Source organism: Cajanus cajan, chromosome 4 (assembly GCF_000230855.2).
Source record: "Cajanus cajan strain Asha chromosome 4, NIPB_CcT2T_4, whole genome shotgun sequence".
NCBI classification, from domain to species: domain Eukaryota; kingdom Viridiplantae; phylum Streptophyta; class Magnoliopsida; order Fabales; family Fabaceae; genus Cajanus; species Cajanus cajan.
In genome coordinates this window covers 5945634-6089812 of record NC_138520.1, presented here as the reverse complement: position 1 = coordinate 6089812, position 144179 = coordinate 5945634, and the positions used below count along the sequence as shown (strand labels likewise).

Genomic DNA, 144179 nt, shown 5'->3' with positions numbered 1-144179 from the left:
TAAATTGATTTATCATTTTATTAATAATTTTATTTATATAAACTAAACTCAGATGAATGAGAAATATTATTTTTTTAAAAATATTATTGTCATATATAATGTCATTTTTTAAAATTATTTACTTATTTTTTTATTTTTATTTTTGTAAAGATTTAATTTATATATTTTTTAAATTTTTAAAATGAGACAACATATGAAAAATACTTAAATAATAATAAGAAAATAAATTGTTGATATTTTCCGTCAACATAATGCAACATATTTTTACTTTTTAAAATGGTCTAAATCTTTATTTTATATATATATATATATATATATATATATATATATATATATATCCAAATATAATAAATTATTAAATTTTTTAATTACTAATAACACAAATTCTTATTATATAAAAATTTACTGAATAAGATCTTAGTTAATTTATTTATTCAATTAATCTTAAATTTATGATAAATAATTTATTATGATATAAAGTTATTTTCAACAATTTGATAATTTCTGATGTAAAAAAATACAATTCGATAATTTCTTATAAAATTACTCAAAATTAATTTAAAAAAATAATCTAAAAGATAAAAAAAAAAAAAGTTAAATATATGAGCCATCGTTATGTTTTTTAGCAATTTAACATGTTTTATTTAACTTAAATTATAATAAATATTTTTATAATTATATATCATATCATAATTAAATTTTGTAATAAATAAATAATTTTCAATATATAAGTTGTGTTTTAAATTGATAATAAGTTTTTTATATTGTGATGTAAAATTATTTTTAATTATTGATAATTTTTAAATATTTAAATAAATATAATAATTATATATTTAAAGAGATAAAGATTAATAAAATACTAAATAAATATTAAAATAATATATCTGAAGAAATAAAATGCTAAAAATATATTAAAATGAATATAAAAATATTACATTGAGTAATATGTGAATGTTGAAGATAAAATTATATTTTATTTTGATATTCGATTATTGTTCACGATTGATCATTTTATATGAAAAATATAAGAAATATTTGTATGTTATGGACCATGTTTGTCTTTTCATAAAAAAAAAATGTATTGAAATCCATAAAAGTGATGTAAAAGCGGTGAAACATTTAAAAAGAAATATTCTAATTTTTGTTTTATATATAATATAACATGATGATAGTATCTCACAAACACTCAATTTCTTGTAACAAAATACATAAGATAGAATAATTATGTAAAAAAAATGTTTTTTTTTATATCTTTAATATAATTTTAAAAATTAGATCGAACTAATTAGTTAAATTGATTTAATTAGTCTCAAAAGTTGTTTGGCAGAGAATTGGTGAAAATCATATCACAATTGGTCAAAATGAGTATAAAAAAATTGGTCTGATTTAATTAAAATATATTTTTTAATTTAAAATATTTTTAATAAGAAAAATATAAATTTAAAAATTAGAAATTAAAATAATTTATTTTTAATCATTATCTTATAAATATAATTTAATTATTTATATTAATTGATAATTTTAATATTTTATTTTTAATTTATATTTTATTTTGATATTCTTTATTTTAAAGATAAACTTATTATTAATAAATATTCTTATATTTTATTAAAATTTTAAATTTATTATTATTATTTTATTAATATTAATTTGATCACAGTTTACTTATTATTAAATTATTAAATCAATTTATATGTAGATTAAAATTCAAATTTGAAAATACTATTTTTTAGATATATTGTTTTAACTATTGTATTATATGTTTGTAAAAATCTGATTATTATATATCCTTAAAATTCTGATATAACAACAAAATTGTGCAGAATGATAGAGAATTTCTTAGTACGCTGCTGCGACTGATAGCATCATATCATGGATCTGAAATTCTGAATCATCTGATTCCAAAGCAATCTACCACGCCGTTAATTTTTGCTGATGCACGGTTAAGGTTAAGGTTAAAGTGGCAAGTGCCTGTGCCAGCCTACAGACGACATAAACCAATAAAGTAAATAAATAAAAATAAAAAAAAGAAATCCAGAGAAGAGTGAGGGCAAGAGGTGGCGGCGGATCCTGGCAAGAGCATAGTAGTGTTGTGCATATCCCTCACGAATAGATCCAACGGTGGAGATGGAATCCCATCATCTAATCCAAGGGTAGAAAAGGTAACCGCGTTCACGAAGCCAACCCAAGAATGCGTCATCCTCATCATAAATCATAAATCATAAATCATAAACCATTCTATTCTCTTAGACCCTTCCTTTGCCGCGACCTCTCTCAAAATCCAGATTCAACCCAAACCCTCTCTCACACGCACGCGTAACGTAATCAACTTCCGTCTTTTTTATTTTAATTTTTTTATTATTATTTTTCAGTATTCCAATTGGGAAACAAAATTAACAAGCAAGGCACTCTCCCTGTAACGGTAATTCTAAAAGAAGATGCAATCCTCTAACGGCTCTGATTCTCAAGCGGTGGAGCAGCAGCGCCAACAGCAGACGCCACCACCGCAGCCAGTGGCAGTTCCGCCGCAGTGGATGCCGATGCAGTACCCCGCCGCCGCCGCCATGGTAATGCAGCACCACATGATGCCGCCTCAACATTACGCACCGCCGCCGCCCCAGCCCTACATGGCTTACCACCAGTACCAGCAGCAGCTACCGCACGTGCCGCCGCCGCACGCGCACCATCAGGGATCCACCCCCGAGAACAAGACAATCTGGGTCGGAGATTTGCACCACTGGATGGACGAAAATTATCTCCACCGCTGTTTCGCTTCCACCGGCGAGGTCCTTTTTTTATTCTCTTATCTCTATTTGTATATATATGTTTTCTCGCAGAACACACTTTCTGTATGTTATTAATGTTTTTTTTACTGATTCCTGAATTTTGTAACGTAAAAAAAAAAATAGAAAACTGTTCCGTTTCGTTTTCTTATTGTTTTACCTTGAGGTTTTTTACTTTATGTCTAGCTTTATCCGGAAGATAAACCTTACGTACAGTACATTGATACGGATAGTTGCATTTTCCAATCAAAATTATAATCTTATTTTTATAATATTTATTGATATTTAATAGAAATCTTTGTTATATTTCTATCAAGATAAAATTTTAATTTTAATTGAAGAATAATACATATGTAATGCAAGTGAGATTTATACAGTTGAAGTATAATGAAGATTACTGTGAGCTGAGGAGATTGCCAACGTTTATTTATTTATATATATATATATAATTATATATATAGTTGGATTGATGTTTCTATGTTCTAATGTGGTATATGCATGATTGTTTTTTCTTTGTTAACTGTGTAACTAAAAGGTGATTTTATTTTTCAAACTGTGGTAACTGAAGTTAAGAAAATAAAATTTTCATGAACAGCCAAATAAATTGGTTGCCTGTTACTTGTAATTATGTTCAAGGATTGGGATGAAATGCATTGCGTTAGTAAAGAATTTTTTATTGGTTGCATGTTACTTGTAATTGTGTTTAAGGAATATAGATGGTGCCAGTTGATTCAATTTAAATTAAATATATGGAAATTCTGAGGGATTAAGTGTCTGTGTGCACAAATCTGAAATCTTTGTATGATAAAATTTTTCTTTTGTATCATTTGAAGTATGAATAGGATAGGATTTAAGAGAAGTTGAAGGTTTTTGCCTTTGTTACTTGTGCTTAAGCAATATAGGTTTTAGGTAAAGTAGTTGCAGCAGGTAGCTAGTTTTTAATTAAAAAAAAGAAGTAATTTCAGTGTTATTCCTCTGCTAGTCTAGTTTTATGAATTATTGAAATATTTATTTGTTATGGTAGAAAATGGTTACCGGGCTTTTCATATTGTTTACTGTATGTACATTTTTTTTATGCAGATTTCCTCCATTAAGGTTATTCGCAATAAGCAGACTGGTCTATCAGAAGGTTATGGATTTGTGGAATTCTATTCGCATGGCACAGCTGAGAAAGTTTTGCAGAATTATGCTGGGATACTGATGCCTAACACAGAGCAATCTTTCCGCCTGAACTGGGCAACATTTAGCACTGGAGACAAGCGTTCAGATAATGTTCCCGATCTTTCTATTTTTGTAGGAGATTTAGCTGCAGATGTTACAGATAGCATGTTGCATGAAACTTTTTCTAATAGATACCCATCTGTTAAAGCTGCAAAAGTTGTTTTTGATGCCAATACTGGCCGTTCAAAGGGTTATGGTTTCGTCAGGTTTGGAGATGATAGTGAGAGGTCTCAGGCTATGACTGAAATGAATGGTGTTTATTGTTCTAGCAGGCCTATGCGTATTGGTGCTGCTACTCCTAGGAAAACTTCTGGCTATCAACAAGGTACCCAAGTCACATAACTTGCTTCTCATGTATAAATTATATTCTTTAAAAGGAAGATCACAAAAAGGATATTATACATTCATTTCAAAGAAAATATATGTTTAAGACTCCTGTTTCCTGTATTACCATCAAGTTTCACTTGTCTTGAGTCATGTTTTGCTTCTGATAAACCTTGGAACTGCATTTTTATGGCTGATATAAATGGTATTCATGGACTTATTATTTGGGTGATGATATCAGTATGAAGTTATTTGTTCCTGAGGCAAGTAGTTGTTTCATAGAAGACCTGCAATCTAAAAAATACAAAACTTAATAAGTACAGTACTTATATCATAGATATCATAATTAGTATTGGTCTCCAATTGAAATTAGTGTTTCATTTTTATAATATGGATAAGTGTATATTATGATGTATGCATTAATTCGTTGTTTTCTTTTACCTCCCTTGAGGTTGTTTTAATTGAATTTTTGCATTTGTTTTTCCAGTGCTTGCATTTGATTTTCATATCTCTTTATTTGTATAGGAAGCCAGTCAAATGGCACATCCAACCAGTCTGAAGCTGATTCTACAAACACAACTGTAAGCTTTTCAACATTTTTATTAGGTTCTTTCTTCAACGAAAAACAAAATTGATTTGTCACTATTTCTTCTGTGGATTGATTCAATTATAGATATTTGTTGGAGGACTTGACCCTAATGTTACAGCTGAAGATCTTAGGCAGCCATTCTCCCAGTATGGTGAGATAGTCTCTGTGAAGATACCTGTTGGAAAAGGATGTGGTTTTGTACAATTTGCAAACAGGTAGAAGTTCTGGTCCTGTCAAATATTTGGAATTTGCATATTCATAGGTAACATGGCATTTAATCTCAATGTGTCCACTACATCAAACTTTCTAGAAATAATGCTGAAGAGGCGTTGCAGAAGCTAAATGGGACAACGATTGGCAAACAAATGGTTCGTCTTTCATGGGGCCGCAATCCAGCAAATAAGCAGGTAATTATCTCTCTTTCTAATCTGCAGAAACATACATTCTCGATAGTTGCCATTTTATCAGGTTTATTAATCTACAGGAACAAGTGTCATTAAAGGATCAATGACTTGCCTAGTCGTTTATTTATTTATTTTTTTGTCTCAAGAGAGCTTAAAAAATATTTTATATAATTAATTTAAGCTTTTCCAAACACCTTTTTAATATAAAGAAAATGGTTCTATTTGGTTCCCCGGTGCTAAATTATTTTCGTTAACATATTTTTTTTATTTAAAAACAAGTAGATATATATAGATAAATAGATAGATTGAGAATTTATTTAGTTTGATAATTTATAGTCATTCATTTATATATGAATAATCATCTTTTTAACACTCCTCTTAAGATGTAATTTAACATTGCTTTTTATACACTGTCAGTGGTCAAATTGTTAAACTGAATTGCCTATAATAAAAACTTCTGAAAACTTCTGACTGTTATCTCTTACAGAGTTACAGTCACGCGTCACGTGTTACAGTGAGCCTTGGCGCAACGGTAAGGTTGCTGCTTAGTGACCAAGAGGTCACGGGTTCAAGTCCTGGAAACAGCCTCTCCGCTTGCGGGGGTAAGGCTGCGTACATCTACCCTCCCCAGACCCCACTAGGTGGGAGCCTCGTGCACTGGGCCGCCCTTTTTGTAACAGAAAGCATAATAAAGTTAGTCAATGTACTTTTTATAAGACCAAATTATCTAATTTAACATACTAACGAATTAATTTAGTTGATAATATTAAATTTATATTTTTAAATTATCTTTAATATTAATGAGGCTTTATTCTATTAAATAGTACTATGTATTAATTAAATTAAAATAAATGAGTGATTAAAAATATTTTCCTTAAAAAATAATAAATGTAGGAGACATTATAAATGAGATAATTGGATGAAGCTTCTGGTTTTGAAAGATTGTAGGAAGTAATAGCGTTCCAGATTTGTGACAATAAATTGCAATTGGTATTATTGATGAAGCAGTTTAGAGGAGATTTTGGCAGTCCCTGGAGTGGGGCGTATTATGGGGGAGCCGTGTATGATGGTTATGGATATGCTTTGCCACCTCCTCATGACCCGAGCATATATGCTGCTGCTTATGGAGCTTACCCTGTTTATGGAGGACACCAACAACAAGTAAGCTGAATCAGGAGTGTAGTACTCACAACCTCCAAATTAACTTTCTCCCAAATCTCTTGAATCCTGAAGAATCCCTCCTAATTCTGGAGTGGAATTGAATTTTGGTAACCTCAGCTAGCACTGTAGGAATTCAATTAATCATTCGTTTACACTCGTAGGGGTAATGATCGAGGATTTAAACTTGTTTATTGGAATAATTAAGTATGCTTGCGTTTGCTCAATTCTTTTTCTTACCTTGTTGACTCATTGCTTCCTTTCATTTCTTCTCTGTGCCTACATTAATTGCATGCACATTGCTTTTCATCTCCTTTTACGCAAGTTTAGAAGAATTTTTATAAAAAGTTATTCATTTTTTTTTTAATTTTTAATAGAGAAATTCTATTTTTTTAATAAAAAAAAACTTTAAGATCTTATACAAAGAAGCTCTTACTCTATTTGAGCATGAAATTGAAATCTCATCCATTTTGATGAGATTCATGATCTTCAATTTTCTTATGTTCATTTCCACCGGTTTACTGTATTGCATTCGTGCTTAAAATAATCCAGTTTGATTTTGGCTAAAACTGGTTTCGCAGAAAGTTAACTAGCACCATTACAAAATTTCTGTTTTCAGGTTATATTGGTTTTTTTTTTCTTTTTCTTTTTGTGGAGTAAATTGTTCCACATGATTAATTAGATTCACGAATTGAAGCGTCAATCAAACGGCTACGGATTGTCTAAGCAATCCATGCCAGGATCATAGATTATTTAACTAATTTAACACGAAATTGAGTAAGGATCCCTATTTTGTTTCTTTTTTCTCTTTTCTTTTTTTCCTGTTCTTTACTGAAGTCTAGAGAGCATAAATGTCACTTTTTTAGGACATCTTATTTTGATTTTATTTATTTTTCAAAAGTTTTGGAAATTAAAAAATGAAAAAAAAAATTCAGAGAATCCAAAATTTTTAAAATTATATATTATCATAGGTCTTCAAATTAGTTGTGGTTAATCAGTTTTGTAAGTGTATTTAGTGGATTGACGAGTTGGGTTATAAATGGTCATAAAAATATTCACATTTTATCTATATTTTTTATTTGTTATTACTTCATATACTAAATATATATTTTATTCTAAAATTTTGTAAAGATAAAAGTTAACTGATATAACAAGATAAAATTGTTCTTCAGACTAGTTATTGTGAGAGGTAGATAATGACAAAAAGATATAAATGACTTATTAATGGAAAAGTTATACACATGGAGGTAGATGATTTATTGAATGTTCTGGTAAAAGAACTTTTTTCTGTCGACCGGTATAAAAATAATAAATGGAGTATCGATTTGGTCACTGTACTAATCAGATCTTGATTGAAAATTGCCAAGATCTAACGAGGATAGTTTTTCGCTAATCGATTTGCGGATTTTTTTTTTAATCAGTAGAACAACGATATATTAAGAAGGCACAAAGGATACATGAACTCATATAGGAGAAAACGAGAAAGAGTTGTCAAAGTACAGGACCCTGGTTAGATCTAATTTGTACTTAAAATAGTACAAATTAGTGAAATTACTAACTAACGAAGGGTAGCATTAATATGAAAAGACTTCTCCCACACTAATTGCCAATTGGCTGCATCCTCCGTCACTACAACATTTGGCCCTCTGTATGGTATGTTTCTTACATGACAGATTTTAAGGTTTTGTACCATCATACTCAGAACTCAGAAGCAAATGCAGCCTTTGTTACCATTACCTTTAGCGTGGGAAGTTGTGTATCCTCTGGTCAAAAACTGATATAGCTTCGTGACATAAGTCAGGTTAAACGACTATTTTAGTGTAGTTTTAGAAACTTATTACTAAAATGGGGTTGTTTTGAAATATTTTATACCTTTGGGGCTCTTTTATTGGGTGTCGCTATGGGCCATAGCGACACCCATGACACGTGGTATTTTTGGGTCTGAATATGAGTCATGAACGCCATATTGGTAGAGTCGCTGCAGCTGGTGGAGAGCTGCCTATAGCGACTCAAATCGGCTAAAAACGAAAAAAAAAATTTTATTTGGGGCGCTATAGCCCATAGCTCCACTCAGGCGCTATGGGCCACAATGCCTGTGTTAAAAATATATCTAATATTTTTAAAATATATCTTATATTTTTAAAATTTAATTTTTTTTTTACAAATTTATAAAAAAAATAACGGGTAAAAGGGAAAAAAAGATTGAAATAAGAAAAAAATGTTAATTTTAAAAAATAAGTAATAAAATGTAAAAAATAATTAAAAAACAAAAAAAAAAATTATTTGGGGCGCTATGGCCCATAGCTCCACTCAGGCACTACGGGCCACAGCGTCTGTGTTAAAAATATATCTAATATTTTTAAAATATATCTTATATTTTTAAAATTTAAATTTTTTTTACAAATTTATAAAAAAAATAACAGGTAAAAGGGAAAAAAAGATTGAAATAAGAAAAAAATGTTAATTTTAAAAAATAAGTAATAAACTGTAAAAAATAATTTAAAAACAAAAAAAAAAAATTATTTGGGGCGCTATGGCTCATAGCTCCACTCTGGCGCTATGGGCCACAGCGCCTATGTTAAGTTTGGTTCTTCTTCTGGTAAGTTTGGGACGTGGGTTCTTTATTTTTTTTTTAAATTTATTTTATTAAATATTTTGTATTTGTTTTATGTTTAGTTTAATAATAATATTTACTTTTAAAAATAAAAAAAAATTTGGGGTGCTGTGGCCCATAGCTTCTCTTTGGCATTCTGGGCCACAGTGCCTGTTACAAAAATACATTTTATTTATTTTAAAATTACGTTTTTATAAAACTTAATTTTATTTTTATAATTATATAATAAATAGTTCACTTTATTATATTTATTTTACATTATTATTATTTTCCTTTTTTTTATTTTTTTCTTTACTCAGTGTCGTTATGGGCTACATAATTTTTTTAAGTCCATCAGCTGTGGTGGGCCAGCCTATAGTGACACTGATCCAGCCCACCCAAGCCAAAAAAAAAAAAGCCACGTGTCATGGGTGGCGCTATGGCCCATAGCGACACCCAATAAAACAGCCCCAAAGGTGTAAAATGTTTCAAAACAGCCTTATTTTGGTAATAAGTTTCTAAAATTGCACCACAATGGTCGTTTAGCCCATAAGTCATGTATAAACTCGTGGACTTATGTTTCTACCTCCTAGATCGAGGGTCAACCTCGGTTATATGTTAACATTATGGGATTAATCATTATTTTCTTTTGTATGCATTTATTTTGCCGTTGAGATTTAACGTTTAATTACCTTTAATTAAAATGTACAACACTAGTATTTTATTTTCTATGCGAATTATTGAAGGAAAACTTCTCTAATTGAAGAATATAACAAACCGTACCTGCAGTGCTCTGCACCTGAAGTTTTTTTCTAATTGTATTTAATTTCTTCTGGCAGAATTATTTTGCTTTTTAAGGTTGTTCATCAAGTTTACAAGTTTGTCGGGTGATATGTGTAGTTTGTAACAAGAAAATTTTGAGGTTGATAAAAAAAATATTCTTTTAAATAATAAATAATTTTTTTATTTGTCATACTTCAACTGCATTATAAAAAAAATTATGAAAAGGTAAGTGTTTACAAATTAATTTATTCATCAAGTTCCAAACAGTTGTTGGCAACGGTGTAATTAGTGAAAATTGTATTTTTAGCCTCAAAATAATATAAAATATTGATTTTAATCAAATTTAATATAGTTTTAGTCTTTCATTTGAGACTAAAATGTGTACTTTTAGATAGATATAGAGACTTAAGGTGTGTTTGCTTCAGCTTTGAGACGTGAAAATTCACGTTTACGGGAAGCAATAAATTGAAACTTCCACGTAAATTTGCTTGTGAATGTGAAGAGAGAAAGAAAAATTACGTTTACAAATCAAAACCAAACACCCACTTATAATATATTAATTTTTTTAGACACTAAAACTAACATTTTAAAATATTTTAATGAGACTCAATACCTATCCCTATAGGAACATGAATTGTGTGGACGTCTAATGCACTTATCTTATGTGACACTCGTATATAGGATGTCAAAAAATGCACATAATTTTTGTGACACCATATATATTGAGTTAGAAGAAAAAATTAGTTGACATTATCCTTCATGATTTAGAGTAAGAATTTTAAACATATATTAGTGTTGTTGTTTATTTAATAAATTTATTCACTTTTAATTATTATCAAAAATTTTATTTATTGAAAGAGAAAAAAAATTAATTGATTGTACTCTTTGGGGGAAATTTCGCTCTCAAAATTTAATATACTTTATGATAGGTGTTGTGGGCATATCTAATAATTTTTTTGTGACTAATCTTCTCATCAATCTAGATCTTCAGTTGAAGAGTAAAAAAAAAAGTTTAAGTATTTTTTTGGGTTATTATAACTTAAAATATAATTGTACTGTCCGTACCAAATATCGAGTCCTACGTCGGCCCTAATTACGCTACGACATTAATCACGTGCGCAAGCCCATAGTCAATGGGGTTTGCGGTCAATGTTGGGCCGACTTCAAACCTACTCTCGCTTAAAGAGAGAACTCTAAAATATCCAAGGTACGTCCGCTATAAATATGAGACATCTACATTATCAAGGACTAACTTTAGCATCAGAGTCTCTTTTGCAGGTACCATCCCCATCTCGACACGACCAACGTACTTAGGAGAAGAGGCTCACCTATCTCATCAGAGTGATCGCCCCTCATGCTGATCTCAGGTGAGAACAATAACTATGTAATAATTTATTCTATTTAAATTGTTGGATAGATTACTCACATGTTTCCCAAATGTTAGGATATAATGTGATTTTTTTTATTTGATTTGATTGGAACATAAAAGATGACTATATCAAATATAATAATGTCATTAGAAATTAATATTTTATCATTCTATTATGTTTATCATTTTTTATATTTAATTTGTCTCTTTTAATTCAATTTAATATATTTATTCATGTAAAAAATATTTTACTTATTTAATTCGACATACAAAAAGCTTGGGATATTATCTTTGTAAAGGAAATAAAGATTGATTGAAAACATGGATGATTTTATGAAACATGATCTAAATGTATTGAAAATTATGAATATTGTGACAAAATGATCATAATTGTTCCTAAGTATAGTGAAAATATTTAGTTAATAATTATCATAATCAACTAATAATATAATTTACTCTACGTATAAAATTATATGCAGATTGAAGTTACAAGCAAGGGTTATAGATTCAAGTGAATTTACTACATTCAATAGTGTTGCAACTTGTAAGCTTTTATATTGGAAAATTTGCAATTTTTTTTAGGCAAAGAAAAAATATATTAAAAAGGAGTACAAGGGGTACTCTAACCCATAATACAAAAAAACTAACTTCAAAATCTTAGACATAGATATATGAAACTAGCAAAAATATCAACTACCCAATGAATACAATCAAGTGCTTGGACAACTGTTGCTAGACATTAGTAACTCTCAAGACCAAGTAATGAACTCAATGACAATAACATCTCAAACGATAGATTATGACAGCATCGACAAGAAATAAAATATCATCAACAGATTGATCTTCAAACGATAATTATAAGAAATAGCAGTCAACACTTAGAAAGTAAGACAGGAAGAACCATATCAGAAGAAATTTAAGCAAGAAAATGGGTTATTAGACCAAAGAGCAAAAGGGTATTGAAAAGCTAAATCTTTAGCCCTTAACCAATTCCAAGATCTCAGCTTAATTAAATCCACCACATCCTCATAATCCATAATTTTTTGAGAGAAAACTGTCTCATTCCTTGCAAGCCAAATTGACCATAATGTTACCAACTAAATAGAAGACCATCGCACCCGGTTAACAACATTACAATTTGGGACTCCCACAAATTGCTCAAAATTAGCCAAACTAGTACTATTCTGAACAAAGGAGAATCCAAACCATTGAAGACAAGACATCCATATTTTAAAAGCATAGAAACATTCAAAAAAGAGATGGGATGAGGTTTCCTCACATAGACCACACCAAACACAAGATGCTACATTAGAAGGTAGAATCTTTCGTTTAATTAGGTTTTGTTTTGTTGGAATTCTGTCTAGAATAGCCCTCCAACCAAAACTAGAAACCTTGGAGGGTATCAACTTGGACCACAAATATCTATACATAGGAAAATCAACATATATAGACTGGTTTATTATAACTTGATGGCAGATTTGACAGAATAAGATCCTCCCGAATCATGTTTCCACCTCCAGCCATCAGATTTTTCTTCAAATAGCTTTACGCTTTGTAATTCCAAATACAAGAGTTGTAATTGTTCTTCCTCCCACTGAAAAAGATCCCTTCTCCAGCACCAATTCCAGACCACACTCCCTTCACGCCTTAAACACATGTCTGCTAAAGTTGTCGACTTATTATTGGAAATTGAATAGAGTCGCGCATACCGAGTGCTCAAAGCACCACTACCATACCAAACATCATCCCAGAACATAGTGTTTTCCCATTACCCACCTCTTTAACGCAACCCTTAGAAAACCAATCAGACGTAACATGTATACCACTCTCAATACCCCCAAATATCATACCACCACCTAGATCCCCTGACTTTCTCACCGCCCAACCTAGCAACAGTCCTCTCTCCATAAATGGAAGTTAACACCGTATGCCACAATCCTTCCTTTTCAACAAGAAAATGCCATCTCCACTTACCTAATAGAGTTAAGTTGAAAGCACCCACATCCCGAACCCTCAAACCCCCAAATTTCTTGTCTCTACAAACCTCCTCCCAACCCACCCATGCTATATTATTTTTCTCTCGGTTCCCTCCCCACAAAAAAGATCTAAACAGGGAATGTAATTGAGAAATAATACCTGTCGAGGCCTTAAAAAAAGGAAAGATAATAAATTGGAATGGCATTGAGAACAGATTGCAGCAGAGCACAACGACCACCAAAGGACAAGTTTTTACACTTCCACATAGATAATCTCTTTTGCACCTTCTGAATAACCGGCTTCCAGGTTTCCTTTTTCCTTGGACTCGCACCAATAGGTAGACCAAGATAAATAAAAGGAATTGAACCAACTCCACAATTCATAAACTTTGCAAACACTTCAAGCCTCCCTTGATCAACATTCACACCAAACAACTTACTTTTATGGAAATCCACTTTCAAACCTGACACTAACTCAAATAATTGCAGAACAACTTTTATAACCCAAATATTAGACATAGAAGATTCCTCCAAAATAATTGTATCATCTGCAAACTGTAGATGTGATAATTGAACTTTATCCCGTCCAACCTTGTAGCCAGTAAAAAGATTAGCTTGAACAACATTAAACATATCATAGAGTTCAACCCCTCTGCCACGATAAGAAAAAGAAAAGGAGCTAATGAATCTCCTTGTCTCAATCCACGTCTAAGCTCGAACTCAAAAGTTGGGCTCCTATTAATAAGAACAAAGATACAAGATGTATGTAGACATTCAGCTATCCAATTTCTCCAAATAAGAGGAAAACCCATTCGTCCCATCACATATTGTAGGCAATTCCAGCTTACCGAGTCATATGTTTTTTCAAAGTCTACTTTAAAAAATAGACAACACCTACCTTTCCTCCTAGCCTCCTCCACAACTTCATTGGCTATCATAATGCTATCAAAGATCAATCTTTCTTGAATAAAAGCTGATTGACATTCTGAAATCACAGTCCCAATTACCTTCCGCAACCTATTTGCCAGCACCTTTGCCAATACTTTATACATAACCCCAATCAAAGAAATCGGAAAATTTGTAATTGATTTGGTTGAAAAATTGATAAGATATTTAATTATATTTTATTTATTTATTCATTTTGATTTTATGTTTATCCAATACATAATATTTGCTTTAATTAGTTACTATACATATAATCAATATATTTGATATCATTATTTTTTATTTCTTAATTATCATTTATTTATATTTTTGTATAGTGTAAGGATGTTACTTAACCATCTAAAGAACTTACTTCATTGGGAGATATGAATTTTTTGTTCATAGTTGAAACTCTCAATTCTAGCCATAAAAGTGACAAACATTTACTGTTAAAAGGATGATTGTTGACAATGATATCATTTAAAACAAAATTCAAACTCCACAATATTCATGTAATTGAAAACATGTGTTTTTCTTTTCTTGAAAAAAATAATGCTTTTCAAACCTAATTTCTTATTTATTTATTTTTGCTTTCAATCATTTTAAACTTTATTTTGGTTTTAAGTTATGTACCTATGAGGAGAAAGCATAATTAATAAACAACTTTAATTCATTAGTTAATACTAGGGATGACAAAAATATCTGCACTCGCAGGTATCTTTAGGTAAAATCTGCTACGGATAATAAATGGATAGGCTAATTGGGTATTTGCGGATAATAAAGAGATAATTTTTTACCCGTTTATAAACGGGGCGAGGGCGGGTATGATGATATTCATACCCGCGGGTACCCGTTTAATAATATTTCTTAAATATCCTAATTATTCTTGTACCACATAACCCTAAAACTACACTCTCTCATCTTATTTTCTTTCCATAGCTGCACAGTCCACACATTAGTCATCACAATAAGATTTATGTATTTTAAGTTGTTTACTTTCGTTTAGAATTATGAGATTGAATTATTGTAGCTTTCTGATATGAGACTTTCAGTTGTGAGATTGATGTTTTTTAAGTTATTGATTATCTTGCATTTTTATTATTATTTTAACAAAATTAACATTAAATACAAGTTTAAAATGAACATTGAATTTTTATTTTTAATATTTTAATGACATTAAATATAAACTTAAAATTATTTCTAATAATTTTTTTAATTTCTTAAAAAACTTATAAATATCCATGGATATCCATGGGTATTCAAGAAATGTATGAATACCCGCTTCATGGATACTCGCATGGATATGTGGTGGGTATGGGGCCAATTTTCATCCCGCGGGACGGGGACGAGTTTACTATTACCCACCCCTATGGGGCCCATTGCCATCCCTAGTTAATACCAAGTCTTTGGTACAATTCATTTTATTCAATACATTAGTTTTAAATTTTTTTTTATAAAATATAGACTTAAATATGTTTAAACTACCTCTAATTAGGTCGATTTTCAGATTACTACTTATTAATTTTTTTTTTGTTTTAAATACCTTACTATTTTTTTTTTAATTTAGTACTTGATGTTAATTCTCCTTTGTTAAGTGATGATGTGACTGATAGACTGCCATGTCATCATCCAATAGTGTCTGCCACATGAACAAAGAGAGAAATTTATTGTTCAGAATCAAGAAGAGTTGCAAGGGTTTGGGTGGCACATTGTTTGGGAAAGTTTCTCCTCTTTTCGGTAAACTCACGAAGCTTAGGGTTTTGTCCCTTCCCTTCGAGGGCGAGGTTCCGAAGGAAATTTGGACCATGGAGAAGCTGGAGGTGCTTGATCTCGAGGGGAATTTGATAAGTGGGATTCTCCCTGTGAAGTTGAAAAACCTGAGGGTTCTTATTCTAGGGTTTAATAGGGTTGTTGGCGAGATTCTGAGTTCGTGGTCAATGTTAAGAGTTTGGAGGTTTTGAATTTGGCAGGGAATGGGATTAACGGGTATGTTCTAGGTTTTGTGGGGAGGTTGAGAGCGGTGTATTTATCTTTTAACTTGCTGGGTGAGGCTATTTATTCAGAGATTGGAGAACATTGTGGTGGGAGGTTGGAGCATCTTGATTTCTCTAGCAATTTCCTTGTTAGGGGATTCCAGGGAGTTTGGGGAATTGTAGTGAGTTGAGGACAGTTTTGTTGTATTCCAATGTGTTGGAGGATGTTATTCTGGGTGAGCTTGGGAGGCTTAGGAAGCTTGAGGTGTTGGATGTGTCGAGGAACATGTTAGTCGGTCCGGTGCCAAAGAAGCTCGAGAAGTGTTCTTAGTTGTTTGTGTTGGTTTTATATAATCTTTTTAATCTAGTTCTGGATGTGAATGGTACCGCTAGGGACTTGGGGGTGGAGCAGATGGTTTCAATGAATAGTGATGAGTTTAATTACTACGAAGGTACGGTTTTGGTGGAGATTATGAGCCTTCCTAAGCTGAGAGTCTTGTGGGCGCCCAGGGTGAATATGGAAGGCAGTTTAATGAGCAATTGTGATAGAAGGTAGTAGGAGAGGTGAAGAATGAACTCCTCCTAAGTTCCTCCTAGGCACGAATCTTCTTCAAGGAAATATCACCGAATGGAATTGTTCTTGAATGTAGAAGGAACACGGATGAATGTAGGCTCAAGCCTTGGATGGAAGCATCCAAACTCAAGAATCAAGGGAGAGCTCACTTCAAAGGGAAGGAATAAGGAGGAATTCCTAGGGTTTTGAGGTGAACTCTTGGAGACTTTGAGGAGGGAAACTCGGCACTAAGGCTCACAAATTTCATATATGATTCAAAGTGTTTACAAATGACTAGAAGGAACACTTAAGTAAGCTCTACCGAAATGCACTTTTGGCGCCTAAACACAAAGCTACTTGTGGCGCCTAAAATTTGAATTCAAACTTGAAATTTGAATTCAAATTTTTGGCTCACAAGTACATGGCCGTAAGTTTTGGTGATAAGGTGCATTTAGGTCTGATTTGGAGGTCATTTAGGGTTAATTTGAGTGTCACATGTTCAGCCACCAATGGTGCAAAACATGTGACTCAAATGTAACTTAAATGGCTTCCAAATTAAACCTAATTTAACCTAATTAGCCTACTTTAGTATTCCTTGTATTTTCCTAATCTAATGACCTAAATACATTGGTCAAACAAATACAATGGAAAGAAAAAAATACAAGAATGAAAATGAGCCCAATATTGGGTACCAAAAGCCCAAAGGCCCATGAAGCCCAAAACTAGGCCCAACTAGCCTAAAACCTAAAATGCTACTCTATGTGGTCCAAAATACAAGACCAAAATATATTCAAACTATGCTAACAAAAATATAATAAGAATGTTAATAACAAGATAGGCCCATGTTGAAACTTGTTTTGGGCCTTCCAAGCCCAGGGGGCCCATTGGGCCTTGACTGGCCCAATCTTCCCTGTCTAGCCCACTCCTCTTGGATCTTTGAGTGTGTCTCCTCTTGCATTCCCAAGTATGATTCCATCAAATTGGGGGACGCGTGATAACTTGGAGATGCTCAATTTGGCATAAAATGATTTCAATGGGGATTTTCCTAATCAAATTAGTATCTGCAAGAGGCTCTATTTTCTTGATTTGAGCTTGAATAACCTTACTGGTGAGGTGGCTAAAGATCTTCATGTGCCTTGTATGACGTGGTAAGCATTGTTGGATGATAACGTAGACATTTAGATGATGTGGCATACACTGTTGGGTGATGACATGACAGTTCGTCAGCCACATCATCACTTAATAGAGGAGGACCAACGTTAGGTACTAAATTGAGAAAAAAAAAGTCAAGTATTTAAAATAAAAAAATCAATAAATAATAATATGATAATCGACTTAATTGGAGGTAGTTTGAACATATTTAAACCTAAAATATAATATTAATCATTGATTAAACTCATTATAACATTAAAGACAGATTTTAAAAGCAAAACTTCATTTGATCTACCAAGTGTTGGTGAAACTACTACCATAAAACCTACACTCAAAATATTATTTGATAAAGTTGATATGATGGACATTGTTTGTTTGGACAACAATGAAGAATGTTCTGTTAAGTCCTAAAAAAAGTTTTTGTCAAAATTGAATCATTTGATTAAAGTAAATTTTCATTACAAATTTGGAATCGTTTTTACAATAAATTTTGATTTTTCATTGTTACTTTATTGGACTTTGTTATTTTGTTGGTTTATTAAAATGATATATATATACTATTAAGGCCTAAGAAAAGTTAATGTAAAAATTGAGCCATCTAATTGAAGTGAATTTTTATTGGAGTAATTAAATAGTATATATAAATATAGACAAATCATATATAGAGAATTAATAACAAATATTTTAAATAAAAAATGTATCATACGCAAATTATATATATTAGTATAAATTTTTATAATTTTTTCACAAAATTTTGTACATTAATTACCACACGTGTAGAGAAAATAAAGACATTAAAAGGAGGAATTGAATAGTATAAAAAAAAACTCAACACTTTTTTTCCAAAACAATGAACTAGTTATGGAGTCTTATGAGTATAGATGAAGAGTTAAGAAAAAAGAACACACAATATTTTTATATTGGTTCATCTCAACACCAAGACTATGTTTAGTTTTTGATCAACCCGATCAAGTTTCACTATCTTTTACAAATATATAAATATATTCTTTCACAAACCACTTTTGAATCGATCTAAGTGTTTTTTTACTTATCTCTTCAAGTAACTACTTAAGTATTCTTTGAACACAAAGCCTCTTTAGATTTCAATAACCAAATATTATTTTATAGTAATGTTTCTTCGGACTTTAACAACTAAGTATTATTTTACAATAAAACCTCTTTAGGCTCCAACAACCAATTATTTTTTTACAGTTAAATATTTTCAAACTCAAAGTAATAACACAAAGTTAAAGCTAGGAAATCACTTTGTTGTTTCGTTTTACTATCAAAACATGATACAACCAATTAAGTACAAAGCTTTTACATAAAGAATTTATATATATTTTTACAATTGTGGTTCTCTCTATATGTGTGTATCTCTATTATTTCTGAATGTTCAAACTTCTTTATATAATTGTTTCATGAAGATGACCGTTGCAGATCCTTGAGCATCTCTCAGGTTTTGCTTCACCTTTGTTCCTTGTAAAAGGAAGTATCCATTGGTTCATTGGATATGGACAATAAATGTGTTTCACAAAATTATCACTTCTTATCTAATTAAGGAAACTACTTATTATCTTTTTTGTACCAAAAGAAAGAAACTGTTGCATGTGTTAACCAATTTTTTTTTAAGACTTTGCATACTTAAGGAGATTTGATTGTCTTTTTTTTTATGCTAAATATGTTTGTGTTCCTTTTTTATAGTTCATGTACTAAAGAAAATTTTATTTCTTTTGACCTGTTAAGTAATAATAGAGACACATATGATTTGGTTATCAAACATCATAAATGACATATATTAAATGTTTTGGCCTTATAAACGAAGTAATTCATTTGAGAGACTTAACTATTTAATACTTTGTTATATAAATTCAAATTAATGTATAAAATATTTTTATGATTATTCATCAATTTAAATTAATGAAATAAAATATCAAATAGTTTTCAAATTTTTAAAAAATTTGCAAAGTTAATTTATGTATTAAGAACTTTTAATTCAATCGTTAAATAGTTAAAATTTGATGTAAAACATGAATTATTGAGTGAAACAAGTTCAGGTATACTTGCTCTTTGAGTAGGTGGATTCCTCCTTGTGTAAATTTCTTTTTTAATATACCTTTTATATTTAAAATAAATATGTGTAACATAGAATTTATATATATATATATATATATATATATATATTATTTTTGTGTATGTTATTTGAACTCTCTACCACTAAGTATGAAAGTTAATATATTTAATTATTTTTTCCAATATTAATGTGACAAAAAAATGGATTTAATATTTAAAAGGTCATGATTCTTAAATTATTTAATACAAAAAATAGTAGAATGAGTTCTACAAATTAATATTTCTTAAATTCTTCATCAGTTACTTTTAAAAATTGTCTTTTATTTAATTAAATTTAGTTTTTCATTTATATTTAACATGTATATATATAATTTTTAATTATATATATATATATATATATATATAAATTTAGTGCATATATTAAATTTAGTGTAAATTAATATATTAAACCTTTCATATTCATTTTTATGGTTATTTTTAAAAATTTAAAACAAAACAATTTATCTTGGAGGTAATTGTTATCACACCAAAATCATAGCAAACAACTTATCTATAGAAAAGATAATCTAATATTAAATAAGATGTACGCACACTATAAATATTAAAAAAATACCAAGAATATAATATACTGATTTAAACATCGAAATCTCTTTTACAAGTACCTTCATGAAAAAAATCACATCATCCAAGTATAGAAGAAAATAAGATCTTGTCTAGAAAGGTCAGTATCAAGACTATCATAAGTGAGAATAATATATTTTTTAAAAAATATATAAAAAATTATCATAGGTGAGAACAATATGTTTTTAAAAAAATATATCAAAACTATCATAGGTGAGAACAATATGTTTTTTAAAAAATATATCAAAAAGTATATTTTATTTATATTTTATATATATCTTTCTCTTTGTGCTGCATTATTTCACAACTAAAGAGAGATTAATGATATATTTATTTTATTATTAAATTTCGTTAAACAAAAAAAAAACATGAATTTCAAAACACCAAATCAAAATATCTTTTTTTAAAAATCTTTTCCAATGTGATTTTGTGGGTTTCTAACAAGAATCCAAACACACGTTAAAACAAAAAAAAAAATAGTTTCAACCTTAATCAGTTAATCCAATAATTTGATAAGATTATAAAATGAGTACACAGTAAATTTATTATTTTTATAATAACTAAATTAAAAAAAAAAAATTGGTCTAATTTTGTTACAGAGCATGTTGATTTTCTTTTTATTATTTTTTTTCCGTATTCATTCATAATATAATTAATTAATATTTTGAATGAAATTAAATGATATAGCAGTGTAGTATTTTTTTTGTTTAAAAAAAGAATAGCAGTGTAGTAGTGTATTGGATTGGGTTGAAGGGAAAGAGGAACGGTAGTGTTGCTGGGAGGTAGGGCACATAGCAGAGCATGAAGGTTGCAAATTGCAAGCAGCAGGTAAGGGTCGGGTTGGGAGATTGGGACGCAAATCCCCACCGTTAATCATCATTACACTCACAAACCAAACAGAATTATATTAGCATCTACACCCAACCAGCACGTGCCACGTGGCAGCTTCCATAAGATAATTTAATTAAAAAGCGTAGATGTCGGCAGATATTTTGTGTAATTCATGAATTTATTAATAAGGGGTTACCCATTTCGGCATGGTGGATCGAGAGCGAGAATGGCCCAGTTTTCTCTCTCCCCTCTCTCCTGTCCCTGTGCACCTCCTCCTCTTCCACTTCGCCGCCCTTTCTTTCTCTCTCCTCACCGAGCCGCCGCCACCGACGCCGTTTGCACGTCCACTTCCTCCTCCGTTTCCAATTACGCGCCCAAAGTCGTCGTCACCAGAGAGCGCGGCAAGAACGCCAAGCTTATCGCTGCTCTGGTACTCACTTCTAATCACTCACTCTTTTCAACCTCTCGCTGCTACGATTTCTTTTCTTAGGACTGCATTGCAATGTGCTTATTCTTACTCACTCCAACTCCAACTAGCTAGTTGTGCTGTGTTTTCCGACTCTCGTTCTCGTTCCTCTGCTGCTTTTTCCTGCAATCTCAGCTTGTTTTTTCTTTCACCTATTCCGCGTTTGTATGTTACGTCTTTCTAGGAACTGAACGCCATCCCGTCGTGTAGGTGTTTGATTAAAGGCTGAAATGAATGTCAATGTGTAGTATTTTCTAATTTCTATGACTTCGCTTTCCGTTTTTTTTTACTGTCCAGAATTTTTTATGGCTTGTTATCTTATTGTATCTTTAAACCACGTTCTCTTGCAACGTCCGTACAATGATTTGGATTTCTATATTTCCATGGATGATTTAATATATTTTACGTAGCAAATGTTATGTCATATGTGAAGATCACAATAGGTTGTTAAAATGCAGATTAGTTTAGGGCTCGGTTATAGACAAATTACTTGACACTCTCATGTTTGAAGTTTATGACCGATCAGCTACAAAGGCTGGATTGATCGATTAATTAATACAAAAGCTGCACTTTCTATGTAATGGTTTTGCATTTCCTTCATCCTATAGAAAAGTCTTGTTAAACATTCTAGGAGCTGCAGTTTGTTTCTGAAAACATACTGTTGCTCTTCACAGTCTCTCCTTTTTAAATGGATGATGACATATAACAGCTTCAACAAACATGTTCATTTTTTCTGATCGCTATTTCAGTAAGCTTGTTGCTTCCACCATCCATTAAAAAAAGAAATGATAAAACGTTCATCTTTATTCTTTCATTTCCTTGTGCTTCCAATATTTACTTTTGTCCACGAATATATAACTGAATCAGAAATCCATCCATATTATATGTTTCTATTCTAACTACATTATAAGTTCCATCAGGGCTGATACATTTCGTTCTGATCTAATCATTGCACTTGCAAATTGATGTTGCACTTGCACACATGCTTATTTTCTTTATTTTTCCCATCTTCTGCCATTGGGAACTTCACACTGAAATTCAACTAATTTCCCCCCAATAAACCCAAAGGATGAGGTTTTATCAGAAATCCTTTGCAATATAGTTCATGGTCAGGATTAGTTTATTTTGTGTTGAAAGAAGCTTATGATCAAAATCTTAATGAGAGCTTAAAAAATATTTCCTCAAAAATAATTTGAACCAAGCATGCTCTTAGATGACCAACTAGGTTTAGCACCCAGGCCATGTCAATAAAATGAAAAGGATCATCAAATTATAACCATAAATTCTACGATTGTAAGCTAGCCCATGTAAGTTTTGTAGTGGACATCAAGTTTGACTAATCATTTACACTGAAGTAATCTAGGCAATTCCAATGTTGAGTGCAGGTTAAACATGAAATCAATTGTTTGGAGCTTCCACTCATTGAGCACACGCGGGGACCTGATTTAGACAGGCTTCCTTCTGTATTAGGTGGTAAGTTTTAGGAAAAACCCATGCTATGAACATTTGAATATTTTGAAAGGTTTGAATTATGCAGTTTTTATCTAGTAAAGATAATTATATATGAATTTATCTTTTATTGGGCCAATTTATTGACTAAAATTTATGTGTCCTTAATAAGAAGAAAAATGCATTGGTGACCAAGGAAGCACAGACACCTGAAAATAATAGTCATATTAGTGTTGTGCACGTGTTGGACACTTTGAAGTTTGAATACTTAAAGCTGCATTTTACAGTTTTTTCATTTTTTTTGCCTATTATATCAATACAAATGGTAATGTTACAATAATTAGATAAGTTATAAAATTTTATTATGTCTATGATGACTCAAGGCTCAGTTTTAAAGCATTCTTTCTTTCTTTTTAAATAAGATTTGTGTTCAAATGTTAATTTTATACATTGCAACATAGCCTTGCCTTTGTCCAATAATTTTAATAATCTGTCATAACTAGTGTCCTTGTTGTATGCATGCATTCTAGGTGGTAAGATTTATAATGTATAGTTGATGATACAAAATTGGTGATTGATGAGCTAGTGGGCTACATCCTGTTACCATCAGTAAGCATACAACATTGATGATACAATAGTCTCCTTGAAAATGAGGGTTTATAGCTTCTAATGCCTACAATAGCCTTTTTTTTTTTTTTATAAAAAAAAGATTTTCTTTTTCTATTTATTCTTTCTAGCTCCTATTTATGAATAGCTGCCCTTTTAGAGTTGCCCAACTAATATGAAATTTGTGTAGAAATAGGCTGGGTTGAATTTGGTCTAATGTGGAGCTATGGTTCTTTGCTATTTTTGAATGTATGATGATTTTGTCAACTTAAAAATCATTTGCAATTTTGCACATTATATCTTAGGTATTTTTTTTGATACACATGACAAGATCTATCATATCTTGTCATGTTGTCAATGCCATGCATGTGAGTGCCTCATGATTTATCATTGGTTCATTTCTTCCCATCTCCTTGATACATGCAGACAATGCATTTGATTGGGTTGTCATAACTTCTCCTGAGGCAGGTTCAGTCTTTCTAGAGGCATGGAGGTAAGGAATTAGGGTTTATTTGGGTAATTTGTGCAAAATTAATCTTGAGTAGAATGTATTTTAGATGAATTATTGTTTATTTTGAGTTAAAGTAAAACATTTGGGCAGAAGTAACCTTTAGTCACATCTAAATGATTTTGCAAATTTATCAGAACATCCCTTTGCCCTCCAAAATTAATTTTGGGTTATTGTGGAATTCAAGCCTAATATGCACTTATTACTTGCTGAGTAGTAACAAAGTCGCAATATGCATGATGAGGGTTTACTGAAGTTTGTAAAGTGTCGTTGATGATTCTGCTAAATTTTCATCATTTATTTTTTTCAGTGAGTTGATCAATCTTTATACCATTTTAATAATTTTTATTACTCCCCTTTAATTATGGTTGTCCAATGGGAAGAATTGAAATATCTGTTATTATGCAACGTGTTTTCCTATTGTCTATGCTCTAGACTATTTAGATTATGCATGAGTTGTCAAAGATGTAAATGTAAATTGTTCAAAAGATAGTTGTTTATGGTTTTGGTCTATTCTGTTGATACTTTTTATAGTTGGTTAGATGCAATGATACAAAGAATAACGTGAAGAAAACTAAGGATTTGTGTTCTGTTCTTTACAATGCTTTTTTCGTTTGCACAATTTTATATGATTTTGATGAGCACTTTATTTTTATATCAAATGATTTTCTTAGTATTGATTTTTGTTCCTAGAGCTTCCGGGATGCCTCATGTCAAAATAGGTGTTGTTGGGGCTGGTACTGTAAGTATTTTCAAGGAAGCTTTGCAGTCTTCAAACCAATCCCTTGACATTGCCTTCGTGCCATCAAGAGGTAAGCTGAATTTAAATGGCTCCTGCATTGTACTATCCCTAGTTTTACTTCTTTACCTTGGTGGTTTGACTGAAGAAATATAAAGTAATGTCCAGAATCTCATCAATATTCTGGGCTATCAAAATAGAATATGCCATAACATTAATAGTTAATTAAAGTATTCATTTAGTCTGACATGTGGCATTGACAGGAATGAAAATTAATCATTTGATTACTATAGGTGATATTACTTTAGGAATTTGTCACTGTATAGAAGAAAAAAAGAATGCAAGTTTTAGTTCTTAAACTTTTATGAATACAAAATGGTTTGTATCGCTACTTTCTTCCATAATTGCTGATGGTGGTTTGTATGGGTTGGTAACATCAATATTAGCACCAACCACACAGGCGGGGATGTCTCCTTTACCAGGGACTATGATGAGAAACATCTTTTTCTGCTTGAATATATTTCCTTACACCTTCTTTGTCCACAAACTTCTCAGTTGCTTCAATCACCAGGTTAATTCCTATGTCAAGCAATAGCATACACGCACCTTATGATCATGCCAGCATCTCAAGAAAGTTCCTTCTAATCCCCTTCGAACCATTTTATTTCTTGCATTATCACTGCATTCAACCTTCTAGAGTATAGATATACAGTAGTGGAAGCAAAAGCTGAAGCAGTAGGCATTTAGGCTTGAGCCACTACCAACCTTTAAAAATTGATGCACTAACAACTGCACTGTTGAAACCTGATCAGTCATTCACAAAAAGTTGTAGACATATTTAATTGTGAATCTGGTATGAAGAATTTAGAAGACAAAGAATATTTCCAACCATTGCTGAGATGTCTCCATCTGTGTCTTGCTCTCTAGACACTTGTCATCAGTCACCTTTTGATGTACATAAGTGACTAATTCCAAGCATTGTTAGGAGGCAAGGGCATGACTGTAGCTTTGATGATGAGAATCTCATATTCATATCAACAGAGTTAAGAAAGAATGTAACGACAGAGAGAATTCTATATAAGGACTTGCACTGTCATTTCATACAGGAACTAATTCTTAAATTAGTATTCCTATAAAAACCAACTGGCCAAATGCTCAATTTTCAACCATGTCATTGCCACATGTCAACCACACGTTTACACAGTTAACAAAGATGTTATGACAAGGTCCAATCTTCAACAAAAAGGCAGGTAGAGGGACTAAAACTTCCCCGAGTTGAGGAGGGGGTGGGGGTTGGGAGGGATCGTTCATAGACTAATACATAAAGTAGTGTCAACTCTAGGGACTTAATAATTTAACCTTAATGGTTCCAAGATATGCATCTAGACAGGGAAGAGCAGGACTTTGCTTTTACTTTGACTGTTCTGTTACTTTTGTTAATCAGTGGTGTAACTGCATGCATTTTACTAAGGAGAAAATTAACTGAGTCTAACCATGTTTAGCATTTCATCAGTAGGCTTTGTATATAATAGTAAAGTGATTGAATTGAAGCTAGCTTTTGCTAGACTGTAATTTAACTTCTGAACACGGAAGTTATTATGAATTTGGTAATTTTCAGCAACAGGAAAGGTTTTTGCTACAGAGCTTCCTAAGATTGGAAATAAATGCACTGTTCTGTATCCTGCTTCTGCAAAGGCTAGCAATGAGATTGGTACATGAGATATCTTATTGCTTTCTTAAATAATCACAATTTTGAAGTTCAATATTTGAATTAAATAAATGGAAGGCAATGATATACTAATTGTCTGATATTTATATAACCAGAGGAAGGACTTTCAAATCGTGGATTTGAGGTTACTAGGATGAATACATATACAACGGTACAATGTTTTAGCTGTACTTCTTCCTTACAAGCAATGCATATTCTTTTGGTGTTTCATATGATTGGTTGGGTTAAACTATTAAGTATAATATTTTTAATGGTACATTCCCCACAATTTGTTTCATTGTCTTTTTTGGAAATGATTTTCCTGATAGAATGTATTTTTGTGCACATGCCCCATTATGCAGTTTGGAGGAAAAGGTTTCAAAAGCACAGAATTGTGTCCTTACAACATCTATATTATATTATATTTTTATTTTATTTTATTTTATGTGTATGTTATAACCTCAGTATATGGGGAGTCTATAAACTATCAATTCAATGGCTTATTTTTTTACTTAGCTTTGATCATAACCAACCTTTTCTTGCATGAGAAATGCTAGCAATATACTCTCTTACACACTCTCCTTAATTAGTTAAAATTTATTGGAAAAACACAATTTAGTGGGTTCTACATCCTATTTAATGATTTTCTCTTCTGAATTTGTAGTTTTCAATAAATTCTAACTAATAAGAGTGAATGATTTTCTCTCTTTGATTTCTTGCATTTGCAACAACTTCTAGAAGTGGGCTATTTGTGGTCTCTACCTCAGATTCACTGCTGCCCCTAATTCAAACTTATTTGTCAGGTGCCGGTTCAACACGTTGACCAAATGGTTCTAAAGCTAGCACTTGCTGCCCCTGTTGTTACAGTAGCTTCACCATCTTCTATACGGTGAGTTTCTTTTTGCTTCTTTGTCTTTTGTCTTTTTTTTCTTTCTCCCTTTTAAAGTTTTAATAATAAGAATTTCATATTGATTTCAAACCTTCGGAGACTTGATCATATTTGTATTCAATATGTCAACTCTATGATAGGGGAAGTCATGTGTTAAACTTTCTTGATGCATCCAATGACTGTTTCATACTGATTAACTGGGAAGCTGTTTTTGTCCCTTTTTTAATTAAGCGTCATAATGACTCCTGGTATTGTATGGATCATGGAAAACTTGCTTTATCTTCTTATTTATGCTGTAAAAATAGGTAGGACATTTTCTTAGGAGGTTGCACTTTATTTAGTATTTACTCAGTTTTTCCCCCTTGAGATAATATAACTAGTTCAGATAATCTGCAGTGCCTGGAAGAATCTTCTTTCAGATTCAGAGTGGAACAATTCTGTTGCATGCATTGGTGAGACAACTGCTACAATGGCAAGAAGTTTAGGATTCGCAAATGTGTACCACCCAAAACAACCAGGCATCGAAGGGTAATCACAAATCCAAATTTTAGTGATTATAGTTAATGAATTTTCGGTAGTTCCTTTCAGTAATTTACTCTCTTTTCACCTCCCGGTCAATGGGATGTTAAGTTGGTCTAAGTGTATAAAGAGACTCTCTTGCTATTATAGACGGGAATAATATACTAACTTAAATACCAAAATTACGAGAACTTGTTTAGTTCTCTAAAATTGTAAAAATGTCATTTCAAATTTTGAAATTATCATTTAATATTTAATTTTGTAATTTCAGGAACTAAGATTATGATTGTTTAGTAAGGTGGACTAAATTGACTTTTACTTGATAATTTGTAATTTTATAGACTTAAATTGACTGATGATAATTTAGTTTATTTCTTAGTTAGACTGGTTTGAATTTCTGTTATTAACATTCTTTTTTTAACAACCTTATTCCTGACAGCTGGGTAGAAAGTATTCTTGAAGCATTAGGTTCCTATGATGAATTATTGAGGTAGATCTCAGCCTTTCGTAGCAACCTGGAGATGTTTTCAACTGTGTTCTCATGCTGCAAGGTTAATATAAGGATTTGGCATCAGTGGATGGATATACTGTCCCTGTTCAGTAGTATATTTAAGGACAAATAACTTCAATAAGAAGAGTGTAATGTATATTAGGAAATAAAGTACACTTATAGTCATTGATTAAAAAAATCATTAGTTTAGATTGTAATTAATTTCAAAGTTTGTTCAACATTCACTTGTTTATTTAATCACAAATTCTAACAATTAATTTTTAATTAATGACTATAAATGAACTTTATCTAGCGCACTCTTTCACTTAAAAACTGGATCCTTTTAGGAATACCAGAGAGGCTATCACGAGATAGTGGTAAATAGTTTCCATCATGTAAATATCAATGCCAAATTTTCTTCTATTACTACATTGAGCACTCAATTTGTCGCTAAACACTATGGATTTCCTTGATTTGAAAAAAGGATTATTTGCATTAAATGAGGATTTTCATATTTTAAGGAAGTTTATAGAGTCGACGAAAGCAAGCCAGGGCATTGATATCCTGTCACCCAAACACAACTTGCATTCAAGAATGTGGCTGACTGGAGGGGGTACTTGGGAGCCTTGTTAGTTTATCAATTATGTTTTTTTAGCCCTCTTTTCTTTTTTGGTCCTTGTAATTTTCATGTGCTTTGGTCTTTGTTATTTTTTGTCTTTCTAACATATTCATTCTTTTTAATCCCTGAAATATGTTCATTTTCAAGTAGTTCCGTGGAAATTTTTTTTGATAGGATTTAAAAGCAAATTATCCAATATTATGACTTTATAAGGAAAGAAAAATAAGTATGATATGTTTTTCAAGGACCGAAAACAATTTTAGGGCCTAAAAAAAGGTACAAATTTGCAGGGATATACAAGTTATTTAAGCCCCTTTTTTATGTATAGTATAGTATTATGTATCTGACTTGATCATCTAAGAATGCATTGACATACTATAAGACTTAAAGGAATCAAATAAGTTAATAAAAGGAATCATTGTATGATATGTTTTAGTTCATTTTAATCTTGTATGTCAATGTATCTTTAAATGTTCCTTCTATTATATATTATGTTACATTCAAAGAGTACTCCATATCAGTTATTTGTTTGATAAATAAACTGGATGATAGATAGAAGGATTATTTTTTTCATTAGAAGTTTAGGATTTAATTTGTTTTACGAATACAAATTATTTTAGGATTAAAACTTAATGTAATCTATGATAGAAGAATTAAAAGTGCAATTAAAACTTTTGTGCAAAATTCTGACTAGTGTTTTAGGCACACGTGATACTCGCACATCGTCCATGCAAGACCTTTGCTGATTAAAATTAGAAATCAATCATGAGCTTCCCACTCTCGATTCTGAAATCAATTAGGGGTGTCGTGTCGTCAGAACGAATTCATCTGAATTTAAAGTTGGAGCGGGAAGGCTTGGAAATTGAAACCCAAAAAGTATATTGAAGTCGTGGAGTGGCCTTCATAGTTTCAACTCTTCGCCATTTCCATAGGATAGACGTTGACGAAAGTTTGTAATGTCTAATAATTTATTTTCAACAAACTTATTCAAACAGATTATAATTGATTGTTAAAATGATTTATTTTCATAAATTTTCTAAGCACACCTAGGAGAAGAAAAAAATAAAATACCACTTAAGCATCTGATTATGTGGCCTGTGCAGAAAGTATTTTTCGTTAGATATCAAATTTGTATTGGTAGTAAAATTTACGTTCGTGGTAATTGTGATTGTTTATTGGACCACAGTTATCATAAATAGTTGGCATAGTACACAAGTACAAAAATGTGCTTAATGATGGTTTTTGCAATTTTAAATTCCCCAGACAAAAACTAGAGTGGGGAGGGGTAGATTATTATCGAAATGGTATGAAGACACGGAAATCTTTTTCCTTTAAAAAATGATGTCGAACTTTTGATTTTCGTTTTACTTTGTCCTTTACCGAAAGTAGAGTCGGCAAAATTCAAGGTAAAGGCATACTTACGTGCTGACAAACAATGCGCATTAGTAGCCATCAACAGAAGCTACCAAGTTCGGTTCCCGTTTAATCTGTGGCCATGTCTCATTAACAGTATTTACCTCAACCACTTTGGAGTATTACTCCCTCATTCATGATTCAACACTATCATTATTGATCTTTGGTGGATGCAACTTCCGGCTTGTGTGTTTGTTGAGTTGTTTTTCATCAAAACTCATGGAAGGTCCACTATTTCGTCTTGTACTTTTTCTCTGCCACTATCCTACATTTCTTTTGCTTCTGCTCTGTAACGGGAGTAAGGTAACCTGTCTCTGTCTCTTGAATTAGCTTACATTAACACCATGTCATATTGTCATGCCTTGTAATTACAAGACATTGAAGACAAATTTGATGACCAATTTTTGTTCTTGAGAAGTCCACTTGGTTGTCTATTCACTGCCCATTACCAACACTTAGAAACCACAACAAAAATCCATTCCCCTTCTTAATCACTAAAAAGATTACCCCAATAACAGTGATGGCGATATCAGATTTAATTTATTTTGGCAGGGACAAGACAAAGCTTATTGCATTTACAGCCACAAAGTAAAAAGTAAGAATGGAAAAAGACGTGTTTTTTAGGAAACTGCTTTTTCACCTTTTATCAGTGGTTGCAGAATTTTTCCATCATTGTTATTTTTCTTCGTTCAGCAATAAAAATCTAAAGTAAGACCCAGAAACCTTTGGCATTTGACATGTACAAACTGGTTCGACCACTTGGACCCTTTCCACCCTTTTGGTCCTTTATCTAATTTGGGAGCAATGCTAAAGAAAATTTTATGGATTTCTTAGGATCTTGGACCATCCATCACTGAGAACTGATACCACCATCAAATACATTTCTATAGCTAACCCCCACCATGTGATCAAGTGAGGATGATGGTTCAATGGACGGGTGCATGTGCTATTTGGCTAAGCACACAGCTACACACACATGATTTCGTTATAAAACGGAAAAGGCGTACAACTTAAGACTGCAATAATTAATAATAATAATAATAATAATAATAATAATAATAATAATAATAATAATAATACAAAAGCATAGAGAAGGTGACATGACAACCGTGGATAAAAGTGATCAGCATAACACAATGCATTTGAAATGCACGACAATCCAACTCTATTTCATTATCAAACAAGTTGCCACACTTTAAACACGAAAAGTGAAATGATTAACTTTATTGTGGATCACAAACCATCAGGAGGAGGAGCACATCTTTTTACTATAGATTGAGAGAGACACGTTGGGTTCAGTAGAGTATAATTGAGCCATCTTTAACGGCATTCCTTAGAATTGCGTTGGCCCAATTTTTGATTAAGAAAAGATTGCAAAACTAGTCACAGTGATGTTAGAAGGTAGTTGAACTTAAAATATAGTTGCTGGTACAAGCAACTCTTGTTTCAATAAAAAAGATGAACAACTCAATGAGAGAGTGCCTTCAACATGTTCACCAATCTCTACCACAAATTATAAATAGGAATCCCTTCAAAGGCCAAAAAGTATGGGTAAAATTATAAAACTTGTAATTTGGTGATTTTTTTTTCTTTCAAATTTTCAGCTACACTCAAGACAGAAGATTAAGTGTACATAAGTGAGCTGGTGATTAAATGTCAAAAGTTGTTATTTGTTGATGCATTCTGAATTAATGTTACGTGTCGGTTATGCTGTTTGTGAGGCTCCGCAAAGATTAAATAAAAGCGGTAATGTTAGTGGGTCTGAATAGTACCATTTGTGTAAGGACGTTGATCCTGTCTATGGACTCTGGTTATGCTTTTCCAGCGTAAAATAAAGTGAAAAGTTTCCGAGTCTTCTTCCATGAAACTGTCATAAATAGCAGTGCTGGTGAATTATTGGCTTCTGTAGAATCAGACTTGTATTTACAATACATGATGATGACCCCTCAGTCTCAAAAGGCCTAACCTTAATTGCCTCCAAATCTTCTTAGTTTGTGCCACAACTAAAAATCACAATACTCAATAATGCATAACTGTATTCAGTGGCTTCATTTAATTCTAATTCAACTGAGTGCCTCAAACTCATGTGTTGCTGTAATAAACGCAAATGTGCCACTGGTGGGGTATTAGCAGACTCATGCATCTTAGTGGATGGTAGTTAGCGAATGTAATACGGATAGTAGTGAAACACTATCAATCACTTTGTTTTGTAGCGAAATAGGTGGCGCCATAATTGGCAAGCATGGGTGCATACTAGAAATATATATACTCTTGGATCTGGTTTGATTATGGGGTTTGACCATATTTAGTTGTTTAGCATAAGACATTATTATTTGAAAAAAATAAGAAGGACAGATGTCAAGATTCCACATCCAACTAATATAAGATCGAGTTAAATTTAAAATTAATTGTTGAAGATAATATTAAAATTTATTTTAGTGATTTTTGTTGGATTTATTGTATTACAAATTATCAAATCATATTCCACTTTAACCAGTATGATTAAATTAAATTATATAAATATAAGATAATCATCAACTTATAAATCGATTTTATATATTTAAATTATGATTAAAATTGATATTTTTAAAATAATATCAAAATTTATCTTGCCCATTATTGTTAGATATATTATATGATCACATGTTATCAAACTCATATAAGTGAACCTTAAATATCATATGTTCACAGCTGTTAAAACAGTGTTTTGTAGAGGTATAAAGAATAAGAAGAACAGTCTATTTCATATCTTCTTAAAGAGTTGAAAAGAGAATAGCAGAGTGAATATTTTACTTGAAAAGTATATTTTCTATGTACACGAGATGACATGATAGAGGGGCATGGTTTTGCTTGTTATTGCAAATGTGTTTTACGAGATACTATACTACATTGTTTTCTGTCGCCGAGGCTGTGGTATCATCATTGGTTACTACCTATACCAAGCTCTTTTCAATGGTAACAGAAAAGCAGCAACCTCCATTGTGGCGTGAGTTGAAAGCAACAATATACTTTATGATTACAATCAGTTACATTAATGTCATATTGTTTCCAGTAAGTAGGTACACAATTTCGCCTTAAATCCATTGGTAAATTTGGCTTCTATCTACACTTTTGTGCTTGATGATGAGAACAAGGATGGAAGGTCACAACTTTTCAGCTTTTGTAATGTTTAACCATTTTCTTCATTTTTTAAATTACTTTAAAAGTAAGCATTCCATATTTTTTATATATTAATATTTTAACATGTACAATCTACAATAAACATATATTTATTTATATAACTAAAATTTATAATAAATAAATATTTTAAAATATATAAATTATATATATATATATATAAATAAATATATTTTATAAGAACGTATTTTATACTTAAAATAGATACATGAACACATAAATTCAATCTTCACTGTACACATTATTATACACTAAAAAATCATTACTATATAATATAATTGATTATTGGTTTAATTACTTATTTGTTTCCTATTTTTGAACAAATTTTATCTTGTAATCCTTGTACTTAAAAATCAATTTAAGTCCCTATGCAAGCATTTTCAATTATTTTTTTATTATGTCGTTAAAAAAAATAAAGTTAACTTAATTAACAATGAATGATATAATACTGACATATTTTTACCATGACATTAACATATGTAGTATTTTTGTATTTTAGTCTCTATAATTGTACTATTTATATTTATACATTTTGGTTTCTATACAATTCTTATATTTTAATTTTTATGTTTATAATATTTGTACATTTTGATTTCTTTACTTACACTATTTGTATCTCAATGTTATAATCTAATGTCTGTGAGAATTAATTATTGTAATTATAAGTAATAAATCAGTAATTAAACCTTAATTATTTATAAACATAAAGAAGGTAAAAAAAAGTAGTACGAAAAATATCTTATTGGGAATAAAGTTTGGTTGCTTATCCAATTTAATCTTTAAGAAAGATGTATGACAACCGAAAAGCTAAAATTACACAATGAAACGACAAGACAGCTTTCAAGGTCTTTATGGAATGACATGCTTCTTCCGCAAAGATTAGGATGACGTGTTAAGTTATATTAATTAATATTTTAGATTACGCCGTATCTATGAATTAATCTTAATTAAATAATTTACTAAAAATCTTTTCTCTTAACTTTATTTTTTTTATTCATAAAATTTAATCCAATGACCTAGTTTAAAAAGAGGAAATCCATTGTGTGTATAAACTACTTGTTGGTAAATTATATTACAATTAATTGTCTAGTTGATTATCCACCACTCATATTATTATTTGTAAAACAGTTGGACATTTATTTAATTTAAAATTATATCTATAACAAAATCTAGTTATTAATAATCATGATTGTGTATCAAACCTCACGTCACGTGGTTTGGGATGGGGACATGAGGGCATTGTTTGAAGCACAGCACAAGCTTTGGCTTCTTTTCTTTACGTATCTTCTCACCCACCCATATCTATTTGCCGTTTCATCTGCGATTCCATTTCTCTCCCCACTGCATGTTTTCAATTCAATGCAAAAACAAAAACAAAAAGTTACAATTTGATTGAACAGTGCCGCTAAGTTTTGTTTAGTAATTGTTAGCACGTCAATTAAACATTTATTTAGCAACAAGTATGTGACAACAACGACTTCTAAGTTGTCACAATATTAGAGTCCAATACTCACCCTTCCTCTCTTTAACATTCTTTTTCATTTTGCTAAGGTATTAATAAGTGGAAAGCAACTATCTAAAGTATATATTAAGAGATAATTCACCGGCAAAAGCTACCAACCCAAGCCTCATAAAAAAATGATTAGGTGTAAGAGGATAAGAAAGTAAGAAAAAGGCGAGGGTAGGAGCGTTTTGATGAGGTTAAAATTAATAGGAACTTAAATGGAAATGGAAAGTGCAGAGCACTAGCCTTCATTATGACATGCGCCTCATGGGAGCCATCCACACCGCTTACTCTGCCTCACTTCCATTTTAGGCTCTATTTTACAACACAATAATGGACAATTATTTTTATTTTAATATTTTTTAAGAACTCAATTCTAGTATAAATAATTAACCTCAATTTACATAAGTGGTACGAACTTATGTTCCATAAACAACATGTCCATGATATAATTAAATTTATTTATAAAATTTATTTATATTATTTTCTTATTACAAATGAGTATGTAAATTTTTTATTTTTATTTTTTGCATATAAAAATTTAAATTTAGATAAAACATTACTTCATATTAGATTAGAGGTAATTACTAACTTCTTTAAGAATTTATAATAGAATTTCAAATTGTCTTATCTCATTTGCTAAGCAAATCCATATAATAAAAAAATAAAACATGAGAGAGTCAAATTTGATTCCAAATTTTAGTTAATAGTTATTTTGAGTTTGAATCCTATGTATATAAGTTAAATTCTCAAAAGAAAAACTTTGACGTTTGTTATCTAATTCCGAAGCATTAAAAAAGTATGTTCTAAGGTGTCTAAGTCCTAAAATAAAGTTTTATACTCATTTGTCCATACTTATAATTATTTAATAATAGTTTAATAAAAGGCATTTAAATTATTCAACAAGATTTGCTTAAAATTTAATCAATAGTAAAAAATCCATCTCTCTTCCCTTAGAATACTTATAATTATTCTTGAAACTAAAAAATATGAATTCTTGAACATGTGCCTTTGTTAACAGAAGCACAGAACCGTCCTTTAAAAGCTTTTTCATGATCTGAAGCGGTTAATTGGACTCACCCCCATTTTCATTCTCTTCTTCTCTTCGCCATATTTCTGCTTATGGGTAATTGAGTGTCATTTGGTCACAGTTTCTCTGAACTTGTCTTCTTGCATGTTACTATTACAGAAAGTTGACAACTGAGGTTACAGTGGTTGATACATGTATATATGCATGCAGCTGCAGAAGATTCAGAACAAGTGCAAAAGATGAACACCACCGTCAGGTCCAGGCTGCAACAAAGGAAACCTCCAATCACACTGTCACATGATAAGGTAATAAATTAAATTTGCTATAAAGACAATTATCACAACTCAGAACCCGGTACATTTATATCCAATGTATTTTTGAAAAACGGTTGCTACACTATACCAATCAATCAATTATTATTATTATTATTACTATTAAATTATGATTATGATTATTATTATTGAATTATGATTATGATAGCCTAACAGTTCTCATCCAAAGTTATGGCTTCAGTTTAATTGACCATTAATGATCCCGGGAATTCTCGAAAAATCTCATTTTTTATTAACTAATACCGCACCATAAAAAGGGAATGAATTGAGGAAAAGAAAACATGCCCTTTATTTTTCATAATTCATGATTCATGATTCATGATGCTTGGGTTAGGTTCTATAAATCTCAAGCTTTCAACCTTTTTTATCCGTTTTTACTTGCGAATCTGGCATAAGACATACCTTATGAAAGTTTGATTCTAACCTTTAAAGCGTTGAATGAAAAGGCAGAAATGAGGGGAAGCTCGCGAGGTGGAGCAAATAATTCTGTTAAGGGCGGAAAAGCATCGAACAAAGACAGAAAATTGGCTTTGCAACAAGATGTAATGGCATAGTCTCTTGGACAATTTCTTATCTGGGTTTCATTTTCTTGCTTCTGATTGGATTCTCCAACTTATTTTCAGGTTGACAGGTTGAAGAAGAAGCTTAGGCATGAGGAGAACATCCACAGAGCATTGGAGAGAGCTTTCAATAGGCCTTTGGGAGCTCTGCCTCGTCTTCCCCCATATCTCCCTCCTTATGTCAGTAATCTCTCTCTTTTTTTCTTTTTAGTCCTTTTATTAACTATACTACTCTAAGACTATGTTTTGATAAACATATTTATTGGAGAAGAACATCAGAAGGTAAAATTAATTATAAGTTTCTATGCATAAGCTTAAATCAACATTTTGAAGAAGTTTTCTATTTTTGACACCTTTTGAAGAAGTTAAATGAATTGGCGTTTACATAAGTTATAATACATAGGTTGATTTTAACTCGGAGAAGTTTAATTCATTTTGTTTTCTTATTTTCTTGTATTAATGTTTATTGAGAAGTTTATTCAAATTAGGCCTAAGAAAAGAAATCACTTATAATCACAACTCAAGTTAGACAGAGCTTAGAAGGGGAAATGAATTCATTTAAATATAATTTTTGAAGGGTTTTATAGAGGAGGTTATCATGTTCCAGAAACTTGACTGGACTTAATCCTAAAAAATCTAGACTCTAGGACTTCTGGCTGAGGTGGCAGTGCTGGAAGAAGAAATTGTAAAGCTTGAAGAGCAGGTTGTTCATTTCAGGCAGGACTTATACCAGGAAGCTGTCTACATGTCATCCTCTAAGATGAAACTTGAGCATTCAGCAGGTGTGAAGAATTCAATCCCAAATAGTAGTCCCAAATCGTGTAACTTGCAGTCCCTTTCCCAGACAATGGATAATGCTGCAACATCTGAGACTAGGCCTGCAACGACACTTCCAAGTGAGTGACTGGTCATTATGTGCCACAAATTGAGGTTAAGTTGTTTCAGAATTGAGCAGAAATTTTATAAAGTACATTCTCTTGTTGTTTGTCTTGCCAGAGGATAGACATGGAAAAGAGAACCAATCATGTACTAATTCGTCCAAGAGCAGCAAGCAATCCATATGTAAAGGCCAAACTACAAAATCGCCGATTAAGAAACTTCCCGTTGACAATAAATCACTGCAGAAACGTTGGGATCCTCCAAAAAAAAAGGTGTGTCATGTGTTAAAATAGTTTTCAGTTGTGTGATAATATGAGTGGTAGGTCAAAAATTGGAGACATTTTTTTGAAAGTCAATGAATGTAAGCTTTCCAACTGTGCAGCAAGAACTAAGGCTGAACCACCAGCAAATTGCAGAAGTAGGAAATCATAGTCTACACGAAAAATCACGAGGGGATGAAAGTCCAAATATAATCTCTGAAAATATTCTAAGGTGTTTATCAAGCATTCTCTTGAGAATGAGTGATGCGAAGAATTTGGATTCTACCGGTGATGTACCATCCTCATGGACTCCAAAATCTAAAATCTGTGTTGAAGACCCTTATGGGATATGTTTGGAATTTGGAAAGAGGAATATTGGTCCATACAAGCAATTACGTGCAATTGAAGCTAAATCATTCGATCCAAAACGAACTGCAAAGTCTTTGTTTTTACTACATCGGTTGAAGTATGTTTTATTCTTTTTGAACTAGAGTACTATTACTTTTCCTTTTCCTTGACACTTGTCAATCGTGCTAGTTAGATGTTAGTCATATTACCATATTCTAATTTTCCAAAATTTGCAGAATTCTTTTTGGAAAACTAGCCCGTGTCAACTTTGAGAATCTCAATCACCAGGAGAAGCTTGCATTCTGGATCAACATCTATAACTCATGTATGATAAACGTAAGTGAATTATGTCCACTATAATTACATGTAGTGCCATCTGAAATTGCCTTTGTTAACAGAATCGTTCTTTGAACCAAACACACTTTTGAAGTCACTGAAAGCTTATTTAAAAAATTCTGTTTTGCTTTAGGCATACATAGAAAATGGCATACCAGAAAGTCCTGAAATGGTTGTTGCACTGATGCAGAAGGTATGATCTACTAGAAAGCTTAGTTTCTTCTGATTAGCATGGCAATGCATTTTGTTTATTCCTTGAGTTGAGTGTAATAGCATTGATTTGCTCAAGAATTTATGCTGTTTTCTTGTCACTCAGGCGACAATAAATGTTGGTGGACACTTGCTAAGTGCAACAACCATAGAACATTGCATTCTAAGACTTCCTTATAACTGGAAATTTGTAAGTTCTGTCCATTTCCAATCTAGCTTTTCTTGGGTGGGAAAATATAGAAAATTTCTAAGCTTCTCACAGCTAAATTTTAAACAGACATTATCAAAGGGAGGGAAAAATCACGAAACTTACGGACTGGAATTGTCAGAACCCCTAGTGACATTTGCTCTATCGTGTGGAACTTGGTCCTCTCCTGCTGTAAGTTGATACCTAGTTTAGATTGATTTTTTTGTCTCCAGTTATCAAGTTATCATTTACTTGTCCATTTCTATTGTTACGTCTGTTTTTGTTGCACTCCATAATTTCATGATTTTCATTGTCTTGTAGCTGATTCATTAACTTTGTCTATTTCAGGTGAGAGTTTACACGGCATCTCAGGTTGAGAATGAACTTGAAATGGCGAAAAGAGAATACTTACAGGCTGCAGTTGGAATTTCAACATCCAAGTCTGTTATCCCAAAGTTGCTGGATTGGTATTTACTGGACTTTGCAAAAGACTTGGAATCATTGCTGGATTGGATATGCCTCCAATTACCAAGTGATGTGGGGAAAGAAGCCATTAAGTTCCTCGAGAAAAGAAAAACCGAGCCACTCTCACAATTTGTACAGATTATGCCATATGAGTTCAATTTTAGATACTTGTTGTGCACATAGTTTTGCTTCTGTGGATACAATTTGTAAACAGCTTTAGATCATACATATAAGAATGTAGATGTCACCTATTCTTTTTCTCACTTTGAAGTTTGAATAGATTTTCTTAAATGCCTTCTTATTAACCACAGTGATAAAAGCAGTCAATGTTGCATAAGTCAAACCTTCCTTCTTATCGGTGCTCAACGTATGATTGCACTGTCATTTAGAAGGCTAATAGGATCAGATTTAAATATCAATCTTCACCTGGAAAGAAAAACATGTTCAGAGAGTTTTAAGTGTAACTAAATTCTGAATTGAGGATTAGGCTCAGAACCGGTGTAAACAAAGGACTAAACTTGTTGGAGGGTAAAATGCGTTTCAATTTTTTGTTTTATGCCACATAATTCTTTGATTAGGCTTGCGTAGAATAGGAGAACTATGAGAGAAAGAATAATGTATACGAGGAGTGTAATATTCTAAAGTAAAATGATTAAGGATGTGGTAACGTGTCACTTGAATTATAGAACTTCTCACACTTGATTTATTCTTTATATATCTATATTGTGTTCATTTCACTTTATTAAAACATAATTCTAATTAAAAAAATAACTTAAACTAAAATATAGAGATAAGAAATATCTCGATTATATCTATATTATTAATAAAGGATTTTATATATTTACTGAAAGATTTTATGTTTTTAATAAAAAATGAATTCTTAAAATCTTCATGCCTACTTAACATTTTTAAATTAAAAAATTTTAAAATATAAAATTAATTCTAAAATTTTTAAATATAAAATTAATTTTTATCCTAAAATTTAACTTAATTTTAAAATAATATTTTTTAAATTAAAAAAATTCATAATAATAAAATTTATGGTGATTTGGATGTTGAGGTGACCTATTTTAACGGCTGAATATAATTAGTTATAGAGTAAAATTTTCAATAACTCATTTTACATTAAATTTTAACAATCAAACTTTTGAATTAAAGATTTTAAATATATAAATTAAATATGCATATTTTTTTAAAAAAAATTGAAAACCATTTGATATTTCATTTGTTAATTAAAATCAATATATAAAATATTTTTATAATTATCTGTCAATTTGAATTAATGAAACGGAATATCAAAGAATTTTTAAATTATTTAAAAATTTATAAATTTGATCTATGCATTAAAAATATTCAACTCAATGGTTGGATTATGTAAAATTTAATTGAATTATTAAGTGGAGCAAGTCTAAGCAAATTTATTCCTAGAGTAACTATATCCCTCCCGCGACCTCTCTCTCTCTCTCTCTCTCTCTCTCTCTATATATATATATATATATATATATATATATATATATATATATATATATATATATATATATATATATATATATAATGAGAGAAAGAGAGGGACCTACTTACTCCAAGAGTAAGTTTATTTATACTTACTTCACTTAATAACTCATATTCTACATCAAATTTTAACGATCTAATTGTTAAATTAACATTCTTAATGTATAGATCAAGTATATAAATTTCTTAATAAATTGTAAATTATGTGATGTTATATTTCATTAATTCAAATTGATGGCTAATTATAAAAATATTTATACATTGATTTAAATTAATGAAATGGAGTATCAAATAGTTTTCAAATTTCTTTAAAATTTGCAAACTTGATCTATGTATTAATAATTTTAAATTCAAAGGTTGAACTATTGAAATTTGATGTAGAACATGAGTTATTGAATGAAGTAAGTCTAGATAGACTTACTCTTGGAGTAAATGGATCCCTTTATATGTTGAATTAGTGAAATGAAGTATCAAATAATTTTTAAATTTTTTAAAAATTTGCAGACTTGATCTATGGATTAAGAACTTTAAATTCAACGGTTGGATCATTGAAATTTGATGTAGAACATGAGTTATTGAATGAAGTAAGTCTAGGTAGACTTACTCTTGGAGTAAACGGATCCCTCCTTATATATATAGAGAGAGACACACACACACACACGCATGCACATTAAGAGTCTTTAATTAATGGTTGGATTTTTGAAATACAATGTAGACCATTAACTATCATTAAAATTAAATTATAATAAATTATACATATGAATAATTACCATACATTTCAATATATAAATTAAACCAATATTTAGTAAAACCTAATTATATTGCGAGTTTGCGACACAAAATTATTCATTTTTGATAATTTATTTTAAAATTATTAAATTTAATTTAAAAATATGTATTATAAATACGAATTAAAATAAATAAGAAAGTTAAAAAAATTTCATATACTCTAATTAAAAAATGCCTAAAAATGCAATCACTAAAAAGAAACTTCCAAAAATTTAATGTACAGGATAGTTATTGGTATTAATATATAGGAGTGAGTATAACTATTTTTTATTATAAGTTAAAATCATCAGTAATGATTTAGTGTCTCGTTCTTACAAAAAAAATGGGCAAAAAGAAAAAAATGATTGATACTCAACAACTGTATTATCATCATCTTTAACCAAGTTATTTAAATAATTTTTTAATTTATATTTAGTGATTGAATTGTATTCAATCATTAAGTTTAAATAATATTTTGTAATTGAATACAATTTAGTTGCTATGTGTGAATTGATTTGTATTTATTAGTCACTGAAATATAATTGGTCTCTATTTAATATTAAAATTTCTTATTTAGTGACCAAATTTGATTCGATCGCAGCTTTTTTTTATAATTCAGTAATAGATTGGTCGTTAGTTTCATTGCAAACTATGTGCTCATGAAAACACAATAAAACAATGACGAATATAGCAAATTATGGTGATCGCTAAATTGGTCGCTTAGTGACTTTAATAATTACATTGATAATTAGTCACTAAATCAGTCGCAAGTTAGCAACAGATATTTTTCAGTCACTAATTTTAGTTGCTATTTTACACTTTTCTTCTGTATTTGTATAAAGTAACGCTTGAATTATGGAAATTGTCACACATGATTTATTTTTTATATATATCTATATTATGTTCATTTATAATTCTAATTAAAAAAACTTAAAATTCATCTCAATTTTTTAATATAAATTTATATTTTAAGAATGAAATGAAATATATTTTACATTCTCTCTTTCTTAATTATATATATAGTAATAATAATATTATTTTTATTTTATAACATGTACTTTATAAAATATTATCTCCCATTTATAACACACATTATTTTATTATGAAATGGATAGTAGTCAAAAGATAGCCACATAGTGTACCATGCCATTATGAAATAAATTAATAATATAAAATAAATCAAATAATAAATATTTTAATTTAAAATATCAATTTAATAATTTAAAATGACAACTAAAATAAAATAAAATAAACTTAATTGCTATCTCCCTTTTCTTCTCTCCTGTCATAAGGCATAGCGAATGGTTAGAGGATTTCCATATTCCAACATTCAATTACATTAAAGTTATTTAATTTATTGTCTTATAAAAGTTTCAATACATTTTTTTTTTCAATTGTGTAATTCTGAAACATTTAAAATACTTAAATTAGTCCTTAATATTTTAAAATTTGACTTTTAGTCCTTTTAATTTTTTTTGTCAATTTTTAATATTTTATTAATTTTTTTATCACATAATTCAGCATTAAGATTATGTTTTTTGGTTAAGTAATATTGTGTACTAATAATTTTGACTTATTATTGATATACATATAATTGCTTAGTGATGGCAAATCATATATTATATGTAATTTAAAGAAATTTGAATGAGATGAAGTGAAATTTACTTCTAAATTTAACATTCAAGAAAAGGACAATGCATGGATAAGGTGCATGAATCATTTGGTGCTGCATGAGATAAAGAAAAATGCCAATTATGAGGCAATTAAAGGCACAGGTCAAGACGTTGATTTGGCTACTAAATTTCTTTGTGCTAATAATCATGAGTTAACGCCTGTTTCTATGCCATGTCCAAAATCTTTTTCACGTGCAAATAAATTTTGATGCAGTGAAATTATTATTATTATTATTATTATTATTATTATTATTATTATTATTATTTTGAGTGAAAGTGAAATCAGATTGCTTTGTTTAGGTGTCTACCAAAAAAAAAACAGATTGCTTTGTTTACGTAAGGAGAAAACTAGCGAAAAAAGAAATATAATACAAAGAAGTAAGAGAAAACCATAAAAGAGAGAAATAATAGAAATCGATAGAAATTTAAAATGTTTGGGTTGAAAGAAGTAGAGAAAAGTAAAAGAGAAAGAAAAGTTGAGTTTTATTCCCATTTGTTTGGTTAGCAAGAAAAGTAAAAATCAGTAACTTTTTAAAGACATATTTTATCTTTAATAAACAATATATATATATATATATATATATATATATATAAATTATCATATCAAAATAAATACATTTTTAAAATTAAATATTTATTAAAATATAATTTTTAGATTTTTATTTTAAAATTTATTTTTTCCATAATATAAAATTACATTATTATAATAAGGTTATTAGTCGCGCAATTTGACCAAAATTCTTTCTTTATCAATTTTTTTTTTCATGAAAGAAGAGATTTTATATTTAAGTGGATTTGACATTTCTTTATCTCTTTACCTTATTTTCTTTGCTATTTAAACAGCATAAAATTACAATTTCTCTCCGACATTTTTCTTTTCTTTTTCTTTCTTCTCATTCTCTCAAAAAACAAACAATACTAGCTTTGGCTATAAGATATTAATTGCATTCAAGAAAATACTTTTAATTTTATTTGGTCATTTTTTATTTTTACTTTTAAAATACTTTTATTTTATATTTTGCTTATTTAAATTTTTAAATAATATTAATTATTATCTTTCTAATTATATTTTATTTCTATTTAATTAATTACGTTGTATATTTATTATATTTAATAGTAAAAATTACATTAAATTTTTTAAAGAAATATTAAATGTTAAATACACTTATTGATTCATGTATTATCTTTTAAAATGCTCAAATAGAAAGAATCTAAGGAAAAATTGAAATAATGTTAAATATTTAATAATACTTTAAAATTAATGAATGACTAAAATAGTTAAATTATTTATCCCCTCATTAATATTATATTTGATCCTAATTATAAATAATATGTAACAAAAAAAAATTTATACGTTATTTTTAACAAATTTTAAACCACAAATTCAAGTTTTATTTTCAAATATATCATTTCTTTTAAGTGATTATCATATTTAATGTTAATTATAAGTGAATACATAAAAAATAAAATTAATAATAAATAATGAATAATATAAAAAATTAATCTCAAATAATTTTAAAATTAATAATTATTACTTATAATTAAGATAAAAATAATATTTAACTTCAACGTCATTGAAAAAAAAAACTTTACAATCACTCTCCTCGAATACATTGCTCTCTCGTCATTAATAAAAATAATCTTGAATTATGAAATAGTACAGTACGCCTTTAGAAAGCAAATAAAAGTTCTCATTTCTTGCCGTATTTAATATTTTAAACAAATTTTTAAACCTTTATAGTCATTTTTTAAATTACTTTTTTTTTAAGTTCATATATATATATATATATATATATATATATATATATATATGTGTGTATTTGTAAATTTTTAGTTCATTTATATGATTCAATTAAAAACAAATATATGAAAATGATGGTGCTTGGTTCTAAATAAAAAAATGTCATTATAAATTAATTTTCTTACATTATTGCTTTAATTAAGAGGGAAAAATTAAAGTATCATTAAGGTGAGATAATTTTTGTTGTCTCTTTTAATTTGAAGTGTTTATTTATTTATTTTTTTTATCAAGTTATTTGTAAGAATTATTTATCAATTTTGTAATGATTCGCCTAGCCGTCACACAACAAACAACACCACACATAATAGAATATGCATATAAATAGAAAATATATACACAAAGGTCTAGCTTGGGGCTCAACAAGTTAATATAAAAAAAATAATATCAACCTAGCTACTCTAAGTAGCCATATACAACAAAATATCAGCTCCATCGGCCAGCTGCAGTCCTGCTACTACACTCCAACCTATCTCTGTTTTGCTCCTATACATAGTATGATCATTATAGTCCAACCCACATGAAAACAGTCAAGGGTAAGCTAGTGAAAAGAATCAGCATATATAGAATTTATAAACATTTTCAACTTAACAGCACACATCATCAAATTCAACAAAGTTGACATACAACACATAATAACATACATCTACATCTCAGCTTCACAACACACTGCTCACATACAGCTCATATCATTCAGCAAATTCAACATCTAACAACTTATGCGTCGTCATGCATTTCAACTCGATTTGGTCGCTTATAAGCGGTATAGCTCGACCTGGCCCCTATACCGTGGTCGCTTTGTACACGTATACCTCGACCTTGCCCACACACGGGACCAACTAAGTACTTAGAGGAGAACAACATAGTGACCACTCCAAGGGACAACTTCCCAAGGAGGGTTTTCAACAAATTGGACTCTAAGAGCACCACAGCTTCCTCAATCCACACAAAGAATGAGCAACTTCAAAAAACATCTCCTCTAGTCTTAGTGATCAACAGCTCAGCCTTACGGCCTACACAACTCACATTCAACAACACAACTCAACAATTTTAAACAACATATTCAACACTCAGCACAGCTCAGCTTAATAGCATTAACAGCTTAGACAGCATACAACACAGTTCGGTATAACAACATTCATCAGCATAAGAATCATACAACATAAACATCATACAACATAGCTCAACTTTACATCATACAGCATTAATCAGCATAGTCATAAAAAAACACATCCGCCCCTGGCGCAATAGGATTTGCGCCCGACTTGGACCAACTAGAGAGCTCCAAAGCTCTTACGCGCCCAGCGCAATTGCGCAATAAAAGGTAGAGACTCTCAGGAGTCTCACAAGCCCGGCGTACCAAACCCGCGGTCGGTGCAAGTAAGGCAGAGACCTCTCCAAGGTCTCACGCCCGACGCAATTTTAATTGCGCCCGGCGCCAGCCCTGGAAGAGACTCCCAGGGAGTTTCAACGCCCGGCGAGATCTAATAACGCCCGGCGCCACACCAGTAACCCAACTACTTGAGTTCCTGTCTGATGTCACGCCCAGCGCAGTTCTTCCATGCCCGGCGTGAGCCATCTAGGGGCTTCCACTCCCAAGCTCGCCCGGCGTAGTCAACCTTGCGCCCGACGTACTTGATCAATGGAACTCTCTGATGGTTACACGCCCGGCGCCAAGAACTACGTCCAGCGCAATTACAAACAACAACCCTCAAACTTCAAAAATTTCACCCAAAACATGCAAAATCAACCAGCTCAAACACATGCAATCCATCAAATGAACCACATTTTCAGCAAACAACTCAAAAATCATCACTTTTACAACATGCAACCATTAAACACTCAAAAATTCCCATTTTTCCAATCTTCCCGAAAACCCCGAAAATGAGCAACACTTCAATCCGACCTTCAATCTCCTAAACCCAAGCATCAAATGAGTCTCTAAACTCGTTTACAACAAATTCGCACGAATCTAGCTTTCCTTACCTCGGAGGAGAAGAATTCCGAGCTTCCGAAAAAAGGAGGAGAAAGAGAGAAATGAGAGGAGAAAAGGAAGTTCGCGCCCTCAGCTAGAAACCAACACCTCTACTCAGTACCTACAACCACCAAGGAAGATGAGAAAGGAAAAAGAGAGAATGGTAGGAAAATGAATGTGAATAGGGAAGGAAGATGAGAAAAGAGAGAGAGTTATGGGTCTCACAAATTTTATTTTATTAGAGAATTTGGTTCAAACTTAATCTTTGGTGAGTTTCGTTTTTCAATCATATTTTTCTTATATATAAAATTTGAATCTAAAACTTTATTTAAGAGAATAAAATTTAATATTATTTAAATTAATAATTTGTTGATCTTTTAATTTGAACTATTTGAAATTGTATATGATATTTGTATATAAAATATGAAAAAAAAATAAAAATATTTGTATACGATATTAAATATTATATTTTTGTCCAAATAATGAAACTGATTTTAAGTTGCACACCTTTTACCTTTAGTTTTTAGTATACAAAATATTTTATACACATGCATAAAACACTTTTTCCTTGACTTTCTTTACATGAAATAAGTAAAGCATGGACTGATAAACGTGAAAATAAAGCGACAACCATTTTTGTGTTAGGAAAGAACAAACATGAACAAAAAGTACTCATTACGACTTTCTTAGCCACAAAGGGCCTCTGGTTGGGTTTAAACATAAAATTCAAACTTGATTTAGTCACGACCTAACTAATGAAGAAATTCATTCCAAATGAACTTAACATTGAGACAAAATGCATAAATTAAATTTTTTAAAACTAAAAAGTATAAAATCTTGAAGAAGAAGAAAAACTGAATCGGGTGATTATTAAATATTATAATAATACAGTTGTATCGATCATATCCTAGTTTCCCTAAAACAGATGTCGAGTTTTGAGTGTGTGCATGTTTTGAGGAATAGATTGAATTTATATTTTATAAAGGTAGGGTCATTATCTTCTAGAATCCAAGCTCATCCTTTGCTTACCGCCACCGAAATTAATAAATTATTCAAGGTTGCCCATTTTAATAGAAGGTCCAAATTGACCAAATTAAAACATGTCATATGAGTAAGACACACACGAGATAGTCGTGACCGCCATTAGGCATACAAACATACGAGAGATGTTAGCAGAATCATTTGTTTAATACAATTTAATTAATTTAGTAAATCAAGTTAAATTACCCTTTTAATCTCATCTAACATTCAACCGTAGTTTTAGTTTTAGTCTCTAATTTTTAATTTATAATTTTCGGTTTTATTTCTATAAAATTTGTTAACTTTTTAACCTAACACTATTTGTTAACTATTAAGATTATAATATGATATTAAACACATAAAGCACTGATGATATTTAATTATATTTATATTTTATTTTTATATAAAATAGATGAACATATACAAGTTAAAAATAGGATGAAAGTACAGTTTAACTTAAATATCAATAAATATGAATTATTACATCATTTATTGAACATGATATTATGATTAATATTGTAACTTTTAATAGTCAATAATTAAATAATTAATATTAAAATAAAATTGTAGATTTAAAAATGAGGAGATAAAAAATTACATATTAAATAGCAAAAGTATGAATATAGAATTTAGGAAAAATGATAAGATATGATAAGAAATGTTAGTTTGTAATATGGAATAGATTTGGTTTGTAATTTTGTAGTTGTGATTATTTGATTGTATTAGAAAAAGAAAAGTATTAAGATGTTATGTGCAGAAGGATGCATTGAATGAATGAAAAAATGGATCTAGAAGTAGAAGCAGGGCATAGTGATTAGTGGCGTCCGTTAGGTGATATACGTTGGTTGGTGATCTTAGCTACTCTACCCTATATTATTACATCCTCGCTCACCAAACAAGACGTTGAAAAACCTGGCATCCCATCCCATGTGGTCCAAACTCCAAACAATTTCACATAGTTTAAGGCAAGGGTATTAAAAGGCGGCTACGAAGACCCTGCCCTTGTCACTTGTCACTTGTCACTTGTCACTTGTCACTTGTCAGTGGTCAACAAAACAACCTCACCCCCTTTTCTCATTACCTTCCTGGCTTCCTTGCACCTTCTCCACTCCTCTCTTCAATATATATATTCAACAACCATCGCATATACCTCTTGCAAACACAAACATGGAAGTATTCGATTTCAACCATGCAAGGATTTTGCCTTCTCTCAGCGCTCCTTCCTCGCCCAAGCGATTTGGCCAATTTTACTACCTAAGTGCCCCCTCAAGCCCGTCAAGGTTTCTAACGGAATTCTCAGCCTCAGCTGAGGCTGAGGCTGAGGCTGAGGCTGAGGCTGAGGCTCACGAGGGGTTCGCGTTTTCTGTTAGCGAGGAATCGGATAACCCCTCTCGTTCCGCGGAAGAGCTTTTCCACGCTGGCAAGATCAAGCCGCTGCTCCAAGAGGAGGAGGAGGAGGAGGACTCCGTTAGAAGCCCACTTTTGTTGGGGTCGGGGTCGGGGGCCCAGCCCATGGCCCAAGGGAAGAAGAAAGAGGAAGAGAGAAGAGGGAGGGATAGGGATAGGGATGGTTGTTTATCAAACTCGGGTCGCAGAGGCGCACGCTCGCTCTCTCCTTACAGAGTTTCTGACCACACGTGGGAAGAAGAAGCCACTAAAGAGGAGCAGAAACCGCATCCCAACACTTCCAAGACTTCCAGGAAATGGAAACTCTCCGACTTTTTGTTGTTCCGCAGCGCCTCCGAAGGGAGAGGCTCCACCAAGGACCCCTTGAGGAAGTTCGTTTTCTACAAAAAGCCCGGAGACCCCAAAACCTCCAACCCAAGCCCAAGCCCAAAGACGAGGCGAAAGGAACCCCTCTCTGCACATGAATTGCACTACGCCAGGAAGAAAGCGGAATCGGAGGATCTGAAGAAAAAAACGTTTTTGCCATACAAACAGGGGATTTTGGGCAGGTTGGCCGGCTTCGGAACAAGATGAATATGATTGATGACGCCATTGTAAACACCACTGTCAATCCATCAACTCCTTTTTTCTTTGCCTCAACAAATTCTATTCTTTTCTTCAATTTTTTAATATATCTTTTTTTTTTTCTTAGCTGAAATCATGGCGTAAATTTCTCAGAGTCAAAATTTCAGTGACATTCTGTGTAACGTGTTCTCTGACGATTATTATGTATTATTGAAATCACGTTGAGTCTCAGACAATAACATGTACTGCTACAGATGAAGACAAATCGATATGCGTATGGATGGGCCTATTGACATTACGTTCTACCCAATTCAATTTCGTCGTAATCCAATCCTCTAGTGTTTCAACTTATTCATTACTTTCCACAAACGGATAATAATCAATTACAGTATTAAGAAAAATTACTTTCATGTAATTCAAGAATCCCAAGGGCTGGATGCAGGCTGGGATGGGATCTAAATCCAATGTGTGTCACTTGCTTCCCTAACTACGTTTAATTTCAGTATGTTTATTTAAAATTCCAGCCTATGAAAACGTAAGAGTAACATTTATAAATCCAGTAATGCTACCAACATATTTTTTAGTTAACATTTATTAAAAATTATAAAATTAAGATAAAATTATTAAATAAAATGTATAATTCACAAGATTTTATGTTTTTAAATAAAATTCAGCTAATAAAAAATATATTAAAAAATATCTTACTAACATTTTTCTTATTCTCTCTGTCTCGTAATAAGTCTTGTCTTAAAATTATTTTACACAGATAAAAAAATTGATAAATAAATAAAAAAGAATAATAATTTTTTGAAGAGAGAGAGAGAAGAGAATAATAATTTTAAAATTTTAACATTCTGTAATATAATATAATAATTATTTTTCTACATATTATTATTAGGAGTATAAATATAAAAAAAAATTAAAAACTATATTAAAAAAGTAATATGATACTTATTTTATTTTATTTTAATGTAACACAAAGAGAATCTAAATTATTTGAATTCAATTTAATAAATAATTGATTGTTTCTGGAAGAATAATAACGGTAAGTATCTAACTCAATCTTTAACCAGCTATTTTTTTCTTTTTGCGTAGAACTTTAATCGGATATTTTGCTAATCTTTTTTGTCGACAACAAAGGTAATTGTTACCAAAAGAATGATTGTCATAAAGAGAAATGATAGAAAAAATATTTTTTTATATTCTTTTTATAATGAGTTGAATTTTATTAAAAATTATTTTATAAAATAGCTTTGGCACACTGCGTTATATATAGTATCTAATTATAAACTTTCATACAATATAAAATTGATAAACTTACAATAATTATTTTAAAAGTTATAAATTAATTTTTATAATAATCATATTATTAATATGAAACATATCAACCAACATTATCGTATTATATAACATTGTTAAAGACAATATATATTGAAACAAATTTTATTATATCTAATAACTTTCATTATTTATTTATTTTTTTTATCCATGAGAGTTAAACTCGACACCAAAAAGATTTATAATTTTCATGTATCTTATTCGATAAACGAACTAGACTCCGTTGATATTTTCCCTTTTAATTTAATAGTTGAAATGTAATTAATTTATGTTTTAAAACACCTTATTTATCTTGATAAATTATTACTGTGTTTTTAATTTTTTAATATTTCCTATTACTTTTTAATAAAAATAATTATTTTTTAAATTTTAAGTAAAGCAAAATCTAACATGCAATAAATAATTATAAGATTTTTCCATCTTGGCACAAAAATATTTCTAAAATATATATATTCGCATTTAATGTCTATACTTATTTTGGTTAAATATATTTTAAAATATGTAGAAAAAATATTGAAAATAATATTCCATTATAATTTTAAGGACGCATGGACGGTGACTAATTATGTAATGGAAATAATTTATATACAATCTTACACTGTTTGTGTTAAAAGTTTTAAAGTTTATTTAGTAAATATTAATTATTTAATATGATAATAGTATAATACAAATTAATTTTTTGAAATTAAATTCTTTAATTTCTTTTTTATGTTTAATACTTAATATTTAAAGAGGCAGAATCTGTATCATATTGTAACAAAAAATAAAAAAAAGCAATCTGTATCATATCATCCATTCATTGTGAGCTGTAAACTCCACCATCTCCAACACGTACAACATATTTACTTATTTAGTAAAAATAATTTATATTTATAGTAATATTTATTTGAGTAAATTAAACTCGTGCTATTTCTTTTTTAAATTACGTTTAATACTCATTCATTATTTGAACTTACTATATTTTTCTGACTTTAAACGATGTCTATTTCGTTAATCCATACATGTCAGGCATGTGACTTATAATTAATTTTTACATTATATTTGGTTATGAGAAGAGAATTATGTGAGAAATAGGATGAAGAAAAATAGATTAGTAGAAACAAGTAAGAAATAGGATAAAAATAAATTTATTTGGTTCAAGAGAAATAGATATAAAAAAATAAAAGATAAATAATATTATAGAGTTATTTAATTTGAATAGATGGAGAGAAAAAAAAAACTTAATTAAATAAAAATGACAATTTTATCCTTTCAAAATTAACAAATATATCCATAAATTTTTTATTTATTTAATTAAATTAAATTTTTATTTAAATAAGCCAAATTTATTTGATTGTATTTGAATAACATGCAAAATGAATAAGATACTAGAAAATTGTTTATTCAAATAAACTTTCAATTTATTTGAATAAATCAACTGCATACCTATTCGAATACAAGAACCCACAAGTTTCAAACCTATTTGAATAAAGAACCCATCATGAGAGGCTATCCGAATGAGAAAACTACCTCTACAACATATTTGAATGAGAGAGAAGTAATGATACGAATAAAAGTGTCACAAATAGCTCTCTTTGTTATTTCCTTTCAATTTTGAAAAGAAATTTTACAGACATAGAACATACATCTATAAATTTTTCATCTGAAAAAAGTCATACTAATTAAACAAGTGATGTTATTTCTCATCTCTTATTTTCTCTCAGTCCTCTATGATTTTTTTAGTTATTTTTCACGTAATAAATGCAATGTTAATAATTTTTTCTTATTCTAAAATGTATCACCTTCTCTAAGGGTCCACCTACCTCTCTCCACTACAACAAAATTTATTATTAATAATTATTTAACGACAATAAATTAATTGTTTTTATTTTATTATCTAATAAAAATATTAATAATTAATATAATAATCACTAAAAATGTATTTACATCACACCAAAATTTACTATTAACAATAATTATTTATTAGGAAAAACTTTAAGTCCTACATCAACTAGAGATAAGATAATTAAAGGATATATAAGTGGATAATAACTCTTACCTTACAAGTTTGTTTTGTACGATTGAGTTATACCTATAACTCACTATTCTAAGTTAGTATCAGATTATTCACCATTATTAAACTCAATAGTCCTAAACTTAAGAGGGTGTAATGGGAAAAATCTAAGTCTCACGTCGTCTATTAATAAAATAATTAAAGAGTGTGTAAGTAGAGAGTAAGTCTCACCTTACAAGTCTCACATCTCTTAAGAAATAAGACAAACTTGAGAGGGTATATTAAGGAAAAATCTAAGTCTCACGTTGATTATTAATAAAATAATTAAAGAATGTTTAAGTAGAGAATAAAAATAAGGAAATTAAAGAATATATAAATAGAGGACAATCCTCATCTTACAAGTCTCACATTAATTAAAGATAAGATAATTAAAGAGTATTATGAATCATTTCCTAAGCTTTTAGTGACAGTAGCAAAAAAATATTAAATATCAGTATTATAAATCATATAATGACTAATGTTTCTATACCCAAAAAAAATATAATAACTAATGTTGAAATGCTGATAAAAGATTTTATAATAATATTTATTGTCATTAAAAATTATATTAAATGTCATGAAGAGTTTATTTTGTTGCGTGCTGTCTCCTACTTGCCTCATTCACCTCCATCAACAACCTCCGCACCATTTCTGTTGTCTCCCTCACCCACCGCAGTCACCATAAAAACCTCCGCTCCCAACGTTCTCCTCTCCCACATGACTGACCCCTAAACCTTAAACATTTCCCACGCCAACCTCAAATAAGACTAATAATGTCTCAAAGTGGCGTGAAATACGCACCAATTAGGCGGCACGACAGTTTAATGCTATGAGCCTCCAACTATGAAAATTTTGGGATATATTCATGCATTCTAGGTGCCCCTTTATTTACCATTTTATTTTGTTATTAATAAAATCATTTGCAATTTCAAAACATATCTTTCCACGGGCAAAGGAGGGAGGAGGGGTTTTAAGTAATAAAGATATTTTGGTCCTCCAATTTTAAGTTGTTATTGTTACTTAACATAGTTATATTAGGGTGCAAAATAAATGTCAAATAACAAGAGTATTAAACGCAATCACGTAAAAATATATGGGATGTAATTGTAATTTATTCGATTTATTTTAAAAGTAAAATGAGATTAAAAAGAATGTTATTTTAGAGGGGAAAATATGTGACATTGGATTCAATCTCTTTAAGAAAAATCACGCATTTAAATCTTATATGAGGGAAAAATGTAGTTAAGAGAGAAAACTTGACTAAAGGTAGATAGTCAGATTTCTCTATAAAAATGATAAAGTTGGGATATTTCATATCAATAACAATTTTTTAATCCATGAACATAATATATACAATGTTCCAAAACTAATAACCAATAATTAATATATATTCATGAGGTGTGATTTTCACTAATCAAGAATTATTTTACACATATAAAAATTAAAATTGGGAACACTAAATTGATCCCTCCTATCTCAGAAGAGGTCTTGTAACCACTAAATAAAAAGACCTAGTTACTTTGTACTAATAACATAATTTAAAAAAATATTTTATATATATATATATATATAAATATAGACAATAATTTATTTTAATAACTTTCCTTTGATTTTCATTTTTTATTCGACACCTCTATCTTGAATGCATACCACACCCTTTCTAAATTGATTTCCATAATTTTGAAGATAGAAGATTCACAGGTCATGGGAAATGTGGGTTATGTTATGGCTAGATAAATTGATGTTTTAACATTCGCTCAACATGTATGCTTTATTGTTTTATGAGTATTTCTTATTTGGCTCATCGTATATATATATATATATATATATATATATATATTTATAACTACAACTTTTTTTCTTTGTTTAAAAAATAAAATTTTAAAATATTTTTAATTAATCTCTTTTTATTTATTAATTTTTTAATTTTACACTTTTAATGTTCAATTTAGCATTTTTTATCTTTTTTTACACATATCATTTATTTTCCTTTTTAATTTTTACATACATTTCCTTTTTTTTCTGTCATTTCTCACCTATTTTAGTAAATAATTTTATTTCTTTCAATTTTTACATTATTTTCTTCTCTTTCAGTTTTCAAATTATTACCTTTTCCTCCCTTTTTTTTTCTTTCAATTTTCAAACACACTCAAGATGTAAAACTAGTGCATGACAATGTTGTAAATATGTGCGGCTTCCTCAATAGTATCGAAAGTGCCAAGGTAGACACGCGTTTTTTCTTTAAGCATTTCCTCCCCTTTAACACTTTAAATTTAGTATTTTGGAAAATAATTTCTAGAAATATTAATTTTAGTATTCCGAAAAAGTATTTTTTGGGACAGTGAAATTAGTATTCCAGAAAGTATTTTTTAAAATTGTTTTTTTACATACTTTTGGAAAGTATTTTCTGAAAAATTAAATTTACTGTTCCAGAAACAATTGTATGAAATTATGTAAAACAACACACTTTTGAAAGTATTTTTTGAAATACTAATTTACTATTTGAAAATAACTTTCCAGAATAGTGAAAGTACTTTTCAAAATAGTAAAATTAATGTTTCAGAAAGTACTTCATGAAAGTGTGTAAAAAACATAATTCTAAAAAAAACTTCTCGAAACACTAATTTTACTATTCTTGTTAGACAAGTGGCCTTAGATAACTTAAGAGAGGGTGAATTAAGTCATTCAAAATTTTCTCCTATTACTTTTTGATATCTCTTACCATGAACAAAAATACTTAGAATGATTTTAAGTTGAAAGTGTATACGCAAAATGTTTCTCTTTAAGATATTAACTTAACAATCAACAAGTAAACAAGTAAAAGGATAGGGAAGAGAAATTGCAGACTCAATTTTATACTGGTTCGGCCAACCATTGTCTATGTCCAGTCCTCAAGTCACCCACTTAAGATTTCTACTATCTTTGTAAATTCTTTACAACAAATGATCACTCAAACACCTTGGAATCCCTTTCCTTTATGTTGAGTTCCAGTCACACTCAAGAGAAACACTCTCTCTTGATTACAACATATGAATTGAAGATTCTTCACAAGATAAACTCTCTAGAAGAGTAGATGAAACAAATTGAAGATCCTATAAGAACTTTCAAAGATTTTTGCAAGTGTTTGGCCAAAGTAAATGTTTTCAATAATATCTTCACATGCAGAAAAAATCATGTGTGTATGTTTTTGAAGAGATATATTTATATAAGAAAACTAGTTTTATTTTCTATCTCTTCATGAAGGGTTGTAACTTTTAAAACTCTTTTGAAAAATCATGCTGGTAATCGATTACAATAAATTGGTAATCGATTTCAACAGTTAAATTTCAAAATATGGTACAACAGTTGAAGCTTTTGATTTGAATTTTAAATATTCGTACCGTTGGTAATCGATTACAACATTTGATAATCGATTACCAAACCCAAAAATGTGTATTCTGACTTTTTAACATTTGATTAAAAACATTAAAAAAATCTTAACAAGGCCAATTCAACTTTGCAAAACTTAAAGGTTCCTTTAACAAAGATCTAATTTGATTAAGACTTATCGAATAACACTTGTAATCTTGTACTTGAATCAACCTTGCTTTAGCTCAATCTTTGTAATCTTTTCCTTTCTATTGACATCATTGAAACCTATATTCATCACATTAACAATTCTAAAAAGTATTTTTTGGAATATTAAAATTAATGTTCATGAAAAGTATTTTCTACAACATTACATTTAATGTTGAGGTTTCTGAAAGTGTGAAAGGGAGAAAGTATTGGAAGAAAAAATGTGCGTATGGCTCGACATCTTCGACACTACCAATGAAGTCACATCTGACTACAACATCATCATGTATCAATTCTACAGTCCAGGGTGTGTGAAAATCCAAAAAGGAGAAAAGAGAGTAATGCAAAAACTGAAAGAATTAAAATTACTTATTGAAGTAGATAAGGAGTGAGGAGAAGACAAAGGGTAACACGTGAAAATTAGATTTTTTACCTAACTGGGGTCATTATGGAAACATATTACATAAATAAAATTGTTTTAAAACCTATTACCACTTTGGGGTGGTTAACATAGGTGCCTCTATTCAACACAATGTCACCCATTACACATTAGTTTTTTTTTTTTTTGTAAAAAATTGTATGAAGAGACACATGGCATCGTATTGGTGACGCTAAAGTTGTTTACAGGATTACTATTGGCACATCTGACTCTAACATTACTTGTTTCTTAAATTATTGTGCAAGTGATGTTGGTCCAAATGCGTCACCTATTTTTGTCTTAAAAGTTGTGTCGTTATCCCTTATGGAAGGACTTGTTTTATTTTTTTATTTATTATTATCTAGTGTGTCAATATTCTTGATAGAAAGATTACTTTATTATCATTATTATTAGTGTTAGTCAAATAACATCGTATAACTTAAGAGGGGGTGAATTAAGTTTTCCAAATTTTTCTCTTATAAAACTTTTTCGAATTACTTTCTTACAAATTCAATTCCTTAGATAAAGTTATATGTAAAGAATGATTGATGATGCAAACTACTCAATCACAATTAATAACAAGTAATTAAAAAGTGTAGGGAAAGAAGAATTACATTTATATTGGTTCGGTCAATCTTGCCTACATCCAGTCCTCAAGTCTCCCATTTGAGATTTTCACTATTCTTGTAAATCTTACAAGACTTGAATCCTCCAACATCTCGGAACTCCCTTTCCTTGTGTTGAGATTCAAAAACTAACAAGGAGAAAAATCCTTTCTCCTTCACAGATCCAATGATCAATTTGGAATTACAAAATAACTCTCTTTTAAGAGTAGATATACACTTTTATGATCTTAATGAACTCTTTTAGAATAATACAAATGAATTTGGCCAAGTTGTTTTTGTATATGACTTTTTCATAATAGAGTTCGTAAACTTCTAAAAAATTATAGGTATTTATAGACAATTATTTATTGGGTTGTGTCTTTTCATAAAGAGTTGTAACTCTTTATAATTTTTCAGAAAAGACACTCTGGTAATCGATTACAAGACTTGGTAATCGATTACAACGATTTATAAGTTCAAAATTTTTGAAACGTTGTATCGTTTAAATTCAAATTTTTGAAGTTTCATCTTCTGGTAATCGATTACAAGGTCTGGTAATTGTTTACCAGAACACATTTTGTATTCAGAATATGAACTTTGAAGTTTCCTTGTTCTGGTAATGGATTACAAGGTTTGGTAATGGATTATCAAAACATATTTTTGTATTGTTTCAAAAACTTTTATGTAGAAAACTTCATATCAATAATTTCTTTCACAAATCTCTTTTAAGAAATGATTTGAACTATTATTTAAAGCTTTTGTTAAGTCTTTTGAAAATATTTTTACTTACTTTCAAAAGATTTAGAACTTACTTAAATTTAAAAAGATTAATTTGAGATTTTTGAAAATTTATTCTCAAGGCCAAGCATACTTGCAATTCTAAAAGATTCTTTTACATTCTTAGCTAAGTTAACAAGACTTATCTATGTAACACTTGAAATCCTGTTCTTGCATCAACTTGCTTTAACTCAACCTTGATTCTTCTTCAATGCTTTATAATCACTTTAGTATCATCAAAACATTTGTGCATATTATTATTATTATTATTATTATTATTATTATTATTATTATTATTATTATTATTATTATTATTATTATTATTATTATGTAAGTGTTGTTGTCCTTCATAAAAGGACTTGTTTATTTATTTATTTATAATTTAGTGCCTCTATCTTTGATAGAGGGAATACTTTTTTTACAAGAATGCGACATCATGCATATGTCGCTTTACAAGATAACAGCACTTGTTGTCATTCATTTAATGCAACAATGTATATGAGGATATGCATTGGATGATTGTATGTATTTAGTGTTGTACGAGATAATGTGAATAATTTGTTTTTTCAAGTCGTTATACCATGTAATAACACATGAAGCACATGCTGGCCTTTTAATAAAGTAATTTTATGTTTTAATAATATAACTTATAGTAAATAAAAATATATTAATTTTAATCAATATGTAATAATTTATTGTTATAAGTATTTTATAATATTATTTAAATTTTAAATTACAATACTAATTTAATTAACGTAATCATTTTTTGTTTAAATTTATTTAATTATTTTATATTTAATTATAAATACAATTTATTAATTTTAATTATTAAATAAATCTACAATCACCTGTATAATTTAACATTACCAATTTAAATAAAACTAAAAAATGCAAATATATCTAATATATAAAAATTTATTTATTATTAAAAAATATTAACATTATGGATTATATAAGTTAGTTGATGAATCATCATTGTACATACTTTTACGTAAATAAACAATAATTTCATTTAAATTCATAGTCAATACAAATTGCTATATATCTTTTCAATTTGTTCGATCTTAACATACAATTCAATCATATTTGCTTTATAAAATTCTGTATATGTAGAAAAAATGTAATCTATATCATCATTGTTCATGAGTTGAAGAAAATTATAATCAATAAAATCATCTTCTTGATAATAAACTGGATGTCAATAAAAAAGTATTTTTATATTGCCAACACTTCTTACTCTACTATTTAAAAAATATTAAAATTAAATAATATTATTAATTATTTTTCATAATTTAATAAGTTATAATTAACTAATTTTAAATAAAAAATAAAAAACTAGTCCTCCTTTAATAGGTAGCGTCATTAACAAATTAGAAAAGTACTTAAAGAAAAAGGTGTCGCATTTTAGGCTAGCTGTCATTTGTACAAATTTAAAAAAAAACAAGTGACGCTGAAGTTAGACGTATCGATAGATAGTGATCATGCAGACAACTCAAGCATCATCAAAATGGTGCCATGTGTCACTCTCCATATAATATTTTACAAAAAAAAAAATGTGGCAAGGGTCTCACTGTGTTGACCAATGACACTCATGGTTAACTGTCCCAAAGTAGAAATTAGTCTGAAAACAATCATATTCTTGTAAAATGTTTCTATAATGATTCTGGTTGGGTCAAAAAGCCCTGAAAGAGAGATGGAAGAATGTATATAAAAAGAAAAAAATATTAAATTAAACATTGTAAATATAAAATTTAAAAAATTAAATAAAAAAATTAACGATATATATATATATATATATATATATATATATTAAAAAAGTAGTATATATATCACGGGTCTTCCTATTTTATAAATTGGATCAATTTTTAAAATCTGTAGTTACAGATATATTTTGCAAATACCAAGATGGCTCATGATATATATACTTCTATTTTTTTACAAGTACATCTCTTTTATTTTTTTTTAAATTATAAAATATTGTAATTTTTTTTAATTTTTCTAATTTTACACCTTCAACTTTTAATTTGTTACTTTCTTTTTTTCATACACTTTTTGTTCTCTTTCAATTTTCACATATTAATAAAATAGGTAGGGTGAAAGAAATGTAAGAGAGTACATGTAAAAATTGAAAAAGAAAAAAAAAGGAAAAATGTGTGAAAAAAGATACTAAATAAAATGTTGTAGGTGTAAAATTAAAAAAAATTATTTTTTTTTTAAAAATTTAATTATTTTTTAAAAGGAAGTATACTTATAAAAAAAAGGAGGTGTATATATCATCAACCTACCAACATCTATGCAAAACAACGGATATTGTAACAGGCCGTAGTCCACTATTGTTGCTTTAACGGGCCGCAATTAGGCTTGAAGTCTCCACACCCAGTGGTGATATTGTAACAGGCCTTGTTCAAATTAGGTTGATGATATATACACTTCCATTTTTTTATACATGTATTCCTTTTCATTTTAAAAAAAAATATTAAAATTTTAAATTATCTTTAATATTATTTGAAATAAAAAAAAAATTATTCTGGAAAGTTTTTTTCAAATGATATATACACCTCCTTTATCCTATAAGTACACCTCCTTTTCAAAAAAAATAATTAAAATTTTAAAATATTTTTAATTTTTTGTTCTTTTTATTATTATTATTTTACATTCACAACATTTAATTTAGTACTCTTTTTTTAACAGATCTTTCTTTTTTCTTCTTTTTTTATTTTTTCAATTTTTACATGCACCCCGTTATCTTTCCTTCACCCTACCTATTTTGGTAGCATGTAAAAATTGAAAGAGAAAAAAAAAGTGAGTGAAAAAAAAAGAAAAAAGTAGAAAATTGAAAGTTAAAGGTATAAAATTAAAATATATATATATATATATATATAATATTTTATAATTTTTTTTAAAAATAAAGTAGGTATACTTATAAAAAAAAACAGGAGGTGTATATATCATGAGCCTTCCGAAAAGAACTTTCCGTCAGAATAATTACGGAAAGTACTTTCCAAATACTAAAATTACTATTCCAGAAATAACTTTCCGTCAAAATAATTATGGAAAATACTTTCCGTAACACTAGAATTACTATTGCGAAAAATTCTTTCCGGAATATTAACAGTGTGTGTATTTGTTACCATAATTCCGGAAAGAACTTTTCGCAATAGTAATTTTAGTATTACGGAAAGTGCTTTTCAAAATTATTCATACGGAAAGTTATTTCTGGAATAGTAATTTTAGTATTCCGGAAAGAACTTTCCATAATTATGTACAAATATACCTCTGAAAAAAAATTTCTAGGATAATTTTTTTTTATTTCAAATAATATTAAGGATAATTTAGAAATTTAATATTTTTTTTTTAAAAAGGGGTATATGCATAAAAAAATGAAGGTGTATATATCATCGGCCTTCAAATTATCACATGGATTCGTGAAAGCCCAAATCAATGAGGCCGACAATAATGGTAAAAACGATTGTTTTTGTTACTTGATCAACTATTGAATTTGATATTATTTTTTAAAACAAATTGTCAATAATTTTTTAAAAAAGAAAAACTCATATCATAATTTAATTTTTCATTTGTAAATTAATAATATAAATTATAAATAAATATTTATTATGATTTTTAATTATTATATAATATATATTAAAAATATTTATCCGTTGTACATATATACTAAAATAGTAGTTTACGGTTTAAAGGTTTATGCTAACTGCACATTACACGCTTAATACTTACAATTGATAATTCAATAAAATTACAATTTCGTTGAATATAAATAGGATTTCATAATATTTTGTAAAAGATATATACATTTGATGAAGATTTACATCCTGAGACGGATTCTTGTCCCTGCTTGTTTGAATAAAAATGGAGTCGAAGGAAATATATATATAAAAGAAGGATATAAAAAGTTATTTAATTTTTGTTATTTGTTTGAGATGAGAAAAAAGAAGAAAGAAAATGATTTCTGTATGATTAGCTCATCATTAATTTGATGTATTATTAATCTGAATGTTGTTGAGTGGAACCTCTTTTATTTTATATTTCACGGTACCTTTTTCCATTGAAATATTGAATGTTAAGTTTGAACAGGATACGAGCAAATTGTGTCGAAGACGTGATTGTGACTGGTTTTTTGGCAAGCTGTTACAGTGAAATCTGAGACCCAGCATATATTGGCCACTAAAGCTTCTCGCTATTTCCAGAAAGTGTATTTTTTGGTAAAATGTTTCTGTTATGTTATCTTCCCAAATGAACAACAGGCAATTCAACCTGTCACATAATACAAACCAAAAAAAAAAAGTAGTGTACAATCATCCATCCCATCACTACCCCCAATAATTCCAAGGCACTCTCAATCAAGAATAATTTATTTTAGGTTAATTCATTGATTCGGGAATTGCCGCTCTTGTGTGGATAATAATGTCAAAGTTTAGCCTAACTTGATGTTTCACTTGGAAAGAAAATAAGAACCAAAAGAAAACATTAGAAGGACGCAAGTGTAAGGCAGAGAATAAACATTGCAATGTTTGATCCAAGTAAGGACATACTTAGAACATAGTGGCTGGTAATCAGTCACTGCTCTGGAACAGTACACCGGAATTTGTAGTTTTGTAGGTCCATTTAACCAAAGATTATCAAATCCATGGTATAGCTGGCTTCAATTCTTTCCTGGCCACATTTGAAGTCCATGTATATCCACTGCAACGTATCAAAACATAATAATCCACTACTTGATACACACCCTCCTGAATCCTGATTATGATATGTAAACTTAATTAATTAGGCTGCAATTTATTTAATTTTTCCCTTTTGCATTTATTGTATTTGAGTACCTAGCTTGCTCATGAATGATGCAATCAAACAGAAGCACATGAGGGGCAGAAAAATTAGGAATGCCCAAATCATATTCCAATGAGCCACACGTAAAAGGAGCTTTATTATTTCCAGTGCTTACTTGTCAACCTCTCATGGTACCAGACTGATGCCGACGTTGCCTCTTCTTTTTTCATTCTTCGCGTGAAAGGTCCCCCACCTTCGACACTAACCCCAATTTGTTAATTTTGAAAATAAATATTTTTTCATGCGCCACTTCGATTTCTCTTCTTGTTGTTTTTGGATCCAGTGTTTTTTTTTTTTTTTAATGATCTTTTACTTGTGGGGGAGATATTAGTTGAAATTAAGGATGTGATGAATACGTACGAAGGTAGAGTTAGTTATGTTATATTGAATGGATTGACTTTGCAATTGAATAATCATCCATGTGTGCTGCTTTTGGCCCAATTGATGAGACGCTAGCTTTGAGGGTGTAGCCTGTAGGTGTAGAAAAATTATTGCCCTATGGAGAAGCAGCGTATATTGATGGTGATGAGAATTTTATATACGAAAGTACGTAGAGTTGGTTATGTGACATTAAAAGGATGCACTTTGCAATTATGAAAAATGGGAGGTGGTTTTGGAAGAAGTTAATGAGACGCTTTGGGGGTGTATTTATGTAGAGTGGATGGTGATGAAAAGTGAAGTAAAAATTAGGTGCAATTAGACGTAATAATGTCGGGGGCATTGTATAAATTGTGTTTTGCAAGCTGGGGTATGTTGAAAAAAGGCATTGGCGTGGAATTAATGGAAATAAAGGCATGAAATGAAAGAAAAGAAAGAGTGGGCGGGCCTCTTGATAATTTGTAGCGCCTAACAGAGAGTTTGGATGGTTGAATACGACCTATGGTCTGACACATTTAAAAAAAGAAGAAGAAGAAGTAAGTTAGGGGAGGGAAGGATGTGAATAATTATGGGTGAAGGTTTGAGAAAGCATAAAGCAATTGACGTTGATACTCGAAAGTAATGATCAGAGAGGCACATGCGAGTAGAGTTATTTTTTCTTCCCTCATTAACCCCACCCCGTGGTCCAGCGTCCAGCTAGCCTGCCCTTAGGGCCTTATCTTATCACATCCAATTCACAAAACTTGGTCACATCAACCTTTAATCATATAAAGATTCCTATGCTATAAATCCTAACCCTCTCATTAGTCATTACACATGCATATGAGTGAGTCAGTAGCTAATAGTTTTGTGTTAATTAAGATGGTATAATGGGACCGGTGCAGTGGATGGAGAACGTGAACCCGGGTTTAGCGTCGCTGCTCCGTCACAGCACGGGGGAGAATAAGAAGCGAAGCGGAGGAGGGGGGCTGTTGAGAATGCTGAAGCTGTTTCCGATGCTGAGTTCGGGGTGCAAAATGGTGGCACTGTTGGGGAGGCCGAGGAAAATGCTGAAGGACAGTGCGACGACGGGTACGATCTTCGGTTACCGGAAGGGGAGGGTGAGTCTGGCCATACAAGAGGACACGCGTGAAATGCCGATATTCCTCATAGAGCTTCCGATGCTGGCGAGCGCCCTGAACAAGGAGATGGGTTCGGACATAGTGAGGATTGCGCTGGAGAGCGAGACGAGGACGAACAAGAAGAAGCTTCTGGAAGAGTTCGTTTGGGGCGTGTACTGCAACGGGAGGAAGGTTGGGTACTCCATCAGGCGGAAGCAGATGAGCGACGATGAGCTCCAGGTGATGCAGCATTTGCGAGGGGTTTCCATGGGAGCTGGGGTGCTCCCCTCCGCTTCTGATCACAAGGAGTGTGATGGGGAAATGACTTACATGAGGGCTCGCTTCCAGAGGGTCCTTGGCTCCAAGGATTCCGAAGCCTTCTATATGATTAACCCTGATACTCATAATACTTCTCATTCTCAAGGCCCCGAGTTCAGTATCTTCTTTCTTAGACCTCACTAATTATTATTCAATCATTACAATTCTAACCTTCTTATATGCATGTAACCTCAACCTTTTCAATTCATCCTCATCCTCATGCTTTCCAATAGGATACCTTTTTTTATTCATTCTCCATTACTACTAAACTCAACCTTAACCTTATGTTTCATCATTATTCATTAATATTCTCTCACAAATACCATTTCAAATATATAACTAACCAAATATTCTTCCACTAGTTATCTTCAAATAATTTCCAAGCAATCTAAGAGGCGCTGCACCATTTGGACCTAATTGCACTAATTATGTCTTTTAATTAATACTGCTAATCACAGAATCTAAAAAATTAATCACTTTAGTTAATACATAACTTTGTATTGTTTATAGTAATTAATATTTTACTTTTCTATATCGTTGTAAAATTTCATCCCTTATTTTTAATCCTGCGATGATTTCTTCTGCGATTTTTACAGTTTGTTATAAATTATTTTCCTTTAATATATATAGATTTTTTTCGATAATATTAATAAATATAGATTTTATAAGATTTGTAGGTCATGACTGATCATAGCTAACTTAGATATTTGTCAGCAGCGGCCTGTCTTTTTCCCCGCGTACTATGTGGAAAAAAAATATTAATAAATGCTCTAAACCTTACTTGAAAGAGTGTGATCAAACTTAAAATAAAAAAATAAAAAAAACACTTTAAATTTAATATATTTATTATAATAATAAGAACTCTAGAATGTTAAAAAACAAATTGTACCACCCTAGGTTTAGATTATTAGTAAGAGAGTTGGAGTACTTTACATGAAAATATGGGTTACGTTACGTCTAATAAATTAATGTTATATGATCACATGTGTTTGTCACAGTTGATCGGAAATAGAAAGAAGATTTGAGAAATTTATTTTTATGTATAGCGCGTTATTTATAAAACATGACGTCATTATCTTAAAACTCAACAAGAGTCATTATTCATGGGGACAAAGGTAGGTACAAGGGTTTTTGATGTTTACTTTGAATCCAGCAATCACACGGTAGACAAAAGAGACCCAGAGTTTGTTTCGATGAGGAGTAATAAGAGGGATATCCGGGAAAATGATGGCAAGGGGATAATTATTCTCATTTCTAGATTTTTAAATATATTTATCAGTAACTTAAGAAAATGTGAGGGGGAATTATTGTTATTCTCTATTTCATTTTTTTTTAATTACCGTTGCAAAAATATTATAACTTTTTTTCTTCACAACAAGGATACTATTGAAAAAAATAAGGCGATAGTCTTTCTATCTAATATATTTTATATTAATCAAAAATATATTGAACAGAGTTTATGTCAAATAATTTATTGCTTGCATTTTTTTGTTTTCATCGTAAACACTGGAAAATCTATTATTTCAATTTATAAATTTTGGAGAAAACTCTCTTTATTCCTCCAAAATTACACGAGTCACTACATTAGTCTTCTAAAAATTATAAAATTAATACATGAAAAGTTTAAACATTATCATATTAGCCTTTAAAATGTTTTGTCACAAAAAGATCTAAAATATCCATGCAGGTGATACTTATGTAGAACTGAAGTGGTAATTAACAAAAATGAATTACCAACAATAATTCATGCAGATTCATACTTATAATAATTTATTCATTGCTTACTTCTCTCATAATAGCGCTGTACTTCATAATTTAAAACTGATAACCAACACAACAGAGATATATGAATTACCAACAACACATGTTGAGTGCGATGGCCGTAAGCAACTTACATTATTAAAGAGGACGTTAAATTTTGGATTTAAAAAAATGTGTAATCTCAGATATATTCTTACGTACACACACAAATAAATATCCGTATATATAAATAACAAAAATGTAAAAAATAATGGCAATCATTTAAACATGAGATGGATACCATTGTTTTCTTTTCATTCCCTCGATGTCCTATTTCATAAACAGGAGTATGATTACGATTAACAATCATTTATAATAAAATTAGATAAATATTTTTCGTTTATTTTGTGATAGAAAGATTCAGTTTTACCATTACATAATGTTTAGAAAAAAGAAACGAGTTTGTTGTGGCGAAAATGCGGTAGTTGCCTTTCATTTAAATTTGAGAGGAAAAATAATAGAAATCATGTATCATAATGCTAGAGATACGAGATGGGCGGTACGGGTTATTCCATGCTTAAGCAAGGTCAGGAATTTGAATCTTGCATTATGTATGCAGCCGCGTTAAATTTTGGGGCCAGCTATCCTACTCTTTGAGGTGCGTTCAACGTAGCGAGAAGATTAGTTACTATTATCGGCGATAAATATTCCAGGGACGAACAAAAAAAAAAAGATACGAGATGGCCCGGAAGTACAAAGCCAGGGTTTGATAACACACCTTGCTGGACTTAAGGCCCATTCTACTGGGGCAAAGGCAAATGATACACAACAAGAGCCCAAAATTCATTAGTAATCCAAATCTTATGGAAACCTAAAACAGTTAAGGTTGATGATATATACACCTCCATTTTTTTTATACATACACCCTCTTTTTAAAAAAAATATTAAATTCTTAAATTATCCTTAATATTATTTGGAATAAAAAAAATTATTCTGGAAAGTGTTTTTCAAAGGTTGATGATATATACACCTCCTTTTTCCTATAAGTACACCTCCTTTTCAAAAAAAATAATTAAAATTTTAAAATATTCTTAACTTTTTGCTTTTTTTTTTTTTTTTTTTTTAATTTTACATTCACAATATTTAATTTAGTACTTCTTTTTTACAGATCTTTCTTTTTTCTTCTTTTTTTCTTTTTCAATTTTTACATGCACCCCATTATCTTTCCTTCCCCACCTATTTTGGTAACATGTAAAAATTGAAAGAGAAAAAAAAAGTGTGTGAAAAAAAGAAAAAAGTAGAAATTTGAAAGTTAAAGGTATAAAATTAAAAAATATATATAATATTTTATAATTTTTTTAAAAAAATAAAGAAGGTGTACTTATAAAAAAAACAGGAGGTGTATATATCATGAACCTTCCAAAAAGAACTTTCCGTCAGAATAATTACGGAAAATACTTTCCAGAATACTAAAATTACTATTCCGGAAATAACTTTTCGTCCAAATAATTATGGAAAATACTTTCCGTAACACTAGAATTACTATTGCGAAAAATTCTTTCTGGAATATTAACAGTGTGTGTATTTGTTACCATAATTCCGGAAAGAACTTTTCGCAACAGTAATTCTAGTGTTACAGAAAGTACTTTCCAGAATTATTCTGACAGAAAGTTATTTCCGGAATAGTAATTTTAGTATTCTGTAAAAAAATTTCCATAATTATGTACAAATATACCTCCGAAAAAAATTTTATAGAATAATTTTTTTTTATTTCAAATAATATTAAAGATAATTTAAGAATTTAATATTTAAAAAAAAGGAGGTATATATATAAAAAAAATGGAAGTGTATATATCATCAGCCAACAGTTAAAAAGCCTATAATTTATGTTTCCGATATATTAGGCCTGCACTTGTTCCAATTTCTTTGGCCCATACTTGTTTAAGTTCAGAGCAAATAGTCACAGTATACCAGTCCATACTACTATGGCCGAGACTTAATGGGTCCAAGCGAACCTGTTAAGGGACCAAAATAAGAAATGCATGTATTCTTAAGGTCTGATATTTTATTTCAGTTTTATTTTCACAATAAAAGATGAGTATATTGTTACCTTACACACTCTTTATGGTCCTTAATATATTTTTTATTATTTCTTATTTCCTCAATTCTCCTTACATGGTATTTAGAGCTAGTTTTGATTTATCACTTATTTATTGGGTCAAGAGAGTTTAAACACTAAAGAATATCCACACTTTGATAGTGGGTAAATCTCATAGAATTTAACAACATAACATAATTCAAAACCTTAAAAAATTAGATATGTAGGTGAATTTTTTTTACTTTTATACTATTCAATATATTTAATTTGATCAGATATGAATTTCACTACACACTTAAACTCCAACAATTTTATCTTCTAAAATCATTGGTTAAGAATAATGTTTTGTTAACAGCAATTAGATTATTCAAGTTATAACAGCGGCTGGTGAAAAGGATGATTGTTAATTTTCAATGTAAATTTGTTGTCCTTATTAAATAGTTTCAGAATGAAGTTTCTAGCCAAGTAATAACCATATGTCATGTTTGCCTCCTTAAATATAGATTTGCCTTTTTTCCATTTGGATTATATCCTTTGTGTCCTTATAATTAGCATTGTTTGTGTCAAACACGACTACTGATGTCTGATGGCACAAACACTCGTGTCATTGTACCTGGTCTATTTTCATATATCATTATCTCTTTCCAATGCTTACCACATTCCTAATCTCCCGTTCAATGTTTGTTTTGTTTTTGGGGTCAATTCTACAATTCTGGTTTTGCAGTCTCATTTTCTTCCATCTTCTACTATGTGCAACATTGATAAAAATGGCACCCGTGTATTGTGTTGAAGACTTGAAGTCAAAACTAAACTACCTTAATCATAATATATTTTTTATATTTTTCTGTAGTCCAATACTCTTGGTTCCTCGCAACAACTATACAATAATAGAGAACAAACCATAATAATAAAAAATCAAAATGAACGAAATACATGATTTTGATATGTACTTCTAGTGAGTATACTTCGGAAACAAATTAATTATAAAAATGATAGATTCTTTCAAAATTTATTTTAAAAACTGACAAATTAATTTATTATTTCATTAAAGTACGCTGAATCACTATAAATCATGTAGTTCGGAAATAATTGTTTTCCCATGTTGGTGGAGGCGTGATGAAAAGTAATGCATAAAGTAAGTAATTCTATTTTAATTATTTCAATATCTTAATTATCAAATAATTAGTTACATTAATTAAACATTTTTTTTTTAAAGATCACACATATTTTCTTAAGGAAAAAATCATATTTGAACCGAAAGATCATTACAGACAACAAATTTTTTTGTTCATATATTTAACATTATTAAAACTGTTAGACGATCAACACCATGAGAGGAAGAAAAGGAAAGGAAATTGATTAAAAATGCATCTGTGTTGTATTATTTTAGAATGGCAAAGCCAATATATATACATGGGAAGGAGAACAAAAAATAAACAAAATAATTAACTATATAAGTCATACAAATTCAATACCCCCTCAAGATGGGAGGAATATGTTCTCAACTCCCAGCTTGGACAATATGTTAAGAAACGCAGTACAGGGTAAGGACTTAGTGAAGATATCAGCTAGCTGATGATGCTTTCTGACACGGATTAACTTGAGAGCACCTTTGTCCACTTGTTCCTTGACATAATGAAGATCAATTTCAAGGTGTTTAGTTCTTTCATGATATGTGTGGTTAGAAGCAATGTGGATAGCAGCCTGATTGTCACAGTAAACAGTAACATATGGAATATGTATGTTGAAATCAGTCAGTAAATTCCTCAGCTAAGTTAGCTCAGTAGAGACAGATGCTAGAGATCTGTATTCTACTTTTGCTGAGGATTTGCTAACAGTATTATGCCGCTTAGCTTTCCAGGAAACAAGAGAATTTCCAAGGAAAACACAGAAACCGGTGGTGGATCTTCTACTATCAATGTAGGAGCCCCAATCTGCATCCAAATATGCATGAAGTTTAGTGTCAGAATTGGTCTTGAATAAAATTCCTCGACCAACAGTGTGTTTAAGATATCTTAATAGCATATGAGCAGCATCCATGTGACCAGAATGAGGATCAAAGATAAACTGACCCAATTTGTGAATAGTGTAGCTAATATCTGGTCTAGAAATGGTTAAATACAAGAGCCTCCCTATAAGCCTTCTATATACACCTGGATTAGAGAGTTTTGTGCCAGATTCAACATGTAGTTTCAACGAAGCTTCCATAGGAATAGCTCAGGTTTGCAGGCCAGCATTCCACAGTCTTCAAGAATGGAGAGAGTGTAATGTTTTTGACACATGAAAATTCCTGACTTAGATTTTGATAGTTCCAAGCCCAATAAAAATTTTAAATCACCTAGGTCCTTCAATTTGAAGTGTTGGTGGAGCATGTCTTTGACAGAGGTGATAGCAGTAGGGTTTGGACTAGCAATAACAATGTCATTAACATAGACAAGTATGACAATGAATGTTGAATTGGTACCTTGAGTAAACAAGGTGTAGTCATACTTGGACTGATTGAATTCTTGAGAAGTTAGTGTGGTGTTGAATTTATTGAACCAACGTCTTGAGGCTTGTTTGAGGCCATGTATAAACTTGTGTAGCTTGATATTATTAATTAAGTTGTGACAAGTTAACACTAGTTATTTATATGCTTAGTGGTATATTAAACATTTTTTTATATATATTTTCTAGGTATGAAATAACTTTATTTTTTAATCTATTAATCAGTAGGAAATCTATTAAAACGACAAAGCAAATTTCTTAATTATAAAAGTTTAGACAAATTTTGTAGGTAAAGTTAATTAATATAACGCTTCATCAATTACAAATTAAAATAATTATTTGAGAAAAAAATCTATATAATATTTGACGTAAAACAACGATATAGTAATATAGAATATCCATAGACAGAACTAACAATAACTAAATTAAACGTAGACAAGATAACAAGAGAGGGAGGAGACGGCTTAGCATAGGTTTTTTTTTTTTTTTTTTTTTTTTCGCTTAATTTCAGTTTTGATCTCTCAAATATTGCAATTGTACAATTTTGATCCCTAAGATTTTAATTGGGTAATTTTAGTCCCTAAAAGATTGAAGTTGTGCAATTTTAGTCCTTCAATTTTTAATTAAACAATTTTAGTCTCTCAAATATCATAATTGTGCGATTTTAATCTCTCTTATTAAAAATTTAATAATTTTAAAATTTTAATATATATATATATAATATTTTAAAATTATACAATTATTTGCTTATTTAAGTTAACGCGTATTATAATTTTTGTTAATGTAGCAAATAATATATATTTATTATTACTAAATAAATAAATTTTATATATTATTGATATTTTAATATTGCTAATAAATTAATATCAATAATATTTTTAGTATATTTATAAATAAACTAATAATTTGATAAATATAACTTAGTATATATTAATATATTTTTACAAAAATATAAATATATTAGATAAGATATGTATATTTCTAATTAATATACTTATATTTTTGTAAAAGTATAGTAATATATAATAAGTTATATTTATCAAATTATTAGTTTATCTATAAATATATTAATAATATTATTGATATTAATTTATTAATAATATTATAAAAATAATAATATATAAATTTTATTTATTTAGTAATAATAAATATATATAATTTGATACATTAATGAAAATTATAATATATGTTAACTTGAATAGACAAATAATTGTATAATTTTAAAATATTATATATATATATATATGTATATATATATTAAAATTATTAAATTTTTAATAAGAGAGACTAAAATCGTACAATTATGATATTTGAGAGACTAAAATTGTTTAACTAAAAATTGAAAGACTAAAATTGTACAATTACAATTTTTTAGGGACTAAAATTATCCAATTAAAATCTTAGGGATCAAAATTATACAATTGCAATACTTGAAGGATCAAAACTACAATTAAATTTTTTTTAATAAATCATACATATCAATTATTGAACACAATTACGTTCGAGTGAAGTAAAATTAGGATAGATAACAACATTATTTAATTTTATTTTTTTTTGAATGTTTAACAAAGTCGTTTACGTATTTAAAGTGGAGAACATTAACCCCAAGCGTGTGATTCAGCGGTAGGGGTTGATCCACACTTAAGCAAAGTCAGGGTTCAAATCATGACTTGTGTATGTAGCTGCGTTAAATTTTAGGACCAGCTATCCTATCTTTTAAGGTACCTCCAATGTTGCGAGGAGATTAGTCACTGCTATTAGCGATGGATACTCCAGGGACGAAAAAAAAAAAGTAGAGATCATTGGTAAATAGATTATTCACGTGTTGGGAGTGTATAGATAAGGTATGGAGAAGAATGAAGGAAGAATATTAAAGGCGGTTGACGAATGCATGAGCAGTTAGCACACGCGGAAAGGGGTGGGTCCCAATTCTACCGGCAATTGGGTTGGAAGGGAGCAGGCTGGGACCCATTGATGGCAACCTTTCAAACTCTTCTACCCATTTAAATCTGCATGAAACATTCATGCTCTAATTCCAGGCCCCACTTTGTAACCGCCTCTCTCAACATGTACCAAACCTATATTATTATGCTCCCATCCAAACTCCCTAATAACAACTCTGCTTCACTTCATCTCCATGGATAAATAAAAATATATTTCTTACATTGTGTTCCTATTTTATTTTTAAATAGAAACTGAATATAAAATATCACGTCAAACCTTTTTCATAGAGGTCACAACAAATTATCCAAAGTAAGATTTAATTGAATTATAATGTAGATGAATTTCCTGATTTTTTTACATAGCAACAATCATATTCACATAAAAATAAATACTAAACATAAATCTAATTATTTAATGTTAATACACAAATAATATTTGGATATACGTGTAATATATATATATAGAGAGTTAATCACCTATACACTGTCAATGTAAAGTTTTTCTATACTAGCAACCAATTATATCTTGTAATTGTGTCATATCACTATAAACACATTTACTTTTAACAGTGACATGACACAATTAAAAGATATAATTGGTTGCTAGTGTAAAAATATTTCACTGACAGTGTATAGGTGATTAACTCATATATATATGTGTGTGTGTGTGTGTATGTATGTGTGTGTAGAAATTTAACTAATAACTAAGATAGTAAAATAAATTTTTTGACTAGGATTGTAACTATAACTATACAAGCATATAAATACAATAATCCAATATTGAAAGTTTAAACCTAGGTTTTCTATCAGTCAAGCAACACTATAAAATAGATACTATAGAGTAGCACCAAAATAACTCTATCATCCTCCAAAATAACTCCATAACATGACAACAAAAAAACATAATGTGTCGTCATGCATATCAATTAAGAGATCTCTTACAACACAAGTTAGTAGTCTAAGTGGCTTGACTCTACTGAACTAACTTAACATTGCGATCTTTTTGGGTTTGCTACATCAACAATAAATTTAGATAAAAATCCACAACATAACATGGTTTCTTGGAATTCTCTACTTAAACTAGGAAAGTTCAATATTGTCAGGGTTAGGATAGTTTGGGTGTCAATCTACCATAGCCTTAGTATGCATAACTAAGCCTATTATGGAATTAGTTTGTCAATTATCTTCTAAATATTGTGCCCCTTCCAATACTTAGTTAGGGGGGTTGGCCTCCAACCTCGTACCTTACTCGATTCGGTCACTTTATGTGTATGGCTCGACTTTTCCATATATGAATCTACATTGGCCACTTTATACACATATGACTCAACCTAACCTCCATATAGATCTACAATTGGTCGCTTATAATTAGTATAACTTGATCTGACCCCTATATTATACCAACTAAGGACCTATAAAACTTAACATTCCATTTTAAGAGTCAACTTATCATGAAAGATTTTTCAATAACTAGGCTTGTAGAGTACTACAACACCATATTCTTACAATGAGATATTCATATTTTTAAAACTACTCTCCTCTAATCCTAGGACAATCAACACAACTCAACACCATGTCGGAAGCATTCTCAACATCATTACTTTCAACACTACACAACATAAGTTAGAGAATCAATAAATCTCCCTTGATTACGGATCCTATAATCATGGATGATCATGAGAATCATGATATGAATTAGTCAATCCCTATAGTTAAGCTATTCCATATTTTAGACTTTAATGTAATCAATAATTGTCATTATTGTAGAATCATTGCTATAATGACTAGCATGATTATAGGATCAGCTACTTCTCTTTTTACTGTATATATTCAGGTATTCACACATGTAACATATGAATGTGAATATACAATATTCAGTTTTCTATCTTGGTATCAGAGCTTTTACGCCTTGAAGGCTCTTGATCCGAAAAACAAACCATGTCATCCGCTGCCAATTCCAACCCCAAAAATGACCTTCCATCCGCTGTATCTGTCAAGCTGGACAGAGACAACTTTCCCCTATGGAAATCACTGGTATTACCTATCATCAGAGGTGCCAGGCTCGATGGTTACATGTTAGGGAAAAAGGAGTGCCCTGAAGAATTCATCCTTGCTGCAGATTCAATCAGAAAGACCAATCCTGATTTTGAAGACTGGCAAGCAAGTGATCAACAACTCCTTGGTTGGTTAATGAATTCAATGACTGCTGACATGGCAACACAGTTATTACACTGTGAAACCTCAAAACAACTTTGGGATGAAGCTCAAAGTCTAGCTGGTGCTCACACAAGGTCACGAGTTACTTACCTTAAATCTGAGTTCCATAGCACCAGAAAAGGAGACATGAAAATGGAAGATTATCTGTCCAAAATGAAGAATCTGGCTGATAAACTCAAACTTGCAGGACATGAAATCTCAAATTCTGATCTACTCATTCAAACTCTGAATGGTTTGGATTCTGAATATAATCCAATAGTTGTCAAATTATCTGATCAAACTACACTCACTTGGGTTGATCTACAGGCTCAATTGTTGACCTTTGAAAATAGAATTGAGCAACTAAATAGCCTCACCAACCTAAACCTCAATGCAACAGCAAATGTGGTTACCAAAGCTGATCACAGGGGCAATAGGTTCAACACAAACAACACCTGGAGAGGTTCCAACTTCAGAAGTTGGAGAGGAGGCAGAGGAAGAGGTAGACCATCTAAGCCTACATGCCAGGTCTGCAACAAGATGGGACATACAGCAATGTACTGCTACTACAGGTTTGACAAAGCCTACTCAAACTCTAATAATTCAACAGACAATGAAAAACAAGGACCTCCCAATGCCTTCCTAGCTTCTCAAAACTCTGCTCGAGACTATGACTGGTACTTTGATAGTGGTGCAAGCAACCATGTCTCACACCAAACAGACAAGATTGGTGATCTAACTGAACATCATGGTAAGACTTCTCTAGTTGTTGGAAATGGTGAAAGGTTACAAATTGCTGGAACTGGTTCCTCAAAACTTAATTCTATCAACTTACATGATGTTTTATATGTGCCAAATATTACCAAAAACCTATTGAGTGTGTCCAAACTAGCTGCTGATAATCATATTCTTATTGAGTTTGATGCAAATTTTTGCTTTGTGAAGGACAAGCTGACAGGGAAGGTACTTCTAAAAGGGAAACTTAAGAATGGATTGTATCAACTCTCAGAAAAAGAAAAAGACCCATGTGTTTTTGTATCTGTCAAAGAAAGCTGGCATAGGAAACTTGGACACCCTAATAATAAGATCTTAGACAAGGTCTTAAAAGACTATAATGTAAAATTATCACCTAGTGATAATCTTAGCTTCTGTGAGGCTTGTCAGTATGGCAAGCTGAATTTTTTACCTTTTAAATCCTCTTCCTCTTATGCTCAGGATATCCTTGAATTAATCCACACTGATGTATGGGGTCCTGCACCAATAATATCATCATCTGGTTTTAAATACTATGTCCATTTCATTGATGATTTCACTAGGTTTACATGGATTTATCCTTTAAAACAAAAATCAGATACTGCTCATGTCTTTATCCAGTTCAAAAATATGGTAGAAAATCAGTTCAACAAAAGGATTAAAACAATTCAGTGTGATGGTGGTGGTGAATATAAAGCTGTTCAGAAGCATGCTATAGAAACAGGGATACAATTCAGAATGTCATGTCCATATACATCACAACAGAATGGCAGAGCTGAAAGAAAACACAGACACATTGCAGAACTTGGGTTGACACTGTTGGCACAAGCTAAAATGCCTCTGAGTTACTGGTGGGAAGCATTCTCCACTGCAACTTTCATTATAAACAGGCTACCCTCACCAGTAACCCAAAATAAAAGCCCTTATTATGTTCTATATAAAAAGGAACCCGACTACAACTACTTAAAATCATTTGGATGTGCCTGCTACCCTTGTCTCAAGCCTTATAATCAACACAAGTTGCAGTTCCACACAACAAGATGTGTGTTCTTGGGCTACAGTAATTCTCACAAAGGGTACAAATGTGTCAATTCTCATGGTAGAATCTTCATCTCAAGACATGTTGTTTTCAATGAAGATCACTTCCCGTTCCATGATGGTTTTCTTAATACAAGAGTTCCTTTAAAAACACTAACTGAGAATCCATTTAGTTCTTTTCCTTTGCGTGTTACAGGTCCATCACTTAGAGAAGACATTGTTCCTGCTAACAATGACTTCCACATTGAACCAGCACCACTTGGGAACCCAGAAGCTTCCAATGAACAGCTTCAGGAGAATGTTACTGAACCTGCTGACTTAGACACGAACACAAGTCTTCCTGAGGCACCTGCTGAATTAGACACAAACACAGGGTTTCCTGAGGAAGGTCGGATCCACACCAGAAGCAAAAGTGGTATTCACAAGCCAAAGCTTCCGTATATTGGATTAGCTGAAAACTGTGTTGAAGAAAAGGAACCAACAAATGCACAAGAAGCCCTCCAAAGTCCACAGTGGAAAGATGCTATGCACAAGGAAATTCAGGCACTGAATCTCAATCATACTTGGACCTTAGTACCATATCAAGCCCAAGAAAGCATCATTGACTCCAAGTGGGTGTTCAAAACCAAGTACAAAGCAGATGGCACCATTGAAAGGAGAAAAGCCAGATTAGTTGCAAAAGGATTTCAACAAACAGCTGGATTAGACTACGAAGAAACCTTCAGCCCTGTGGTTAAGTCCAGCACAATCAGAATCATCCTTGCAATTGCAGTTCACCTTAATTGGGAAGTAAAACAGCTTGACATAAATAATGCCTTCCTCAATGGTTATCTAAAGCAAACCGTATATATGAATCAACCAGAAGGCTTTGCAGATCCAACCAAACCCAATCATGTTTGCAAATTATCTAAGGCAATCTATGGACTTAAACAAGCACCAAGAGCCTGGTTTGACAGCCTCAAAAATGCCTTGCTAAAATGGGGTTTTCAGAACACAAAAAGTGATACCTCACTCTTTACTCTAAGAGGTAAAAATCATATCACTTTTCTTCTAATATATGTTGATGATATAATAGTGACAGGGAACAACACCAAATTCCTGGAAGCCTTTGTCAAACAACTCAACATTGTGTTCTCCCTAAAGGATCTTGGTCAATTACATTATTTCTTAGGCATAGAAGTTCATAGAGATGCAACTGGTATGTACTTAAAGCAATCCAAGTACATAAAGGACTTGCTAAGGAAATTTAAGATGGAAAATGCATCACCCTGTCCCACTCCTATGGTCACTGGCAAGCAGTTTACAATTGAAGGGGAGAAACTGAAAAATCCAACCGAGTTCAGACAAGCCATAGGAGCATTGCAGTACTTGACAAATACAAGACCTGACATTGCTTTCTCTGTCAACAAACTTAGTCAGTTCATGAGCTCTCCAACTTTAGATCACTGGCAGGGTATCAAGAGAATTTTAAGGTACCTCCAAGGCACTATGCACTACTGTCTACACATTAAATGCTCTGCTTATCTAGACATAGCAGGTTTTTCAGATGCAGATTGGGCCACTAGTGTGGATGATCGAAAGTCTATGGCAGGTCAATGTGTTTTCCTTGGAGACACACTTGTTTCTTGGTCCTCAAGAAAGCAGCAAGTCGTGTCAAGGTCCAGCACAGAATCAGAATATAGAGCCTTGGCTGATCTAGCTGCTGAAATAACCTGGACTCGTTCACTTCTTACTGAATTAAAACTCCCTCAGCCAAGGAAACCGATACTATGGTGTGATAACTTGAGTGCCAAGGCATTAGCTTCAAATCCAGTCATGCATGCTCGAACAAAGCATATTGAAACAGATGTGCATTACATTAGAGATCAAGTACTGCAAGATAAAGTCATTGTAGCTTATGTTCCATCAGCTGATCAAATCGCTGACTGCCTCACCAAAGCCTTGACACATACAAGGTTCAATCAATTAAGAGACAAACTTGGGGTGACTCCTTCACCATCAGTTTGAGAGGGGAAGTTAGAGAATCAATAAATCTCCCTTGATTACGGATCCTATAATCATGGATGATCATGAGAATCATGATATGAATTAGTCAATCCCTATAGTTAAGCTATTCCATATTTTAGACTTTAATGTAATCAATAATTGTCATTATTGTAGAATCATTGCTATAATGACTAGCATGATTATAGGATCAGCTACTTCTCTTTTTACTGTATATATTCAGGTATTCACACATGTAACATATGAATGTGAATATACAATATTCAGTTTTCTATCTACATACACATTACTACATATTTAACTCTCATCAACTTGCATCTATAAGACACTTAAATGTCAACAATAATCATCCTAAATCAATAATTAATGATCTAGAATCATACAACAACATACCACCTGTGAGTAATTCAACTTATTACATACACACTACAAGAAAAATACAAATTACTGACGGATAATTTTTTTACGAATAATACAAATCTATCAAAAAATTTATATTTTTGATGGATTTTACTGACAAAATTTTTTTTATAAGAAAAGTTATGTTATCAACGGATAATCTCTGACAGATACAAATCTGTTAGAAAATTTATATTTTCAACGGATTTTACCGATGAAAAAAAATATGTAGGAAAAGTTATATTGCCAACGAAATATTTCTAACGGATTTATATTTGTTGAAAATGTAGGAATTTCTGACGAAAATTTTTGACGAATGCTTAAGTCAGAATTTTCCAACGGAATATTACCAATAGATAATGATTTGTCAAAAATTTCATGATTTCCGACAAAAGATTTTTGATGGAATATCCATCGAAAATGGTTAATATTCTGTTGAAAATTTGATCTATCGAAAATGTTTAATAATCTATCGGAAATTGCATCCAATGAAAATGTTTAATATTTCGTTCAGTAACAATAAAAATGATTAAAATTAACAATCATATATTAAAAAATATCAATAAAATTTTAAATATATATTCTAATAAGTTGTTACATAAAAAAGACTAGTAAATTATATATATATATATATATATATAGAGAGAGAGAGAGAGAGAGAGAGAGAAAGAAGGGGAATCAAATGAGTCACAAAGTAATTCTTGATAAAGTTACTCCGCTTAATAACTTATGGTGTATGTTGAATTTCATCGATCCAACTGTTAAATTTAAAGTTCTTAAATTTTACTAATAATGCCTTGTGTCGCTTAATATATATATATGTATGGTGTAGAAAACCCTTGTGTCAATCATGCCTAGCATGGTCAAACCTACATTTGGCCTCGTTTAGCCAAAGAGTCTCTACCTAACTAACGTTCGATATCGCAACACTAACACCTAGTGTCTTATAGGTAGAGAGTTTATGTCTTAATCACATTAATTTAACATCACTCAACTAGAGTCTGACATCACCAAGTCAAAGAGCTCTAAGGGTATCCACGCTTGACACCCCTTAACCCACGCTTGACATTATCAAGTTAAAAAACTCTCCTCTAAATCATGCACAATGCTACCAATCTTTCCCCTGACATCAATGAGGCAGATAGCCTCTGGCGTGGATCATGCTTAGTGCCATGAAGTTGTGCTTGACAGGATGATGAATTATGCACTTGGTAGATTCACATTTTGGCTCAATCCACCTGAAACTCATAAAATGTTCAACATGCAACACATAATAACATACTTGTACTCTTCAAACGACTCAAATCCAACATCATAATCAATATGTAACCATCTAAGATAGATTGGCCAAATTCACCTCAATATGCTCAAGAACAACAAGACACCATAACATGAAATTCCATCTCATTCATCAACACAACCACGAATTTAGTGAGAATTATACATTTTACAACTATACAATTCATCAAGAATCTATTTTATAGTTTCTCTTACAGCTGAATCAAGTAGAATAGAGGGAGAAGGAAGAAGATGGAGTTTTCTTGGCCAACTCTGCACGGGCACAACCATTACTCTGATTCTCGACTTTAAAACTCTAAATTTCTAACTAGCCACTAAAATCCACTCTTAGGAGAAGGATAGAAGAAAATCTACAAAGTTGAAAGAAAAAGTGATTCTTCTTAGCTTTAGAGCCCCTCTTTCTTCTATCTTCTTTCTAAATAAATGAATTTATGAGCTTCACTTATTAAAAAATACCTTGCATACCTTCTCTTAATACGTCAACTTGATCTCTACTCAAACTAACTTCCAAACAACAAAAATCGTTAAGATTTCTAAATCTTAGAATTTGACAACTAATCAACTAATCACAACAATATTAATTAATGTTATTAAGATATTAATATGAAAAAAAAATCAATATATTTTGTTCTTACCGGAAATCTGCCGTAGAGGTGATTCGCCAGGTAAGATCGGTGAGCCTCCTTCACGGGTACGCTGGTGTTCCAAGATGGGGGTGGTACCTGCAAAAGAGACTCCGATGCTAAAGTTAGTGTTTGTGGGAGTATGAGTCTCGTATAAATAATGCACGTACCTTTGTGTGAATTAGGGTTGTGTTGGGCCTTGGGCCTGAGATCTGTTATGATCTGATTAGATAGTAGATCTCATCTGGAGCGAGATCCCCGAGATCAGTTATGATCTGATTAGATTGCGGATCTCATCTTGAGCGAGATCTCCGAGATCAGTTATGATCTGATTAGATTGCGGATCTCATCTGGAGCGAGATCTCCGAGATCAGTTATGATCTAATTAGATTGCGGATCTCGCTTAGGCCGAGATCTCCAGTGTGTGCCCGAGGTTATTCCACGCTGTGATACCGAGCTCGAGCTCGGCATGGCAGTACGGATAGTACATTAGCCCCCCGAGCTCCGAAGACCGTAGGTCGAGGAGTTAAGTCCGAGCTCGTCAAGTGGTTGTGGCCCTTCGCGTACATCTGCCTGTCGAGATGCCATGTGTCATAGCCGTCACCTCGTTCCCATAACGCGTGGGCGGCGCGGTGACAAGATTGTATTTTTATTTGTTTTGATGGCGTGGCCTTTGTGGGCCGATGTGGTGTTCCGATGTCCATGTTTCATGGTCGAGCTAAGAAGCTCGGCAATAATGAGCTTACTGCTTGGTTAGGCTGGTAAACCTTTGACCGAGTCAGTAGTTTGGTGAAGGACAAGTCGATAACTCGGTTGGCCAGTACATATTTTAATTTTATTTTAGAAAATGTGTCTGAAATTGAGCATCCTAGATTTAATATTATTAAGATATGTTGAACTATTATACTCTTTATTTATTAAAAAATTAAATTAAAAATTAAAAATAATACTTATTTTTCTTTTAATAATCATCTACCTTTTATTTTATTTTTTAAATAAATATTAAGAGACAAAGTATTATTTTCTGTATGCATAATATAAAAGAAAAAAAATTGTTGTCTTCAAAAAATATTATTATTATTATATGTTGTTGGTGGCTTGTGTGGTGGTGTGCTCCATTCCAATGTAACTGAAGTCATATAATAATAAGATAAAGGGCGAAGTCGGTGCGTTAGAGTTTGGTGCCAGCTGTTTTTATCAACTGCCCAACTCCTTCCCTTCTTAGGATCACAACACTCCAAAAACTATTTATTTATGCCACGAGGGCAGCTACTATCTCATTGCTCTCTCTCCCACTCAAACTAATTTAACCGCGCGCCTGCTTTACGCTATTTTTTCCCACCCAAAACAATTTTCTTACTTTTTTTAATTAATATAAATATTTTTCTATTGTCTACTTATCAAATATTTTATTTTCATGTATTGTAAGTATAATTTTGTTAATATACTTATGTAGATATGTCATACTTTCATAACAAAAGACTTCTTTTAAAATTACCTATCAATAATTAATTCCAAAATATTTCACGAGTATAATCTACATGTTTTATATCATATATTAAAAAATTTGAAAATTTTAAGATTATTTTTTATATATTGAATAATAAATGAAATATAAGAAGAATATCATAATTAATTAAAAAATTTAAATATTTTTTATTATTCTCACACGAATGGTAATGTATCATTTATTAGTTGTATCATTTTTTATTATTCTCACGCGAATGAAACGCCCTATTTATATAATAATAATAATTATTATTTATTAGTTAGGTGACTTATGGAGCCGACGTCATGATCCCAGTCGAGGTCGACGAGACGTCTCATCGGTGTTGTAACGACCCAGCTGGTCACTACACACTATACAGTACACCTGAAAACCGGACAGAAAGGAATAAGTGTATATATATAGTGTCTAGAATATACATATATACATTGTCCAAGTCTGACTAGATTCAAAATGTACAAAAATACATCCAAAGCTACTACACCAAGTAGCTGAAACAGCAAAACATCAACAAGGGTCAACTCCGCCTGTCAGCTGCAGACTCACCACTAGCCACCAACCTATCCCTGCTCTGCTCCCATACATAGTATGATCATCGCAGTCCAAACCACATGGAAACAACAAAGGGTAAGCTAGTGAAAGGAAACAACATACATATATAAATATGTGAATAGAAGACAACTACAGTTATCAGCACATCAACCAGCTTAACAACATCAACTTAAAATACCACAACATTCAACAATAACAGCACACGTCTCACATCATCAGCATACAACTCATCAGCCATACAACATAACGGCAATAAAACATACAATGCGTCGTCACGCATATAAGTTAGTATTGGTCGCTTGTAATCGGTATAGCTCGACCTGGCCCCTATACCGTGGTCGCTTTGTACACGTGTGCCTCGACCTTGCCCACACACGAGACCACTAAGACTTAGAGGAGAACAACAAGTTACCACTCCAAGGGTCAGCTTTCCAGGGAGGGTTTTCAACAAATTGGGCTCTAAGAGCACCACAGCCACTCAATCCACACAATGGGATGAGGAAGTTTCGAAAAAACATTTCCTCTAGCCTTAGTGATCAACAGCTCAGCCTTTCGGTCTACAACAACTCAGCCATTATGGCCTACAACAACTCAGCCATTATGGCCTACAGCAACTCAGCCCTTATGGCCTACAACAACTCAGCCATTATGGCCTACAGTAACTCAGCCATTATGGCCTACAACAACTCAGCCAATATGGCCTTCAACAACTCAGCCCTTATGGCCTACAACAACTCAGCCATTATGGCCTACAACAATTCATATCAACATTCAACACAACACAACTTTACAACTCAACATCAATCAACCAACATCATCTACTAGTCATCACATTTTATTCATCCATTTCAACTCAACTCAGCATAAAACAACATAAACCAGCATATAGTAAAATTTCATCTCCGCGCCCGGCGCCCTTGTGGTTGCACCCAGCGCGGTACAACCAGAGAACACCAGGGGGCCAACGCGCCCAGCGCAAGCATGCTCGCGCCCGACGGGAGCCAGCTAGAGAGCCCAAGGCTCACTCGCGCCTGGCGCAATACTAATTGCGCCCAGCGCCCACAAGGCAGAGACTCCCAAGGAGTCTCACGCCCAGCGCGACAAGGGCCGCGCTCAGCGCAGCACAGCAATATATATATCTATTACAACATAGTATTACATCATTAACAACATATACAACATACAACATATTCTACACATAATACGGCTCATCCACCTTGTTTACAACTCATCTATCTTGTCAAATTACCCATCCAAACAACACCAATCAACATAAGCACCTTAAACAATCTTCAACTTAAGCAAATCACTAAATGTGAAATGACAACCTTCACAAAAAATAGCGCATCAGGAGTTACACTACTCCTACCATACTCATTCTTATCTCATATGAAAGATAAGAAGATTTCCTACAATTCTCATGAAGACACCAAGACCTAATTCCTTCATCTACCTTGTTAAAAATGATAAAACCCGCAACAGCTATAAACAAAGCTAGAAGCTCGACCTCTCTTCACTAAAACAGCCATATCTAGAGTTCTAAAACTCCTTTTTGAGTGATTCCAGCGCCATTGGAAAGCTAACATCCAAGGATACAACTTTCACGAAGACTATAAAATCAAATTCTGAAAATCAAATGCACGCCCGGCGCGTTAAAACCGCGCCCGACGCAATTCTCAACTAGAGACACACAGAGGTCTATTGCGCCCGGCGCAATCAACCTGCGCCCGGCTCGATATCAGTAACAAAAACATAAGATTCGCGTTTGATAGTGCGCCCGGCATGGTTCTCCCCACGCCCGGCGTGATTCACACAGGGATTCCCCATTTCAAATCACGTCCGGCGCGAAGAACTGCGCCCAGCACAAATTCAAACAGTAATTCTCCCCAGTTCGAAAATTTCACCCAAAACCTGCAAAATCAACATCCCAGGCACATGCAATCGGTCCAAAACATCACATTTTCAGCATACAACCCGAAAATACTAGCTTTTTCAACATGCATCCATCAATCATCAAAAACTCCAAATTTTTCATCAAACCCCGAAAACCCATTTTCATCACATATAGCCATCAATCTTCAAGGAATCAACCACACCATGAGTTTAAGAACTCATTTCCAACAAAATCTACTAAGAAAACTAGCTTCCCTTACCTCGGTGCGAGAAATCCGAGCTCCGGGAAGAAGAAACGAAGAAGAAGATGAAGAAGAACTCCACACGGCTTCATGAAAGAGGAAGGAGAAGAAGGATCTCCTAGTTGCTCCCGGCTTCAGCTAAAGAGAGAAGGGAATTTGAGAGAGAAAATCAAAGTGAAGGAAGAAAGGAAGTATGAGTTGAGTGATGAGAGGGAGAGAAATGGGAACTGGTCTCACAGGTGTCACACCTTTGACAGTGAGCAAAACACTCAAGAAACAACAACCAACCTTGACCTAATAGACGAACTCAGAGAGGAGGCTCGGATTTAAGAAGAAACTTGCAAACTCCGAGCCTCCAGAAGGTACAACACGCAAGTCCGACCTCGCTCTTTCTGGGTCGGAGACCTAGTGTGGAGACTACAAGGCGAGGTGAGAAAAGACCTATCAGAAGGAAAACTCGCACCTAACTGGGATGGCCCGTTCCGAGTTACCGAAGACTTAGAAAATGGAGCATACCAACTATAGGAGCTTAGCGGCAAAACCATCCCAAGAACTTGGAATGCCACTCACCTCAAGTTTTATTTTAGCTGAATTGTACAAATGGGTTATTGCACTCTTTTCCCTACTCAGTCTTTTGTCCCAAAATATAGAAAAATGGGTTTTGGTTGAGAGGGTTTTTAACGAGGCACACCCACAACTTCAATAAGAATAACCCACTTCATTCATACTTCTCCAATCTCACACCATCTAACCTATTTTTGACACGATTTATATTAAGCTAAGGTCGAATTCAAACCTTGGCGTGACTCATCTTAAGCCAAGGTCGACTTCGAACCTTGGCACGATTCATATTAAGCCAAGGTCAAATTCGAACCTTGGCACGATTTATACTAAGCCAAGGTCGAATTCGAACCTCGGCACGATTCATATTAAGCCAAGGTTGAATTCGAATCTTGGCACGATCCCTATTAAGCCAAGGTCGACTTCGAACCTTGGCACGATTCATATTAAGCCAAGGTCGAATTCGAACCTGGGCACGATTCATACTAAGCCAAGGTCGAATTTGAACCTCAGCAAGATTCATATTAAGCCAAGGTCGAATTCGAACATTGGCACGATTCATATTAAGCCAAGGTCCAATTCGAACCTTGGCACGATTCATATTAAATCAAGGTCGAATTCGAACCTTTGCGCAAATTATATTAATGGTCAAGTTTGAACCTTAAGGCCAAGCCCGAGCCTTAACGCGAAAATTAAAAGCCAAGTTTGAACCTCAAAATTTTGAATCAAAAATTCACTTTCAAGCAACAGCGCGAAAAGCAATATATATATAGCAAATTCATTCAAAAAGTAATGAGTTCAATACAACACCAAAAGCAAATAAATTAAGCTAAGTCTATCACAACAAAAGGAAGGCAGGAGAAATAAAGGCTTAGGCAGCAGTATCCTCGCTAGCACTCTCAGACAAGTCGTCCTCATTCACCAACTGCCCATCTCGCACATCCTTATCAATGTGCATCAACAAGAAGTCTACCTCAGGAGCAATTAATCGGGCCTGGCAAGCCGCCTTGGCAAATCTCCTCTTATGCTCAACTATCACGACGCGTTGGGTCTCATGAAAAGTCTTCTCCACTTCTTTCTTTGAGGAAGACAGTGCCTCAAGGTCCAACTTCAAGGCACTAACCTCCTCGCCCTTGCCAACCAGAAAAACCTCATCACAGAGATGCTTTTCTTTGGCCGCCCGCAATTTGGCTTTCAAGAAGATATTCTCCTCCTCCAGCAGTCGCACTCGACCCAGGGCGACCTCAGCCTCGCCCTTGGCCGACTTCACAGCACTCACTCACCAGCTCGCCAACCTGGGTGGCATAGGCCTCATTGGCCTTCATAGCAACCTCCAACGACTTCTGCAACTTGGAGAAATCCCTCTTCAAAGCTGGAAGCTCCGCTACGCCTCTCCGCACTCTCTCTAGCTCAACCTCATGCTTCTGCCAACGCCGCCTCCAATGATCCACGATGGCAATCGACCTCTGCATGAAGACCTCCGCCAAGTCCAGGCCCTCCACTGGCCCCACCTTCTCTATCATGGCCTTGTCAGCCACAAAAGTTGGATCCTCCTTATAGAATCCTTCGGCGGTAAGGTTAGCGCTCCACAATGATGTCACATCGGGAGTGATGTTGACGTGGTCCAATCTCGCCAAGGGCCGGCTGACGTCGAAGCGCTGGACAATGCACCTCAACTTCTAAGCCGAGGAAGCGCCAGGGTTCGCCGAGGTGGAGATCGGAGGGGCCGCTGTTGGAATGGCGGGAGAGCTCGGACCTCCTTCGCTAACCTCGACCAAGGCTGATGTCAGAGTCGCCTGCGACAATATCATACATCTCAATATTTTTACTAAGTTACACAAGATACATATGGAAAGCAAAGAAACCAATATAAGTATACAATACATGTCTTAGCGGAATAGCCTCCACCACGGGCTCACTCGATGGTGACTCAGCCCGAGGACTGACGGTCAGATCAATCGTACCAGGAGGATCGGTGATCTTCGACGTCACCTCCTCCAAAACTGGAAGATTCGAGGCCTCCCTGACCTCGTCGGGCCCCCTTTTCCTCTTGCGACGAGTCTCTAGAGGAGCGACCTCCTCACCAGGCTCGGGCACCTCAAGCTCCTCGATGTTGGACTTCGCCTTCAGCTCGCGCCACTTACTCTTCCCCATCAACTCTGCAAACAAACATTGCAAACACAATGATTAGGACAACAACACAACTCAGAAGAAAAATAACAAACACAATACCAAATACTCACGCTCCAACCCCCTTTCTTTATTCTTCAAACCCGCCATCGACAACACAAGTTTGCTATCCAAAGGCCACGACAACTCCTCCAGGTTGGCAATGTCATCCCTGTCCGAGTCCGACAAACGTATACAACTCGGCCCGTTAAACTTCGTTGGGCTTTGTTGCCAGAAGAAGGGGAACCTCGGCTCCCCCCAAAATGGAAGACCTCCTCGGTCATCGGATCATTGTTTATAGCCAGATCCGGAAGAACTCCTCTTTAAAGTTTTTGTACGATTAAGAGTAAAGTTGAAATACCCCTCCAGCCTTACTCCCACTCAAAGACACCCAACCTAGAGGAGGCTCACCCAGCTTAAGCTGGTAGAAATGAAGGAAGACAGGCAAAGAGGCATTCATCCCCAAAGCTGAGCACAAAACCTGAAAGGCGAGCAAGAACCCCCAACTGTTGGGATGCAATTGACAAGGGGTCACGTTTATAAATCTAAGAAACCGACACTCAAACTCGTTGAAGGGTAAGCAAACACCGAGGTACCTAAAGAAACAGCGGTACATGTAGAAGAACGGAGTGTTCACAATACACGGCATATACACACGCTCTCCAGGTTGGCAAGGCTCAACCCGGATGAGCTCAGAAACAGGCGACCTATTAATCACGAGTGAACTACACACAGAGTTCACATCGTGATAAGACATGAACCTACTCTTGAAGGTACCCACATCTCCTCTAACCCACTCATACCCAGGGACAAAGATGGCGGGGTGTGAATCCTTGGGGTTATTACCCCCCCTCTTTTTCTTAGGCTCACTGTCAGTGGCAGCCACTTTCGCCTTACCTTTCCCCTTGGCCTGCCCAGAAGCGACCCTAGGCGACGATAGGCCCTACTCCCCCTCACCGGCCATCGCTCACAACACTACTAACAGAAAGGGAAAAGGGAAACAAAGAAGAAGTACCTGGTACTCCTTGAACAATGACAAGACAACGACGACGGAGAAGAAGAACGGAGAGGAAAGTGTGCAGAGGAAAAGCTACGCGCGAATGGGAAACCAAATGTACGAAGGAGAAAAAGCCCCAAGTGATTTAAAACGTGGAAAACGACAAAAGATGCAGAGCATTAAATGAGACTCATAATGACAGGGTGCATCCCATCATTACAAGCCGCCACCCTTCATTACAAGTCGCCCATGCGTTTCGGGAAACGAGGTGACACTTTATGACACATGACGTTTCGCCCAAGAGGCAGAGATGAAAAGTCGCGACCCTCCACCAAACTCGGTATCAACTCCTCGACCCGAGGTCTTCAGAGCTCAGGGGGCTAGTGTACTATCCCCGTCGAGAAGCCGAGCTTGAGCTCAGCATTAAAGCAATAAACGACATCAGATAGACGCCACATGACATTGGCCAGAGCAAAGGTCCACTATCTATCGGGCCGTGGTTAATCTCAGGCCCAAATCAACATTACCCTCGCCTAAGAGGAAAATTCTAATTCACATCAAGGTACGTGCACTATATATATGAAACGATTACACTATCAAAGACTAACTTTAACATCAGAGTCTTTTTTTCAGGTATCACCCCCACTTTAGAGCAGCCGACGTACCCAGCAAGGAAGGCTCACCAATCTTGCTCAATAGATCATCCCTCTCGACTGATCTCCGATAAGAACAGATAATATTTAGTAACTTATTAAATAATGTGAGTTAAATAAAATGATCTATAATAATCAAATAAATACAAAAAGGGCATTAAAGAAGTATAAAAGGAATAGGTTACAATGTGGAAACATGAATAGGTGAAGGAGGGAATTTTGTTAGGGGTGGGGTGGATTGATTGAAGTTGGTGTGTAGGAGGAAATGTGGGCCCGAAGTAATGGTAGATTTAGAGGTAAAGAAGTCAAAGGGATTCAATTTGAATCACGTGAGATTCTTACAGGCTGGAGTGGGCCCTTCCTACGTGGAGGACGTTGAAGTCATCTCTGAAGCCGTTTATGTATTTTTATTTTCTTTCAAATATCGTAACCAAGATTTTACTACTAACTCATTGCTGCACATCACTCCCACCCCTTTCGTAATTCGTTGCTCACTTTTCCATTACAGCTGTCCGGCAAACAAAAGTAGTCAAAAAGGCCTTCGACCCCACTTCCTCTCCTTTTAGTAATCTTTGTATTTACATTAAAATAGATAAACGTTTCTTGTGTGTTAAACAGCTCGTCTTTCCCTGTCACCTCATGTTTTAAACGCCCCCAACAGAGAGCAATTAACTACTTGCGCCCCTAAGAATAATAATTAATAATAATATACTCCATACCCTACTTATTCGGTACGAGAATGATTTTGTATTTCATATTCATACCCTCTTTTATTTCTAGCTTCATGGCCTACCCTCGTTCCCATAGGAGAAATATTGATAGATGGATGAAATAGAAAGAAAATAATATAAGATGTCCTGGATCTGTACAGCTGTTCATTAGGGTTGGGTTGGGGATTACTTTGTTTGGACTATATACGTGCGAAGTGGATGAATAATGTATTGTAAGTCGTAACCTGAGGATACCTAAATAGAGGCAGGCTAAGTGTTATGAATTACAAAGTGCCAAATTAGTAAGGAGAAGAAGAGGGAATAAGAATAATAAGGGTTGGGGGCATGTTATGAAGAAAAAAGTAAGAGGTGGTAAAAACATATAATAATAAAATGAAGGTGTGGAGGAAGTTTCAAGGAGGAAATGAGAGAGAGTGGCAGGCAGAAAGCTGGGTCTGGCAAGCAGATAGATATGAAAACAAATCGCATCTCGGTAGTCATAGTAGTTAGACACTTAGACCCCCACAGGCCACCAACTATAAAAGCCCACTTTCCTGGAAGTACCCCTTGTCATTAACTAAACTGCATGCACCTGCACCTGCACCTGCACCTGTGTGTGTATAAGTATATCTATATATAAACACAACACACACACACACACTCATTTGTATTCATTCCAACATGGAAGAAATGAACAGAAGCTCCTCCTCCACAACCTCTTCCTCCGACTCTTGCTCTTCCGACTCCAACCACAGGAATACTAACAACCCCGACAGAATCAAAGGCCCCTGGAGCGCCGAAGAGGATCGGATCCTCACTCGACTCGTCGAACGATATGGGCCCCGAAACTGGTCCTTGATTAGCCGCTACATAAAGGGCAGGTCCGGCAAGTCCTGCAGGCTAAGGTGGTGTAACCAGCTAAGCCCCTCCGTCCAGCACCGCCCCTTCTCGCCCCAAGAGGATCAGACCATCATAGCGGCCCACGCCCAGTACGGTAACAGGTGGGCCACCATTGCCCGGTTACTTCCGGGCCGAACCGATAATGCCGTTAAAAACCACTGGAACTCCACGCTCAAGCGCCGAGCCAACCAAGGTGCCGCTTCTTCTTCCGCTCCTTCTCTCCACTCCCACTTCCAGGATGACCCGTTGACCGCGTTGACTCTTGCTCCCCCCGGTATTGCTTCTGCCGCCGCGCCCCAGGAACCCCTCCCGGACCACCGCCCCTCGCCGGAGACTGCGCCGCCCGCCTTCTGGGATATGATGAGGGACGTCATCGCCAGGGAAGTCAGGGAATACGTGTCTTCCAATTTTTCCGACAACTCGGCTTTCCATTAAATTAAATGAATTATGAATCATGAATCATGAATCATGAATCATCAACTAAATTACTCTGCGGTTTCATTATCAGGGAATTAATTAAACCATTCTGCTGTTCTGTTCATACCAATCTTTTTTCTACTCCGCCAGACATTTAGCTATTTTCTTATGGAGTGTATTTGGGGCAAAACCTAACGTTATTTTTTTTTTCTTCTGCTTTTCGCTTCCCCATCCCAACTCACGGAGTCCAGTGTTTAAAGATGACTATTGGATTTAGAAGCTGGCAACTTGTCAGCTACCGCAACTTGGTCACCAAACACTGTCTTTCACTATGGCTAGAGATCAAGTGTTTTAACGAAACACACTTGATTCCTGAGGAGACGGGGAAGTGAAAAATGAATGGTAAATGCATAGATCATATACCAACCAGAAAACAAGGAGCTTAATTATTTGTGTTTGTGGTTATCGATACACGCTTTCTATTTTTATACATTCCAATTCTCCTTATTTCTATTCAAATTAAAGAAAAAGCCTCATCATTTATTAATTATTTCAATCAAAGTTCCTTGTGCCATTCTGCTGGTGACTATTACAACTTTATATAATCTTCACACTTTGTCTGCTTCGTCTTTTTGTTTCCCTATTATTCTTTACCAATTAAGATTTGGGTGGATAAGAGTGGCATTGGATTCATGATTATTGCTTAAAAGAGAAATTACCCAATAAAAAGGTTGTAAACTGCTGATTTAAATGCGATTAATTATCCACAAAGGATCTGTATAAATGACTAAGCGCGTGACCGAGTATACTTTATTATCCATTTCACTTCACATTCGCACTTCATTATAATATATTAATTTTAAAATAAAAACACAGAGTCACAGACACTACACTTTTTGTTTTATTGATCTATTTGCTGTTGGTAATAATTTTACAAATTTAAATCTCACGTTATTTTAATTAAAGTAACCTTTAAAATTAGAAACCTTATTTAAATAAAATATTTGTTAAATTTACTTTTGTCGATTAAATTTATTTTATTATATAGGATGTGTGTCTCTCCACTTTGTAAACTACTAACTAATACACATTGTTATCTGTTCGATGTGCATGTATCTACATTATTTGTCTCGAATATCTATTGAACGAGTATCGATAATATATATATATATATATATATATAAAATATGGGGAATGCTAATATACTCTCATCTATTTTTTAGTGGGAGTATGTTAGCAACCTACACCAAAATTTTAGGACAAAAAAATCAGTCATTTCCTTTAATTTGGTTAATTCATACAAAAGATATTATAGTAATTTAATTTTATTTAAAAAATATTAAATATTTTCTCTCTCTTATTAATTTATTTACTAAGTCATTCATCTCTCCTATTAAATTCCTTCTTCAACCCATTCATCTTTCCTAGTAAATAAATTAATAAGAGAGAAAAAATATTTAATTTTCATTTAAAATTAAATTAAATTACTATAATATCTTTTATACAAATTAACCAAATCAAAATTAATGAGTGATTTTTTTGTCGTAAAATTTTGGTGTAGGTTGCTAACATACTCCCACCTACTTTTTAGTAGGAGTATATTAACATTCCCATATATATATGTATGTATGTATGTATATATATGTATGTGTGTGTAAAAGATGAGATATTTATTTATATTAAGAATAAATTTACTTAGATTTATTTTACTTAATAATTTATGTTTTATATTATATTTTAACAACCTAATCATTAAATTAAAATTTTTTAATGTATAAATCAAATTCATAAATTTTTAAAAAAATTAAAAACTATTATATATTTTATTTTATTAATTTAAATTGATAGATAATCATAAAAATATTTTTTCTTCTTTTATATTAATTTCTCATTATGATTTATAAGTATCTAGAAACTTCCCCTGCCAAGCATCATGTTACAGGACAATTGTGATCGTGTTGCCACAAAAATTGAGACGCTCTCTCTGCTTGAACATCATCCTTTCACTACTAAGATCACTCTTTTTACAAGATAATAATTGTTGTTCTTTTTATGAAAGGATAACATTCTATTAGAGGAATAAGTGTCCTGATTTTTTAGTCAACATGATCACAATTATTCCTATAACACGATGCTTAGGGAGGGGGAGTTTCCATGTGACCACAAATCACAATGAAAAATCCTAGAGCTAAAGGAAGTCGGTATAAACGGAGAAAAAGGAGTAAAGAAAAGGAGAGAAACAAATTACACACAAAATACAAAACAAACACCTAATGCTTGGACGATAGACATTATAACTTATTGCTGGAACAATAATTAAGAATATTTAGATAATTATTCAAACTATAATACCTTATCCAAATAATACTTTTACTATGAAATAGGGTCATGCACAACAATCACTACTGTTTATTCGATATCAATCTTGTAGTTCCTCGTATCCGGCAACAAAATTTCAACAAGGTGAGCATATTGTTAATTTGCTCTCTCTCTCTCTCTCTTTTCTTTAAAAAGAAAAACCGTGGCGCAACTATTTGGTTTTAATTATTTATTTTAAAAAAGGTTATCGTTGCAGATTAAAGAATATTAATTAGTAACAAAAATAAAATATTTTTTTAGACCATAAGATAATGTTCTTGTACATATAGATGATAATGTTTCTACCATATACAGCCAAAAGCTTAGGTATAAGGTCATATATTCTTGATTCTGTTACATTAATGATGGACCCTATGATTCTACCCCAGAAATAGACAAACTTCATAAAAGCATTTAAATCGCAGCAAGCTGTAGCTAGGGGAAGAGGGGCTGCAGCTTCTTTAACTTGCACCAAGAATCATCATAGTTTAGATGAGCAACCTTTTGTTATTGACTGGGTCACATATGGAGTATGGACTACAATCCATATAGTTTACTCATATTTTCATTTTTTAATAAGTTGCATTTGATCATCGATAACTCGTTTATATACAGTATGATGGTGCTACACTTTATATCGCTATAAATTAGATAAACTTTTGGTTTTTCCTTTTGATTCCTTTTTCGGGACTTCGATTCATTCAACTAGCTAGTATGAACATCATTTAATGATGACTTGCTTTGGGACGAGTATCATAAAACACGAATAGAATATGGCAAAAAAAGAAAAGAACGAGTTGAACACCAAATTTATATTGATCTTCAATCTTCATATAACGCGTAAGTGTAATGATGAAACAGAGCGTTGTGCTACTTTTACGGAATAGTGATATAACAGTGATAAATTTTCCACAACTAAAATAGTAAAAATAAGTAGTAAAACACGCAACCTCCTACCCGTAACAGTAACGCCAAGAGGATTTATTGGGTTACGCAATCAAATCAAAGGTTGACTTAGCGCGTGTTTCAATTATAATTTTTTTATTTACAAAAAAACATATAACCATAATTCTACAAATTGATTCCGGTTAAAATAATTTTGAAATAAAATAATATATGTTTAAACTTTTTTTGTTTTTAAACTAATAAATTAAAAATATAAAATAATAGAAAAATGATTTATGGATCTACTCAAAGGGGTAGCTGCCCCGGCTAGTTTTTATTTTATTTTATCATTTCTAATACATATTTATAATTACAATTATTTTTATAATTTAAAATGTGGTAAAAGAATTAATTTATATTATTCCTACTAGTTAATTTATTTTTGTTCTATTATTTTCATTCTCAATTATATTTTTTGGATAACTATGACCATTAGTACAAAATATTCATTGTCAAAATAATAATTAATATAAAGTTATTGAACGATGTAATACTTAATAAAAATTATATCGGTGTCATTTGAACTCTCTTTATATATATATAGGAACATATCAAGTGAGAGAGAATTTATTATAAGAGATGAGAATGTTAAAATATAACCTTTAGATTAATCAAGTGAGAGAAGATTTGGAGTTTAATTAAGTAAGAGAAAATTAATCTAAGGGTTATATATATATTAATCTTGTATTTTAGTCTTGGTGAATTAAATTTTTAAATGGTAGACTTGCTATGCAAACTGTGGACTTGGCCCATAACATGTAAGAACAATGGGCTCTCAATACGGGCCGAAAGTATATGTGAGTTCCAAATTTAGACCAAGCGCAAACAGATGGAAATGGTGATGCCAATTGCAGTTTTATTAGAAACGAGAGAAAAATACACGATAGAAACGAAACATGAAAGAAACACATAGTAGAAGCGGCGTAAAGGTGCGTTTGTTTGGCGTAGGAGGATCCGGAAGCACTTATTTAAATTTGAAAGTGAATAGTGTGAGATTGAAATAAGTTAGTTTGGTGGTGACAAAGGGTTTGATGGAACAGCAACGAACTTGGTGAGTCCAGCAATGCAGTCATAAGCGTTGCCTTCAGCAGAGGCAAAGTAGTAAGGTCTGTGTTGATTAAGGTGAACCTTAAACCCCTCGCCAGCACCCTCATTTGCAGTCCCCAACAGCTTTGCGCCCCTGAATTCGCACGTTATGTAGCTCCACATGTTTCCCAGTAAGTACACGCTCTGAGCCACACTAGAATTTCCTGCTGCTGGATACTTGAACACTGCACAATCCAACAAAATTTGTTACAAACTATATATAACTAGACAAATTTCAACATTTTTTTATGGCTCACTCTTAGAAATCTGAATTTAACTCTAACTCAACTCTATAAAACTAGTTTGTAAGGTCAGAATTGTTCTTTACTTATATATTCTTTAGTTGTCTTTATTTCTATTCGACGTGTGACTTGGATTTTTCTAAATACTCACCGAGCGTGTCATTTATATGAAATGGACTATTTTGGATGGCCCATTGGGTGTAGTTTGTGCCGGCACGCCAACCTTGAGAGTCTCCAACCAAAAGGGTTCTCGCCTCGCTCGCCGCGGCCATGCACGTAATCAAAAGGAACACAAATATTCCTCTATCCATCTGCTTCTGCTTCTGCTTCTATTGATTGATTATTTTATGTGTTTTGCTATGCCAATTGAATCCATGCTCGTTGCAGGGGTTTATATAACTTTAATTAATCAATAGTATAATAATATATCGGCTTCCAATTTCAATTCAATTCTGTTATTTTCGCACTTGGTTGAGGAGCAGTGGCGGGTACACGGACACAGAATCTCCTACATTTTCATACTTTAGAATTACAAGTCCACACATGCTCTTATTGACTCTCTTCACTTATTCTTATTCTTTTATTCATTGTTCAACTTACACAAATCTCAATTCATCAAAAGTGATATATACAGACGAGAAGAAACCACTGTGCTATAGATGAATATTGCTACGCGTTTCTAGAAGAGTGAGTTTGGCAAAAGTGCACAAATTGGGAACAAGAGTAATTTGACTCTCTCTAGTAATATGGGTTGGTGATCATTGACTACTTACAACCTCAAAGGTCAAGCAACGACATCTCTCCAGCGTGCTATTTCGTCTTCTCCTGTCACCATTTTTACAATAACTCAAGCTAAACTCCTTTACAATATCTAATATATATGATTTAAAAAATCATAAAGTATTGTGCATTATATTAATAAAATCTAGTTACTAATGATATTATCCCTATCAAGTAAATTTTCATAAAATCCCAAAATTTCAGAGCCTATGAAGGCATAATAACTAAGTATAAAATTCTTCATCATAAGACAAAGAAGAATAGATTACGTTTTTGAGTTCCAACTTGATACTTCTAGGTCACTTTTCTAGTAGATTGGCTTTACCAAAACAATTTTAAAATATTATCAATCATGTTTTAAATAAACTAAGATCTACTAAACTAAACAATATATTATCACTATATTGATTAATTAGTATGGTAATATCATTTTGTATTCTTGAATATCGATGTGTATTACTATTACTTACTAGTCCACCATAAATACTATAAATATCGATGTATATCACTATAAATATTAGGAAAATGAGTCACTGTATACTTTGTTGTTGTTTAAATAAATAAATAATAGATAATAAAATAAAAATGTGCAGTTAACTTTATAATATTTGAATGATTGTAAATATTAGTTAAAGGGTAAAAGAATCCATAAAATATGAACACCAAAACAATTTTTCTCTTTTATTAGTAGTTATAGATATTAAAGAATGATACTAAAATAATAAAACAAATAATGTAAATACTGTGGTGGTTGAAATTAAAAATAATGATAAACATTCATTCCAATCTCTTATAGTTCATTTTCACCTCATTTTAATCTCTTTATTTTTACATCACATCACATATTATATCTAATACTTATGCTCTCTATTTTATATTTCTCTCTCTCTCTTCTCTCTACCCCAATTCACTCCAAACTTGGGGGTGAATATTTAACATTTTCTAAAATAAATAGTATAATTTATAAAGTATCCAAAAACTAATAGTAAAAGGGGATATATAACCTTACAGTCCTTACTTGATGTGAAAAGGGATAAAATAATATATATTTTTTAAAATATGTAAGAGTAAAAAAGAATAAAATATGAGCAATTAAAAGTTAGAAACTAAAACATTACTTAAAGTTAGAAACAAAAATTCTACAAATTACTACTTATGAAACATAAGCCTAATAACCTAGTGCTATTCATTTCGGCCTGTTCAAAACTGGGCTGAACTACCCAACCCCATCATTTTTGGCCCAATTGACGATTCTGTATTTATTTTATTACATCGCACATATGCCTGTCATATAAGAATTACACTGTAGATTGGGTCACCATGAACTCAATCTGAATGTATGTCAGTCAGCTACGTCTAGGGTGAGCCCAGGGGGCACTGTTCTACTATTTTTACCTAGGTCCATGTTTGAAAATTCATAGCATGCTTAGATTTTTCTTAAAACCCTTTGAATTACATGCATGTGATTTGGATAAAAAAAATATAAAAAATAAAATTTTGATTTGGGACATTTCAGATTATAATAAAAAATTTATTCTTACAAATTCTCGTCTTTTAATTAGGAAAGAGACAAAATAACTAATGCAATGAAAAGATATTTTAAAAAATTAATGTAAAAAGTGATGCAAAAAGTATATATTAAAATTACAACTCTCTAATTATGATTTTAAAAAAAGAAGATTATTTTGGGAAATAATTATTTTTTTCAAAGTTTATATTAGCAAAATGTTATTATTTCTTTAAAATAAGATAGGTTAAACATGCACCATCAGAAGTAGTTATTTTTGAATATTAATGACGATTTATATATAAATAATAAGTTAAGGATATGTGTACAAAAATGATTGTAGGTGAAAAATAGTTTTGGAAGCAGAAACAGTATGGTTAAAACTTAAAAGGCCAATTGGCCATGTCAGTGACAGTGTGAATCGAATATGTATCTGATCTGAGTGTGTCCTTGACAACTGAAGTGATTCCTTCTCTTTATTTGATGAGTGGTCCAACTTTTAATTGTGATTGTGACATTGACCTAAATGTTGTCCATGCCATGGCTAATGTGTCTGCTATGTCTATGCGTCATTAATCATACTCATTCTTCTGTTCCTGTACTAATTAAGCTTTCCACTTTCCACTTTGTATCTATCATAAGCATGCATTGAATTCCGAACATCATCTTCATGAATTGTGACATGAGAAGTACTTAGCAATGGTGATTGGAGATATCATATTCATAATGTGAAAGACACAACAACACAAGCCAATGCGGGGTCCTCTCTAGTATACGGTTCATTTATTACTATTACTATACTCTGATATCATATTTACTTTTACTCTATTTCAAATCTATTACCATACGCTTCATGTCTTCCATGTTGGTCTTTTTGTCTTGAGTTTGTTCATCTTTTACTTTTGTTTTTTTTCTTTGTTTTCCCTCGAATAACAAAAAAGGTCAATTTCTAGGAAAATAAAATATATGAAATGTGTGCTTTAAAATTTTGGTTGTTTGGGTTCATTGATGGCACGTATCACGCTGTCACCTTTCATTGAAAGTGATTTTAATGCTCCTCCAACCATGTAGATTGAACAAAAATATAGTGAAACGATAATGAATTCAATTTAACTTGAAAAAAAATGTGTTTGTCCTTTTCTGTATAGACACCAAAAACTGGTGGGGTCTTATAAAATTTATGAAAATTCATGAAAAGTACATATAAAATTTTCACCATGTAAATTTTTAACGCAAGAACATTCACTAGCTGAGTTTGGATGGTATTTGCTATCTGAGAGACTGCACCCATTAACAGTTTAGGCTTTAGAGGCAAAAATTATAACAAAATCAGATAAATTAACGTAAATATACCTTTAAAACATAAAATATAATTAGAATGTATCAAGTGAAAAAGAATTACATTATTATCCTATCATATTCATGGATTGATATATATATGATAAGTTTATTAATTTTCATTATAACTATTTTAAAAGTTATACTCGTAGACATCACCCTTATTTTTAATAAAATATTAAAATATGAATAAATGAATATAATCATATTAAAAATTTTATTATTATTTTTTTAATTGAAATGACTCATTAGTGTGTGGAAAAGAGACTATTCTAGTTTAATTAATGATTTATAACTTGAATCCAAAAAATGTAACTAAGTTAAATTTTGATAGGGAAATGTTTGATATCTATAGTAATACATTCTTCTTAAAAGTGGTGCTCTTAAATTTGATTTTTATTATTAAAATAATATTTAACTAACAAAAATCACATATCATAAGCACATTTTGTCTTGAAACATTATGCGAATTATATTCATAAAAAAAATCAAAAAGAAAAAGTAAATGATGAATGAAATTCATTTATCTTTCACAAATGTTTAAAACAAAAATTTGAAGTATGGCCAGATATTAATATTTTTTTGGCAGAATCCATAGATGTTTTTTTTACAAGAGATAAATCTATTTGAATTTGATAAAATGAAAATAAATGTGGTGAATGTAATCCTCGGAAGTTTTGGATATTATAAATTTGGTTTGTGGAGTTAAGCTATACATTAAGCTCAAATTTTAAGTATTTATTATTGTGTTGCTTACATTTGTCTATGATCTAGATGTTTGTTCGTTAACGTGGACTATTCACATTTGTTATGCTCAATCCTAAGTATAAAGGTGCTAATATCTCATATGAATTAAAAAAAGAGTTAATCACCTATATTCTATCAATATAAAAAAAACATTTATCCTGACAATCAATTATATCTTTTAATTGTGTCATGTCACTTATAATCAATGTAATTTTTACAAGATTTGAACAATCTTCACTTTACATTCTCCAATATCAAAGCACAATTTGTCAATCACAAAAACCTAAAATTTTGAAATAATGTAATCTTAAATAATAATATTATGATATGTTTAAGAATTAAAATCACAACAAATGGTTAAATTCAAAGACTTAACATAAAAAAATAACTATACATTTAAGAACTTATTTAATGTTTCTTTAATTACAAAGACTAATATAAATGTGCATTATATTGACTAGGACCAAAACGATAGTTTACCATAGAATATGTCATTGAGGTTCATTTTAATGACAGATAAACAATAATACTTGGGATGATGTGAGAATGTATTCAAAGATAAACATAACTAAAGTACTAAACGACCTTGTAAAGTGACAGTGAAGCAAGGGATAGTATTACATCTGAAGACTAAATTTTGATAAGTACTTGACGAGGGTGATTGAATAGGAGAAGAAAAGAAGGACGAAAATTGAAACAATAAAAAGATGGCAACAAAATATTGTTATTGAAGAAAAGCCACCCACATGGAAATCAATGGTTAGGTGTGGATGTCTGAGAAGATTGTTCTGGTCTCTTGGGAGTTGCAGGAAGTGAGGTGCTGGACTCACTGGGCCTTGTGGGTAGTGAGAGGTTAATTCTTCCATCAATGCAAGAAGAACATTTTCTCTCTGCCCAGCTTTCTACGTCGTATTGGCCATGCCCCATGATTCTTCTTCCCGAGCAAAGCCTTCCAATCATAACCGCAATGACTCCCAACACAATTATCACAACCAGAACCCCAATCACAGGACCAACGGACTCATGTGCTGAATGTTGTGCCACACTCACTGGAGGAGGTTGCTCTTGTTGTTGATACAATGGCATTGACATTTTGGCTACCTGCTATGGTTAATTGGTTGGGTTAACGAAGCAAGTGGAAAATGAATATAATGCAGGAACAGGGAGAAAGAATTACTTGAGGGGTCAGCAGTGGCAGTGGCAGTGGCGGTGTAAGCTTCTAAGGAGAAGGTAAAAGAGTGTCATACTTGTAAGCACATTCTCATTCTAAAATTCTTTTTGTGAAGAGATAAAGGGAGATCTCTGTGCTGTTTAGAAAGAGGAAGGACTGAAGAGTTTTTTTTTTTTTTTTTTTTGACACCCCTGGTTTTGATGGAACTTGGAAGGGTTAACTTAACTAGCGGTATATTATTATTATTACCTGACTGAGTTGAGGAACCCCGAGGAACAGTAAAAGGACGAAAGGAAAGGCAAAAAACAATCAGAAAAGTGGAATCTTTAGAGAGAAAAGTGCTTACCCTTTTCTCGAGAAGCCCTTTTCAAAACAACATCCAAAAGCTTTTTCAGGAGTCCGGGTACTGTATGGAGCCATGAGTGAACAACCTTAACAATACGGTAGAAACTCTTTTAATTCCACACAAGTGCGTCAACATCTCATTCCAGAATACTTTGGCTTCATCCCTTCTCAAGATGGTTCTGGTCCACACACCCAACAAGAGTCTCTTTTTTTCACTCTCTTATCTTCTCTTCTTTGTCACTCTTTTATTGTGACATTTTTATCTAAAATATTTTAAATTTAATTTGCCTAACAAAAATATATTATTTAAATGAGTAACAACAGACACTACTCCAATTCAAATGACTCAAGAATTAGGACCCTCCATCTTTTCTTTTGCCGTTTTCCCCTGTTTTGACGAGTATAACAAATCAGTGGAAATTCCAGGGGGAAAAAATCCTTAAATCCACAACCAAGTATTTGCTTTCAACATTTTCAATTACCTATCAAGTTTGTATTTTTAAAACATTTGAATAATTTAAAAAAAAAACTACTTATGGAGTATTTTGAATTTCTAATTATTTGCATTTATGAACAGTCGTTGGCAAGAATTCAGGGATCTAGAGCATCATGTATGCTTTGGAGATTATAATGGCCAAGAACCATTACACCATTGTCATACTCATTGGGAATTTCATGACATCGCTGTCTTCGATTTCTTGTGTTTAGTCGTGGTCTAAATTTCTACTATTGTGCGGCTGTCGTTCATTCAATGCCAGAATTGTGCCTTATATGGTCTTATATCAGAGTTGTTCATTCTGGGGATGCGCTTTTAAATGCTTATAACCCTGGACCACTGTTTTGAATGAAGCCAACCATGATCTCCATCAAAAATCAAGAACTTTGACAGTTGTCATCCTTGGACGTTTGTGTTGAATCTTCTGGCACGACTTAATCATGCTTAGTTGAGAATATTTTTAAATCTGACAATTACAACAAATGTAATTACTTTTTAAACACTAGTTAAAAGATCAAAAGTAAAATGTTTATACTAAAAAAATATTAATACATACCATGATTTTCTTCAATGCACCCAATCCAACACAATTTCTAATAAAATCTTCCTATTATTAATTCCTTAATTAGACCATTAAGACACTTATTAGTAAGATTCAATAATTATTTTCAAAAGGCTTTTAAAATCTGACAATTAAAATAAATTAAACGAAACATACCAGACAGAGAGAACTCGGCGCAGGCTTACACAAACAGACAAAAGTAGGAGTTGATCCTATGTTGGTGACATACAATTTAAAATTATATCTTACTATACACTCAGGCAAGCTGCCAGACAAGTGGCCCTGCATTTACAGGCAACACGGATAACAAGTAACAACTGCCTTCAATTGTTCCCCCTCCACTAAGCTCAAAGACCAAGCAAATGGAAGATATTCTCTCTCAAAATACTTTACAACATGAAAGCAGGTGCAAACTATTCTCATTTTCAGATTAAAGTTATCACAATCCACCATAAGATCAAACAATTTACCCAGGGTTCTTCCCCAACCTTGAAGTAACACTTCCAGAACTGGAGGCAGTCATCAAATTTCCATTAGCAGACATGTAGAAATAGTTGTAGTTAATTCTGGTCACCAAATCAGCCAAATGAGGGAAGTGCCCGACATTTAGTTTGAACGATAAAACCTGAAAAAGACAGGATAAGAATTGTATTCTTAAGTAACCACACAAACACCATTAACCTTTCTATTTTCTGGAATTATGTATCCTTTTATTTTTTATATAACAAAATTCTATGGAATAACCCCTTCCCACAACAAAACATTATTTTGTAATAAAATATGATTATTTTTTGTTGAAAGATATTGAATTAGCATAAACATAATCATTCCTCACCACAATATATTGTGGTTATGTTGTAAGGGGAGAGTTTAGATGAAAGGAAATTTGAGAAAAGAAATAATTGCAAGTCAAATCAAGCACCAAACTGAACTATGATGTCTAACTGGGTAGTCAACTATGATTCCCCAATAATGTTTTTCAAGTATTTTCTCCAGTAAACATCTACATTTCATAAAGACATGAACTTTTACAGTCAATAAGTGCAATTTCTATGTATTGCGTACTTTGTGTACTCTGAACTGATAGTTTGAGTGCATAAAACAATCACCAAAGCTTCTTCCTTCTAGATGGGGTTACCTACGTGGATCAAATAACACCATCGTGTTCTTTCAAAATAACAAAATCTTCAGATAAGCCATTTGGATCTATATCCATTTTAAGGGTTTCACTTGAGAGTTTTTCTTGGTATTTTTCTACCTCGAATTAATGTGCTATCATATATCTAATCAACTCCTCTAACTTGGGCTTCTATTGGTCCAAATCCTTTTCCCTCTAACTTGAGGGTGCTGTAATTAAAAAATCAATGTGCCTAAGTGCCTATGTTTCAGAGCACGTTATAGATTATAATACTATTGCAAGTTGGTGTGACACGCAATTGCAATCACACAATTCATGCGAGTATTTTGTCATCAGGTCACATATATCTGTAAATTTCCCCAGCACTCAGTTTCTCTTTCATATTTACATAAACTTCTGCGTGAGGAAAATGATGCTGCATATGCAATTTAGTCATAGTATATAAGAATTCATTATTCATTATTTTCATCAAGACAATAGAACTGGCAGTCACACAGTAGCAGCATAGTTAAAATCAATTCTGTAGAAGAATACCCTAAGTAAGAAAGCAATGCAATCATCAAACTGTTTCTCTATCCGGTCCACTTCCATCTCACACCTAGCTTTGATTGCAGAAACAGCTCCACCGCTACTTAATGTCTGTTGTATGTTATAAAAGTCTAAAGCTATGCCAAGGATGTTGTTGACGCGGCTGGCAATAAGAGCCCCCTGAAAGCAATAAAGAATGCTGAAACTACTGAAGCTTTGCTCCATTATAATTTAAAAATACACCAGTCAGAACATGATAAAAGGAGAACACAGTCGCCCAAATTAAGAGGGTATGACAAATCACCAGCTTATCAGGAACCACAAAGCACTGCCGCTGAATTGATAATATGTAAGACTCATGGACTTCAATGACTTCATCCAGAGATTTTGCTGCAGTCATACCTTCACATAGTTCACGCCATGCACTGTGATATACCTGCATAGAAATTGAGGTGACAGATAAAAATGCTCAGGTTCTCTTCACAAAATGCAGAACCATGCAAGCATGAGTGAATACTAATGGGAAGATTCCATTGTGTGATTAGTGATTATCATAAAAAGAAATTAGAAGGCACTGAAAGCAAATAAACCCGTTCTAATAGTAGGTTAACAGGCGCTAGTATTATTTGTGATTTTGCTAGATCATTACTTCAATTTCAATGCTAATTAATCACGTCCCACATATATTGTGTGCTTTGCAGGTAAATATTTCCTTGGAGCAATTATTTTTATAATTATCTAAATGCAATGTGCATACCCGATCCATCACATATTGGTGAAATGCATCCACAAAATGAAGGAGTTTCTGCTCCACTAACCAATGATACTTTCTGTTGTTTGTAGCAGATCCCCTACCCTGCAAAGGATGACTGCAGTTTCAAACCTCACAGTAAATGCCCAGAATTTAGCAAAATACAAAACTAGATTGTTAAGTTTATTCCAGAAAAGATTTAGCTGAGGGAGCACATGCTCCACCGAAGAGAATTGGGGAATAATCTATGGAAGCACCTTCCACATCCATCTCCGCACTTTATCCAGTACAAATTTTGCACGCTTGACCTTCAACAAGAACCGCATCACCTAAAATATACATTTTTTAAAATTAGAATAAACTTTGTAAAAAGAACCAACCAGGTAGCAGGAACAAACAACACTAACTGAATGATGAATAGAATTTAAAGGCCAAGGCAAAAATAAAATAAAATAAAATCCCAGACCAAGCCAGATACCTGGTTGTACTTCTTAATTGTCTCTGTATTTGCAATAAGTTCAAGAGGCCAAGGGACCTGCCAAATCCAAATTTCCAATATAGGGTATTTATGAAATTTTGTAAGGAAGCCCACATTCTTAAATAGGAATTCAATTAGAAAGGAATAATAAATTAACTAAATAATGACCTTATACGTGAATTTGAGCATATCAAGGCCATTAATTCCAAAGCTATTGACATGACTTTGACGGGGAGTACTCAAAACAACACCAGCTGTGCTAGCTTCCTCATCACTGTCAACAAGATTTTTGGTTATCGACACTACCAAGGAATCTGGAGCACTTAACAGCATACAATCAGAAGAATTTCTGATTGATTCCTGTAATTGATATGCATATGTAAATTATCAACAGAAAACAAAATGAAAAACAAAGGCATATAAAGATTCCTAAATTTATTAAATAAACTGAAGCACAAAATACAATCCATCATTACAGGAGGTACATACAGCAATAGCCATATCACATAATCGCAATTCATTTACTCACTACCAATTTGCCAAACCAGCATAGGATGTAGAAGCCAAAATTTAACATGCCCATCATCTTTTTTCAAAGCATTTCATATGAAGGTTTTGTGACAACTTCATGGCTCATCATTTTCCCATTGAATAATGTGCCTCAAAAATACCAATAACAAAATGGGATTTATATAAGTAACTCCACAACAAAAACCATTACAGATGAGAATGGTTTACAGTGGTCCATTTCTTGCATGCCAGGTAGAATAGGACTCTACTATTAGAAATTATGGCACTGCAGTAAATTCCAAACCAGTAGATAACATGTATTGTAGTGTTATGATACACATACAATAACATATACAACAATTTTTTGTCTATCTTCTCTTCATCCCATCATTTATTCCATTTCAAGCTTCTCTCTCTTTTCTCTCTTTATCTCTATTGGGTGTAAAATTTGTTGAACAGTTTGTTGTACAAGTATCATTTTATCTAACATTTATGAAATATTGCAGGGTTATTGCAAAGAAAGATTAAGACCAGAGGAATATGATATGGAAAGTCTTTCAAACATGCTCAACAGTGCAACACACCTATGACCCCACAAAATCATGTCACAGAGAAAAGAACAAAAATGCGAAAAATCAGATAACCACACCATCAAGCACCCAATGGTACTTCATCCTTGTAAAGAAGTAATATGTCTATGGACAAAGTCACACATGTGCATAAGGAACAGATTCAGTCATTAAAAGGTCCCATATTCTATGAAGTTAGCCACACATAGATAGGGTGTTGAGGACCTTTCTAGTTGGCTTACACACTATATAAATTTACTCTTTCCAGATGGAACTAGCCAAAGATCTTACAAACTTTGTCACTTATCTAACATTTAAATGATAACCCATTCCATCATTTTTCAAACCATAAAATAAATTCAACATAATTTAATGTAAGAAATTAGAATGTATAAGCAACTTCATAGTCTAATTTTAAGAATAAATTCCAGCAAATGTTAGATGGACTCTAAATATACTAGAACCAAATTTTAAGAATAACTTCATAGTCTAATTTTAATGAATAACAGTTTAAGCAAATCAAGTAATTCTACCTGTAATATCGTGTTTAATTCAAAATCATCATCCCATGCTTCACCCTTATCTAACTTATTGAAAATTACAGTCAAAAAGTGTTGCAGCAAATCACCTGCACAAGACAATATCAATACAGAAAAAAGAAACCAAAATGACTCCACTCACATCCAGCATAAAGTGATAAAAGCAAATATTCGAGCACAATATACAATAAAAAAAAATTTTAAAATAAGCAAATACCTGAACCTAGCAAGTATATAGCTCTCAACACTGCAAGCTCATCCATCAATCTCCATTCGTTCATCAACTTTAACAACATATTCACTCCAATATAATCCACCTGTTCTATTCAAAATAGAGCAATTATATATTGTTACATTGTTATATCCTGGATAATGACATGTGATTTAATTTGATTCACCTGTTTCTGAATGTAGACAGTGAGACAATACTGCACAATAACCAGAGGAAGCGGAGTAATTCTTAGGTCAACCTTTTGCATCCAACGAAGAACTCTTGAAATAAGACTGCTGTTTCTCTGAAAAGGCAAGAGCTCTGACAAAGGAACATCATCCTGTTTTCAAATCAAATTTTTGTTCAATATACCAAAGTGCTGCACCCTAGATCTAAAGCTGCTTAGGGAGTAGAAATACCTGAAACGAAGGCAAAATTGTGGGAAAAGGAAACAACATTTCTAACAGCTTTCTCTCGTCCTGTGAGCGGCGGTATTCAGATTCACCAAAGTGAAAGCCAAAAGTATAGTTTGTTCCTTCACTATCAGAAAATGCTGTTCTTTCTCCACCAAATATAGCCTTTCTTAAACCCACATCATTTAATGAAGGCAAGCTGAACTTTCGAGATAAATTTAATGTTTTCATGGCATCCCCTTTCTTTCCAATGCTTGTTCGACATACAGTAATAACTGGATTTTCTATGGATGACCTGAGAAGCTCTTCGTCTTCAATAACTGTAGCCCCTCCCAGCTCTCTTGTGTCATTATTTATGTCCTCATAATTTAGTTTCAAAATAGCTGATCTTTTCTGATATAATGTATCAATCAAGAAATTATACCAAGTCTTCTCCGAGTGAGGTGGAGCAATTAATTTTTCATTATTCTCATTATCTGTTTTTTCCTCATTTACATACCAGTTATCTAGCCAAAAGTACTTACAAACATGGTCACCATGACCAATAAGTCCAACTAGTGATACAGAAAAAACTTCTGACAACGATAGCCCAGCCATTCTCTTAAAAGGATATAAACCATAGTTTAAACATTTGGTGCTTCCAATCTCATAATTACTTCCTTTGCCACAATTCACTGCAGAATTAGGTACATGCCGCATCAGCTGCAAAGATTTCCCAGCAGAAACTATTGATCTAGTTAAATCCTTAATAAAAAGAGGACAAGCTGGATGGTCTCTATTGCTATGCTCTTTTCCTTTAATTGTACTAGACAAAGGGATGGAACCCCTCCTGTCCGTTTCCTTGTTATCTGATGCTGGCACAGAATCGTTGACATGATTTGTGGAAGATAATTCTGAATCTAACTTGCTATGCTGTAGCATTCTTAATAAATAACTCTTCTCCCAGAACTCAGCCCCATCAACTGAGACTTCTTTATTAGTAAAAAAGAACATCTGAAAAGAGAGATTGCACAACCAACATAACATTTTAATACATGTTTAGATTAAGCATATTTTATGATTGGAAAAGTTTGCAATCAAAGCACTATTAGGAGCTTCTGGCTGAAAAGTTTTGAACTTGTTTGTGTGTTTGGTTTAAGTGAGTGTCATGTAAAACAAATCCAACATGGCCAAGGTTGTCAAACTCGAGAGTTTATGTAAATTTGTAGAAACTCCATAAACTCGAATTGTAAACTCGTAAGAGATTACTTAATATAAAACATATATATATATATATATATATATATATATATATATATTAAAATACCTATAAGTAATATAATAACTCAACATTTCAACTTATATTAAAGCAAAATAAAAAATTACAATAATATAGTAGCAAAATTTAGTGAACATTACTACTTAATTGGATCAAACTACAACAAATAATGCATAAATTGATACAAAACAGAGGAGGCAGCTGCAGTGCATCTTGAATTTGATCCAGTCCTAGACATAATATCTAACAAATACTACCTCTTGTCCTAATTATATTATTATAAGCAACAAATGGTTTTTACTTTGATCCTATTTATAAGCAACAATCATTAATTTTTAAAGTTACTCAGGGTTATTAAATTTCTTTTATATCCTTCCTATTTGGAATAAATTTGTATTTATGATAGAATTAATTAAAAGTAATCATATTAATTACTTTTATTGGTCTCATTGATTTGTTCTGTGTTGCTTATAATTAGAGCCAGAGGTATAAGTGTATTTCTAGGTTGAATTAAAAAGAAATGGGGCGCTAAGCGTCAATAAAAAGAGAACCTTCAAATATCTAACAAATATAAAGCTCTAAAGAAAGAAAAATAGAACTTGCTATTAAAGTACAGACAAGAAGGGAAATGGCTTCGACAAATCTGTAACAAATGATCAGTACCGCGACACCACGAGAACCCCGACAACCTTCAACAGATCTGCAACAGACCCGACACCATGAGAACAAAGAACCCCAATGTTGACGAGAACCACAATGCTGACGGGTGCCCCGCTGCCAACAACCACAGCCACAATGTGAACAGGCACAAATGTACAGGTCACACACAACGTGAGCTTACGGCCTCCACATTTTGGGTTCAAATCGTGGGAGAGAACAACCATAATCCTATTTTCTGATGGAGAAAAAGAACCCACTTGCAAAACACACGTTTTGGTGTCATTTTATGGCCGTTTTAAGCCACCAGTGTAGACATGTTGAGTTGCATCTAAAATTGTGATTGAGTCCATTTCTGCTCGAGCTTGCTCGAGTTTGGACAATTTTACTTGAAAACGAGCACAACAAGTTAAATAGGTGGATGCTTCTGAACTCGTAAACTCAGTAGTTTTTACTAGTTAATACTGGAGTTTGACAACCATGATCATAGCCACTTCAAGATTGCAACAGCAAATCAGAATTGCATTCAATAGCAATTCTTGCATTAATGCAAAACTTGGAGATAGTATTTCTTAGTTAAACTTAAGTATCATAAAATGAGTGATTTCTATTCTACGACTCTCTATAGCACAACAAAGAGAAAAAACTTCTCCCCCTCCAAGAATTGAGAGATTCAATAAACATTACCTCACCAAAAGGATCGTCAATAATTCCTTCAAAAAGCCAGGAATCGAGACCCTCAATATATGGCAACAAGCTTCCAACATACATATAAAGCACCATCTGATAAGCTTCCTCCTGTGATTAGGATAGTTTCTAAAGTTTATCTTGGTGAATGAATAAAAATGTTCAAAAAATACATGATGTGTAGCAAAAAAAGTAGTCACGACCTCACCACCTTGAACAAGACACATTTCATCAAGCTTCATATGTAGATAGTCAAGCACATGAACAGCGAGGTCTGCTGCAGGTACAGACACACCAAACTCAAAGTATACAGCAGGGATGGCCTGATGCACTACTTGAAACAGGAACTCAGCACCTGAGCAAAGACTGAATTCAAAAAATTACCATGAGATATTATCATAAACTCACAATGACCAAAACAAACTAAATCTAGAGAAAAGAATTTCAAAAGAACAATTCAAGAAAATTCCAAATGTAAATCGGACTTTCCTAAAATCAAATTCTTGCGAGACAAATATGAAAAGCTGGAAAACAACTAGTCTACATAGAAAAATGACCCTAACTCTGCTAGAGTTTGAAATTCAAAGAAAGCAGAAACCTCGATAACGAATTAGCCAATCCTAACAAGGTTGGAGTGGTTATGTCATCGGCATTGCTCGTGGACGTTTCCTCCTTCAGAGCAATATTCCGCAACCGCTGCATGACAATAAGAAAACCTGATTCAGAAAGAGAAAATTCCAGAGAGAATAGCGTGTGTAGTAAAGCTGAATCCTGTCCTATGAGCATTAGAAAGAAACCTTGAGGCACGCTGAAGCAGAGCACGCAAATGCGCCCAAAGTAGGAGGAGGTTTTGGCACTGCAGTTTCAACTTTACTGAGTGAAATCCCAACCAATTGGAGACACGTTGCCGCGTGGATAAACTGATTGAGAAGACAATGGAGACTTTTCAGAGAGAGGTGACTCACGTACACTCCGCTCTCGGGACGGAAACTGTTTGAAGTGTTATCCCAAGAGAACAGGGAACAAGAAAACCCTTGCAGCATTCGTAGAACACCTCGCACCTTTCATCATTATAGCAAAAACGTACAATTGAATTGCCGCACTCATTAAAGGATAATGCAAATTGAATTCAAGAATCGAATCAATAATGAATATGAGAGAGAGACATACGAGTTCGCGTTCATCTGTTCTGGAGGAGGAGATGGGCGCTGCAAAAGGAAATTCGTTAGCCAATGGAGCGTAGATTCTGTGGATTAAGCTTCGTGGAATTTGTGACTCTGCCCCCATCTTCTTCTGCTGAATCAGTAGCGAACACTCATTGTCAGAGAAAATAAAAAAGAAGAAAGGAAAGTGAAGAGTGTGGAGATCCAAACGGAATATGGCTTTCAAATGTTAATGGCGGATGGGCCTCACCAGACTCGGTGTTTGCCTGAGAGAACACGGGTATCATTTGGGCTGCGCATGGGCCCGTTCGGACTAAATTTTTAATCCATCTTTTTCTATTGGGTTGCTATTTGTACCTCACTTTTTATCCCCTCAATTTTTAAAAAATAAATAAATTATTTATAAATTATTTTCATTTTTATATTCCCCTCTTTTTAAATTTTTTTTCAAGTTTCCTTTCCCTCGTGCTCATACTCCTTTAACTTCACTTTTTTTTTTGTATTATTTAATATTCACACACCTTTCTTTTCTTCACACCTCTTTTTATATAAATTTTGTCCTTCCTTATTTTCAAGACTTTTCACACTTCCATGCTTTTTTTTTTTGGAAATATTTCGTTCTTTTTTCTCAAGATTTTTAAATTTAATGGAAATTAATTTTTCTCATGTCAAGATATAGTAATACACAAAGAAAAAATTGTATCTTTACTAGATACAAAATGAGATGAATTCTAAGGGGTCAACTTGAATAGGTGGTCCACCATGCTCAACAATTAACATTTGTTAGATGAAAATACGGTGCATATAAATATTATAGGCTCTTTACACCAGATTACTACTTCTTATTTACTTCATCTAATTGTATAATTGGCTAACTTTATCGACCACTATATCTGTTGCCACCACCATCACAACCTTCACTAAGGCTACCATGAGATTAAGAACAAACAAATTAGAGATTAAGCATAGGCATGGATTTGAATCTAAAGCAAGAAATGGCAGTTTGTGTTGTTCGTAATCACGTTGTGTGTTGTAGCATCTTGGTTTGCACTCACGCCCATGTTGAGCCTCCGTGTCATTGTCTGCCCTCCCGTAGCCATCTTGCGCCCCTACATCAAAAGACGATGAGGAAAAAAGGAAATTTTGGGGGGGGGGGGGTTGAAATGGTGTCACCATCGAAAATTTTCTCTCACAATGGTGTTAGAATGTGAAGAAAAGATGCTAAGATTTAGTATGGAGGGTGCACCCTAATGATCTGTGTCTCATATTAATCTAGGGGGTAAAATTAATGGAGTATGGTGATCCACCTATAGAGATGAACCACCCAAGCCTTCGTCACAAAATGAAACTAGTTTTTATTTTGTATTTTTTCAATACTTTTTATATATAATAATGGCAAAAAAGATACTTTATATCTATGTAAAAAAAATAGTTATTATTAATAGGATGAACAAATTTTATTTTGTATATGTATCTTTTTTCAATTTCACCCTTAACTTATTGTACCAAGTCAACTCTTATAGAGATAAAATGATATTTTCAAGTTCATATGTTCAAGATAGAGATCAAAGGTCTAACTCCATTATACATTATACAGTGTTATAAATGACCACAATTCATTAATTACTTATTTAGTTAACTTTTATTTATTTAGAAGTACTAGATATACTTGCAGGGGTTGCTTTTAAGAAGGGTACATCCAAAGGTTATAAAGTTCAGAGAACTCAATCCGTTACTTTGGCTTACAAGAATAAGAGACAACAATACGTCATAAGAATCTGTTGTCGCTTCTTTATTGCAAGTACCGATATTATAGTTATAGGTTATTGGAGTTCTATTTTGAAAAGGTTGTACAAATATTTTTGTGTGGAGGTCCTCTCAAAGCATATTGTCACTCATCTAACGTTTTAACCCAATTAGAGTCATTATGAAAACTTATTACAAGAGTGGTGTTGTTTTCAAACTTATTCTCACTTTAGGGTAGTTAATGTTGATGTCATTGGTCAACATAACGTCACCTCATGCCATGTAATCTTTTTTTGTTTAAAAAAATTGACTTGGAAAGTGACACTTGATGCCATAATGGTGATGTTGGAGCCGTGTGCGAGATCATCATTGACACATATAACTCCAATGTCACTTGTTTTATGTAATTCAAAAAAGTGTCACTGTCCTAAGTGGGGGTATATTTTTTTGAGTTAATCGCCTATACACTGCCAGTGTAAAGTTTTTTTTACACTGGCAGTGTATAGGTGATTAACTCTATTTTTTTTTCCTAATTGATGTTGTTATCCCTCAATGAGAGACTTTTTTTTTATATTTTTTTAATTGTTCTTCTAGTGTTGTTGCCCTCGAGTGGAGGATTTATTTATTTTTTATTTTTTTAATTGATGTCATTATCTTTCAATGGGGAATTACCTTTTTTTATTTTATCGTTTGAATTGTTCTTCTAGTGTCGTTGTTTCCATTAAAGGATATATTTTTTTAATTAATGTCGTTGTACTCTAATAGGGGACTTTTTTTATTTTTATTTTTGTATAAGTGGTGTTGTCTCCTAATGGGGGACTATTTTTTTTTTATTTGTTGAGTGTCATTGTAGCCCAATGGGAGACTTATGTTATTTTTTATATTAAATAGTGTCACTCTCCCTAAGAGTAAGATATATGTATTTAATTTTTTTAAAATTTGTTTCGCTCTCTCCAATTAGAAGACTTTTTTTTTTTCTTTAGTCATGTTGTACCTAAGTGGGGGACTTTATTTTTTTATTTTTTTAAGTGTCGTTGTCCTCCTTATTTATATAGGTTTTTTGCCATACTATAAGTTGTGGTTGTTTTTTCTAGGACTGAGTGATAAGAGTATGATAATTTTTTAAAAATTAATTCTTGTTGATAGTTTTAATTTGTTTATTGTTGTTCTTTTTATTTTGCAGATACATTAATATTATATTATGAATAAAATTGTGATTGTTATTTATACTAAAATTTTTGAAGATCCAAAAGGTGTTATATTTAATGGTCTAAATAAAAGAATGTATATTAAACACAATATATCTTTGGGTGTTTTGAAAAAAAAGATTCATAACAAATTTTGTCATAGAGATGATTAAGTTATATTATCTTTACAATATCATTTTTTAGTTGAAAATAAATATGAAGCAATGGAATTAAGTGATGATAACGATATATAGTGCATGATAGACGCGTTTCAAGACCAAAAAATTGTGTCAATAATGGAATTATACATGAAAATTGATATCGAAGGTACATCTTCAACTTCATTACAAAATCTAACACTTTGCTAAGTTAATGAACAACAATTTCAATGTTTGACATATATATCAAGAGAAGAATATGAAGATGACAAAGAGGGTGAAAACTACCATGTTTCTCTTTCATTTCAAAGCAAAGGTAAATCAAGTAAAGATCAAATAGATGATTGTATATTACCATTTCAATATCAGCTACAACTTACACGTGAATACTATAAAGAAATTACCAAATAGTAAGTGAATACTAGAAAAAAAAATTATTAAAAAAAAATACTACCTTCAAACTTACACGTGAATGTCATATACATAAAAGGATTTGCAAGGAAAAGAAGAAAAAAAAATATATTACATTTACAAGTGATGATAACTCAAATAGCAACATCTAAAGAAAATACTCATATGGAGACTAAAGCTTGAGAGAAGAAAAAACAAGTGAATAAATCTAAAATTAAATAAGTAATAATTTTTTACATTTAAAATTTAATAATGTTATCTAAAATTAAATTAAAAATAAATCTATAATAATTTTTTTAATTTACATTTAAAAATTATAAGTTAATTTTATTAATTAATCTATAAATTATAAACAAATTAACATAAAGTCGTTGTTCAAGATAACAATGAAGAATGTTGTGTGGCAAAATGTGTTGTTGCCATGAACAACAACAAAAGAAGCCATGCATGTGACATTCTCTACACTAATGCCACATGCTGACATTTAATAAATAATTTTTTTTAAAAATATAATTTATTAAACCTTAAAATAGTAATTAATAAATTATAATTTAGTTATATATATACACATATGTGTAATTAATTAATAAATAATAATTTTTTACATTGAAAAAATATTAATGTTTTTTAAATTTTAAATTAAAATAATTCTATAATAAATTTTTAATTTGAATTACATTTAAAAATTAAAATTAAAATTAATAAATTAATCTATAAATCACAAACATAAATTAACATAAACAATTTAAATAAAACTAAAAATTTGAAACATATATAATAAATAAAATTTTGTTTATTATTCAATAAACATTAATATTATGGATCACAAAAATTAGTTAATAAATCATCATCATTCATACTTTCACATAAATAAACAATAATTTTGTTTGGAGTCCATGGTTGACGCAAACATCACAAAATATCTTTTGCAATTCTCTCAATCTTAGCATATAATCAATTGATCTTTATGAAATTTTTGTATACAAAAAACATGTAATCTATCATTCATGCGTTGAAGGAAATCATAATCAACACTTATCAATAATCATCTTCTTGGTAATAAATTAGATGTCAATAATGAAGTTTTTTTTTATATTGTCAACACTTCTTACTTTAATGACATCTTTGATTTGATTCTTCAACCTGTGTAATGTAATAACTTCATCAATCCTAAATAACTTAGGAGTATTCTATTCCTATGTAATTCCTTTAGAACCACTTCAAATTTTTCTTTTGTAAAAAATAAAAGAAAGTAAATAACTCATATTTATTTGGTAAGAAGCAAACTAAAATAACTCATTCAAATTTAATCACTAAAACTACCAAGATTCATCATGTGTGTAGAATATATATTAAGCGAATATATATATATATATATATATATATATATATATAATTAATAATAATAATAATAATAATTAAAATAGTCCCTAATTGGGGACAATGACACACAACAAATAAAAAACATATATAAACTAAAGGGGTGTATTGATATTTTAAAAGAATTTTAAAATATTTTTTTATTATAAAAAAGTCTTGTGATATTAAATCAATACTTTTTTTAATATAAAAAAGTCATGTGTTATTTAATTAAGATAATTAAGATCTTTTTAAGAGTACATCAAAATCTAGTGGTGTTTAATTAAAACAATCAATTTTTTTTAGGAGTGTCAATTAAAAAAACAAAAGGTAGCTCCTCATTGGAAAATAATGACATCAATTTTTAAAAAAATAAAAAAATAAATCCCCACTTAGAGACAATGACACTAGAAGAATAATTAAAAAAAAAAAAAAAGATAGTTCCTATTAAGAGATAGCAATGTCAATTAAAAGAAAAAAGAAAAAATAGATTCTCACGGGTAACGACACTTGTTTTAAATTATATAAAGCAAGTGATGTTGTAGCCGAATGTGACAATGGTGATTTCACTCGTGGAGCATCACCATTATGACACCATGTGTCACTTATTAAAACATTTATTTCAAATAAAATGAAATTACGTTGTATTGGATGACATTGTCTCAACTAGTGACACACTGACACTCATGTTAACCACTCTAAAGTATAAATGTTGTAGCCGAATGTGACAATGGTGATTTCGTACGTGGAGCATCACCATTACGACACCACGTGTCACTTATTAAACCAATTTTTTCAAACAAAATGAAATTACGTTGCATCGGATGACACTGTGTTGACTAGTGACACTCATGTTAACCACTCTAAAGCGGGAATAAGTTTAAAAACAACAACATTCTTGTAATAAATTTTCATAATTATCTAGTTGGGTCAAAAAGCCCATTCATTCACATGTCACACTAGTGTGCATTGCCAATTGTTACATACTCCCTCCATTTTTTTAATGTTTAAGGTTATGCACAATAATTAAGAAAATGATTGATATTTTAATTTTTTAAAGTATATATTACTTATTTTCCTATTATACCCTTTAAGTAGTTTTAGAAGAAATAGGTACATTGAAAAATAAATAAACACATTATTCACTAAACACACATTAATTATCAAAGGCAAAAATGGAAAAAAAAATTAATAAGTTATTGGTTTTAAAAAAGTGACAATGCAAAAAGAACAAAAAATAATGTCAAAATGACTATGAATAAAAAACGGAGGGAGTATCATGTAACACAACTGTAAATGTTAATTTTACCGGGACAATTACTTAGTGCATGTTTTAGTTGACATGTTTTGATGTCCTCTATACTATTGTCTAATAATAGGTAGACACGTGTATTTAATTGACACGTCATTTAATACGTCCTTGAATATCATTTATTTATTAATATTGCAATTAAATTTTTACAACCTATTAATAAATTTTTTCAATTTTTTTTATCTTTATTTTCCCTTTTTTTATTCAAATAATTTTTTTCTCTTTTTGAATCCAAATAATTTTTCTCACTGTATAAATTTTTAAATAACTATTTATTTTTAAAATTTAAAAATATTAATTAAGAAGAAATTATTAAGATTATTTTAATTTCTTAAATTTTAATTGAAAAATATAAAATAAATATATAAATATATATTAATAACTATACTTGGTACATTTACATGTATAATTAAAATTTTATTTTCATTTTTTATTATATTTTTATAATATTACTTTTTACTAATTTTTATAGTTTTTATATAGGCAAAAAAAATAATTATAGAGTATGGGGGTACTCTAACCCATTACAAGGAAACACAACAACCAAAATTCTAAAAAAGTAAACCCAATAATAAGAACCTCACCAATCCAATATGACTTGTGTAGAATCAATGTACTCCTACTACATTATAATGAGTCATTTAAATCCCAAAAACATGTCAAATAGCACCCATGTGATAGTAAAATAAACCAACTCAATAAAAAGAAAACACCTCCTGTTGTAAGAAAAAATTGTCACCCCTCCCCTCAAACCTTATAAAGGAACAGAGCTCATCAATCAAAAAAACAAACTCCTAACCAAGAGTAAAGAGCACCACGAACTAACATCATCAATAAAGATCAGATTAATTAAGATAAATTTAAACAGACGGAAGGTTATTCAGTCCAAGTATAGAAGATTTTTTTATAGCTTACTTTATATTATTTTCTAAAAAATAATTTGTAGTATTGATGTACTATTAGGTTTTTATTTGAATTATATTATTATATATACTCACAGCTGAATTTCTTTTAAATATTTATTTTTTAAAAATGAGAATCAAGATAAAATTTTTAAAATTATTTCAATTTCATATATATATATATATATATATATATATATATATATATATATATATATATATTAATAACTAGACTTGGTTTTGTATATAAATATGTATAAATATTTCTATTTTTTAGTAGTTTTTAATTTTTTTAAATTTGTAAATTTTTTTTAATTATATTTATTATTATAATATCAATTTATTAATATATGACTTTTTTATTATGTTTATTTTATAATATTATATTAAACTAGTTTAGATTATTAATATATTACATTATAATAATAATTTTTTATTTCTTTAAATTATAGTATCAGCCTACTAATAGTTTATTTATTTTTAACTAATAATGTTTATATTTATTATTAATATTTTTTATACTTTAAATTATAGTATCAGCCTACTACTAGTTTATAATACATTATTATGTTCTTAAAAAATTTAATCAACATTTTATTATAATTTAAAGAAATTCGTGTTATTTTTAAATATTTATTATAGTATTAATTTACTGTTATTAATAGATATTAACAATTTTATATCTTAGATAATTTGAGTTTTAAGATTATTTCAATTTTACTTAGAAATTAATTTCTAAAAATTTATTTTTTACACATTGTATAATAAATTAACATATTTTGATTTAAACAATTTATTTTATATCTTATCAATTTAAAAAATATTAATAAATTTATCGTCTTAATTTAAATATTTTTTTAATATCTTACTTATCAATTTAAAATATCTAATATATTTAAGTAAGATTTTTGAATTCTATTTTCATAATACTATTTTATTATTCTAAAAACAAATTATGATAATTTTTTAATTTTTTAATTGTTTATTTTACTTTACAATATTGTTTTTTTCTATTATTTTAGATGTTTTAAGAGAAAAAAACTTATTTCTTAATTACAGTAAAATATTATTATAATTAATATTTAAGATATGATAAATTATAATTTTCAACCAAATAAACATAATTAATGATTTATAAAGAATAAAAAAATTAAGATATAATCAATCTTATAATTTCAAGAAAAATAAAAATGTTACTACAATGATAATATAATAAAATAAAATCTTACGGTAGATTAATATTATAAGTTAAAAAAAATCACAAATGATAATATTTTTTGACACAAAAAATGATAATATCTTAATAACCTAAAATAGTAGGAAATAATATTAGAAAATAAATATAATAAAAATTTTATAAATAAAAATTCTTAAAAGTAAAACTATCTATACTTATATATATGTACGAGTACCTAGTCTATATATTAATATATTTATTCTATGATTTTTAGTTAAAATGCATGAAATTAATTTTTTTAAAAAATTTGTATTTTGATTAATATTTTAAAACATAAAATAGTTTTTAAAAATAATTAATTGTGAAAATAATTATTTAATTTTTGTATGGATTCAAAAAGAGAAAAATAACATTTGAATAAATAAAAGTAAAAGATAAAAATTAAAAGAATAATTAATAGGTTGTAAAGACTTAATTATAATATTAAAAAATTAGTGATATTAAATAAAAATACAAATATTTCTGTACCATTAAACAATGGTAAAGAGGACACCAAAACATGTTTTCTATGCCATGCACCGAAGTAATAACCTGTTAATGTAGTGTTTATAATTTAATATTATTTTATGTATAAAAAATATATCGTGTTAAATTTTCATCGACCCTATTATTTTCGAGCATTAAAATTTAGAGCTCACTGCTGAGTCCAACTATCATCAGATTAGGCCAATTTTATCACCTCTGTGCATGTGTCAAAGATGAAGGGTTTCAGAGAGGATGTTAATTGCATTTTACTCCTAAAATGTAAAAAAAAATAAAAGAAGTTATTCCTAGCATATCATATAATCAATTAAATTTACATGAGAATTTGTCGCGTGGTTCATAGATTCGACTAAACTAGCCTTGTTATTATGTACATAATAACTGCAAATGAATGTGGATTTGTCATTTTTTTTAACCCTTCAGGTTGGTATATTTTTTCAACATCGTGCCTAGCTTCTAAATCCCTGCTATGATAATTGTCCTTTATCCAGTAAGAATTCTGAAGTTCAGAAAAATTTTATGCCCTAGTTCCTGTGACGACCCTTCTGAGCGAAATCTTTGCTGTGATATGTTTCAAATGTGCCTCATGATTTTCACAACGGCACTGAATGGTATGTTGCTGGGATTGGTAACAGTCATGTAATTGATGGTACTAGATTTCAAGGGAGATTGAGGACTGTTTGTTTCTGCCGTCGAGCAAGGAGAGTCACGAGAAGAGCTGACATGATTAGATTCCTCGGAATCATATTTTTTCGAAGTGTCACTGTCAAACACAAAACAACGAAGAATTAAGTCAATAAGGAAGCCAGAAGCAATTACCAAATTTAACACCTGTAATGTGAAATACCTACAGCAAATAATGACGAAAACATACCCTATTAAATTATGAATTTTGTTAAAAATCCGTGCGCGAATGGAAGCTGGCACTATACCACGGCTATTTTTTGAACTGTGACCGGGACTATGTCTACGTGAATCATCCTACAAAGCACAAACAATTGGACAAGTTATCAGCAAGTCATGTCTTCCACACGAGAATTTACTGTATGATCTGAGAAGATAGTAGTCTCAGACAATTTTTACATGACATGTAATTGAATTCTATTAATTGTCACGTAGAAATTGGCTGGAACCACAGTAGTTCAGACCATACAATAATTTCTCCTTCCTCGACCCCTCTAAACTTAAGCAAATGTTGGTTTATAATTCATAATGATTGATCTCATTGGACCATGACAATGGTCCATTACCAAGGAGTTCAGATATAATTAGAACTTACTCCTGGTCCGGGGTCTCCTCTGGGACAGCTTTGCCCTTGTGAATTTACTGTAATATCTTGATCATGCAAATTTTGTACAAAGGCATGTGTAAGAAGCACTGCTGCCGACGGGCGTTCTGCAGGATTCCTTCTGAAACACTGCTGAAGGAAATCCCGTCCCTCTGAAGACAAATTTTCAGGTATATTTGGAGATTTGTGCAGCACCTTGAACATGGCTTGAGGCTAGTAGACAGAATACAACCAGCCAGGTCATTAAATTCTCCAAGTAACCAGACACGAGCATACCAATTCCAAAAATAGGAATATCTAAGTGAATAAGTGATGCAAGGATATTCAAATGCCTTCCTCAGACATATGCGAAAGCACAATCAAATTAACATGTATTAATATTTAAAACAACGGAACCAGTACATGGTTCAACTTAAAGGGGTAATTGGCATGCAGAGTTCTTTTTTAAAATTCATGGGAATTATGTTTTTAAGGAATCACATTTTCCGAAAATCAGTATTTTTGGAATACTATAAATGTGTTATATATGCCTAAAACTTTCACACCTTCGTAAGAATATTGGATTCCCACCCGTTCTAAGGAAATATTTTAATGGGAAAAGTGGTTAAAAGAATTCCAATGAATGTTAATCTCCTGAGAATGTGTTTTAAAAACTTCACTCTAAACATGGAAAAGTTCCATGCAAAATATAGAGCATCCCATAAATAGTTCTTGCTGACAAGTTTTAATTATGTTTGTTTTACATAATTCCTCAGTCACCGGGAGGTAGAGGGATTATTGATCTTCGTATATTAAACCAACATAATCAATATGCGCAATCCTCTATAATGAGTTCACATGCATAATAAGGTGCTCACCCCTTCAAATTCGCTCCAAGGAGGTTTTCCTGTCAGCATTTCGATTATAGTGCACCCTAAGCTCCATATATCAATGGCCATGGCAATGTCGGGACTGGATTCTTTCTTTATGGCAGCCTTCATGAGCTTCAATCAACAAATTACAGTAAAAAGGGGCGCACGTCATTACTCATTACCCATCTAAAACCCCATAAACAATACAACAATACAAGTAACAAATTACCTCCGGAGCCATCCAGTAGGGACTGCCCTTCAATGAAAGTTCAAATGATTTCTCTGTCAGCTGAAAGAAGCAGATTGTTAAAATTACAAGACCAGCAGACAAGGACATTGTGATGTGACTGCTAACAGAATCAAGTTAACACTCGTAAATGAGAGATTAGCAGACGATGCACACAAATATACCGACTCTACCTAATTATAAAGTAAGTCGAAGATCAGAACTTCAAAACTCACAATTTTTGACACCCCGAAATCCGCAAGCTTAACAGTGCCTGATGCATCCACCAACAAGTTTGCACCTTTGATATCCCTAAAGAACCATATGCAGCAATAGTAATCAGGTTTTATTGGCTAAAAAACAGGCCAGGGAGGGGGTTGGGAGAGCTTATCTAAGCTTATGAAAACAGCTTAAGACATAAGCACATTTTATTTTACTTCAATTTCTTAGTGTAGTTTATTAAAATTATAGCTTATTGTCTTATTCCAAAAAGTTTCACGATCAAATTTATGGTATAAGCCCTCATGAGATAAAAGCTTATGAAATAAATGCTTAACTAAGTTATTTATCCAAACACTTGAAAAAAGTTACCATATCAAGAACAAAATTCTATATAATCCTTTTTATTTGTTTGATTTGTGATTTTAGCTAGAATCAGCTTGTTCATCAAACGTAGTGTATATGAGATATAATAAATTGTCACTTAGAAATTCATAAAAAAAAAAAAAGAGTCATCACTTAGACATAAAATGAGGTAAATTAGTTCCTTTCATCAAGCGTTGTTACCTGTGAATAGTCATGGTACTGTGTAAGTATGCCAATCCAGAGAGAATATGTCGTGTGAAATTGCGAACCACAGATTCTGTCATAGTTCCACAATGTTCATGCATAAACTTATGAAGTGATCCAGGATGAACATACTCCATATATATGTACAATCGATCACCAACCTGAAAACGAAGGTGTTTTACAAATTTAATCTTATTCACAATAGCAAAGATCCTTAAACTTTTCCTTAGATTGTATAATATACTTGGAACAAGAACCAATAATTAACTCACTATTTCACTTCCATAATACTGCACAATGTTGGGGTGGTGTAATTGACGGAGAATTCTGATTTCCTGAAACAAGGAACTATTCAGAATAACAGGCTCGACACCTGCCAATTGGCTAATGTGTACTGTGTACCCACAATTATAGAGTACATAAGAAAAGACTTCGTAGCAATGGTAGGGAAAAACAATAACAGTGCATGAAAGTGAAATAAGAACTGTAATTCAAAATTTCTCAGAAACTATATTAGTTTGGCTTCTACATTAGTTAGAAAACAAATCTTAGTATTAAGGCTCATCTTGAAAACCTCTCCTTGTTTATGCGTAAAACCTCTCTTTATGAATGTGTTCTCAACTTAATCTTACTTTGCTTTTTGTTATTAAACAAAAATAGGATTTTGTTCTAGTTATTAAAACAAGGAATAGGATACACAATATACTAACCTTTCCTAGTGTGTGGGTGGGTTTGTGTTTGTGTGAACTGTACCAAAAATGTGATTGAAAATTTTAATTTTTGGATTAATTAACAAACAAATCTTGGCAAACAAACTCATATTGTAAAACCACTGTTTGAGTGCATTTTCTACTTAATTTTACTTTGCTTTACTTTATTTAACAAATATTGGATCATCTGTTCTAGTTATCAGAACAATTAATTAGAAAACACAATGCAGTGACTGAAATGAACCGGTGGCAGGAGTGGAGGACGGAAAAACATTAAAGCTGGTGACAGTATTATTAATATTAAGATCAAAATAATATTCTCGTGTTCCAAGTAAAATTTCAAACTATTTGTGAACAATTATGATGGCTCATGAGTTTCATTCGCATTGGCAGTTAAACTACAGTGACTAAATGGCTAAAAACTATAGGCATAATATTGTTTCTCTAGCAGAGGTAGTGTTGTTTTTGAACATGATAAAATTAAAACACATAGGGGAAGAACCTGCTCTAGTTGCTTTATGCAGTCAGCAGACTTAGGATCATCAGGGAACAGATCAACCTCTTTCATCGCACACGACGCTCCAGTCTCTCTGTCATACAAACAGGAAAAGGTAAAGAGGAAAGCAGATGACAAGAAGGTTGAAAAAACAGTCCAGAGTCATAATTGCGACATTGACCACAACATCAAGGTTTTTGAGGTTTATGTGACCACAATTATGGCCGCATCCACCACATTTATCAGTAATTTTTCACACTAACAAGGATCACAAGCAATTTAAAACGTCGAGAAAGAAAGGATGGAGCGCATACAGGTTGGTTGCATGATAAACAGATCCATATGATCCACGTCCAATAAGTTTTCCTTTCTGCCATTGTCCTTTCATTGAAGGTGAATTTTCTGTGTTGAGATGCAGGATACTTGGTTGATGCTGCGGAGATGAGTTTGCCGGCTGTGGTGAAGCTCTAGGAGGAAGGGGCAGTGGATGTGCATCCACATGATTATTTTCAGGCCACACTCTGGAGCAAAATTTATGTGGCTGACTCTGACACCCCTCTGGATTAAGGTGGCTCCGCGGGCTGCGCAGAGGGGACCGCTCTGGACTCTGAGCAGTTTTAGCCGGTGGTGACACTTTCAAAATGTCATTAAAATCTTGAGGAAAAATGATGGAAGGATCATAAAAATCTACATTGCTGGATCTACGTGGACTAGTAACAGGACTGGAGAATATGCTGTTGGGGGCACTCTTGGCCGCAAGAGGCAATCTCAAGTTTGAAACGTTTTCAGAGTCATTATCATGAGAGAGCTCTCTGTGATTCTTACATGAACTAGTATTGCCTGTCTCAACAATAACCCAAAAAAGTATAAACACTAAAACATCTCCTATATTTAATATTCAATAATCCTAAGAGAAATTATTTTAGAAAAAAACTTAGGTGGAGTACCATAGGTGATAGATACTGCTAGTATTTTTTTCTAATTAGTGTTGAAGTTTCACTTTAGTAATATACATCAGTCTATTTTATCGAGATCTACATTAAATACAAATACATATTATTAGTGTAATTAAGTTTGTCCATTATTTTATAGTATATGATCATCATATATTGATTATTCATAATCCCGATCAATCCCTACCTAAAACATAGTCAAATTATATAGAAATTAAGTTGGAGCATGAGTTGGTCTAGTTGATATTAAAAAGAATGCTAGCAACATAACATGATAAATTTTGTATTAAAAACTAGAAAATCATGAATGGAGAACTGACCTGCCAACACTCTTGCAGGAGGAATATTAACTCTCAAATCATATCTGGCATTTGCAGGCGCCGGATCAAAAGAAGGTCTACCCAAATTGCTAGCAGACCTTAGACTTCTGACGGCATCGTGATCCACGGATCTCCTGAAACGCAAAAGAAGAATCAGCATGGAGAGAAGATGCGTTGAGCGCGTGCAGTGGGGCAGCAGCGAAGTCTTACCTGGGAAAAGCGAAAGCACGATGTTCGAAGGGGGGAGATCCGAGGTGGCGGCGGGTCAACGGGGACTCGGGAAGCGGGAGCGGCTGAGGAACGGCGGAGGAAGACCAGTGGTCGGAAGAGGAACCGGATTTGAAGGAAGGAAGAGGAGAGGCGGGTAGAGAAATGGTTGAACGCAAACCAGCGTCTTCATCGGTGAGGTAGCGAAGCCTATTCTGGCGAGTGAGCCTGCGTTGCTGAATGGTGGGCGAAGGGTTGTTAGAGTTAGCGGTGCTCATTGCTGATTCTTGAGATGGTCGTCATGCGTTTCGCGTTTTGGTAAGTGCCCGGGGAAGGAAACACCTACGCTGCTTCTTTGCTTCCTCTATTTTCCAATTTCCCTTCTCTTGGGTTGAATGCGCAATATTTTCGCTTTCATGGTCAACACTTCTGACTTTGGATTAAATTAATGTTATTATGTTTGTTGAAAGGAAAATTCAAGAGGAGTGAGTCGTCTTCCCTCTTGACTTGGGCTTCCTAGTTCCTACTCCAAACTTATCCCAATACTTCTCCTGTCATGTCAACTCACAAACTCCACCCCTTTGTTTCTTTCACATTTACTAATCTCTTCTTTCACACTCTTTTTCATTATTTAGTCCTTTTAATATTTTAACTTTCTATATATATATATTTTTGCTGCCTAAAGTGTCTAATTTCTTAATGTATGAATATTTATTCAACAAATTGACTTTTTCTAAAACATGTTATTTTCTTCGTATGAAACTAGAGCTCAAGTTTTATTGGTCTTTTTTTTTTTTGTTTGTCTCCTCGATACGAGGGAGGCACCTCAAAGGGTGATATTTATTCAACAAATTGACTTTTTCTAAAACATGTTATTTTCTTCGTATGAACCTAGAGCTTGAAGCTTTATTGGTCTTTTTTTTTTGTTCGTTCTTGAAGTATCCACAGCCGGAAGCAGTAACTAATCTCCTCGCTACGTTGGATGCACCTCAAAAGGTGGGATAGCTGGCCCCAAGATTTAACGCGGCTGCATACACAAGGCAGGATTCGAACCCCTGACCTTGCTTAAGCGTGGATCAACTCCTACCGCTGAACCACACGCTTGGGGTTAAACTTTATTGGTCTTTAGTTTTCATTCATGTGATTTTATTTTATTTAATGTTTGATGATCCTTTAATGGTAACAAATATTAATTCGAATGAATATATTTTATATAATTTAAAAATTATAAGAAAAAAGTGTGTAAATTAATTTAAGATTATAAAACACGTGACGTGACCCTCAAAGGAAGATACAAAAATCTAGGACACGAGGATGAGAAAAAAAAAAAGAATAAAAAATTACGATTGCTATTACACAGAAATAGTCAGAGAAACCCGTTTGACAAAACTCTCCATTGCGCACGTCCCTAACTTAACGAACCGATTGGTTTTGTGAAGCTTAATTTATATTTTTTTTATTAGTAAAAAAAGAGAACGACGGTGCTACGGTTCTAATCTTAAATTTTGTAAATGCTACCTCAATTCTTAGTTTCTTACCGCTAACCCGATCCCAGTACTTCTTCAATTTATACTTTGTCAGAGTTTGTATATTATGTTTTTTTTTTTCTTTTTTTATTCAAACCTTAGTTTTAACTTTAAGCATCATTTTGGTAAAGACAAACGAAAAAAAGGTGAGAAATAGAAAATGAAAAAATAAATGAGTAAAAATAAAAAAGAAATAAAGTAAAAAATCACTTTTCTTATTTTAAAGAAATATGAGAGTAAAGAAAAAAAGAGAAATAAAAAATTAATCAATTGTTAATAATCATAATAAAATATTCATGTAATCGACGTCGTAATTAATTGTATTTTTTAATTAATTTGTGATTTTTTTTTAAATAATTGTGACAGTTTCGAAACCATGGTATTTATAAAAAAATTATTGAAAAAAATATTGTGATGGTTTGTACACTATCAATATCTAATCAAATAAATATAAAAAAAATGTGACAATTTCTATAATTGTGAGTTGTGAATGTATTATAATTATTCTAAGTCATTTTATATTGTTAAGTTAGATTGTTATTTTATATTGAGAGAGTTTAAAGTTTAAGGATCTCTTAGGAATTTCAATGGTATTGGGAAAGGGTTTCTTTGGATAAAAATTCAGTTTTACCCTAAAAAAAAGTATATAAGGTTTTTATTTAGAATAGAGTCTCATAAACTTAAGTTCTCAAAATCTTAGAGAGAGAAAACTCTAGAGAAAAGGTCTTTAGTTCATGAATTCCTTTCTTGTGAATCTACTATTCTTCTATATTTCTTCTCTCCCCTAACTGATTTTAAATTGTTTGTGGTGATTTAGGCTGTGGAGATTTTGAATCAAATCTGTGAAGTGCAAAAAACCTATTTTCTTTTCTTTTGCCTTGGTGTCAAGCTACTCGAGGTAAGAGAAGCTAGTTTCCTATTTTTAGTGAAGTTGTTGAGTGGTTGAATGATTTGTTGGTTGTATGTTGTATGAATTCCTTGAAATTCGTGGCTATATGGGGATCAAATCAGAGTAGGTTGTAGTGAGAGTTAGGATTTTGGGTTCTTGATGAAAAAATGGGGGTGATTTGAGTTGATTCATGGTTACATGTTGATTCTAAGTGCTTATATATGTTGGTTTTGATGTATGTAAGTGTTGTTTGATGTTTCATGTGTTGAATCTTTGCTGGATTTTACGTGTTGAGGCAAAAATCAAGTTCTGCATATGTAAAATCTTGATATCGCGTTGGACACGCCTTCATGACGTTGAACGTCGTTCTAACTTGAGACTTTCTATCCTGATCACGTTGGGTGCAGGATGTGAGAAAAGAGACTCATCTCGAGTTGGCAAAGCATCGGGCGTGGTTTAAATAACATCAAACATGAGAATGTTGGGAGGTCTTTGACTTGATGATGTCGGACCCAAAGTTGAGTGGCACCCAGCATGGCCAAGCCAGAGCTCTTTGCTTGGATAATGTCAGGTGTTGGGATGGCGACATCAGGCATAAGTCAGACTAAGACTCTTTGCTTGAGATGGGGTTAGGCATGGTGTTTTGCCACGCTAGGCACGAGGTCTTAAGGGCATGTGTCTTAACCATGTCGAACGTGGGTTGTGTAGCATCAGATGTGGATGAGTTAAAGAACTCCTTCCTAGATGGCACCGGGCAATAGACGTGTGGTGTCGGGCACTAGTTGCAAAAGGAAAACATGTTGATATAGTTGCATGAAGTGTCGAGTACTTATTAATTTAGTTGTTAAATGAATAAATGATGAATAAGCTGCAGAGATGAAGTCGTATATGATAATTGTGTTGGGAATTGTTAGTTGAGAAGTTAAATATAAGTTGAGATGTATGTTTTGTAGAGTTGTGTTATTTGTGTAGTTGTGTTGAAATGTGTAACAAGTGTTGTGTTGTTGAGATGATAAATGATGAGAATGCTTCAGGCATTTAGGCATGGTGTTGTTGAGTTGTGATGACCAATCTAGGATTAGAGGAGAAATTTTGAAAGTTGTATATCTCATTATGTGGATATTATGTTGTGGTACTCTAAGAGCCCAATTTGTTGAAAATCCTTCTTAGAAAGTTGACCTTTGAAGTGGATAATTGTGTTGAGTCTCCTTTAGGACTTAGTTAGTACCGTGTGTGGGTAAGGTCAAGACACACATGTATGAAGCAACCACAATATAGTGGCCAGGTCGAGTTATATTGATTATAAGTAACCAATCGAGTAAAGTACAAAGGTTGAAGTTTAGTTTCTAAGCGAGTATAGGAAGGACATATTATTTGGAGGGTAGCTAGTGGACTAATCTCATAGGAGGCTTAATTAGGCTAGCTAATGTCATGGTAAGCCCATACTTAGTTGTTCTACCTTGATAGTAGTATTGCACTTTGTTGTTTAAATGACAACATCCGAGAAGTTGAGTTATTGTGTTATGAATTTATATTCAATTTGTTGTTGATCTAGCAATCCCAAAAAGATCATCCTGTGTTGTCAATTCAGTAGAGTCAAGCCACTTAAATTGTTTACCTTGTGTTATAGGAGATTTCCTAGTTGAGATGCGTAACAATGCATTTAGTTATTGTGTTGTAAATATTGTGTTGTTGTGATGAATAACCTGAGTTGCTAATCTTGTGATGTTGAATTAATATTGTGTTGTAGTAGTATGAGAAATTTATGTTGATATGTGATGGTTGTATTGTGATGAATGTAAATAATGTTGAAGTTAAGATGAGATGTGTTGATGTTTTCATGTTGTATGTATATATATATGTGTTGTGTGTGTGTGTATATATATATATATATATATATATATATATATATATATATTGATTCTTCAAACTCTAGCTTGAACTACGATGATTATACGTCGTATAAGAATAGGATAAGGATAGGTTGGAGTCATGCAGTGGAGGCCATTAAGTGGTGTTGGACCTAGATGTATTTTGAGAATTACCTTTTTAGAGTGGTTATGTATATTGTAGAAGTTACTTGATCAATAATTTAAGTTGTATAATTTATATTTAAGTTGCTTGATTGATAAATTATATATGTAGTATAGTACATATTTTTCGTATTTGTAGATCTATAATCCTAAATTAGTTATTTTTTTGTTGCTAGTAGCTGTGTCATTTAATGTGCAGATCATGGTGGGTTGTTAAAATTTCAAACCGTCACAAATTACAAATTTTGTTTTTTCTCTCTCTAATTTTCACTTATCTAAACATGAAAATAAAAAGTTGAGATTCAAACTTTTTTATTTCACTTTCCTCATTTTTGCATGCTAAACACTCAAACTTATTTTTACTCTCCTTTTTTAATTTATTACTTATTTCTATGATATCAAACATGGTGTAAAATGCATGTTTGTTTCTTAGATGATAGTGTTTTTTTTGTCCATGTACATAGTCCATACAATGCTCCAAAGTCGACAACTAATAATTAAGTTGTACTTGTAAAACATAATTTTCATTGGTCAAACATTATTTTAACACAAATGAAAATCAAATTTAGGAACACCAAGTTGACTCCTGTGTCTCACTTGCCACATAAAAAACATGTTTTCAAAATTGTATTGAATTGACTGGTTAGACCAATTTGACCAAAAATAGATCTTTAACTGGTTTAATTGGTTTAGAAACCGTTTTGTAATGAATCGATGAAGAACTAATAGAATTGACCAAAACTAATAAGAAATTGGTTAAATAGGTTTGAATCGGTAATTAATTTTTTTATTTTAAAATTTAAGTTAAAATATTTTTAATAAAAATACATATTTAATATAAATTATAAATTAATTTTTTTAATAATTATTTTATAAATATAATTTAATCATTTATATTAATTTATAATTTTAATATCTTTTATTTTTCATAATTTATATTATATTAATTTGATACATTTTTATTCTAGATGTAAACTTGTAATTACTAATGGATATTGTTATATTTTATTAAAATTTAAATTAAAATGTTGTATAATATTTAAATTAGAATTTTACATATACATTAATCTTTAGAACCTATAAATACTATTTAATTTTAATTATTAGTGTTATAAAATTATGATATTATATTTATTTAATATTTATTATTATTACTGTTGTTGTTTTATTAATATGAGTTTGGTCACAATTCAACTACAATTAAGTCATTGAATCTTGAATCAATGCTTAAATAAATTTAATGACCGATCTAATTTCAAAAATACTGTCAAAAAGTAAAGTCCATATTTTTAATATTGCACTTTATTCCCAAGGACTTATTAACAACATCTTTTTTAAAGATTAATATGTATACCAATTTTTATAATAAATTAACAATTTATTTTTGACATCTAAAATAGATGATTGATATTTGTTACATTAAGTTTTAAGAAGAAAATATTTTAGTTTGTTTATATATATATATATATATATATATATTAAAAAAATAATTTATTTGTAGAACATAAGTTAATGAATAGAGTAAGTCTAAGTAAATTTATTCTAATAAATTAATAAATTACATTACATTACATTTTAATAAATTAATAATGTAATTGATAATTTGAATGTTGTACAAAAAAAAAATGACATGTTTTTATTTTGTCTATGAACATGGTCTTCATAATATTTCAAAGTTAATAATCAATAAATAATATGTGATTGCAAGCTGTAATTGATCAATCATGTGATATAATGTTTAAATTTCATAAATTAATAAATATGAATGTTATTATAATATAATGTTTAAAAATGATTGGAATAGGAACATTAACTTATAGTAAAGTGTACAATTCAATTAACAAATTAAAAAACCACCAATTATATAATATTCCTTAATTATTTCTTTCTTAAATGTAAATTCTATTATATTTAAATCTTTTAGCACTTACTCTTATTCGGTTTTGATAGTCAGTTGGACCTATTCTTAACTGGTATTTTGTTCAAACTGATAACTGGTCAAATTATAGTCTGCTCTAGTTTTTAAAACTATAAACTCGAGTCTTTACTTACTGATCAACCTAACTACTGTAGTCAGCATAGTTTTTTTTTTATTTCCTTTGGAAGAACCACATCTTAATATACTATTGGCATTGGGTCAAAGTGTCAAACATTTTATACACATTTTAAACTTTGTAACTCACGTACCAATCCACCATCTGTTCTAACTCGATCATGACTATGACCATCTGGGGCAGTGTTAAGTGACAAAAAATTGAGGTGTTAAGATCCCGAGAAACAGACATGGGCCTAAAACAGAGTTCTCTCATGGAGTTGTACTGTGGTAAACTGTATAAATGAGATCTCAACAGCAGCTTAAAAAAAAAAGAGATGATTTTTTCTCTGATTCTATTTGTTTTAATTTACATTGTTATTGTGTCTTAATTGATGTTCGGTGACGATAATCGGTCAATGATATGAGAAACTCTATTTTTACCTTCAAAATTTGTTACCGAGTACCAAGTGGAACTCATTTCAAATTTGTCAATGTGAACTATTTAAAGATAAATGAAATCCGCTTAACGTTAATATTATATTGAAGTAATAACTACTGTAAGATAAATGAAATCCGCTTAACGTTAATATTATATTGAAGTAATAACTACTGTTTCTTTCTTTGATAAATCATATTTAGTTGTTGTACTAGTGAGACCATTCGGCCACCAGGTAGCCGATATTCAATTAGCACCCGAATGGTTGAACCAGGTAGCCGACGACAATGCTCCATAAACTCATATCCCGCCTAATCAAAAGTTAAGAATTATTCTTAATTAAGAGTTAAGAGCTAATCACGCCAATAAGCCGATTAGAGGCGTATTATCTAATATGGTAATCTTATTGCAGGGCCCATGAGGGTCAGGGTCCATTAATGTCAGTATAAATAGCTCATGTCATGAGATAACGTCACTATTCATTAATTACTATTAATATCTATGTTTGTCCTGACTTGAGCGTCGGAGTGCCTTTTACAAGTACTCTCCCTCTCACCGGAATATTCGTTAGGAGTTCTCGTTTGACCCTCAGAAAGTGTGCCCTTCTAACAGGTACAGTTGTCATTCTTTTCATTTCAAATGGAAAATAAATTGAGATTGAAATAAGTTAGTGTTATGAGAAAAAATAAATACACTTTTTTTTAACACGATAACAGAATTTGAACACGATTTGAACAGTTCAGCTGCTCACCACTATGCCAACTATGGTGGTTTTAACAACTCACTATTTTGAATAAACTCTTTATTATCCCAATCACACCAATAACTTCATTACAATTTTACTGTCCCAACAAAGCAGGAACATTTGGCTATTCACTTAGTTACACAGGCCCTTTACACATATAGGTAACTAATAACTACTCGCAATAACAAATATAAAACAGTGATCCATATGTACCTTTTTTTTTCCTAACTCAAACCGTCACAAATCTAGGATCATCCGTCACAAGTAAATCAAGACAAGAAAATAAGGGCGCAACTTTTTCTACCAATGTTGTTCACTGTATAGCCACTAATATCATTCAGCATGAGGATTCAGCACCTGCCCGATGAAGAGCACCGTTCCAGTTAAATCTTCTCTGATCAGGAACAAGAAAGGGTGGTCTGCTACGAAGTCTATTTTAGTTGGAAATTGCACACTCCTCAATAGTATAGTTGCAGCTGTGGCCGCTGCAGCTTCAGTGCCTTCTTCATTTACTTCAATAAAGGACTTATGAAATATATCAGAAACACATAGGTTTTGACCCACAGAAGAATCCACCATTTCGGTCAAACCTCCAACAGTGAAAGGCAAAACCACTCCCAGCTCCTTCAGCACATTAGAGGCCTCAAACCCAAAAGAAATTTTGAATCTTGGGATCCTGAATTCGTCTACTTCCACTTTTTGATTAGGAAGCTTGCGCTCCAAGAACCCAGATTCAGAAGCAAATTTCTCGGCCAAAGCCGATAGCCCATCTTTTGCATCTGGGAGGAAAATGTACATGGTGAACTGACGCTTATCTTCGCCTTGCTTGTAGGGAAGACCAAGGACTTTGAAACCATCAAAAGCCCTAATAAACTGCTTCTTGTTGCTCGTCATGAAGGGAACCTTGACTGTACTATCGTCAAGAAGGTGAAAATCATTGTCTTCCGTAGTTGAAGGATCAAACTTCTCATTCCACGCTCCTTTGAAGTACAGTGCATTTGCAAAGATGAGCCTGGTTGAATTGTCGACTGATCCAGGAGGAAGAAGCTCTTTAACAAGGCCATTTGTCTCTTTTTCAGCCCATGAATTTACTTCATTGGCCACTTCAACAGCCTTAAAATACACCATCAAAGTAAAAAATCAATCATAAATTGATCGGTTAATTTTGTTTAATTAAGCATTTCAATAGAAACATTTAACTTTTTGCTAATCTATTTTCATATATTTATGTTTCCAAATTAATTAGAAACAGCACATATCATGATTTGCCGCTGAGAGACTATAGATCAAATATGACTATACCAGGCATCAATGAGAGTTACACAAAACAGACCATCTAGTCAGCAAGGCAGCGAACCAATTTCTATAGAAGTCAACATTCATGCTGCTCTAAAATCAACTTGATGGTATGCTAAAGGATCATGTGAATTGCTTTTCTCTCTAGTACTAAAAAATTTGAAGCTGGCTTTCTTTTCCAAGTGCCAGAGCCCGCAAGCAATTGCAGGACTTGTTTAATTGTTTACACTCCTTGGCTTGATCACACACTCAAAAAGAATAAAATAACAAACTATGTCCAGTCATGTAAGGTGTGTCCGAACCGTGTCAAAGTTAAATAAATAAATAAAAAAGACACCATAAACATGTGTGATGTGACTGACACGTGGGGAGTGTTGACAGTGTGTTGGTGTCGAAGGTGTCGGACACCCTGACACCTCTGTTGTAAGGAGTGTTGGTCCAACCCCCACCACAATTGTCAATGAATCAAATGACTAAAAGATGAAGTTTGTGTGGTGCGGGGTCGTTAGGATGTTTTCCATATTATGTGGGCAGGAGCAAGGTTGTATTGTATGATCAAATTCAGAATAAGAAACATTTCATACATCTAAATATATAGCTTTTTCCGAAAGATGGAAGAAAAATCTTTTTGTCACACATGATTATCTTGTATTTTTATTCATTATCGAGGAGTATTCTCCATCAAACACAGAAGAATTTCCCTCAAGGGTTTGAGGGACACTAAATAAGTGAGCATCTTCTCTCCTAGCTTGAGTTTTTTACTTTGCAAGAATCATATTCGATCTCTAGTCACTTGGTTAAGGAATGTGAGTCCCTCGCCGCAATTATCTTGCATTAAATTTAATTTTTATTTCAGGCTTAAATACGTTTGGCCTTCAAATACAGGTAAATTTGTTTTTCTCTCAAATTTAAAATTGATTTTTCCATGTTATTTAAAGGAAACTTAGGTTCTCGAATTTAAAATTGATTTTTTTACTGTGATTTAAAGAAAACTTATTTTAGTCTATGCAATGTCATTTGTAAATACAAATACAGTCATACATCAAATACAACACTAATGTCATTTTGTAAGTGAAAACATCAAATTAAGCTTGCATAATTGTATCAAAGTGTCTTCATAAGTCATGTTATTGGTGGCATTAGTTACTAAAACAATATTATTTGAAATTATAGAACTAAAAAAAAAGTGATTTTAAATTTGAGAGAAGAAACAAATTTAGGGTAAATTTGACGGAATAAAAATATAATTAAGGCTCCGTTTTATAAATCAGCAGGAGGTTAGGATCGAAATCTAAATGAGTTGATAATAGAAATTAGAAACTCTAGTAGTTCCCACCGCAACAAAGAGTTTTGAAGTGAGTTCCGAAAAACACTTTTACTAATTAATGGACAACTACATTAAGGGTTTGGGTCTAAAGTAAAATATATGGAATGCTAGCACAACAAGGGGATGAATAAAAGTAGCGAAAAAGAAGTTACCTTGGTCTGGAAATCAACCGAAGCCAAAGTGGCCTTGTAATCGGTAGTGACAAGTTGTTTGAAGGAAGGGAGAGGAGAGAGGGATTGCTCAACCCACACGCCGTTGGCGAAGGAGAGACGAGGCCCGCCGGCGGGAGCGGCGTCGGAGAGGACGACGGCGACGAGCTGAGAGGCGAAGGAGTTGAGATGATCGTTGGATTTGGATCGGAGGAAGGAGAGAAGCTGATCGAGTGTGTGGCCCTTGGAACCAGCGGCGATGATGCTAAGAACAACGTGCAACGACAGCGGCGAAAACACCACGTTCTTCTCACGACCTTCTTTCGACAATAAGGGCTTTGTGATGCTCAGACCAACGTCGGTTTGGTTGCTGATCGACTCACGGAGGTCCATTGTTGTTTCGCTTTCCGAGCTCAATACACACTGAAGTTGAACGCTCTATTAATATTACATTACCTAAATTCTACAAAACTATTCTACGCTGTCATGTGTTTTATATTAAATTTAAGAGATAAAAAATAAGATGCACATTTTAAAATAAATAAAAAAAAAGGAAAAAGTATAATTTATAATATTAAAATAATCAAATTCAGGAAAGGACAACTTTGTCGTGTCGTGTCGCGCTCCCACTTCGACATCTCATACTTGTTTCTCTGCGTTGCTACGCGTATGCTTAGGGATTAAGTTTCGAATTTCGTATTTCTGCACTGCTTTTGGGCCTTTCAAATCCAGAACCAAGCCCATGTTGGACATATTTCATAACCTTCATGTCTGGAAAATGGCCCATTACTGATATCTGTACCAATACTTGCAAGGGAATTTCATTTTCAACTAGAATTATCTGAAATTATATAAAATAATATCTTTTAAATTTAACTTCTGGAACTCAATTATTTTACCTTCCAGAAACTTATTTCCAAAACACACTTCCGATACCCAAAAATAAAATTCTGGAACAGATTGTTATAATAATAAGAAAAGGAAAAGTAATAACGTGTACTGGTAGCTCAACACACAAAAGGAAAAGAATCGAGCACAAAATTCAAAGTTGACATCAATTTAACTCCTCAGTTAAGAAAGAGACATCAAAATCAGAGTGAACTTTTGTGTACATAATGTGATAACATTACTTTAAAGTATAATTTTTTTGTTTTAGCTACACGTATCTTTTATTAGAAATAATATTGTTTGGATTGAGTATTGATATTTTTTTTAAAAAGCTAAATTGTGTACTCATAATAATGCTTTACAAAATAAATGAAGTATATAGTGTTATAAATATATTTTAGAAAATAATTTTTAAAACACCAACAAATGTCTAAAAATAAATTTTTAATATTTTAAAAATAAAAATATAGTAGAAAGATAAGAAGAAAAAAGGGAAGAGCAAACAAAATCTCCATAATTTATTTCCATATCATTTTGGACTAGTTAGTTAATTCACAAAATGTGGTGTAAGTTAGCTCCATAACTACAGTTAAATAGTACAGATAATCAAGTATCTTGACAAAAATTAAGGTATAGGACATAAGTGATTAATACATTAAATTTAATGTTAAATTGTTTGAACAATGTTCGAATTTAATCTTTGACAAAAATAATTCTTAATTATATTTTACTTATCTCTTGATTGAGACAGATTAGTCTAAGATAAATGGTTTAAGACACTAGTGTCCAATAAAAGAAAAATATCTGGACAAAATTAGAAAGAAACAAAAATTTTAAGTGTCATTATTCAATTTTCCTAAAGGGATATCTGAATACAAGTGAACACATGTAATATTAAATACTTTGCTACATGCATATCAATGATTGAGAGGAGAATTTATAGTTTTTATAAAAAAAATTTACATATTAGTTTTCTTTTCTTATTTTTTATCATTACTTATTAGTGTAAATTATGAAGAGTTTGATTAATCATCTTTAAACCTTATTTAAGAAATTTAAAATCGGCAATAACATGTTGATTTGATGGGGGTTTTATTTTGCGCGGGGGGAGAGGGAGATTTGCAAGTTTAATTGGCAAAACAAAATAGAGAGGAACAGGAAGTTTCAATTATTTCGTACTTCTTGCAAATTCTATTTTTTGCATTTTTAGTTTTTTTTTTCTTTATAGACATGATGCACATAATGTCTTAAAATTAATAATTAAGAACTAATTTGTATTCACGAAATATAACTTTCATTAATCAAATATTATTTTAACACAAATTATATCAGGTAGGTCTTAGAGTTGGGATATTGTCGATTCTTAGATTTAGAATAACATTTCATGAGAAGTAGTGTTCGTCTTTGTCAAAGTTCAACCAAGCTGAAGATTACTCGACCTGACTTGATAATAAAAGGTTTTGAATACACTTAAATAACTAAATTCTTAATGATAACATATTTTCATCTATAAATATTTGCATTTCACTTTCATAAGGTATGTAACTTCATATACAACATACTAAACACTTTGATTACTTGTTGGCTTTGGCATTAGAGTCATTTTGTAGGTATAACCACCACTTACAGCTCTAAAAACTAAGGACTAGGACTTTAATTTGAAGATTCATCATCAACATTTTTTTGTAAGTACATTTAGTATCGACTACGGGGTTGTAGAAAACTTTTTTCCTACAAACTATACTAATTTGAAGATGATGGCTAAACTATACTTTTTGGATTGTTACATGATAATAAAAGACCTTCAACGTACTTAAATGATCAAATCCTTAATAATAACATCTTTTCATATATAAATACCTTCATATGAGGCATCTAAACACTTTAATTACTTATTGACTTTGACACCAGAGTTTTTTTTTTTTTTTTTTTTAAGTACAATCATTGCTTATAACTCCAAAAATCAAAGATTGGAGGAGAATGAAGACCTTCGTTAATTTAAAGGTTGTTTATCAACGTTTATCTGTAAGTACACAAACAAGAATCAAATTTAAGAACACCATGTCAACTTTGATGTTCTTGTATTTCATGGTTTGTTTATTAATTCTAATTTAACTTAAAATTAATAATTATTAATAAATTATTTATTTTAACGCATAAAATCACAACAAAGCTTATTAATATACGTGTCTATATGAAAAGTCCTAGGTTACCAACAAAGCTTATTAATTCACATGTTTATATGAAAAGTCCTCGGTTACCAAATTATTGCGATTGCAATATGTATGTATTCTTTTTCTTCTTCAAATTATAAATATATTTTATAGTGATAATTTCTTAAACCAATATGATCAACTTAGTGACAAAATAGTTGTTTTAACTATATTATTAATATAAAAAATCTATCTTCGAAACTAATCTCTATCCAATAGGCCGCAGTTGCTTAAGCTACCGAGCGCAACTTGTTGATTAATTATCTGACTTGCTTACTAGTTAAAAATGTTTGCCTTAATTAACTCTACATGATAGTGACTCCCACAACAAAACAAAAAGGTTTAAGTTGTTTGGATTTGGAATATGTTGAGCTGTGATGCTGATTCAACTGTGAACACTAATTCTATAGCTATTGAAATGCAAATAGTGTAATTGATATACGTAATTTTATAGCTATGACAATCGTCATACCACGTCCTCATATATATATATATATATATATGAAGTATGTTATTTCTTTATATAATAATTTATATTCTACATCAAATTTTAACAATTTAACTATTAAATTAAAAATTTATTACAAAAATTACAAATTATAATTTTTTTTAAAAAATTATTTAATATTTAATTTTATAACAAATAATTATAAAAATATTTTCTACTTTGATTTGATTTAATGAAAATAATTTTTAAATTATTTAAAAATTTGTAGACTTATCTATATATTAAAATTTTTTATTTAATGAATTGTGAAAATCTTGACATTTACTTATATTTTAAAAAATGTTACCTGTTAAATTGAATTTATTTAATAAATTATTAATTAATATTAAAATTTTATAAACTTGAATCAATATATCTAAATAATTTTGAAAGAAGTAACTTTACAAAAAGATATTTCTTGAATAGCTTGATCCATCTTTGTATATGAGAAAATATGTAGAGAAATGCTAACACAGTCTTTTTTAATAATAATCTTTATTGATTAAAATTTGTTAAAAATTATAAATTTAAAAAGTTTTATCATTAAATTAGAAGAGATAGTTAGATAAAGATAAGAGACCAGACCTACAATTTTGATGAATTATAATAAATTTTAACAAATAATAGATAATCTTTAGAAAAAAAATTAAAGTAGTTTGATTACATTCATCGTATTACAATTATTTGTTTTTTTGACTTACTCAAACGAGCACTTGAGTTTTAGTTGTATATATTAACCATTGCATCATCAAGAATAGATATATATATAATACTTTGTGTCTCATAATAAGTGTCATATTTAAGAAAAAATAAGTTTCAAAATGAGTATTATTTTAGTTCTTTAATATAACATTAATTACATATTTTCATCTATATCTTTATTATTTTAGTTTTTTAATATAATATTAATTACATTTTTCATCTGTATCCTTCATATTTTTTTTAGCGATCAGTTATCATATTGCGTCCTTTCTAATAAGAATATTAATCATAAAGTTAATTTTATAAAATTAATCCATTTATTAATTTTTCTTATTTTATCTATAAAAAAAAGTTAGATGACAGTTATGATGAAAAGGAAAAAAGTGAAAGTTTATAACACATAATAACATTCAATCATTGCATGGAGTATTTGCAACCAATTGATGCAAGTTTAATGAGAGTGTATATTGGGAGATAGGGTGCTCAAGACATTACTAAACCTCAAGTGCTGGTCCTACATAATATCAGTCATTTGTTATATGATTAATTAGGTTGTGATGAAGTTTGTCTTCTTTTTTAAGGATGTAGGCCAAACTGCTAACCTAAGCAAATTCACAAGTTTCTGATGAATCCAAATCCACCTTGTGTTGTTGCGATTAAGTTAAATGAAAATTGACCAGAGCTAATACCGTTAAAAGTACGTATCTGGGTATAAACATTAGAAATTGAAGGAATCTATTAAGTTGGCTTGTAATTTACAAAGGATGGTTACATAAGCAGCATCAAACAACACAAGAGACAAAAGCAAAATCCAGACACGAACCATGCAATAAAAGTATACACTCTAGGCATAATGGACAAACGAGTGAAACGCTTAGTTTCAATTAAACAAAGAACGAAATTGACTCATCACGTAGTTGCTGCGTTTTCGGGCCCCAATGACGTGTTCTACAACTTCCACTCGTTGTTTAGTTTTTATGTTACTCAAATTACCCTGGTTGAAGGAGAAACTTTTACCTTTAACAACCTAATCATAATTTAATACTCCAATTTTGAA

The 144179-nt window shown here is 31.6% G+C and overlaps 12 protein-coding genes across 21 annotated transcripts; 6 read left to right on the top strand and 6 right to left on the bottom strand.

The window, feature by feature from the left end:
- The first annotated feature begins 2195 nt into the window (after positions 1-2195).
- Positions 2196-6706, top strand: LOC109802975 (polyadenylate-binding protein RBP47C'). 2 transcript variants are annotated; one of them, XM_083073994.1, is made up of 6 exons: positions 2196-2786; positions 3864-4329; positions 4854-4909; positions 5002-5132; positions 5228-5324; positions 5809-6309. In XM_083073994.1, exons 1-6 carry the CDS (start codon positions 2439-2441, stop codon positions 6055-6057), a joined length of 1347 nt encoding a protein of 448 aa, XP_082930120.1. In that variant the 5' UTR covers positions 2196-2438; the 3' UTR covers positions 6058-6309. The 2 variants fall into 2 exon arrangements, with proteins under 2 accessions (XP_082930120.1, XP_082930121.1); XM_083073995.1 differs by lacking the exon at positions 5809-6309 and adding an exon at positions 6330-6706 and having other exon boundaries at positions 2210-2786.
- Positions 6707-21511: 14805 nt separating this feature from the next.
- Positions 21512-28986, top strand: HEMD (uroporphyrinogen-III synthase family protein). 2 transcript variants are annotated; one of them, XM_020362852.3, is made up of 9 exons: positions 21514-21757; positions 23179-23266; positions 24275-24341; positions 25050-25168; positions 26714-26806; positions 26920-26975; positions 27607-27692; positions 28089-28220; positions 28651-28986. In XM_020362852.3, exons 1-9 carry the CDS (start codon positions 21554-21556, stop codon positions 28703-28705), a joined length of 900 nt encoding a protein of 299 aa, XP_020218441.2. In that variant the 5' UTR covers positions 21514-21553; the 3' UTR covers positions 28706-28986. The 2 variants fall into 2 exon arrangements, with proteins under 2 accessions (XP_082930119.1, XP_020218441.2); XM_083073993.1 differs by lacking the exon at positions 26714-26806 and having other exon boundaries at positions 21512-21757.
- Positions 28987-36390: 7404 nt separating this feature from the next.
- On the top strand, positions 36391-40284 carry LOC109802192 (uncharacterized). 7 transcript variants are annotated; one of them, XM_020363435.3, is made up of 12 exons: positions 36391-36540; positions 36655-36749; positions 37223-37318; positions 37400-37516; positions 37977-38232; positions 38333-38487; positions 38598-38941; positions 39060-39159; positions 39293-39352; positions 39476-39559; positions 39632-39748; positions 39905-40284. In XM_020363435.3, the coding sequence occupies exons 1-12, from the start codon at positions 36537-36539 to the stop codon at positions 40202-40204; spliced, it is 1728 nt and encodes a 575-aa protein (XP_020219024.1). In that variant the 5' UTR covers positions 36391-36536; the 3' UTR covers positions 40205-40284. The 7 variants fall into 7 exon arrangements, with proteins under 7 accessions (XP_020219024.1, XP_020219026.1, XP_020219023.1 ...); XM_083073992.1 differs by having other exon boundaries at positions 36494-36540; positions 37227-37318; XM_020363437.3 differs by having other exon boundaries at positions 36447-36749; positions 38040-38232.
- A 9539-nt stretch (positions 40285-49823) lies between these two features.
- AR781 (DUF1645-domain containing protein) lies at positions 49824-51053 on the top strand. The gene has a single exon (XM_020363688.3). The coding sequence runs from the start codon at positions 49935-49937 to the stop codon at positions 50745-50747; it is 813 nt and encodes a 270-aa protein (XP_020219277.2). The 5' UTR covers positions 49824-49934; the 3' UTR covers positions 50748-51053.
- Positions 51054-65226: 14173 nt separating this feature from the next.
- LOC109802565 (MIZU-KUSSEI-like protein (Protein of unknown function, DUF617)) lies at positions 65227-66352 on the top strand. The gene has a single exon (XM_020363977.3). The coding sequence runs from the start codon at positions 65553-65555 to the stop codon at positions 66243-66245; it is 693 nt and encodes a 230-aa protein (XP_020219566.1). The 5' UTR covers positions 65227-65552; the 3' UTR covers positions 66246-66352.
- Positions 66353-71418: 5066 nt separating this feature from the next.
- LOC109802735 (retrovirus-related Pol polyprotein from transposon RE1) lies at positions 71419-72147 on the bottom strand. Its single transcript, XM_020364142.2, has 2 exons — positions 71731-72147; positions 71419-71643 (listed from the first exon to the last, which is right to left on the bottom strand). Exons 1-2 carry the CDS (start codon positions 72145-72147, stop codon positions 71419-71421), a joined length of 642 nt encoding a protein of 213 aa, XP_020219731.2.
- Positions 72148-87766: 15619 nt separating this feature from the next.
- On the bottom strand, positions 87767-91985 carry LOC114916131 (uncharacterized). The gene is made up of 3 exons (XM_029272219.2): positions 89680-91985; positions 89321-89595; positions 87767-89232 (listed from the first exon to the last, which is right to left on the bottom strand). Exons 1-3 carry the CDS (start codon positions 89714-89716, stop codon positions 89116-89118), a joined length of 429 nt encoding a protein of 142 aa, XP_029128052.1. The 5' UTR covers positions 89717-91985; the 3' UTR covers positions 87767-89115.
- Positions 91986-92498: 513 nt separating this feature from the next.
- On the top strand, positions 92499-93856 carry LOC109802203 (transcription factor MYB77). Its single transcript, XM_020363455.3, has one exon. It carries the CDS (start codon positions 92647-92649, stop codon positions 93298-93300), a length of 654 nt encoding a protein of 217 aa, XP_020219044.1. The 5' UTR covers positions 92499-92646; the 3' UTR covers positions 93301-93856.
- Positions 93857-97417: 3561 nt separating this feature from the next.
- LOC109802204 (uncharacterized) lies at positions 97418-98292 on the bottom strand. The gene is made up of 2 exons (XM_020363456.3): positions 98065-98292; positions 97418-97856 (listed from the first exon to the last, which is right to left on the bottom strand). The coding sequence occupies exons 1-2, from the start codon at positions 98222-98224 to the stop codon at positions 97591-97593; spliced, it is 426 nt and encodes a 141-aa protein (XP_020219045.1). The 5' UTR covers positions 98225-98292; the 3' UTR covers positions 97418-97590.
- Positions 98293-105021: 6729 nt separating this feature from the next.
- On the bottom strand, positions 105022-113971 carry LOC109801849 (uncharacterized). Of its 2 annotated transcripts, XM_020362984.3 has the most exons (16): positions 113769-113967; positions 113396-113659; positions 113197-113294; positions 112802-112964; positions 112599-112709; positions 110003-110989; positions 109771-109923; positions 109590-109689; positions 109367-109461; positions 107923-108114; positions 107755-107811; positions 107534-107605; positions 107283-107381; positions 106830-106961; positions 106532-106705; positions 105022-105484 (listed from the first exon to the last, which is right to left on the bottom strand). In XM_020362984.3, the coding sequence occupies exons 1-16, from the start codon at positions 113883-113885 to the stop codon at positions 105326-105328; spliced, it is 2973 nt and encodes a 990-aa protein (XP_020218573.2). In that variant the 5' UTR covers positions 113886-113967; the 3' UTR covers positions 105022-105325. The 2 variants fall into 2 exon arrangements, 1 of the variants encoding a protein (XP_020218573.2); XR_014433621.1 differs by lacking the exons at positions 105022-105484; positions 106532-106705 and having other exon boundaries at positions 106942-106961; positions 107283-107394; positions 113769-113971.
- Positions 113972-122818: 8847 nt separating this feature from the next.
- Positions 122819-128966, bottom strand: LOC109802360 (mitogen-activated protein kinase kinase kinase 5). The gene is made up of 12 exons (XM_083073991.1): positions 128400-128966; positions 128190-128323; positions 127231-127756; positions 126923-127010; positions 125983-126045; positions 125708-125871; positions 125158-125233; positions 124925-124984; positions 124702-124827; positions 123836-124057; positions 123431-123537; positions 122819-123319 (listed from the first exon to the last, which is right to left on the bottom strand). The coding sequence occupies exons 1-12, from the start codon at positions 128672-128674 to the stop codon at positions 123130-123132; spliced, it is 2031 nt and encodes a 676-aa protein (XP_082930117.1). The 5' UTR covers positions 128675-128966; the 3' UTR covers positions 122819-123129.
- A 7134-nt stretch (positions 128967-136100) lies between these two features.
- Positions 136101-139310, bottom strand: SERPIN1 (Serine protease inhibitor (SERPIN) family protein). Its single transcript, XM_020363420.2, has 2 exons — positions 138836-139310; positions 136101-137173 (listed from the first exon to the last, which is right to left on the bottom strand). The coding sequence occupies exons 1-2, from the start codon at positions 139223-139225 to the stop codon at positions 136394-136396; spliced, it is 1170 nt and encodes a 389-aa protein (XP_020219009.2). The 5' UTR covers positions 139226-139310; the 3' UTR covers positions 136101-136393.
- Between the last annotated feature and the right edge of the window lie 4869 nt (positions 139311-144179).

Excerpts from the sequence above, each read along its gene's own strand:
- HEMD (XM_020362852.3), top strand. The coding sequence starts at position 21,554 with ATGGCCCAGTTTTCTCTCTCCCCTCTCTCCTGTCCCTGTGCACCTCCT. Across the intron at positions 24,342-25,049 it reads GTCTTTCTAGAGGCATGGAG|AGCTTCCGGGATGCCTCATG; the intron begins GTAAGGAATTAG and ends TTTTGTTCCTAG. Across the intron at positions 27,693-28,088 it reads GCTTCACCATCTTCTATACG|TGCCTGGAAGAATCTTCTTT; the intron begins GTGAGTTTCTTT and ends GATAATCTGCAG.
- LOC109802203 (XM_020363455.3), top strand. The coding sequence starts at position 92,647 with ATGGAAGAAATGAACAGAAGCTCCTCCTCCACAACCTCTTCCTCCGAC.
- LOC109802204 (XM_020363456.3), bottom strand. The coding sequence starts at position 98,224 with ATGGATAGAGGAATATTTGTGTTCCTTTTGATTACGTGCATGGCCGCG. Across the intron at positions 97,857-98,064 it reads TCATATAAATGACACGCTCG|TGTTCAAGTATCCAGCAGCA; the intron begins GTGAGTATTTAG and ends TGGATTGTGCAG.
- LOC109802735 (XM_020364142.2), bottom strand. The coding sequence starts at position 72,147 with ATGGAAGCTTCGTTGAAACTACATGTTGAATCTGGCACAAAACTCTCT. Across the intron at positions 71,644-71,730 it reads AATACAGATCTCTAGCATCT|GCTGCTATCCACATTGCTTC; the intron begins GTCTCTACTGAG and ends TGTGACAATCAG.
- LOC109802975 (XM_083073994.1), top strand. The coding sequence starts at position 2,439 with ATGCAATCCTCTAACGGCTCTGATTCTCAAGCGGTGGAGCAGCAGCGC. Across the intron at positions 2,787-3,863 it reads GTTTCGCTTCCACCGGCGAG|ATTTCCTCCATTAAGGTTAT; the intron begins GTCCTTTTTTTA and ends TTTTTTATGCAG. Across the intron at positions 5,133-5,227 it reads TTTGTACAATTTGCAAACAG|AAATAATGCTGAAGAGGCGT; the intron begins GTAGAAGTTCTG and ends CAAACTTTCTAG.
- LOC109802565 (XM_020363977.3), top strand. The coding sequence starts at position 65,553 with ATGGGACCGGTGCAGTGGATGGAGAACGTGAACCCGGGTTTAGCGTCG.
- LOC114916131 (XM_029272219.2), bottom strand. The coding sequence starts at position 89,716 with ATGGCGGGTTTGAAGAATAAAGAAAGGGGGTTGGAGC. Across the intron at positions 89,596-89,679 it reads TAAAGAAAGGGGGTTGGAGC|AGTTGATGGGGAAGAGTAAG; the intron begins GTGAGTATTTGG and ends GTTTGTTTGCAG. Across the intron at positions 89,233-89,320 it reads AGGCTATTCCGCTAAGACAT|GCGACTCTGACATCAGCCTT; the intron begins GTATTGTATACT and ends ATATTGTCGCAG.
- LOC109801849 (XM_020362984.3), bottom strand. The coding sequence starts at position 113,885 with ATGGGGGCAGAGTCACAAATTCCACGAAGCTTAATCCACAGAATCTAC. Across the intron at positions 113,660-113,768 it reads GAACAGATGAACGCGAACTC|GTGCGAGGTGTTCTACGAAT; the intron begins GTATGTCTCTCT and ends TAATGATGAAAG. Across the intron at positions 109,924-110,002 it reads CAATTTTGCCTTCGTTTCAG|GATGATGTTCCTTTGTCAGA; the intron begins GTATTTCTACTC and ends ATTTGAAAACAG.
- LOC109802360 (XM_083073991.1), bottom strand. The coding sequence starts at position 128,674 with ATGAGCACCGCTAACTCTAACAACCCTTCGCCCACCATTCAGCAACGC. Across the intron at positions 127,757-128,189 it reads TCCTGCAAGAGTGTTGGCAG|GCAATACTAGTTCATGTAAG; the intron begins GTCAGTTCTCCA and ends TTGTTGAGACAG. Across the intron at positions 124,058-124,701 it reads CTTGGAGCGAATTTGAAGGG|CCTCAAGCCATGTTCAAGGT; the intron begins GTGAGCACCTTA and ends TCTGTCTACTAG.
- SERPIN1 (XM_020363420.2), bottom strand. The coding sequence starts at position 139,225 with ATGGACCTCCGTGAGTCGATCAGCAACCAAACCGACGTTGGTCTGAGC. Across the intron at positions 137,174-138,835 it reads CGGTTGATTTCCAGACCAAG|GCTGTTGAAGTGGCCAATGA; the intron begins GTAACTTCTTTT and ends GTGTATTTTAAG.
- LOC109802192 (XM_020363434.3), top strand. The coding sequence starts at position 36,645 with ATGCATGCAGCTGCAGAAGATTCAGAACAAGTGCAAAAGATGAACACC. Across the intron at positions 36,750-37,222 it reads TCACACTGTCACATGATAAG|GCAGAAATGAGGGGAAGCTC; the intron begins GTAATAAATTAA and ends TTGAATGAAAAG. Across the intron at positions 37,517-37,976 it reads CCCCATATCTCCCTCCTTAT|ACTCTAGGACTTCTGGCTGA; the intron begins GTCAGTAATCTC and ends TAAAAAATCTAG.
- AR781 (XM_020363688.3), top strand. The coding sequence starts at position 49,935 with ATGGAAGTATTCGATTTCAACCATGCAAGGATTTTGCCTTCTCTCAGC.